At 39.4% G+C, this 141,572-nt stretch overlaps 1 protein-coding gene, 1 long non-coding RNA gene and 1 pseudogene across 3 annotated transcripts; all 3 read right to left on the bottom strand.

Moving 5' to 3' along the window:
* Positions 1 to 1,736: 1,736 nt before the first annotated feature.
* LOC139039623 (uncharacterized) lies at positions 1,737 to 12,633 on the bottom strand. Its single transcript, XR_011492957.1, has 4 exons — positions 12,143 to 12,633; positions 11,477 to 11,658; positions 9,745 to 9,867; positions 1,737 to 2,271 (listed from the first exon to the last, which is right to left on the bottom strand). It is a non-coding gene; the product is annotated as an uncharacterized lncRNA (long non-coding RNA).
* A 12,930-nt stretch (positions 12,634 to 25,563) lies between these two features.
* Positions 25,564 to 96,436, bottom strand: SEC63 (SEC63 homolog, protein translocation regulator). 2 transcript variants are annotated; one of them, XM_020892365.2, is made up of 21 exons: positions 96,202 to 96,435; positions 72,586 to 72,685; positions 65,448 to 65,562; positions 63,284 to 63,396; positions 56,146 to 56,207; positions 55,529 to 55,587; positions 54,060 to 54,110; positions 52,879 to 52,987; positions 50,612 to 50,706; positions 50,379 to 50,511; positions 48,667 to 48,759; positions 47,763 to 47,917; positions 45,534 to 45,681; positions 44,182 to 44,264; positions 40,807 to 40,866; positions 40,431 to 40,604; positions 36,985 to 37,143; positions 34,960 to 35,061; positions 30,378 to 30,476; positions 27,685 to 27,789; positions 25,564 to 25,956 (listed from the first exon to the last, which is right to left on the bottom strand). In XM_020892365.2, the coding sequence occupies exons 1-21, from the start codon at positions 96,323 to 96,325 to the stop codon at positions 25,813 to 25,815; spliced, it is 2,283 nt and encodes a 760-aa protein (XP_020748024.1). In that variant the 5' UTR covers positions 96,326 to 96,435; the 3' UTR covers positions 25,564 to 25,812. The 2 variants fall into 2 exon arrangements, with proteins under 2 accessions (XP_020748024.1, XP_070306111.1); XM_070450010.1 differs by lacking the exon at positions 40,807 to 40,866 and having other exon boundaries at positions 96,202 to 96,436.
* Positions 63,920 to 64,358, bottom strand: LOC110136565 (guanine nucleotide-binding protein G(I)/G(S)/G(O) subunit gamma-5 pseudogene; annotated as a pseudogene).
* Positions 96,437 to 141,572: the final 45,136 nt, after the last annotated feature.

Here is a 141,572-nt window from a genome sequence, read left to right as displayed (position 1 = left end):
AAAGAGGATCTTTGGAATTAAAAATATGAGAGTAGAAATGGAAAATAGAAAGATGAAAGGATGTTGTCAAGACAGAAAAAACTAAAAGAAACTAGAAGAAATTAGGGGCAGTGCAAGAGAAATGTGGCAGGCTAATGCCCCTTGAGGGGTCCACAGAAGTGAGATACATGCCCCTCCTGGCCTCACCCTCCTGCAAGTTTATTTTAGCCAGTTTTTAGTTGCATTTGGATGTATTTGGGGAAAACAAGGGTTTTGGAGCTTCCTAGACCATTTTGCTAACATGAATAATCTTAAGTAAAGTTTGATTGCAGCAATTTTTGTTCCCCTGCCTTAAGATGTATTTTAGAAGCAGAGGATAAATTTCTTGAGGAAGATTTATACGTCCTTTTAAGAAATCATGCTGTTTTGGAAAATACGTTAATCGGAATATTGTTGCTCTCTCATTCGAAAATACTTTAGCAGGAGAAGTACTCTAAAGACACACAGATGGATTTGGAGCTGGCACAGGAATGAATCCAATAGGTCAGAGGGCCCTGTCACCTTATTCTGTTTTATCCCTCACCTACCTAAAGGTCACATCATCAACATCTTAACTGATAAAACTGCATTTTAGGTTCCACTTTGGGTAAAGTCCAATTTTCAGAGGCTAAACTTCTAAGCATCATGAGAAACACTGGGCTGGATGAAGCACAAGCTGGAATCAAGATGGCCGGGAGAAATATCAATAACCTCAGATACGCAGTTGATGCCACCCTTATGGCAAAAAGTGAAAAAGAACTAAAGAGCCTCTTGATGAAAGTGAAAGAGGAGAGTGAAAAAGTTGACTTAAAGCTCAACATTCAGAAAACTAAGATCATGGCATCCGGTCTCATCACTTCATGGCAAATAGATGGGGAAACAATGGAAACAGTGACAGACTTTTATTTTTCTGGGCTCCAAAATCACTGCAGATGGTGACTGCAGCCATGAAATTAAAAGACGCTTACTCCTTGGAAGGAAAGTTATGACCAACCTAGACAGCATATTAAAAAGCAGAGACATTACTTGGCCAACAAAGATCTGTCTAGTCAAAGCTATGGTTTTTCCAGTAGTCATGTATGGATGTGAGAGTTGGACTGTGAAGAAAGCTGAGCGCCGACGAATTGATGCTTTTGAACTGTGGTGTTGGAGAAGACTCTTGAGAGTCCCTTGGACTGCAAGGAGATCAAACCAGTCCACCCTAAAGGAGATCAGTCCTGGGTGTTCATTGGAAGGACTGATGTTGAAGCTGAAGCTCCAATACTTTGGCCACCTGATGTGAAGAGCTGACTCATTTGAAAAGACCCTGATGCTGGGAAAGATTGAAGGCTGGGGGAGAAGGGGACGACAAAGGATGAGATGGTTGGATAGCATCACTGACTCAATGGATATAAGTTTGGGTAAACTCCAGGAGTTGGTGATGGACAGGGAGGCCTGGTGTGCTGCAGTCCATGGCGTCGCAAAGAGCTGGACATGACTGAGTGACTGAAATGAACTGAACTGAAACTTCTAACCATATCACAAGACCTAGGGACTTTCCACCCAGGACTTCCCAACAACAGGGGGCACCCTCACTGTCTCTGGACCTCCCAAGCACCACCCCAGCCACAGCATACATCAGCCATCTCTTTAGTCAGGGATGGGAGGGGCTCTCCCAGTAATAATTTTGATCACCCAGATAGGTGTGGTGACTCCACAAACAGGTGATGACATCTGTTAATCAGTATTTTAGTACAACCAATTCATATGAAACAAAGCATGATACGCATTGTATTACATAAGCTCCCACTCCTTCCCCCCGGAAATGTTAATTAGCAATACATATCCCAGGGTTTACTCAAAAATCTGCCTAAAATTAGCCATTTCTTTATATGTCTGCCTTGCTAAACCCTGGATGTTTGGGGAGTTGTTGGGATACAAACACCACAGTCTTCCCCACAATATCACATGCTCCTCCATTTTCAGTGGGGATATGATCAGGGCCATGAAGCTGTGGAGCACCACACTTCCCAGAGCCATCACTCTTACAGTGATATAAGTCCAATCTCTCAGATGGTCTTTGTCCCTCCATACATCGGAATTTGTATATCCAAATGCTGTTCTGGAGCTTATCCTGGGTTCTTGACTCCCAGTCTTGACTGCCCTCCCCACCCGCTTTCTTCAGAGAGCCTGGGAACATCCATACAGGTCTCACATGTCCAGTAGGTACTGTCAGTGCTGGCAGATCATTTGGGGATGAATTTCTGATAGGTACTTAGAAAACCAAGAAAACAAATTTTAAAAAATAGAGAAAGAGACAGAGAATTAATTATTAAGTCAGAGAAAGACAAAGAAAATGTAACTGTAACACATTACATGATTCAATTCAAATGATATATAGTTTTTCAAAACAATATTATCACTAAGTATTGATTTCACTAAATATTATGCCATAACTTTATTGGGAGGATGGAAAGAGGAAAAGGTGGGATGAGGTCTTCAAGCTAAACCTTCACCTTCAGACAAAAGAGATCAACAGACTATATCTAAAATTAAAAAATAATCAAGAAAGGACATTACATGCAGTTTAATTAGAAATTTAGGCAAATATCAGAAACAACAGCTGAAAACACTTGTCACTGGAGAGCAGGGACAGGAGACAACTATTCTTTATGTAAAGTTTACAGAATTATTTGTCTTTTTAATTTCTTTCTCAATAGATACATATATTCATACATACATAAGTTTAACTGTAAAAAGCATTAAATAAAAAATTTTAAGCTTGCCCATTAAAATAGAAAAAAGATCACTGATCTTCTACCTCTGAGAATGGAGGGACTTAATACTAGGAGCATGATTTTTTTCACCTAAGAAGAGTTGGCATTCCTTGCATTCCTATACACTAACAATGAGAAAACAGAAAGAGAAATTAAGGAAACAATACCATTCACCATTGCAACAAAAAGAATAAAATACTTAGGAGTATATCTACCTAAAGAAACAAAAGACCTATACATAGAAAACTATAAAACACTGATGAAAGAAATCAAAGAGGACACAAGCAGATGGAGAAATATACCGTGTTCATGGATTGGAAGAATCAATATTGTCAAAATGGCTATACTACCCAAAGTAATCTATAGATTCAATGCAATCCCTATCAAACTACCAACAGTATTTTTCACAGAACTAGAACAAATAATTTCACAATTTGTATGGAAATACAAAAAACCTCGAATAGCCAAAGTAATCCTGAGAAAGAAGAATGGAACTGGAGGAATCAATCTGCCTGACTTCAGACTCTACTACAAAGCCACAGTCATCAAGACAGTATGGTACTGGCACAAAGACAGAAATATAGATCAATGGAACAGAATAGAAAGCCCAGAGATAAATCCACGAACCTATGGTCACCTTATCTTCGACAAAGGAGGCAAGGATATACAATGGAAAAAAGATAACCTCTTTAACAAGTGGTGCTGGGAAAACTGGTCAACCACCTGTAAAAGAATGAAACTAGAACACTTTCTAACACCATACACAAAAATAAACTCAAAATGGATTAAAGATCTAAATGTAAGACCAGAAACTATCAAACTCCTAGAGGAGAACATAGGCAAAACACTGTCCGACATAAATCACAGCAGGATCCTCTATGACCCACATCCCAGAATCTCAGAAATAAAAGCAAAAATAAACAAATGGGACCTAATGAAACTTAAAAGCTTTTGCACAACAAAGGAAACTATAAGCAAGGTGGAAAGACAGCCCTCAGATTGGGAGAAAATAATAGCAAATGAAGCAACAGACAAAGGATTAATCTCAAAAATATACAAGCAACTCCTCCAGCTCAACTCCAGAAAAATAAATGACCCAATCAAAAAATGGGCCAAAGAACTCAACAGACATTTCTCCAAGGAAGACATACAGATGGCTAACAAACACATGAAAAGATGCTCAACATCACTCATTATCAGAGAAATGCAAATCAAAACCACAATGAGGTACCATTATACGCCAGTCAGGATGGCTGCTATCCAAAAGTCTACAAGCAATAAATGCTGGAGAGGGTGTGGAGAAAAGGGAACCCTCTTACACTGTTGGTGGGAATGCAAATTAGTACAGCCACTATGGAAAACAGTGTGGAGATTTCTTAAAAAGCTGGAAATAGAACTGCCATATGACCCAGCAATCCCACTTCTGGGCATACACACCAAGGAAACCAGATCTGAAAGAGCCACATGCACCCCAGTGTTCATCGCAGCACTGTTTATAATAGCCAGGTCATGGAAGCAACCCAGATGCCCATCAGCAGACGAATGGATGAGGAAGCTGTGGTACATATACACCATGGAATATTACTCAGCCATTAAAAAGAATTCATTTGAATCAGTTCTAATGAGATGGATGAAACTGGAGCCCATTATACAGAGCGAAGTAAGCCAGAAAGATAAAGACCATTACAGTATACTAACACATATATATGGACTTTAGAAAGATGGTAACAATAACCCTATATGCAAAACAGAAAAAGAGACTCAGATGTATGGAACAGACTTGTGGACTCTGGGAGAAGGCGAGGGTGGGATGTTTCAGGAGAACAGCATCGAAACATGTATATTATCTAGGGTGAAACGGATAACCAGCTCAGGTTGGGTACATGAGACAAGTGCTCGGGCCTGGTGCACTGGGAAGACCCAGAGGGATCGGGTGGAGAGGGAGGTGGGAGGGGGGACTGGGATGGGGAATACATGTAAATCCATGGCTAATTCATATCAATGTATAACAAAAACTACTGTAATGATGTAAAGTAATTAGCCTCCAACTAATAAAAATTAAAAAAAAAAAAATAAAAAAAAAAATAAAAACATATGTAATGAAATCCAACCATAAAATAAAATTTTTTTAATATTTTAATCTAATCAATCACACTGGGTGTTTTTACACATAATAAAAAATTTCTGTGTTATTACAGATTCTTTAGGAGAATACCAACAACTGCTCTCTAGTTGGACACTGGAATTTTTTTTCTTGGAGAGATCTAATGAGCAATGTAGTGCCTAGAACAGTGCCTGTCACATAATGGGTACTCCATAAATGTTTGTTATATGATGAATAAATGAATGAGAGATACTAATTCATTAAACACTTGTGAACATCTAGTTTTCTAGATTCAGAGTTCAGTGACTCTAACCCTATCTCTGAGTGAGAAGGAAGCAGTTCCTTGAAAGCAGAGACAGTGTTGGATCTATTTTGGGGTCCTGATCTGGAAAAACTGACATTACCCACTCTGTGTCTAGTACACCCCTATTTTTACAAGGATTTTATACTAAATAGGCACTTTTTGAGCTGTCTGGTATATCAGGTGCTCAAAGATTCCTAATTTTGGAATGGCCTTCCCCTAACTTATGGGAAGTGAAATGACAGGAAATGTTTCCCTTCATCCATTCAACAGTATGTAATGACTGCCTTCTGTGGGCCAGGCACCATTCTCGGCTCAGCTTAACAAACAGACCAAAATCTCTAGCCTCGTGAGGCCCATAGATCATAGAGAAGTGTGTTAATTGCCAAATATTTGGGACTGTTCCAGATATCTTACTATTACTGATCGCAGGCTTAATTCTAATATACTTCAAGGACATACTTTGTGAGATTTCCTTTTTTTTTTCCATTTATTTTTATTAGTTGGAGGCTAATTACTTTACAATATTGTAGTGGGTTTTGTCATACATTGGCATGAATCAGCCATGGATTTACATGTATTCCCCATCCCGGTCCCCCCTCCCACTTCCCTCTCCACCCGATCCCTCTGGGTCTTCCCAGTGCACCAGGCCCGAGCACTTGTCTCATGCATCCAACCTGGGCTGATGATCTGTTTCACTCAGATAATATACATGTTTCGATGCTGTTCTCTCGAAACATCCCACCCTCGCCTTCTCCCACAGAGTCCAAAAGTCTGTTCTGTACATCTGTGTCTCTTTTTCTGTTTTGCATATAGGGTTATCGTTACCATCTTTCTAAATTCCATATATATGTGTTAGCATACTGTATTGGTCTTTATCTTTCTGGCTTACTTCACTCTGTATAATGGGCTCCAGTTTCATCCATCTCATTAGAACTGATTCAAATGAATTCTTTGTAATGGCTGAGTAATATTCCATGGTGTATATGTACCACAGCTTCCTTATCCATTCGTCTACTGATGGGCATCTAGGTTGCTTCCATGTCCTTGCTATTATAAACAGTGCTGCAATGAACATTGGGGTGCACGTGTCTCTTTCAGATCTGGTTTCCTCGGTGTGTATGCCCAAAAGTGGGATTGCTGGGTCATATGGCAGTTCTGTTTACAGTTTTTTAAGGAATCTCCACACTCTTCTCCATAATGGCTGTACTAGTTTGCATTCCCACCAATAGTGTAAGAGGGTTCCCTTTTCTCCACACCCTCTCCAGCATTTATTGCTTGTAGACTTTTGGATAGCAGCCATCCTGACTGGCGTGTAATGGTACCTCATTGTGGTTTTGATTTGCATTTCTCTGATAATGAGTGATGTTGAGCATCTTTTCATGTGTTTGTACCTGCCCACCTGCCCTCCCTTCCACTGGCCCAGCAAGGGTGCCATACACACTCTGTAGGCAGCACCACCACTCCTGCCCACAGGCCAAAACTCCAGGTAGCAAGAAGAGGTTTCCATTTTTAAAAGCCTGTTAAGGTTTCTTTATGAGCCACCGTATGGTCTACCTTGGTGAATATTTTGTGTGCACAGTTGGAAAAAAAATGTGTTTTCTGCCCTTGCTGAATATTCTATAAATATCAATTAGGTCGATATTGATATTATCCAGATCTTCTTTGTCTACTGTTTTCGGTCTACTTTTTCTATCAGTCCCTGAAGTCTTCATCTACAATTGTTGATGTCTCTTTCTCTATTCTTTTTCTTTTCTTTCTCCTTTCAGTTCCAGTGGTCTTTTCCTCATGTCTTTTTAAGCACTACCTTAGATACACACATATTTAGGATTGCTATGTCTTCTTAGAGGATTGACCCCTTTATCATTATGTAACATCACTATTTATCCCTGACAATATACCTTATATTAAAGTCTAAATTTTCAGATATTAATATAATACAGCTATTCCAGCTTTCTTTAGTGTTTGCATATTTATTTTTCATCCTTTACTCACAATGTATCTATGTTTTTATATTTCAAATGAGACAATGTAAAGTGATCTAATATAGCAATTGAAATATAAGAAAGACAGAGAATGAGGCAGAAGAAATACTGGAAGAACTAAGGACTGAGAATTCTTCAAAATTCATAACAGACACCAAACCACAAATCCAAAAGCTCAGAAATACCAAGCAGAAAACAAAAACATCATACCTAGGTATATCATTTTCAAACTGCTGAAAATAAAAGATGAAAAGGAAATCCTGAAGACAGTCGGGGGGAGGGGGGGGAAGGCATATTACATTCCCTGGGGAAGACTAGAGACTCTCAGAGTAGTCAGAAACATCATTCCAGTACCTCTTTAGAAGATCATCAATCCAAAATTTTAAAAAGGAAAAAACAGAATTGACTTCACCAAACCTGGAGCATCTGTTTTGCAGCAATCAACGATTTTAATAACATGCCTTTTGAGCACAAGACATTAGAGAAGGGCCTTATTCAAAATAATCCAGGAGAACAACTCCCCACACACCATACACTTCTTTTACCAGTTTCTTCATCAACCTGCCTGCAGGTGACTTTTGCGCTGTTCCCCCACGAGCCCCACAGAGGGGCACTGGAGAAGAGCAGGACGCCTGTAGGCACATTCAGCTTCAGGGAAGGAGACTAAACACACTGCCAGGTGGGAATGACCCACCCAGATTTCTGGAAACAGGCTGGAGGGGCCGGGCGGGGATTGATCACACCTGCTCTCACCAGAACTAGAGAGTTCACTGGTGAAGAGCGCAGGAGGTATGGCAACAGGGCTGCTGGTGATGTCGATCAGCTTCAGCACCTGCGATCTGGTTCCCACACCCCTGGGAGAGGGCTTCCCCCATAGCTCAGCTGGCAAAGGATCCACCTGCAATGCAGGAGACCCCAGTTCGATTCCTGGGTCAGGAAGATCTGCTGGAGCAGGAATAGATGACCCACTCCAGTATTCTTCGGCTTCTCTTTTAGCTCAGCTGGTAAAGAATCTACCGGCAACGTGGGACACCTGGGGTCAATCCCTGGGCTGGGAAGATCCTCTGGAGCAGGGCATGGAAACCCACTCTGGCCTGGAGAATTCCATGGACTGTACAGACCATGGGGACACAAAGAGCCAGGCACGACTGAGTGACTTTCAGTTTCACTTTCACCCCTGGGAGAGAAAAACCAAAGCAACAGAAAAAAAGAAAAATTGTAATAATAGCGAACTGAGTAGAAGACACAATCAAGATCACAGTATCAGACTAAAACAAGTAAGTGTTTGCTAAAGAAAAGCTAGATGTAAGATGGTAGACCAGGGTCTCCTGCATTGCAGGCAGATAAGAAGGTAGACAGGAAAATTGAAAAATAAAATGTATACCATGACACAGAACAATTAAGTGATGGGACACAGATGGTGAATGTGTGTCAGGAGGAGAAAGAAGAAATGAAGAACTGACAGGAAGAAAGCATATGTTGTTCATGGGAAGGTGAGTGGGTACTCTGGAGCAGAACTGACTCACAAAAGCACGGGGATACATGTTGTTGAAGGAGGGGGCCAAGAGGGAAGGCAGGAGAAAGGGTGCTGGTGCCCATGTTTACAAGTGATTAAATTAGTCTTCTACCCAAAATCTCTTTTCACCTAAAATGCACAGAGGAAAATTATTAATGTGCTCACAATGGATCAAGAAACTGATGATTTAAATGATTTGTAGGTACTAATTAGCAGTCATAGCTTCCAACATCTTTAAAGGTGTGCAGAAGGTTGTTAAGGGCTCCCTGCTGGATCAAGGCTTCCTCACTTTGCCAAATAACTTTATTTTTAAGGACAGAGTCCAATTCATTTTCCAAACTACCTCCAAAGCCCTAAATGGCACTGGCCATCACAGAAAGGGAACTTCCTCCCTGAAGCCATTCTCCATCCCATTTGTTCACATGCCAAATTTCGCCCCTTCAATATGTTAATATTTTACGGAAATTGAAAATTCATATCCCCACACACAGTGAGACAAAGGACCTCATTTGGGAAAAAAAGACCATTCAAAATTAGGTCTGGGGGAGGGGGGTTGGCAAAAATCTTTCCAAATGTAGCAGGACTTGATGGCCCTGACTACCAAGTTAGCATTGGTGGGGCCTGGAGACACTCCCAGGGGGACCAATAATGCTGGGAGACTGCATGTACTATTAGCCTGTTTTCACTCTGGACTTAGCAGCTACTGGACAGGTAATAGTTCTCTGGAAACACAGAATGATTAACTGGATTCTTTTTGTCTCCATAACCCAGTGGAGGAACTGGGATTCTCTCACTTACCTGAAAGATTTCCTGTTACTAATTAGAATATTAAAAGCTTATGGAACAATAAGGTGACCGAAGTTTAAGTCTGAGTTTAAAACTCTATAGTGACCATACTCAGAATTAGGCAAAGCATTGTTTTGAGTCTTCAGATTTCAACTGTGTAACAGAACACAGCACTGCATTAGAGTTTGTCATCAAAGTAAGAAGATACAGTCCAGGGAGGCAGGGTTTTATGAGACCCAAATTATGATAAACATTTACTACACATTATTAAATTTTACCTCAAATCCTCTGAATGCCTGTCCTGGTTTTTCTTTCCTGGACCAATTCCCAGAACCTCAATGAACTTGGGTGTCACATTGACAAATCCATGGAGGATGCTCTGCTCGGGGTCCCGTTTCCATCTGCAGTGAGAGAAGACAAGTGGGCCTCTGCCCTGGGGAAGACAAAGACCCCCTCCCTGGAGCGAGCATCTCCACCACACTCACTGTGGAGAGGAAAGCGCCTCTCCTGCCAGGAGCTCAGCTGGTTTCTCCAACTAAGTTTAAGCATCTGAGGGGAACAGTGGGCTCTCCCAGGAAGTCAGCACTTTCTGGGTTCTGGGAGCTTCCTGATCAGAGCTCCAGCCTGGCAGCCAAAACTCTGGCTATCGAGGTATAGATGGGACCCCCTACCCCAGAGTCATCTTTCAGGTACCAATGAATTGCACTTTCATTCATCAGGGTTTTCTTGGTGTTATGGGTTGAATTGAGGCTTCCCTGGAGGCTCAGACGGTAAAGAATCTGCCTGCAGCAGGAGACCCGGGTTTGATCCTTGGGTCGGGAAGATCTCCTGGAGAAGAGAATGGCTACTCACTCCAGTATTCTTGTCTGGAGAATTCCATGGACAGAGAAGCCTGATGGGCTACAGCCCATGGGGTCACGAAGAGTCAGACATGACTGAATGACTAACACACACACACAGGTTGAACCATGTCCCTCACAACATAACATATTGAAATCCTAGCCCCCAGTTCCTCAGAACATGACCTTATTTGAGATAGGGTCTTTACAAAGGTTATCAGGGTAAAGTGACATCATTAGGGTAGGTTCTAATTCAATATGGACTGGCATCCCTATAAAAACTTTGGACACAGACAGGCATGTACAGAGGGGAGACAGTGTGAAGAGACACAAAGGAAAGATGTTATTTATGAGCCAAGGACAGACCCTGGAGTGATCCTTTCCTCACAGCTCTCAGAAGGAACCAACTTTGCTGACAGCTTGATTTCAAAAATCGAGTCTCCAGAACAGAGACAATACATTTCTGTTGTTGAAGCCACTCAGTTTGTGGTACTTTGTTACAGCAACCCTGGGAAACAAATACACTTGACTTCCTCTCCTCCCAGACTAAGCAGGTCAGGACCAAGGAGAGCATATCTAGATCCGAGTCAGTCCTATTTTGGATTGGATTCCACAGCGGAATGAGGGAAATAAGCTCAACAAAGGCCAAGCAGTGTTACTAGGAATTTTATAAGGGATCTGGTCCCTCATAGGGGATTGAGTCCTTTGACCCAAAATCTAAATGTAACAGACACACAGACTGTGCATGTGTGTGTGTCCTATAGGATAGTGGTTGTAAAACGGTTACCCAGAGTGAGGTCTCCAGGAGGCTTCCACCAGGCTTTGTACAAGGTGGTGTACAGGTGGTATCACGAATTCCATATTTCTGCCCCACCCAACAGTTCCTATTCAGCCTGGTCTCCAGTCAGAAAGTAAACCTCTCTGCCAAAATTACAAACAAATTTGCCTATTAAAATAAGTTTACTTTGTCCACCTGATGCAAAGAGCTGACTCACTGGAAAAGATCCTGATGCTAGGAAAGACTGAGGGCAAGAGGGAAAGGGGACAGAGGGTGAGATGGTTGGATAGCATCACTGACTCAATGGACATGAGTTTAAGCAAACTCAGGGAGATAGTGAAAGACAGGGAAGCCTGGCGCGTTCATAGGGTCGCAGAGTCCTACACCACTTACCAACTGAACAACAACAATATAAAAACATTAAGCTTCTCAAAAGGAAAGGTTCCACAGACATAAAGGGCAGCAGCTTTAGCTGAATTCCATGATCTAAGTGATTGGTTGTTTCTTTTTAAATTCTGTTAAGAAAGCTGATGGCTTGGGGGAAAAGTCACAGACAAAACTGTACTTGAGTTTACCTGAAACAAAACAGAGAGAAATTGTATTAAAAAAAGAAAAAAACTATCCAGGTTTTTACAAGTGGAATTTAAAATATATAGATAAGACACAGAAAAAAGAACAGAAATGAGTATCTCTAGTGCTGAGAGCTTCACACATTCTTCCATTCTTCACACACCTTTCCCTTCCTCTCTCCACATAAATTCATTCTTGGCTAGTTACCAGAAAAATTATAGGACATTCAGTCAAATTCAAATTTCAGAGAAACAAGAAACACACCCACATACACACATATACATTTAGTATACCAAATGTATATTCCTGATACATGTATATTTATTAATAATGTTTATACATACTATGTAATGTATTTAGCATATTTTCCTAAACACATAGTATAAAAATATATAGTTAAATACATTTCAGTATAAGTGTGTACCAAATATTGCACGAGACACACACCCAAAAAAAATAATCTGTTGTCTATGAAAAATTCAAATTTACCTGGCATTCTTTTGTGTGCGTGCTAAGTCTGCCAACCCTGTTCTGGCCCCAAAGCCAGGCCCCTGACAGCTCCGAAGGAATGTATTTATCCCGGGGGGGTGGCTGTATTTTAACCCTGCTCTAGCAAGAGACCCCAAAATTCACTGGGTCCCTCCTCCGAGGCGATGACCCTAGGAAGCTGTCTGCCCTCGGGGTAGGGGTCAGGGGCTGGGTCCTGGGGACAGCGGGGAGCGGGGCAGACCGCCCGGGGCAGGGCGCCAGCCCTCACCATCCGAGAGACCAACAATCAAAGCGACAGTGACTCCCTTTTGCCTCCAGAGGCCCGAGGAGAAGCAGCTCGGTCTGGGGAGTGGGAAGCGGGGTCGGGCCGCCGGGCCGCCCGGACCTCGGGCGTGGCGGGGCCCTGCCCTGCGGCCGTGAGGCGCCGGCGGGGCTGCGGGACCGTAGTGGCGTTCCCGCCACAGAGGTTCGGGCCGCGGGCTCCGGGAAGGGGCCCCGGATGTCCCGGCTCCTCCTCGGCCTCCTCGCGCCCCCTGGCGGCCGCAGCTGGACACGCGGCACACTCTGAGTCCGTTCCCGCCTGAATCTGAGCACCTGCTCTGGGGGAGCCAGGGCTTCGCGGGACAGGGCAGAAGAAAGGGACCCTTTCAACCGAAGGCACCTCTTTCAGGGTCTTCAGATGCAAGGTGATAACTGAGCTCCTGGTCAAAAGTCCCCAGGAACAACCTCACTACTACTGAGAGCACTTTTGCTCGTGACTTCTGCAGGTATTAGCTTAAGGCTCTGCTAGCCCCACCACTTGGAATAACTTGCGCTAAATGTGATGAGGAATCCATCTTTTCAAACACAAGACTTGCCAAAGTGTAAGAAAGATGTAAGTGGACATCTTGCTCACTCAGAATTAATAATATCCTCAGGCTCTTGCTGCAAACGCAAAAAGATCAAGGTCTTGGGCCTTGTTTTACCTAATTCACACAATGATTCCATCCTCTCCACTTTCCACAGTGCTGTGTGCATGTTCTCTAAGCTGACAGAAAAATCAGGAGGCAGACGTTCTAGTGAAAACTGAAGGCAAGGGGTCCTAACAGCAGACTGACTGTCTCCCTCCTTCTCCACCCCAAGCAAGTTAGTTGACAAATACTGTCAAAGTCTTCACAGTGAGTGGTAATTTTACGTGTCAATTTGGCTGGGCCAAAGGACTCTTATATTTCAAACACGGATCTGGATGTTGCTATAAAGGTAGTTTTTAAATGAGGATTGCCAGTTTGATCAGTAGAGTCTGAGTAAGGTAGATTATCCTCTATGATGTGAGTGGGTCTCATCCAGTCTGTTGAAGAGGTCAAAAGGGAAAAGATTGACTTCCCCCAAGGAAGGTGGGAATTCTGCCTCCGCACTGCCTTTGGACTAGACCGCATCAACCCTTCCCTGGTCTCTAAGGCTGCCAGCAGACACCCTACTGATTTTGGGCCTGCCCAGCCTGTACAGAGGATGAGATGGTTGGATGGCATCATCAACTCAGTGGACATGAGTTTGAGTAAACTCTGGGAGTTGGTGATGGACAGGGAGGCCTGGCGTGCTGCGGTTCATGGGGTTGCAAAGAGTAGGACACCACTGAGAGACTGAACTGAACTGAGCCTGTACTTGTTTGAGCCAATTCCTCAAAATGCCTGTCTGTCTCCCTCTCTCTCAGATACATAAAGATGTCTATATCTGGCTGGCACCCAGCTCAGTCCAGACTCAGTCCAGCTCATCCCTCTTGCCTACTGCAGAACCTGGCTTCAGCAATTCCCCTCTCTTGTCTTGTAAGTTTTTGCTCTAGTAGATGATTTCCTTCTGCATAAAACACATTGTTATTTCATTTCTCTTCCAGCCACTACTCTCTTTGGTCTTTTTTTCCCCACTTTGGTCTTTTTGTAACAATATTCCTCTAAAGAGTTGCTGGTACTCTTTCTCCAGTTCTCTCCTCCCATTCTCTGTTTACCGTTTTTATCGTGAAATACAACACATATACAAAAAAAGGGGGGGTGGAAGGTAAAAATAGAACCATACTGCTTAATGATTTATTTGAAACAAATACCTTTGCTAAAATAGCACAGAAGCCTTCCTCAGGCCCCCTCCCACTTCCCTGTCTGCCCCCAAATGTAGCCACCATCCTGACTTTTATGACCGACACTTGCTTGATTTATTTTATTGTTTTGCCTTTTAGGCATGCATCCCTCAACACTGTAGTTTTACCTGGTTTTTTAACTTTAACAGTAGGATAATTTTTAATGGATTCTGATCCTGGCTCTTTTCATGCAATATCATGTTAGTAAAATTCACCCATGTTGACAAATGTGACTGCATTTCATTTATTTTCATTACTTTATAAAACCCCATTGTACTAGTTATCTATTGCTGTGTAGTTATCTATTGCCGTGTAACAAATTACCCCAAGATTTAGTGGGTTGAAACTAGCATTAATTATATCACCTACGTCCTGAAAGTCAGGGATCGTTTGTGGCTTACATGGGTATTCTGGCTTTGGGTGTCTCGTGTAGCTGCAGTTAAGCTGTCGCCTGAGATTATAATCGCTGAAGACTTTGTCTGACTTGGAAGATCCTCTTCCACTTTCACTAACATGGCTGTTGACAAGAGTGTTGCCACATGGGCCTCTCCATAGGGCTGCTCATGATGTAGATTCCCCAGAGCAAACAGTCCAAGAGAAAAAAAATGTGATTGAAGGAGCTCCCAAGATGGAAGCTGCACTGTTTTGTGTGACCTAATCTCAGAAGCGACACTCTGCTCCTGTAAGCTGTTGATCACACAGAGCATCCTGGTCCAGTGTGGGAGGGGACCACCAAGGGTGTGAGCACCAGGAGGCAGGCATCACTGGGGTCATCTTGGAGGCTGCCACCTCAACCTTTGTACAAACATAGAAAATTTGATTTATCCACTCTATTATCAATCAATATTTAGGTTACTTCTAGTTTGGGACTGTTCTGAATATGGCTTCTGTGAACATTCTTGTACATGCCTACTGGTGCATATGTGCATGCATTTCTGCTGGATAAATTCCTAAAGGTGTAATTTCTAGGTCACTGACTATGCATGTCAAGTTTAGTAGTGGGGGGCGGAGGGGAAGTGGGGTATGCCCAGTCGTTCAGCTGTGTCCCACTCTTTGCGACCCTATGCCAGGCACCTCTGTCCATGGGACTTCCCAGGCAAGAATACCAGAGTGGGTTGCCATTTCCTCCTCCAGGGGATCTTTACCACTCAGGGACTGAACCAGCATCTCCTGAATTGGTAGGTGGATTCTTTACCACTGAGCCACCTGAGAAGCCCCATCAAGTTTAATAACAAATGGCAAACTGTTTTATATAGTAATCTACAAAGTTGCAAGCCTACCAGGAGTAGATGAGATTTCTGGTTGTCCTCAATATCACTTGGCATTGTCGATCTCTTCAACTTCTGCCATTCTTGTGAGTCTGTAGTGATATCACACTGTAGTTTTCATTTTCATTCCCTGATGGCTAAAGGGTTTGAGCATTTTTTGTGTGTCTTTTTGGACCTTAGGATACAGTGTTTTGTGAACTGTAGTAGATATGGAGACATGGCACTCAGCTCCTTCTTCAGGAAGGACTTACTGCCCAGCGGCAGTGAGTGTGGTCCCCAGACAGCCCAACCAGCGGCTTCTTCAGGGTCAGCCACAACAGCAGAGAACCACCTTGTCCGAGGTCATGCTTTTCCTGGGAAGCTCACACTCTGGCTGAGCAGGTCACAGCTGCATCAGCCTGACCCGGGACACAGGACACGCCAATGAGCAACCTCCACTGGATTAGCCTGGGCTTTGCTGGGCCTGCCTCGAAGTTCAGCTCCTTTCTCCTCCCAGACCTGCTTCTTCTCCCTTTTGTTCACAATAAGCATCTTGATTCTTAATAAACATCTCATACCACAATCTCCTTCTCATGGTCTGCTTCTGAAGAACCCAGTCTGTGACACAAAGTGTCTTTTTAAGCCTATTGCCCATTTTCTTATAAAGTTATCTGTCTTTTTTTCTTACCAGTTTTGTCAGCATTTTTTATTTAATATGGATACAAGTCCTTTGTCAAATACATGTGTGGCAAATATCTCTCCCATTATGGGGCTTGCTGTTTCATTTCTTTATTGTGTCTTTGAACAGAAGCCATTTATTTGGATATAATTCAGTTTCTCAATTTTCTTTCCTTTTTAGACATGCTCATTTTATCCTACCCTAAGTTCATGAATATATTCTCCTATATTTCAAAAGCATTCATTGTTTTCCCTTTCAATTTTTGACTTACATGCAACCTGGAATTAATTATTGTACAAAGCATGAGACAGAAGCCTTGCATGTTTTTTTTTTAACCAAATGGATTTCCTATTGTCCCAGCACCATATTTTGAAAATGGCTTTCTTTCCCCCATCGTCTGCAGTGCCGAACTGTCACATATATTAAGTGTGTGAGTCTATCCGCATGTGTGGGATTGTTTCTGGATTCCCACTCTTGAGTCATTGGCCTCATTGTCTGCTCTGGTCCCAATACTGCACCATTATAATTCCCATTTGGAATTTCAAGCCTGCTTGGAGTAGGGTTTTTGTCTCCAATTGTTCCACTGAAATGGCTCTTGTAGAGATCAGCACCTTCTACCTTCAAAATATGCACATCCCAAATCCAAACACTGCAGCCCACCTCCACATGGCTGCCAGCCCATAGAAGCCCCAACTTGGACAAACGGAGAGCTATGTAGGTATAGAGGCTTCTCTGGTGGCTCAGACTGTAAAGAATCTGCCTGCAATGCAGGAGACCCAGGTTCAATCCCTGGCTCAGGAAGATCCCCTGGAGAAGGGAATGACAACCCATGCCAGTATTTTTGCCCGGAGAATCCCATGGACAGAGGTGTGGGGCTACAGTCCATAAGGTCGTAAAGAGTTGGATATCACTGAGCAACCAACACTTCCATTTCTTCATACAGGCATACCTAGTTTTATTGTGCATTTTTTAAAAATAAATTGAAAGTTTTCGACAACTCTGTTTCAAGAAAGTCTATCAAGCCCATTTTTCTACAGAATTTGCCTACTTCATGTCTTTGTGTCACAATTTGGTAATTCTCACAATATTTCAAGCTTTTTCTCTATAATATTTGTTGTGATGATTTGTAAATGTAATCTTTGATATTACTACTGCAAAAAGATTGACTCGCTGAAGGCTCAAATGATGGTGCTTTAGCAATAAAGTATTTTTAATTAAGGTACATTTTTTTTTTTAGACATAATGCTACTGCACATGTGCAAATATAAGTTTTATATGCACTGGGAAACCAAAAAATAAAACAACAACCTTGCGACTCACTTTGTTGCAATACCTGCTTTGCTGCAGTGATCTGGAACGAGGCTGCAGTCTCTGAGGTCTGTCTGTATATTACCCATTGCCTCATAACACATGTAAAAATTCCAGGGAGAATTCTTCAGTAACCTTCTGATTGGTCTTCCTACTTCAACCCCTCTCTCCTTCATTTTTTTTTTTTTTTTTAAACACAATAGCCAGAGGAATCCTTTGAAGACAGAAGCCAGATCCTGTCACTCTGCTGTTCAAAACCCAGCAGTGGCTCTTCCTTCACTCGGAGTAGAAACCAAAGTCCTTAAACAACCTTCAAGGCCTTTGCTGCTGCACCCTTGACCTTCCGTGTCTTTCTGAGCTCATCTCCTGCTTTTCTCCCCTGACTCTGCTCCAGCCACTTTGATGTCCTCTTTGCTGCTACCCACGCTTGCCAGCTGCTTCTGTCTTAACAGCCTGTGTGTCAGCTTTGCCCCGTGACTAAAACACTCTTCACCCAAACAGCTGCATGGCTAACTTCTTCACTCCTTGGCCCAAATGTCAGCTTTGAGATGAGACCCGTCTTGACCACAAAAATCAAAACCTGTTTTCCATCTGCCTGCTTTGCTTTTCTCTACTTTCTTTTTCCCATCACTCTTATCACCATCAATGGGTGCGTGCATGCTCAGTCATGTCCAACTCTTTGTGACCCCATGGGCTGTGGCCCGCCAGGCTCCTCTGTCCATGGGGATTCTCCAGGCAAGAATATTGGAGTGGGTTGCCATTCCCTTCTCCAGAGGATCTTCTGACCCAGGGATTGAACGGGAGTGCCCTGAGTCTCCTGCATTGGCCACAGATTCTTTACCACTGAGCCCCCTGGGAAGCCCTATCACCTTCAGTGATACTATATAAATGATCTGTCAGTTATGTTTAAGGTCCATTCTTTCTCCTCTTCTACAATGTCCCCAGGGATCTTTGTCTGCTTTTTCTCTGTGTTGCTCTCTTTGCATCCCAAACACCCAGAGCTGTAAACCACAGTCCACTGTTCACTTGTCCTCTGCCTCTCCCCTCCAGGCAGTGATGGGCTTCCGGTCTCGCCCTGCTATTGGAAGCAGCGGTGTGCATTGAGACACGGGGATTGCTCAACGTAGCCCCTGTTGGGCAAGGCCCTGGGTCTCAGCTCCAGGTCTGTCACCAACTGTGACGGGTCGCTTCTCTTACCCACATCTTCGTTTCCATGTCTCTCCCTCAGGTCAATGCCCTGCCCTCTGTGGGTGCAGACGGGATGCTCCTTACTCCAAAGCAGAGTTGCAGACAGAGGGCCTCAGCATGTACACTCATGACTCATGTACATTAACTTCCCACTGTAATACCACCCAATGGAGGTAGCGCCAAGGCTAAAAATCCATGAATTTGGTTTCCATACCTATATCCCGGGCTCTTTTATTAGTGTGGAGGGGGCTGAGGGAGGGGAGGTGTGGGCAGGCACTTGGTTCAATCAGATTGTAAGTACCTAGTACTAAATGCAAAGGAAACTTTACAAATCATACCAAGGGAGATGAATTTTTTTTCTCATTCTAAAAATTATTCCTTCAACACACTGAGACAGTCACAATTCTACTCAAAATACAAACCTAAGCTCGTCTGAAATGTGCCGCTCCTGAGGTGTCATTCCTGACACTGAGTGTGATATACTGTCATTAAGTCAGAAGACTTGAAAGATGTGGGGGCTCAGTGTATAAAGAAATAATGCTGTGAGTCATAACACTAGTTTCATCTCCAATTCTCAAGAGCACCCTGCTGAAAAGCGCATTAATCCTTATAATTTCCATGATAATAGACCCAGATCAGCACTTTGTGAGTGGGGTGGGGTAGGTGGAGCAGGATCTCCTCCTTAGGATGGTGAAGGAACTGCGGAGTTCTGAACGGGGACTTGGTGGCGGGGAGAGCTGCAACTCCGATACTTGGAAGGGATGCCCAGCTCCCCTTCAACTGGGGGCACCTCTCGGTGTTCCCCTTTCTCTCTCTCACTCATATATGTGTTGTCATGTCAAAAAGAGGAACTGTAGGCTTCTGGAAAAATTTGAAAAGCTGATGTACAGCGTAGTTGGCAACTGGAGTCGCAAGATAAGTGGCAGAGAATCAAGAAATTTAAAAGCTGGAGACACTGTGGATGTGATTATAAGGTAGACTAACTTTACAAAGATATAGATGGGGATTAATTCTTAAAAATGAGGGAGGCTATAGTTACCCCTGTAATAATACTGAATGTCTTCTTGGGAGTCCTCAGATGCACTTTAAATAAAAATCATGATTTTTAAAAAGTCACTCATTGAATTATAGTCTCATGCTTAATTTTTCATCAAAATAATCAGCAAATGTGACTACCCTCCCAATTTATTTGGATCATCTCTAAATACTTTTCACAGGAAAAAAAATAAATATTCTTTCAAAGGATGATCAGATGCCGGCACAACTGTTCAGAAGAATATTTCAGAGGTCCTTCGATTATTTCAATCAAAGATGCTCCAAAGACTTCTTGAACTTGGGTAGCATCTTAGGGAAAAGGAATGGCGGCTGTTCTACAAGGATCCAGATTCACTTGGAGGCACACGTTCAGTTTGTTGTGAAGAGTGCGATTTAGGAAAGAAGGTGGATGGGTGTCAGCGAAGCACACGTTTTGGGCTGAGGTTTTGGGGAAAGGAACAGAGGCAATTATCAGAAGATTTTATGGTTACAATATATAGCAACTATAGTGTTTTTTTAGATACTTTTTTCCACTGTCACACTGCTCTGGATTCAATTTGAAAAATTCTGGACTTTTAGTTGGCACACATGTTAAGTAAACTGTCTTCAACTCTAACATAAAATTATCTTTGACAATAAAACATCTGTGAGAGGTTTATCGTCAAGGAGGATGGTCTCACTGGTCCTAATCCGCACTAAATAGAACTCTCTGTTTGAAAGTAAGTACCTCATGTGCTCAGTTGCTTCAGTCCTGTCTGACGCTGTGACCTCATGGGAGTGTAGCCTGCCAGGCTCCTCTGTCCATAGGATTCTCCAGGGAAGAATACTGGAGTGGGTTGCCATCCCGTCCTCCAGGGAATCTTCCCGACCCATAGATCAAACCCAAATCTCTTGTGTCTCCTTTATTGCAGGCGGATTCTTTACCTGTTGAACCATCGGGGAAGCTCATGTCTTTGTAAACAGAGATACTATCTAATCTGAATTCCAACTTTTGAGAGACAATTTTCTATAGCTATCTCATGTTTCTGCAAACTTTGTGAACAGAGGCACACTGCTTTTGTTCCAAACTATCCTTTTATATTTGCATAAGGAACAGTCTTGGGGAAAAAAAAGAGTACCTCCCTCTTGGGCAGCTTTGCTTGCGTACACTTTAGAAAGGTTTCTTGAGCCCAGAATTCCTCAGTATATGCAGTGTCCACCTGGGCTGCTCCACATCAGCCCCATGGAACTTGGGGGACAGAGGAGTTACTAGACAACAGGAACTGTCTGTGATGCCTCTGACTTGGGGGTCTCCTGTCTTCTGCCAGCATCCATGACACTGCATAGAGTGTTAGCTTGCCCAGAGTCAGACCTTTTCATGGTTTTTGACACTTACCATCCAAACACTAATTTCGTACAATAAAAGGACTTCTTTGTCCTACCTGGCTTCCCACTTCTCTCAGGCAAACAATCTGATACAATTCTAGCACAATTAATAAATGTGGATTGTCTTCTGGAGTTTGCTGCAAAGGGGCTCGATGGATCAGGCCAGAAAACCAATAAGTTTAATATATTAAAAGACATATATAAGAAAACACTAAGGGGGGAGGAGGTAAGCCTAGAAGGTGATGATAGAAATAAATTACACAGCCTGTCTTTAATTTTGGTTGTCTCACAAACTAAACCACACTTTTGCTAAAGAAAATTATAGCCCTATCGCCCTCTACCAGAACCAAGCTAGAAACTACAGCAAAGTGGTTTAAAGTTCTTTCTGAAATTTGCTCATACCCTTTGTGGTATCCAGGGGTTTCCCAGGTGGCTCAGGGGTACAGAATCCTCCAGCCAATGCAGGAGACATGGGTTTGATATCTGGGTGAGGAAGATCCCCTGGAGAAGGAAAAGGCAACCCTCTCCAGTATTCTTACCTGGAAAATCCCATGGACAGAGAAGCCTGGTGCGTTACAGACCACGGGGTCCCAAAGACGAGGACACAACTTGGCAACTTAACAAAGTGGTATCCACTGCAGCAGTTATGCAGATTTTAAAACGTAAACTTCAGGTGTTCACGAAGGTAAAAGGTACCCAGCTGCCTTTGCATAACAAGCCTGCCAGGTTAGTGCTGGACCATCCAGTGCTAAAGAGTGGACAGCCCTTCTCACACTCACCTGCCATTTGTAGCAGCCACGGACTGCAGGGACCACGAACAGAGCTGCAGACTTTGCTGGAAGTCCCTGGAAGCCGCACCTAGAACTTCTGCCCTCACCTGTTCCACATTCATTCTGTGGACAACAGCTGCTCAGACCCTCTGCTCATCTATTAACCCTGTCAGCAAACCTACTCAGTTCCACCTCAGAAAATAACCACTTTGCTACACAGTGAATGCCGACCTTTCGACTCTAGCAAAGGAGCATCATCTTGCGAACTCAAATGGTAAGTACTAAAACCCCAAACCTGCATCTTTGCTTAAATGGCATTATACCAACACTTTAAAAGGCACTACAGCAACACTTTTAAAGCAGCATATCCAAATACTTGATCAAGCATTGAAATCAGAAAAGAATGTCTAATACGCCAATAAATGTATTTATTTATAAATTATAGAAGTGTACAATTGTACAATATATTATGTACATTATAAAACACACAAAAATAGAAATTTAAAAGGTTGAGATTAAATACAAACAATCACTTTAACACGTTCCCAATAGACTGATTACTGCATACTCCTGGGAGGTACACATCCCCACCTAAAACCACAGCCCTAAAGCATGCCAATGATTGCTAGATTTGAATTTTTAGCTAGTTACAGAAAAATGTACAAGATCACAGCTTTTTTAAGTTTTGCAAAATAGCCTGAGCATCAAGTTTAAATGTTAAGATGCTTGATGCTAACTTTTTAAGACATGATTGGACTAATCACTGCGCAGCTGGTAAAATGTCACATTATTGTTCACCGATAGCTGTCTCAGTTATCATTGGGCAGATTAAACTGGGGATTCTATGAACTTTAATATTTGGGGAGGAAATGCTTTAAAGAAACATTCAAAACCAACAAATAGCTAGCACCTAAAACAAAAACAAAACCCTCCTCTGCCTACGATGGAAAAACAAACAAACAAAAATGCATTCCAAACAATGGCCATTAGAATGCAAACGGATTAAAATAGATTGCTATACATTTGCCTGCCTTAATACCTGTGAGCCATAAGAAGATAAATTCTTTTAATAGCCCCAGTGTCTGATCACAGACCTGGAAACACTGAAGTTCAGTAAACAGGTGGTGAACAATGAACAACTCCTCGAAAAATATATGCGATGTGGAATTACGTTTGGAATTACAATTGTTGCTAAAGACCACTCCAGCATCTGTCTTTGCTTGGCTGAAGCAAATGACTAGATAAATGTTGTGGTCAAGAATTACATGCTCAGAGCCTCTTCACATTCCTCCACACCCTTGCTCCCCTTTCCCACATCAGCCGGTTGGTGTCTGCCTGCTCTGCTCCTACCTAGGACTTGAGCTTCCCCTCTCGCGGGGGAGCCCTGCAGCCAGACAGGTTCATCCTTCTCCAGCACGCAGTGCAAGCTGGGGTAGAGAACACAGTTATGTTCTACACAGAAAACTTTATTCCATGTACTCCTTAATTTTAAAAAAATTCACAAAAATTTTTTTTTAATTTTTAAAGGCTATAAACACCTGACTTTGAGACTGAGATATGCACATAGGGCTTTAATCAAGTTGTGCAACAAAAATTTATAACTGAAAGACTTTCACTGATGGTCTCCTCTGGAGGAGTACCTTTTAATAGGTACTTCACAAATTCAAAAAGATAAAACTACTACACAATGGCTTAATTTCACAAAAAACCACTTTCACTTTACATACAGACACTGATGGTTTTCATCTATTCTGTTGACAAAATGTCAGTGTTTCTTGATGGGACCAAATTGAAACTACACTTAAAGAAAGTTACATTTGATTAAATGCACAAAAGGGTAAATAAGTTATTACATCTCAAGAGAAGTAAAGAGGGGATGCAGAGTTCAGAGACTTGCTGGAGAGAAGAGTATGATAAAATGAAAGCTCAGTCATTTCACTATGGCAATATGGAAAGAGCCTACTTAAAGTACTCATTAGGGGAAAATGTGTTGTTGGTTGCCAAGTACATATATATCACACAAATGGCAAAGCAACACAGACCAGTAGGATTTCCTAATGAGGTGATGCTATTTTTAAGCATTGTGGTGAACTACTAGGTTGTGAAATCCTCTAGTCTTAAAAATGAGAAAGAAGCCAGTTGTTTGAATAACTTATAAAACCTCTTTAAGACAAAACAGCCACTAGAATAAGTACTATTCTTGAAAAGTATCTTTCAAGAAAATCAGAACTGCTCACACTACACTTTGTTTCATTTGCTCATTTCCCTTACCTTCACACCACCTGAGTTTTCTCTAACCTCTCCTTTCCCTGGATGCTACTGGCTGGCCCACTCCCCTCCACCTCACTTAGGTGACCAGCAGCTTCCCAGCAAAACCTGACTTGAAAATTAAGCCTACTCCCTTTACAAAATGAAACAAATCCTCACAAACAAGTCAGTGGCACTCCTGCTTGCCCAGGAAGGGTCTCACTAACACTTTTAAAACAAAAACAGACAATGAAGGCTCCAGAGAAAAAATCTGCTTTGACCATATTATAGGAAATACTACATCCCAAATTTAGAACCAAAAAAAAAAACAATTCATGCTTTGGTAAGTTTCAAATTTTATTTCCAACTACTGCAGTAACAAAATACCAGTGGTAGTTCTGCATGGGAAGTGGCCACGTTTCAAGTTTAGGCCACAAATTAGTATTCCGACAGCACTTGGATCTATGGAGATTTTGATAGGGGAGGATTATTAACATCAGTACTATAATATAAACTTATGTTTCCTCCATATTTAGTAACAAAAATATTCATTTTACCTCAACAACTCATCATGTACACATTTCTACTCTTTCTAAGCATGATCCTTGCAGGCCGTACTGTGTGAGAGTGTGAGGGGGAAGTTCCCCCCAATCACAGGTTTTTCTATAGTACACAGAAATAGCAGTCACTTTAGCAGTCATGGACAGTATTACTACATTTTTAGTTGAAAAATAAAATAATGAGTTCTCCTATTATATCCCTTTCTGGGAGTAAAAAGACACACACCATTACAAACATAAAATGAGTCAAACTTCTATTTTATTGACAGGAGTCCAAAATGAATACAAAAAAATGCCTCCTTTGCATGTTATATTTTACCTTAAAAGGCTTCTGATAGAGTCAGGTAGATTAAAAGCTAAGAATGTATTTCAGCTTTTATAGTGACCTTTTTAAAAAGGTTTAGTAACATAAGTCACCAACATCAGAGAACGTATGGTCCCACAATCATTTTTAGATCTATAGCTTATAAAAAGAATTAGATCCTGCATTGATCTGCTAAAATAGGGGCTTAAAAATGTTTTAAGCCATTAAAAGCCATTTTTATAACCTATCTGGTAACTCTGGGCAATTAAGAAAAAGAAAAATCCCAAAATGTAGCCCTCTAGATTATGTGGAATGTGACAGAATGCCAACTTGTGACCAAGATAGGCAAAAATAAAATGTTTAAAGCTATGAATGGAGCTATTATAAATAGTCTTATATCACTGCAAAATGTCAGTAAATGAATAATAGAGCTTATAAGACATTAAAACTTGAGCAGATGTTACTTAAAACATTTGTGGTGTTTATCATACATACTTTAATGTTTGTTAAAACTAAAGCTAAACAAAGAAAGGTCACTCATTTATAGATTGTTTTTCATGTACCTTTACTTTTACCGGGACCATAGATGATAGATAATACATAGCCCACACTTCTGGACAGTTGTAACAAAGGGTTTATTATCATTTGCGGATGAAATAAATGCACCATCCCATACCTGAAAGGCTTTCACAAACCTTAAGCATTTTTCAGACTGTACCAAGGCACCACCACCGCCTTGGTAACACCCTAGTAACACTTCCCTCAATATCAGTTCTGCAATGCTTTTGGTTTATTATACACTTCCAAAACAGCAAAAACTTGCAAAGATGCGCACAAATTGTGGTCCATGCGTTTACTGCTTAGTCATCATCTTCTTCCTCTTCTTCCTCTTCCTCAAAGCTGTCTTCAAAGCCCTCACTGTCTTCCTGGTCTTCATCCCCCTCTATTGCTGTATCCCACTGTGGGTGATTTTCTGGCACAGGCTTAGCCTCATGAACTTCCAACTAGAAAAAAGAATTAAATGCAGACATTAGAAATCTGGGGAGGAATAATGGAAGAAATAACTGGTAAAGAAAAGGTTTTCTTTGACAGCAGCACTTGTAAAGAAAAGATTACATCTTTTAACTCTAACACATTTAAGAAAAGACACTCATCCACAAAATAAAAACATGAATCTAGGAACATGTTAGTATAGTTAAGTTTCTAGTGTAGTTTAATAGTATGCTTTTACAGGAACTATACACTATTTATTCTGCAGCATGAAAGATGAATAATTCTGACTCTTGAGCAGGAACACTGTTCTAAGTCTTCTGTGGAGGGAAAAAAAGTTCAAACATGACTTCCAAAGAGGTATCTGCAGCCTCCAAGACTACTCATGAAGTTAACACCCTATAGCCAATGGGAAGAAATACAGTGCCCTCATGGGGAAAAAAAGCCACGCCTTTGCTGGCTCCTTTCGGTTGAGTCCCAGTACACAGTGTAACACTTCTTCAACACAATCTCTCTAACACAATAGCATGCCTCTATAAAAAGCTCAAGAGATTTCCCTGGTGGCTCAGGTGGTAAAGCGTCTGCCTACAATGTGGGAGACCCAGGTTCAACCCCTGGGTCGGGAAGATCCCCTGGAGAAGGAAATGGCAACCCACTCCAGTATTCCTGCCTGGAAAATCCCATGGACACAGTCCACAGGGTCGCAAAGAAATGGACATGACTGAGCAGCTTCACTACTTTCACTTTCACAAGTGAAATGGTAACATCGATGGGAATGTGCTTCAACTGATACTCACACAAGTGTACACTCTAAAATGAAATACATGTGCCTTTCTAAAGAAAACAGAAACCATCTGGTGAGGCCCTATAAAGGTATGGCACATTATAGTATATTAAAATTATCACACTGGTAAGTTATACTCAAGGTTCTAAATCATCATACTCCTTTAACACAAGTTTATTATTGAGAGCATTCCATCAGGTGTATTATATTAAACTATGGGAAGACCTCTTTCCCTGTTATTCTACATTTCAAAATTAGAAATGCTTACCTAAGATGTAATACACTTATTCAAATAGACAACCTTATTTTTCTAAGTTCCCTTTATTACCTCAAAAATGTATAAAAAATTTTTTTGCATGGTTTGATTCACTCTTTTTCTCTATGTATCGCTCTTCTTCCTTCCTTCTCAGGTATTTGAAAATTTCTCAAAAAGGAGGAAGTGGTAACTTTCATTTGCCACACAAGTATAATAATGCAAATCCATACCCACCATAGATTGAAAAAAAAAATTCATTTTCAAAAAACTTTATTATTATATTTGATTGACAGGGTGTATAGCAAAAAAAAAATCAGCTATACATATACATAAATCCACTTTTTTTTGTTAAAAAAGAGTCTTTTCCCATATAGGCGTTACAGAGTATTGAGTAAAGTTCCCTATACTATACAGCAAGTTCTTATTAGCTATTTATTTTGTATACATAGTAGTATGCATATGAACAATCCCAATCTCCCAATTTATCCCTGCCCCCTCACTTTATCACCCCAGTAACCATAAGTTTGTTTTCTACATCTGTGACTCTATTTCTGTTTTGTAAGTAAGTTCATTTGCAGTTTTCTTTTAGTGTGCACATACAAACAGTATCATATGATATTTGTTTTTCTGTGTCTGACTTACTTCACTCAATATGACAATTTCTAGGGAACACCATATTTACAGCATAGTCATTATTCTTACCTTCAGTGGTTTAATCTGATCCAAACCCATATAGGAGTCTGATCTTAGAAACACCGTATATTGATAATTTCCAGGCTTGCCTGGTGCAGGAAACTTCAGTTCTACCTAGAAGATAAATCAGAACTTAAAATCTATATTTTAAAGAATGGAAGAAACAATAGCTCCCTCCTAACATATTTAGACCAGAGAGTATTTAATAGCCAGTGCTTACTCAGATGACAGAAGAGATCTTAACACATGTTACAAAAGTTCTAATGACAACAAATGTATGTACATATATGACATTTGTGTCATATATGTACTACGTAAAAAGGAAATAAAAATGGGCAGAATTGATAGGGGTAATTTCTATCTCCAGAATTCAAGAAAACATATTTAAAGCAACCAAGTGCTATCTTGATAACCTGAAGAAATGAAGCTGGGCATAAAAGTAAAATAAATGAAATGTCGAACTAAAACAGACTTCACCAAACAGGAATAGTTCTTGCCAAATTTTCTTATTTCTAGAACAAATGTTGAGAGAATAGAAATACATTCATCATCTCTGCCCTCAGTCACAGAGCTCCTCAAATCCCTCTAATTCCAAAGTGACAAGAGCACATAAGGAGCATCTTCTGTTCTAAAATTTGGTCTTTGGATCTGGTTCCTGACACTGAGCTGACAAATCCCTTGGAATTTCCTGGATGATAAGAATGAGTTCTCTTCTAATGAGGCAACTCTTGGTCTCCTAGATGAGGACCAGTCACCAGAAAGCCCAAACCATGAGTAGAAGACTGAACTTTTAGTCCCACCCCCTACTCTCTGGAGAGAGGCTGAAAACTGAGTTAATGATCAATTATGCCTATGTGATAGAGACTCCATAAAAATACCAAAATAAGGGGTTCAAGGAGCTTTCAAACTGGTGAACATACAGAGGTGCAGGGAGAGCGGATCGCTCAGAAAGAGCATGGAAGCTCAACATTCCTTCCCACATACCTCGCCCCATGTATCTCTTTCATCCGGATAGTCATCTACTTCATCATACTATTTTCATAATAAACTGGTAAATATGTTACCCTGAGTTCTATGAGTCATTCTGGCAAATTACTGAACCCAAGGAGGGGATCATGGGAACCATGATTTACTGCCAGTTGGTCAGAAGTACAGGTGACAACCTGGGACTTGAAACTGGCATCTAAAGATGGACAGCGGGGCAACAGCAGTCTTCTGGGACTGAACTTTAATCTGAGCTATCTGGGGAAATTGTGGCAGTACTGAGTTAACCACAGGACACTCAGCTGGTGTCACAGAGAAAAAGAAAGAGGTCAAAACCCATGGATGAATGGTCTATGGGGGTATGATAATATGCCTGCAACATTTTTATATATCTCACAAATTGAGAGGCAATGAACATACTATACTTGAACATTCTTTCTCCCTATAGAGAAATAAACATTTAACAACATCTATCAAAATTACAATGTACAGAGCCTCTAATTCATTAATTCTACCTCTATGAATTTATCCTATAGATGTATTTGAATGATATGAGGTTATTCATTGCAGCAAAACACAAGAAACACCTTGTAAGTCCACTAAAGAGCTGAGCACTGAATAAATAAACTTCCACACAAAAGAATATCATGCAGCTGTAAAAACAAACAATGAAGCTTTTTTCTGTATTAATATGGTACAAATTCCAAGTTTTATCACTGAGAAAAAGGTAAGGTGCAGAACATGATGTATGCTACTTTTTGTGCAAAACTGGGGAGAATATACTTAAGTATATGCTTGTACTTTACTACAATATCACATGAAGAATACATAAAAATTTGGTAATATTGATGGTTTCCAGGAAGTGGAATGGGTGAGTGAGAGACAGGAATATAAGATGTTTCAGTGTGTGCACTTCTGTATATCTTCTGAAACACTAACTAGGCAAATGTATTATCCTTTCAAAAATGGGTAAAATTTAAATTTTAAAAAATGTTAAAATTACTCTGTGAAAGAGATATCCATAAGTTGGCACTATCACTAAGTGTCAAACAACAATAAACTACTTCAAACATTTACTACTTGGTTAGAAAGGTAGGAAAAAACTTTTGGGATTTAAAAATCATCATTACAGAACTCTCTTGAAATTCAAAAGCTTTGCTCTTGTCCACCAAGTCCACGTAGACAGAAACTTCTTTCTCAAATAGTAACGTAAAAAAATCAAAAAGAAAAACAAGGAAATCCAAGGGGAAAGTATGTTCATCACAATGCTATTTATGTGATGTCACTGATAGTGGACAATGCAATAAAATAAAAAATTCCACTTTAAAAAATCAATCACTAGTACTTACATTTGTTTGTAACACAAAAGCACTAATTCAATGAGGATACAAACCATAATTTCTGAGCACTAATCCAATGAGGATAAAACTCATAAGAATTTGTAGAACATAACTAAATTCTGGAGACATGGTAAGGCAAGTATTCTTAAGACAGTAACAGTGAAAACTCCCCAAAATAAGTTGAGAACAAGGTTTTAAAAGACCACCAAGTTGGTCTACCTTTAACAATTTAATACTCTATAAATTTCCAATGAGCTCCCTCCAAAAGTTGACAGAAAACAGTTATAAAATGTGTTTTAAATAAAATGCAATAAGCCGTATATGATAAATGGATTTCTATACTGTTTTTATATCTAAATAATGTTGTTGTATACTTACCTCTTCCGTATCTTTTAGTGTACACACATGATATGGCATAGATATTAATGTCTGTTCCTTCCTATCCGCGATATAAAGCCACCACCATTCTTGCTTTTCCTGCAAAGAAAAAAAGAGAAGAGTATAAATAGCCAGAAAGAATTAGAGAAATACAGTTTTGCCTTATCTCATTTTAGGGGTATGGTTACTCCTTGGTACCTTAGGGGGACTGATTCCAAACAAGTTCCCCTTTCACCCCCACAATGCGGATACCAAAATCCATGAATGCTTGAATCTCTTACATAAATTGGAATAGTATTTGCATATAACCTATGCACATACTCCTGTACACACCTTATCTAGCCTCTAGAAGATTACTTATAATATCTAATACAATGTAATTGCTATGCCAATACCCAGAAAATTCAAGTTTGCCTTTTTAGACTGTCTGGAATCCAGCCCCCAACATTTTCAATCCACAGTTGATCAAATCCATGGACGCAAAATCCACAGATGCAGAGGGCCAACTGTACTGCCCTTTAGCCACTGCGCTACCCCCAGCACATACACCATGGTTGGTACAAAATAGATGTCAATAAACATTTACTGAATGAATAAATTGTTCTTAGAACCATTCTCCAACAAAAGAATTTTGTATGTAATTTTGGGGTTTCAAATGGCCCCTTAAACCCTATTGATGAACCCCTGTATTTTAAAAACCCCTAATTAACCTTAAATGATAAAAGATATGCTAAAAAATAAAACAGTATAAGCTATCATGAATTCATCTAGCAAATAATTTTAGTAATCTTAGCTAGTAATAAGCAAAAGACAGAAAGTAGGAGTGGAAGGGACTTGGGTAACAATATCAGAAATCAATACATTAAAACACATTACTTATAAGAGAGCATCTTAGATTCTAAGAATCTATTTGTACCATTTACAGTACATGATTTCAATAAGCTCAGCATTTTCAGTTGTACTACATAAAAGATTAGGAACAGAAAAAGGGCTGGGTAAAGAAATTGCCACCAGAATGCACAATGATAGCAGGAAACACTGACAGGAGACAAAAACCTATTAAAAAAAAAAAAATCAGAAGACCAGTCTGGGAGCACCAAACTTCAGTGTGGTCAGCAATCACCACTGAATTACAGCACAGATCAGTAACTTTTCATTCATCCACTTTGCACCCACTGTTTAAGAATGGGCTAGGGAAGACCCTTTCTAAAATGGCTTAAAAAAAAGTTTTGGAGCTAAAAATAAAATAAATTGTAGGATACTCCAATTAACCAAAGCAACACTAGAGTCTCAATTATCCAAGAGAAGTTTAAAAAAATAACTTTTTATTGAAAATAGTTTCATAGGAATAAGTCTGTATCTTTAAGCCAAAATCGCTTGTGCTTTCTATTTTATTTCAATCTTAAGACATTAAAATATGGTTTATTATCTTCCTAATAATGGTACACTAAGTTCAACTAAAAGCTTTTGTTTAAATGCCTTAAACTACAAGGCAATGCAACATTAATAGGCAGGATAACAAATCGTAAGTGGATGACTAACTCAACTTCCACTTAATCCAAGGGTTAGGACTACTACAACAAAAGGAAGAGGTGTACACATATGTCTCTCTACATGTGTTTTGCACACACGAAATGGGCAGAAACAACAGACTCAAAGTGGAGGACTGCTGTACTCACAGGAGATCAATTCCAGGGCCACTCCACCCCCAGAATACCGAAATTCATGAATGTGCAAGTCTGTTACATAAAATGTCGTGGTACAGTTGGCCCACCACATTTGCAGGTGCAGAACTCACAGATTTAGAGGCCAAAGAGTCTGCTCTAACTACTCAACTCTGCTCTAACTACTCAACTCTGCCATTGTATTACAGAAAGAATGAGTGTGGCTCTGTTCCAATAAAACTTCATTTATAAAACAAGCTGGGAGGCAGATCTGCCTGCAGGCAGTAGTCTGCCAATGTCTATTTCAAAGTCATCCAGACCCAATTATTTTACTTCTTGAAACCTCACCTTTTTTCTCTGTTAAGTGATGAATGCCTACCTCAAGTTGTGTTGTGAAGACAAACTGAGATTATACAAAAAAATATCTGTTAAAATGCCTAGGACACAGAGTCCAATAAAATTACAGTTATATCAATATAGCCACTCTGGAAAACAGTATGGAAGAGCCTCAAAAAATTAAAACTACAACTACCATATGATTCAGCAATTTTACTTCAAGCAATTTTCCCCAAGAAAAAAAAAACACAGACACTAATTTGAAAAGATATGTGAACATCAACTCATTGCATCATTATTTACAATATTCAAAATATGGAAGCAACTGAAGTGTTCACTGATGGATGAATAGACAAAGAAGGTACATATAAATAATGGAATATTACTCAAGCCATAAGAAATCAAAATCTTGACATCAGAAACAACATGGATGGACCTAGAGGATATCATGCTAAGTGAAGTCAGAGAAAGACAAAATACCATGATCTCGCTTATTTGTAGAATCTAAAAAACAAACAAAATGAGATGAAAACAGGCTCATAGATACAGAGAACAAATATGGGAGAGGGGTGAAGGTGGCGGGAGAAATAATGAAGGAGATTTGGAAGTACAAACCTCCAGCTATAAGATTATTAATAAATAAGTCATGGGATGTAATGTACAATATAGGAAGATGATCAATAATATTATAGTGACTCTGTATGGGAACAGAGAGTTACCAGACTTACTGTGGTGATCATCTTATAATGTGTGCAAGTATCAAACTACTAGATGTTACACCTAAAACTAATACAATGTATGTCAACTATATTTCAATAACAATTTTTAAAGTTATGATTATTAATGAAATGAGGTAAACATCTATTTAAGCAGTCTGACATTTCATTTTCAGAAATATCATTACTAGAACATACATGTTCAAGAATGTGCATTTATTCTTTACCTCTACTTAGAGAATGCCTCCCACTGCCCCAAATCTATTTGATTAAAATGAGAGTCATTCAAGAAAAATAAACATTAAGAAGCTAGTGATTATTACCTATGGAATTGCACCCAGATTCTCTCGAAGCACATGGTTAAAGTAGAAAAGAGTCTCTACCATGAGTTATTTGCACTTTAAACCAAACTGGTTTTTTGTTGCATGGGATTCCCAACCATTCTTGTTAAATATATGAGTTTCAATAACATTTAAGTCAATTATTAACATAAAACTTTAAGTAATATACATGGGAAGGTAGACAGGTAGAAGTTAGGAAAATTCCAAATAAAGTCCATCTGATAAATGGCACTCTGAGATGTTTACTATGCAGATAATATTACAAGAAGGCACTTTCACTACTAAAATGTACTAAGGGAGTAAATGAATGTTTTGCCTATTAACTAAGCATGGTCTAAAATGAAGCTGTCTATTATAAGGGTACAAATTATGCAGCTTACAGCGTCCCATGGTACTTTTAAAACCAATGGTACTTTTAAAACCAATCAATGAATGAAATTTATTCGCTTGATTTCAGGAGCCTTGGTGTTGGCAGACTACACTGCAATGGGCGAAATGCCCCTAACAGATGGGCTATAGCTCAGGACATGCCAGAAGATCAGCACGCACAGTAAGATGGAATCATGGGCTGACTGCTCTCCAAGTCAAAAAACAAAAGTCTGTGCATAGCCACTCATTTATTAGGAGAGCCAAATTACTTAGGAACTTGCCTTCAGCAGTCCCCAGTAACTATAGATTGACATTCTAGAGCAGAAAGCATATTTATACATGAAATCACCCGCCAAACACAAGTGGTGAGCAGAAGGCTCTATGGCAAAGCTGCGAAGCAATCTGTGGAACAGCTTCCCTGAACTAACAGGCAGTAGTCCTTGACCTCTAGCCACAGAGAATTATCTGCAAAAGCAATATGTCAAGATCTCAAACTGATCTCAAATTCATCTGAAAGACAAACAGCCTATCAAAGAGATGGAAGGCTGAACAGGCCACAGCCACGAAGTAAATAAGCACAGGGGACAAAGAACGTCGCAGTGATCAGTCTGGAGCTTGGGGATCAGCTCTTACTGAACTCAGAGGGTCCTCAGGCCTGGGCTTGCCTTCTTCCCACCGATCAGGGCACTTATCAGAACAAGTCTAGCGTCTCCAGATGGCCATATAGAACCCTCAGAACAAAATCCACGAGCAGAATTTAAGAACATTTTCATTCTATTCAAAACATGGTAGAAGTATGAGACTCACAAAAGCCACACAAAGTCACAGGCAAAATATGCATTTGTCTCATTAAGACTGCCTGAACTGCAAATGAGAAATCATCCAGGCACAGAAAAGACAGAAGCCCAGGACAACAACAAGGTGTTAAAAAGTTGACAATCCTCCTTTTAAACAACTCATTTACTCAAAGTAATGCATACTGAAATATATGCTTCAAAAGTGTGACGTATGGAGAATACACCACATTTAGTGCATCTGAATCAGTACACACTACAGAGAGGATACGAGTCAGTTCACGCTACAGAAAGGATAAACAGCAACTAAGAAATATCTGACTAGAAGAAGGAAAACACTAGGCTGTGGATGAATAACTCACCTCAGGAAAGTAAAGACTATAGACAGGATGTGTTATCTTTGATTTGGTTTCCAGTAGTGCTCTTTCCTTTCGCTGAATACTTTGTTGTAATTCTTGCCACTCCTAGTAAAGTGAAAATCAGAAATAATGGAAATTAAACATGTTTTCGATCATTTTGAAGGGTGTCCATCTTCTTCCAGATGGCATTCCTGACAATGCTAAATACTAGAGTTCAGTCCCACAAATCTGATCACTTCCCTGCTCAAAACTTACAATGCTTCTTTTCATAAATCTAACCTGTCTAGCATGAACTACACTACCAATCATGACCTGACCTGAGCCTCTCTCTCCAGTCTCCTGTCACTGCTAGACTTCCCTGACCTCACTGGCTACTTCACTCTTAAACCTTGTTTGTATTTTTGCTTTCTTTTTTCTCTACCTGGCAAATTCCTACTCATTAGTTTCTCAGGAGCACCTGAAGCCTAAAGGAGGAGTTCCTGGGTCCCACAGACCATCCTCCCAGAGCTGAGTTGATCACGCCTTTCTTTGTGCCATCACTGCCCCTTGCACAATATGCAGAGCCTCCTTTGTACTGTAACGTTTATCCACTAGTCTGCCTTCCCCTTCAGGCTACCATCATTCAAGAGCAGAAACTTTCACATTTGGCGTTGTATTCCTATTAATATTTGTTATTTGTATAATTATTTGTTAACTGAATGAATGTATTTTTGGTCATCTGAAGAAATCAGTTTATCAAAACCCTAAAGTCACCTCTACTAACCCTAATATAATCAGAAAGAAATATGTCAACTCTGTCAAAGCAAGGATGCTGTGTTTAGTCGCTCAGTTGTGTTCAACTTTTCTGCGACCCCATGGACTGCAGCCTGCCAGGCTCCTCTGTCCATGGGATTCTCCAAGCAGGAATACTGGAGTGGACTGCCATGCCGTTCTGCAGGGGATCTTCCTAATCTAGCGATCTACTGTGTCTCCTGCACTGCAGACGATTCCTACCCACTGAGCCATAATCAGAAAGAAATATGTCAACTCCTTCTGAAAGAAAGGGAGGGGTAATGATTTCTTTGAAAGGTTTTAATTTCATGGCAACCAACTTAATTCTCAAAGTACGAAAACACTGAAGGGCCAGCAACTGCTAAAAACAGACATCCTTATTTTTCTCCCATCCCAAAGGCAAGTACTTTATCTCCTTATACTTTTATCCTTTGCCCTTTCCCTTTTTTTTTCCCCCAGCCTCTGCTTTTGCTTCAGAGGCTATTCAGGCAATCTCTCTTAAATTCCTAAACCACAGGAGTTACTTTTAGACCAATAGCCCAGTCAAGAACAACACAAACATTTAAAAAAAAAAAAAAAATCGGCTGATCAAGTTATGGTTCATCTGCAGTGAGCATCTATGGGCCATTATTTGTTCACCAAATATTCTTTTCTGTAGCCTTCTCATAAGTCATGTGCAACTTCATGCCATGCCATGAGATTTTTTCCTATTCCCTATACCCTCACCATCTTAATCCCTCAGTGACTTCCCCTTTTCCTGAACATCTTACACACCTCTTGAAACAAGGTGGCATTCTGTAACTATTAGCCTCTCCCTTAACCAAACTCTTGACATGAGAGCCCACAGTAATGTTTCTTTACCCTAAACACTGCCTGCAACTTTTGAGAACCTCTTCCAAGTAACTGCTACCTATTTCATAACCCACCTTTCCTTCCTCGTATTTCCAGAGTCATCTCCAACACAAAAAACTGCCTTAGGAGAACAAGCTGAGTTCACCTCAGACCCAGGTCTTACTCTTATCTAACAATGTAAGATTTAAGAAAATTAGGATTTCCAGTCCTTGTCAGAAGTAATTTTTCTTCATAATTACAACCACCATCTCTCAAAAACATTGTCTGAAAGTAATGCAACAGTATAAAATATACTAGTATTGTTTAAAACAAGCAAAGAGATATAAGTAAGCAAAAGAAAAACAACAACAAAAACCAAAACTATCATCAGAGGTATAATTCCAGTTATTTAAACCTATGTCTTACTGCTTCATCATCCTTGTTTTGTTTTTCATCTTGCTCTCTATCAGAGTCTCTGTCACTACCATCATCTTTTTCACTCTGAGAGTCTCTATTGGTTTCCTCTTCCTCAGAGTCACTGCCTTTGTCAGAAACTTCTTCTTCATCTTCCTTTACTGCAGCTTCCTAAAAGGAAAAAGCAACCACAAAAGTTCTGAATGTCTCAGTGAATACATCCTGAGTCCCTGAAACTAATCTACGGTCACTATAATTAAACTGGCTTAAGACTACAGTTTCACTATTGATATAGAATTATTAAAAATTGTCATGAACATTCTTATATATAAATAAGTGGGAGTCAAGCTGAAGAGGTTTAACATTTGACTTATCTGCTTATTTGTTTAACATTTGACTTATCTGCTTATTCATTCTTCATAGCTGATAAAACAAAAAAAATATTTTATTTCTATTTGCAAAATATACTACAACAATTGCTAAACTGGTTCATTTTTCAAAAACATCAATTATATAATATTTTATACAGTATAATGAGAAGTTAATAGAAAAGTATTGCTTTGGGAGCTTAATATTATCTTCAATAACTAATAGTATAATGCAAAAAGGAAAGTCAATGTCCCAAACAAAATACTTAGTCCATTTCAAGAAGCAAGAAAAAGAATAGCAAATTAAATGCAAAGAAATCAGAAGTAAATACATATCAGAAATCAATTAAAGAGAAAGCAGATATAAAAAAGGGAAACCCAAACAAGACTAAATGTTGGTTCTTTAAAAAGATTAACAAAATTCATAAATTAGGCAAGATTGATAAAGGAAAAGACACAAAATTACCAACATTAGGAATAAAAGACACATAACTACAGATCCAAAAGACACCAAAAATAAGGATATTATTAATAACTCTTTAAATAAATTTGACAAGTCAGAGGAAACAAAGTCCTTGAAAAACACAATTTACTAAAACTGATATGAGAAAAAAAGTAGACTATGTTAAAGAAATGGACTGTATAACTAAATTCTTTTTCAAACTCCAAGACCAGATGGTTTCTCTATGTAATTCTTCCAAATAAGAAACAAATCCAATCTTACACACCCTTCCAGGAAAAAGAGAGAGTAATCTCTAACTAATGAGGCCAGCATAAATGTAATCCAAAACCTGGCAAAAATATTACAAGAATGACAAACTGATATTCTCTCCTAAAAATAGTTACAGGAATCCTAAACAAAGTATCATCAAACCCAGATAAATAGTTTAAAAATACTATGTTATAACAAATGAGATTTGTTCACAGAATACAATGATAATTTAATTTTTTAATTCATCAGTATAATTCACCACAGAAAGGAGAAAAATCATACAATCATCTCAATATATGGAGAGAAAGTATTTAATAAAATTCAGCACATGCTCATAATAAAAAACCAAACTGAGGGAAAACCTCCTTCACCTGATATTATAGATAAAGTATATCCACAAAAACTCTATAGCTAACATCATACTCAATGGTGAAATAATGTATGCTTGTTCCATAAGACCAACAAGACAAGGTGACTGCCATCTTCACTTCAAATCAACTACTGCAAGTTCTGGCTGGCACCAGTAAGGCAAAAAGGATGAAATAGCATAAAGATTAAAAAAAAAGCTGTTTTCATACCCAGATGGCATGACTGTGTATGTAAAATATCTTTTTTAAATATCTGCAAATTGTTACAATTATTGTCAATTCATCAAGAATCCTTGATACAGGGTAAATATCTAGAAGGCAACTGTATTTCTATACTCCAGCAATAAACACTGAAGAATGAGCTTTTTTTAATGTTGTCTGCAATAGCACTAGAAAGCATCAAATACACAGGAGTAAATCTAATGAGAGGTGTGTCATTCTCTGCCAAGAGAAATCATAAAACACTGCTGAGAAAAATTAAGGGAGATAATAAAGATAAAGCATAATTATGAATAAAAACAGTCAATATTGTTAACCTGTGAATTCTCCCCATAATGCACCAAAGATTAAACACAATACCAATCTAAGTGCCAGCAGCTTTTCTGGGGGTGGAAATTGTCAAAATTATTCTAAAATTTTAGCTGAAAATGCAAGGGACATAAAATAGTCAAGACAATTTTGAAGAAGTAAAATAAGAGCTTGAGGACTAAAAAAGAAAAAAAAAAGAGTTTGAGGCATTATTCCATTTTAAAACTTCAAGCCACAATAGTTAAGACAGTGTGGCACTGGCACAAGAGACAAATAATCAATGGAAGGAGAGCCCATAAAGAGATTTCCACATATACAGTTAAGGTAACTCATTTTACAACAAATTACGACCGCAATTCAGACAGCTTTCCAATAAATGGTGCTAAAATAAATGGCCCATAATCCCAATCTCACACTATTCACAAAAATGAAAGATGCATCACAGAGCTAAATATAACAAGTAAAATACTGCAGTAATACTTATAGAAGGAAACAAAGTATCTACCTCTCCTTGTGCCCTTGGGATAGGCAGAGATGTCTGAAACAGGACACAAAAGCACTTAACCATAAAGATTTCTGAAACAGACTTTATTATTAATAAGAATCATCTAAAATTCCATTAAGAGAGTTAAAAGAAACACTTATCCACAATATATAAAAGAATCCTACAAAGCTGTCAGAAGACAAATAATCCAAAAATAAATGATGATATCCAAATGGCCAGTAGGCATGTGAAAAGGTGTTCAATACTATTAGTCATAAGGTAAATACAAAAATGACCACACATAGAAATACCAACTACAGATCCATTACAGTGGCTAAAATTAAAAAGACTGGTAAAACCAAGTACTGGTGAGAACGTACAATAACTGGACCCATATTTTGCTGGTAGGAGCATAATATGGTACAACTTTAGAAAATGGGCTCTTTCGGGAAGTTAGACATACACCTATTTTATGACCCAGCAATTTTACTAATAGGCACATATCAAAGAAAAATAGATGTCCACAAAGTGACATGTATCAAATAGGCAAAAACTAGAAAAACCTGTATGTCTACCAATCACAGGACAGACAAACTATAGTATATTCATAAAATGGAATCTCTCTCACACACACATGCACGCGCACACGCACACACACCTGCTGCTACACATAATACTGAAGAATGTCGAAGACAATGTTGAATGAAAGCAGCCAAATGACTCTACTTACATGCATTTTAACAACAGGCAAAACTAATTCATGGTAATAACAGCACAGTGGGGAAGGGAGTGGGGGTGGATGGAGGGGCCACTGACTGAGGAAGGGACCAAGGAGCCTTCTAGGGTGCTGGTGGGTTTTATATCTTGATCTGGGATCATGGGTACATACATTTATAAAACTTCAGGAGCTGTACATATAAGATTTGAACATTTTAGTGTATTTCAGACCTCAACAAAGATGATAATAATGATAGTCTTTACATAGATAATAAACTTACACTCCCAGCGACTCCATTAGCCTGTTTTTGTTTCTGTTGCTTTGGTTGAGATAAGGGCACAGGTGTAGGCTTTTTTTTCAAAGGTTTCTTTTTTTTTGATTTAGCAGTCTTCTTGGGTCCTTTACTCTTCTGTTGCCATCCTCCTTTTGTCTTGTTCTTGTTAGTATCACCCTGCTATAAATCACAACACACACACACACTCAGACATTGCAGCAATAGCTTCATCTGGGAGTCAGAGTAAATATTAGATGGAAATGGCTAAACTAATAAAATGTTTTAGGAAAGTGAATGATTCTCCCACAGCAAGATAAATCCATCAGAGAACTAAATCAAGTTCTTTTACCAGAAAAGACAGATAGGTAAACTCAGGCTTTACCCCATCTTCCGCTGGCTGCTCCTCTGCAGCACAGATGGACTGCTCCTTTTCAAACACTTCCTAGAGCAGAGGGAGCAAGAAAAACAGAAACTTTGTCCAACTGATACTTAACCTTCACATAAAACAATCTTTCAGTACACATTATCAGCGAGTTTGTCTTTGGCTGTGCCGGCTCTCCTCAGGTCGTGGAGAACAGAGGTAGTCTCGAGTTGCATGTGCAGGCTTCTCACTGCAGGGGCTTCTCGTGTGGCAGAGCACAGGCTTGAGGCCGTAGCGGCCTCAGCAGCTGCGCCATGTGGGCTCAGCAGTTGCGGCTACCGGGCTCTAGAACACAGGCTCAACAGTTGTGGCACACGGAATCAGGTGCTTCATAGAATGTAGGATCTTCCCGGATCTGGCACTGAACCCCTGTCTCCTGCATTGGCAGGTGGGTTCTTTACCACTGAGCCATCAGGGAAGCCTTATCAGTAAGTTTATTAACTGCTGACAATTACAGGAGGTGGGGACAAACAAATGGCTAGACAGGAGGCTTTTAGCAATTACTAAATGATGTATGTATGCAAATTTGGCCATCTCTAAAGGACACCTTAGAAGTTACCTTCTGAAATATCTCACATCTGTCTTGAATATATTTTGAAAAGTACAGTCTATTTAAATTTATAAATGCAATGCCTTAAAATATGTAAAATTATTATAAAGTCAGTCATTTCATAATTTAAATTTTTACTTTTATTCTAATAGTAATCAGACATCACTATTTTAAAGTTATGAGAATCTGAATACATTATATTACGCTAACTTCAAAAGTTTATGAGACCAATATTAGTTTATTCATGATTGTATGCGATATTGCTAATACAACTTAGATATAATTAAGTGGAACACCAAGAAAATCTACATGTCCGAGACATACCCACCCACCCAATAATCCATTTCATTATCAGTAGACACTATAAATTTAGAGTTTGAAATCCAGTAAGAATCCAATGTGACTCTATATAGAACATGACAAGTGGGTTGTTCCATAAACTCCCCAGAATTATTAAAGCTAACAAGTGAAAACGATGATAACTACTGGGCTCTAAACTGTTGGCCTAATGCAGGGGCCAGCAAGCTATGGCCCATTTTTTGCTTTTTAAACAAAGTTTTTATTGGAATACAGCCACGCCCATTTGTGAGTTCAGCCATTGCTACAGAGATTGTATGGCCTGTGAAAACCAAAAATATTAATATTTACTGACTCAACCTTTAGAGAAAAAGTTTGTCGTCGCCTAGCCTAATTCTATCATCTCTGCTCATTTCTTCATTTGTCAGTTGAATTCTAATAATTACATTGAAATACAATTGAAACTAGAACTAGAAGATAAAGAGTTGATTCTTCCCCTTTCTCCAGGCCACGTCTGCTTTTTCTTCTAACAATTACCTGAGAAATGTCAACAGCCCAAGGACAACTCTGTGCTCATTTCTCGGGCTACGAATTCCAAAGCACGTAGGCAGTGTAGTTTGCATTCGAAACCTAACCCTGGCCACCGGCTTAGAGCAGCCTCATCTCCCAGGAGGCACCTCTCATCCAGAGTCCATGATATATACAAATGCTTCCTTTACCATCTGCTACCATAAAATCAGTATCTTTATTTTGATACATCCTACTGTGAATCATAGAATGGCTATCCACTCCAGTAGAATTCCACGGACAGAGGAGCCTGGCAGGCTATAGTCCATGGGGGTCCCAAAGAGTCCAACACAATTGAGCAACTAATACAACAACAACTACAAAATATGCTTTTTCTACCAGAGGTTTTAGACATGGGTTTTATTTTTTTTTTTAAGTGCCTATATTTTTTCCATTTATTTTTATTAGTTGGAGGCTAATTACTTTACAATATCGTAGTGGGTTTTGTCATACATTGACATGAATCAGCCATGGATTTAAATGTATTCCCCATCCCGATCCTCCCTCTCACCTCCCTCTCCACCCGATCCCTCTGGGTCTTCCCAGTGCAGCAGCCCTGAGGACTTGTCTCATGCATTCAACCTGGGCTGGTGATTTGTTTCATCCTTGATAATATACATGTTTCGATGCTGTTCTCTTGAAACATCCCACCCTCGCCTTCTCCCACAGAGTGCAAAAGTCTGTTCTGTACATCTGTGCCTCTTTTTCTGTTTTGCATATAGGGTTATCGTTACCATCTTTCTAAATTCCATATATATGTGTTAGTATACTGTATTGGTCTTTTTCGATAAGGAAGCTGTGGTACATATACACCATGGAATATTACTCAGCCATTAAAAAGAATTCATTTGAATCAGTTCTAATAAGATGGATGAAACTGGAGCCCAGTATACAGAGTGAAGTAAGCCAGAAAGATAGACATGGGTTTTAAATGCAGCATATTTCCTGCAGATGCCCAATAAACCTCAGAGCAGAAGAGGCTAAAATCTACCACTGGTTCAATAAAACTGAGCTGAAATACTATAGTTTAGTAAAAATTAGTTACAACTATACTTGCAACTTGGGAAGTGCACTTAGCTTGGGAAGTAATACAAATATGTAACAAAAACTGAGAAAAACAAGATGCAGGAAACATATATATGACTAGATTAAATGAAAAAGAATGAGAACAGTACCAGCATACATATGTATGCATGTACATATATGCACTGAAAAGCTCCAGATAGTAAACATGAGCATGGAGAAAGATACAAAAGGATTTACACAAGACTGAGTTCTGGTCATCTGGGTCTGACAAGGTGGCTTCCTAAGGAAGCAGGGGTGAAATACGGGATCCATGTTATCAATATCATTTTAATTCTGTGGGTATTCCATGCATCAGGCTATCTCAAAGGATGAGCTTCAAAACTGATGATCTCAGAGTGATAGAATTTTAGGTGCTTTTAATTTCTTCCCATAGTTTTCTGCATTGCCTAAATTTGTTTCCCAGGCAGCATAAATTTTTACATAATTAGGAAAAGAGCTATTTTATTGTACTTTTTAAAATAAAAAATAAAAGGGAGTAAATTCTCTCAAGAACTGATTAAAAAGGAGCAGGTAGGTAACGAAATTCTCAACAATAATCAATAATCAATCTCTGTATAATATTTTATAGTTTAAGAAAGATACCCAGATTACATTATAATGCTTTATAGGGAATTAACAAATCATCACCCAAAGAATTCATCTATCTTTCAACTTTGTGTGTGTGAAAACAAATGAGAAAATCTAAAATCAAAATTTCAAAATGGCTAATAGAATCTGCAAAATTAGATTTTCAAAACTATAGTTTTGACTTTCAAAATATATAACTTAAAATGAGAAAATAAACATAAATATCTTAACATATAAACTCTCAAAGCATAAAAATACAGACTACTTACTGCCATTGTTTGCCTTGTCAATTTAACCAAAACTGTAACTAAGGATCCTACTGTGATGTTGTTGCTATCTTCATCATCCAATACTGTAAGATATAAGAAAAAATAAATAAAAACTAGTCTCTATGTCAAGGCAAACAGCAAAACAACTTATCCAAATCAATCTGAGACTTTATTTCAAACATACAGAATTTTAAGGCTACTAAATAAAAAATAATTTACTATCTACTCTATATAAACTTCTCCAGAAGATATCTTCAACAAAGTACTCATTTAATCCTTAAATTAGCTCTATGAAGCATTATTAATTCTTTAAAGAGACTGAGGTTAAGGAATAAAGTAAAATGCCCAAGGCCACAAAAGGGCTATGCTGGCACCGCCAAGTTTCAAGTCCAGATCCTTTAAAATACAGTATACTGTGAGGGTTACCAAAGCTTTCTCTCATACTGATATAAAAGAGGGTTCTGTCACTCTACTAAATTGTACAAACATTATACTCACAAGATTTTACCTGTATAATCAAATGCCTGCAAACTAGTATTCTTAGCAATGTTAAAGATACTTAATTTTTAAGGCAAGAACTTCAAAATATTGTTTAAATGAAAAAGCACCTTAAAGATGTTTTCTGCAATGTTTTTGCATTGTTTGTTTTTTTCAAACACATTTGCTACATACATCCCCAAAAGTCTTAATAATAAAATGAACTTAACTACAAGCCCTTTAAAAACAGGAACAATTCCTAACATATCTTGTATTCTTGGTCCCACAAGAATATTCTAACAGCAGCAACTTCGTAAATGCCAAAGCTCAGAATAATGTCACAATGAAGGAATGGAGCAGAATAATCTCTGAATCTGTCACCATTCTAAAATATTATGTTCAGTTGTAAAATGGGAATTCTAGGACAATTATGTAAGTAGAAAAATAATCTCTATCTCTTTTTCCACTCCAAGCAGACATAAAGACAAAAGTAAGTCAAGAAAAACACATGAAATGTGGCACAGAGTGTGGTGATTTTCCAGGCTTAATACACATAAATAAGTTAGGTTTTTTAAAAATTAATTTTAGAACTAAGCAGCTATTTTATACTAACAATAGAAATATTTCAAAACATTTGGAAATCTCTTCCATTTGAAAAGTTAAGATGTTCCTTAAAGTTGAACTACAGAACAAAAGCATTCTCAAACCAAAACTACTAACTCTACAACATCTTTCATCACAGCAAATCTGACAGGTAAACTACAATTCTACAAAGTCTAATTAAAAGTTATGAAGTGAAATGTTTTGAGAACCTTGAGCCAAATAAACAAGAACCAGTCCATCAACAGAGAAACAACAGGAAACCTCTCACTTACCCTGTGACTTTATGTCCATAGTCACATACGGGAAACTCCCAAGAACAGCCATAACCTCCTCATATTTTTCATCTTCAAGGAAATGCAACAGATTGTGGCGATCTGATTCTTTTAAACTCACCAAATCCTGGATAGTTTTAATTTTGAACTAAATTTAAAAGAAGACAGAAAATAAATCCCAAAGCCATGAAACTTTTCATAAAAAGAAAATTACTAGTATGTTTACTAAACAAAATCCAAAAGCTTTTAGAAAAATGTTAAAATTATATACATTTAAAAGCAGAAAATTCAACTTTACTGCATTTCACAGCCCTTTCTACAAGGAAATTTAAGAATTTTTTATTACAAAGTTAATAAGCAGTTATTTTTTTAATTAGAAAAAATTAAAGTTGAAAGAAAAAAACAGTAACATTCCTATAGACTCTTGACCCAAGCAGGAATTATTGTCATTTAATTTGTTCAGTTTGCAGACCTCTGTTTTTAATTTTAAAGATAAAAATTTTTTTTTTTTTAAGAATACAAATTTATTTCCAAGTATACAGCTGATTGTACTCTTTAGGTTTTACTTTACAATATTCTTTTAATTGTTTTTTTTAGAAGAAATTAAAAGACACTTGCTCCTTGGAAGAAAAGCTATGACCAAACTAGACAGCCTATTAAAAAGCAGAGACATTACTTTACCAACAAAGGTCATCTAGTTAAAGCTGTGGTTTGTCCAATAGTCATGTATGGATATGAAAGTTGGACCATAAAGAAAGGAGTGCCAAAGAATTGATGCTTTTGAACTGTGGCATCAGAAAAGACTCTTGAGAGTCCCTTGGAGAGCAAGGAGGTCAAATCAATCAATCCTAAAGGAAATCAGTCCTGACTATTCACTGGAAGGACTGATGCTGAAGCTGAAGCTCCAATACTTTGGCCACCTGATGCGAAGAACTGACTCACTGGAAAAGACCCTGATGCTGGGAAAGACTGAAGGCAAGAGAAGGCGACGACAGAGGATGAGACGGTTGGATGGCATCACCAACTCGATGGACATGAGTTTGAGCAAGCTCCAGGAGCTGGTGATGGACAGGAAGCCTGGCGTGCTGCAGTCCATGGGGTCACAAAGAGTCGGACAGGACAGAGCGACTTAACTGAACTTATGCAATATTCTCATTCTTGTTATTTTCTAAATATAGCTATCTGTTACTGCAGTAATACCAGTCCTGGCTAAATGAATACCAAGGAGAAGGTTTTTTAATTTCTGAGTATTTGATGCCAGTTATTAATTTTTACTTTCACAGATAGGAATTAGATCATGAGGCATGTGAAATGCCTGCTTTTGAATTCTGAAGTTTTCAATTATGACTTTAAATGTGATCAAATTTAAAAGAGCAACTCACTTACTTGAGAGAAGAGTGTTCTGATATAAATTTCTAATATACATTTATTAGTTCTACCTTACTACTATCAAGTCCAATATCTATCTTCTATCCTCTTTGTCTAATATATACAAAGTGATGTTTAAAATTATAATTTCATTCCATTTTTTCCTGCATTTCCTCGTTTTTCATTTATACACATTTTCTGCTGTGTCTTTTAAGATTCACTCTGTGGGGTCGCAAGAGTTGGACGCGACTTAGCGACTACACTACTACTACTAAAATTCACATTGGAGAAGGAAATGGCAACCCACTCCAGTATTCTTGTCTTGAGAATTCCACGGACAGAGAGGCCTGGTGGGCTTGTGGTCCATGGGGTCACAGAGAGACACAACTGAGTGACTAACACACACACACACACACACACACACACACAATTCATTCTCATAATCTATATGCTATAATTCCTAAATAAGAATTATCTTTATATGATCTACTTGTATATTGAATGCTTAATTTTTTGTTCATAATCAAACTACTGCTCAAGCTTTAAGCCATTAATGAAATAAATGAAAAGTATACAGTGTATTTTTACACAGTACATTTATTTTGGCAACATAAAAATAAAGTGTTAACTGCTAAAAATTTGACACCCCCCCAAAGTAGTAAAATCATTTCAGTAGTATGAATAAAAGCTCTACCTATTCAAGAAAGTGTTAACAGAATCACTTGAGGGATAGTTTTAGAATGCTTGAAACACTGTAAATCTAAGATGTTCATAGTAACCACTTCAAGAAAAATTTTCATTCATGTTACCTTTAAATGACATGACAGACTGCTTAAAACTAATTTTCAAGTGGCAAATTACCTTTTTATGATTAGAAACTCTTCTAAGATTGTCTTCTTCAATGTGAGGGAGCTGCAGAAGGGGAGATTTAAACTGCTGAAGGCCTTGAACAGCCATCTGGGAAAGCTTCATGCAGTTTTCAAGGGATGCCAAAGTTGGAGCACGAAACTCCCTTTCTTAGAAAGAACAGGAGGAAAAGCAAAAACAGGGCTGGACTATTTATATGTTCAGAGTACAAAATTCATAACAAACACAAATCCATGTGAACACCCTTAACACCTCAAATTTTATGATCACAGTGTTGACTTTCCTTTAGAAGTTACTGGATAAGACACAGAAAATATACAAACTTGGTCAAATGTACATTAACCAGCAACAACCATTGATTTTAATAGAAAAATTCTTTGCACCACTTCCAAAACCAGTAAATCATAAGACATTTTTGGTATTAAGAACATACTGATGTCATGCCACAAAATGACATCATTCATAGCAACAAAACACAACCACTACCTCCTTTCTTAAGGGTCTCTTTCCATTACAGACCATAAACTCCCTTGCTGTTTTCTTCCCTTCATGCAAAAAACACTACATGTCAGATGAATCATCATTATAGCACTTAAAAGAATTATTTCAAACTCATTGCTAACCTAATTCTAAAAATATTCAGAGGAAGGATATTTTAAATCTTTGCAAACAATAAAAAAACAACAATAAAACAATGAAAAAACTGAATTAAAAAACATAAGTTGTGGTACTTTACATGATAGAAAATACAGGAAAAATAAGAAAAACCATAAGCAAAACTGGGAAAGCTAATTCAACTTACAGACAGAAATATATTAGGTTCCCACAAATCTTAAAATTATAACCTGTACTATATGCTTGCAAGAAAAAGTACAACATAATTATGCTTCCTCCTCACCTTCACGGCTCCTGGCCATTATTATTAGTTGGCAGATTACATTAACCATTTCTTGAAGTAGGGCAGGGCATTTTTTCAGCATAAATTGCTGATCTGCAAAACAATAAAACACCTGAAACAAATCATTCTTCTTTTATACTAAAACATTTTTATTACTTGTAGTCCAAGACTAAAGCTAAATTTGTCGAACAAATTTTTATGACCTCAGAATTTTACAGGCTGAACACAACTGTTTCTCCACGGCAGCACCAAGTCAAAAAGTCAGTCAGAAAATCCTTAGATTAGATGTTTTAAAGGCAAACTTTTAATATTATGGTTTTTGGCTTTATAAATTACTCCCTACCTTTTTTTCTGGTAACAGTCTTAAAATTAATCATAACCTCACTAACTGAAGAACTTCGAAATTTTTTTTCTTGTGCATCTAAGTTTCTATAATTTTGGATAAGTCCAAAGACTAAGACTGAGAATGAATGTCAACTAAATGGAGAGAGAGGATAGGAGGAGGGGAGAGAGATTCTTTCACTTATACTGCAATAATAGTTAACCACTGAGATCATTCAGTGGAGTTGATAATCTAAAATAAATTTGTTTCCTGTTCCTTATATAATTGGTAAAAATGGAGATGGCTTCATATCTATATAGAATATTAGGAACAGAATTACCAGCTACTTTGCAACTTCAATAAACAATGCCTAAATAGTGTACCTTAATTCCATCATACGTAGCCTATGGTACTATCATTAATCACTGAGCATCAACTGACCTTGTTTTCAAAGGCATTTGATAGCATTATTGGCTTAAAGCAGGGGGAGAGGGTGGGTTGGTTCATTGAGAAAGAAAATTTATTCCCTAAGGATAATAACTCTTTTAAAACTTGCAATTGAAATAATGCAAGTGAAAAAAGATGACACTCAAATTCACAACATTCCTAGAGACATCACAGTCCTAATTTATTGCTTTTTTTTTTTAAGTAGAATAGATGGCTTCAAGTACTGATGAAGCTTTAAGTAAAGATTAAACAGACACTTTACTGGTAACTGCTGCTGGAATACGGGGAGAAGGCAATGGCAACCCACTCCAGTACTCTTGCCTGGAAAATCCCATGGAGCCTGGTAGGGTGCAGTCCATAGGGTTGCTAAAAATCGGACACCATTGAGCGACTTCACTTTCCCTTTTCACTTTCATGCATTGGAGAAAGAAATGGCAACCCACTCCAGTGTTCTTGCCTGGAGAATCCCAGGGACGGGGGAGCCTGGTGGGCTGCCGTCTATGGGGTCGCAGAGTCGGACACGACTGAAGCAACTTAGCAGCAGCAGCAGCTGGAGTATGGTGGTGGTACTAGTGGTGCTGACTGAGGTATCTGTTGTGAAATCCATTTTTCCTCCCCGCAAAAAGCTTCAAAATTCTTTTTTTAAAAAAAGTCATCACGAATTATTGAATAATCTGAAATTAACTAGACATTTTTCATAGCATATTCTCTTACCTTGAAATACAACATTTTAACATTTGCCAAATCATTTGACTTACTAAGACCTTCAAAGTATTTGTGAAAGTAATTATGTATGTTGCATATAGATTTGTTTTTAAAAGGTCCTTGAGTAATTATCTGATTGAGCAAAAAAGAACAGTGACAAAAACACTGTACCATGAGGCCTAATTAAATCTAATGCTTTTGTACCACTAAAACCCTACAGACAGTAGAATCAAAATACCTTCTTCAAGGGTCTCAGGAATTTTCATTCTAGCAAGATGAGACAGTAAAAGAACTCTGGCCTTCAGGCTATAAGGGCAGGTAAGTGGAGGCTCATTCTTCTTTAAATTAATGCTGCCAATTTCTCTGATGAGCTAGGGAAAATAAAATAATTATTTTAAAATATGTTCACTTAATAAAGCATAAACTTTAATATTTAAATGTTTATCAAAGAATTTGGGAGACAGGCCTAACCTGAGGTATTAAAATATTATCTGTTGGTCTGCTTGTGGCATCTTTATTATACTGAGGATCAAATTCAGAGGCTCCAGCCAAAACCATGATAAGACCTAAAAAAAACAAAAGAAATATGAAGAAAAATAAATTTACTAACCCTTAATCACCCACCCCAAATGATACCAGATTAATACTAGAGGGAGGCAGTTTTCTAGTCACACACAATGCTAAAATCCATATTAACAGGTAAAAATTTCTCTCGCAACAAAAGAAACATCTCATTTTTAAAAAGTGTTTGTAATATTACCTATCACAAGTAAATAGAAATACATGTCAAATTAAGGGCCCAGAAGCAACTAGGTGCATTAAAACCACTACAAATAGCATTGGTTTCTAGATGTAATCATGTGTTCCACATAAAATTTCTTTTTTAAAAAGAATCAATTTTTATTGGAGGACGGCTGCTTTACAATGCTGTGTTAGTTTCTATTGTTTAGCAAAGTGAATTAGCTATACATACACATATATTCCCTCTGCTTTGGACTTCCTTCCCATTGAGGTCACCACAGAACAATGAGTAGGGTTCCCTGAGCTACACAGCAACAGCAAGTATTCTGTGTGACATTACTAACTGCTTTGTGAAAAAAGGGGGTTAAAAAGGGCTTCAGGTTTCTTCACTTCATGACTCCTCAATGCCATGAGTCATCTAAAATATACTGTAATTTATAAAAATTTTTATTATGGAATCATGGAGGGCTTTGTGGGAACAGTGTTCCTTGAAATACACATGATTTGAGGTCACATACATTAGTGTTACTTTTCTTAGTCTATACAAGCTCTTTAATGACTGGCACTAGAGTTATCAATCTTCACCTTATGGCAGAAAATGCATGCAATGTTCTCATAAAAAGCAGGACAGTATACGAGTTAAGTGCATAAACCCCGAAGCTTTCAAGCCCTAGCTGAATGACCTAAGACAATATTCTTCACTTCTCTATGGGCCTCAATTTCTTCATATGTGCCTGATACACATAAGCGTAGTAATGTGTGTGAGCTATTACTATTACTACCCTCAAATGTTTGAATGAAAAGAACAGTTCCTAAGACAGCATATAAACGGTGCCAGTCTTAAAACCAACGATAACTAACCAAACAAAATTAAATAAAGCTAAACAAAGCTTTTCTGAAAGAATTGTGTAAGGCTAAGTACCACCCTCAGAAATGAAACAGAACTCAAGATCACTGATCCAAAAAACATATTAAAACTGGTTACAAACATGAAATATTTTCAAAAGGGAGAATGTTTATAAATTAATATTTCAATCCAGCACAAAGAACAGTGTACATGTGCACAAGGGAGGGTAACATTCACTCATTCCTCAGAAATAAAAGACCTGCTCATTCTTCAGAAATATAAAATCAGCTCACACAGTCATATAATCCTGGGATTAAGATAAATCTCTTTCTCATTACCAAGAAAGTTAATAAAATTGGCAAACACAAAAATATGACAAAGTCTACTGAGGTATTGGGAAAAAAATGCATCCACGCATGAAGCACAATTTTAAACGTATGTCCTTTTTTTTTTTAATGTGTAAGACTTCAACAGAGCAGTGATTCTGAAAAGTAATATAAAGTATTCCAGGGATAAAATTTACAATGCTAGCTTTATGGAATCAAAGAAAGTATTCAGGATGTTACTTTTTATGTCATAATAAATTCTGAAATAAGCCTCTGGGAATGAAATATTTTGGCAAATTTCTTTAAACACTCCTAAGACCTCGACTTACTTTACACCATTAGCATGGTATAATGTACTGGCTTGGGAACCACACTGCCTGAGTTCTATCCTAGCTGTCACTTACTGTGTATCCTTGAGCTCAGTTTCTTCATCTATAAAATGTGCTTAAAAACAGCACATATTTATGGGAGCATACAAAGATTAAATGAGTTAATACATGATAGTGCCTCACAATACTTGGCAACAATAAATACTCAAGAAATGTTAGCTGGAATTATTACAAAATTAGTCCACACGGAGCTCTACCATAAAATCTCTGAAGGGAAAATATATACATATACATATAGCTGAGTGAATGAGAATAACAGAACTACAGATCAAGAAATATGACAAAGGGTATTAGCATCTTCCTCCAGCTTTAGCTATAATGAACTGAATATCCCTAAAACTACAAAATGGAATTTCTCCAACTGAATATATATACCAATTCCACATAAATGACTCAGAAAATAATTTACTAGCACAGTTACTTAAATTTACTTACGTTTCATATCCATATTTCGAGTTTTATAAACAAAGTAGGTATAAATCTGTGTTGTGCGTATTAGAATTTGGTCTCCACTATAGCGTATTGAGCGATACCACCAAGAGCCCTAAGACACAAAATTAAACAAGAAAAAAAGCATGAAAACCACAATAAATGTTAATTTTGATGCAGAATGTTTATTGTCAAATTTTCTAAATGTTCATAAACCAATAAAAATTTGCTCTTTAGAACAAATACCTTTACTATATATTTCAAATGATTTATATGGCAAGTATTTATGCTGCATGATGCCTAAATACCAGCCTATCTCATTACATATATATGATTAAAAGATTTAAGTAAACAACTAGAAATTGTTTACAGACGAAACAGGAATGAAACAACCCATTGCTGTAAGCAACAAGTTGGTTTCTGACACATGGCATGTCTTCAACAAATGTTTGACAAATAAGCGTAAGAGCAATTTTACAGTTGATATACTACTTTCATTCACATTATTCCATACAATTGGATTCTAACACAACAATCCTATGAAGAAAGCAAGACAGGTTAATTGTTAGCCTCACTACAGGACTAATAGGAACCCTAAGATCAGTAAGAACACCACCAGTCATGAAGGTAATAAACAATGAAATCATAAACATTATGGTATCTCTATATTTGAGGTTGCAAAGAGTCAGACATGACTGAGTGACTGAACTGACTGAACTGATGCAACTGTTTTTTAAAATGAGGTTGTTCTACATGTACTCCTGCATGAAGCAAAAAAGTCACAGGACATATACAGTAAGACCACATTTTTTAAAATGTGTATATACATTTAATGCATAGAAAAAGATCTGAAAAGGTAATCAACAAACTTAGCAGTGATTATCTCCAACAGAGAAATGGAGTTGGGGGAGGTGGTAACAGAAGACTTTCATTTTAAATTCTAAATATATCTGTATTATCTCATTTGTGTGTAACTTTTGAATCATGAGGAGACACATTTTAACATACTAAAGTGATGTCACCTTTAGAAGACCTTAAAGAATAGTTGAATATAAAATTCTTAAAACTCAAGGATTAATGGATTATGGATTATATTCTAACACAAATTATGATCTTATAAGGAGACCCCAAACCATGCCACCCATTCTCTTCCCTAAAAAATGTTAATAAAAAGAGCTGGAACTTACCACAACAACTGGAAGGATAACCATGAATGCCAAGCCATATACAAGTAAAACCTTGAATTGAAAAAAAGGAAAAAAAAGATCATTCCTTCATGAGGTAAATTACAACCTCCATGAACACTTATTTTGAGGCTTACATGGAGGAGGCACTATTAAAAGCACATCTTATGTATTTCATTGAATCCTTACTTTCAAACTCTGTGAGGAAGGTACCACTATTATTTTCTTTTTGTAGATAGGGAAACTGCAGCATACATAGTCATCCCTCAGTATCTGAGGGGAACTGGTTTCAAAACCCCCAAGGATACCAAAATTCAGGGATGCTCAAGTCCTTTATATAAATTGGTGGTAACAGAGTACCCAGGGATGTGAAACATGCTGATAGAGAGCCAACCTCAGTTGACCTTGAGCAATGTTGGGGCTGGGGGACCAACCTCCTTGCAGTGGAAAATCCACATATAACTTTAGAGCTGGCCTTCCATATTGTGGCTCTGCATCCATGGATTCAACCATGGATTGTGGAATACTCTAGTCTGTATTTATTGGAAAAAAAAAAATCATATATAAGTGGACCTACACAGTTCAAGCCCCTGTTGTTCAAGGGTCATCCACATCTTTGCAAGTAGTTAGTGCCTTGAAAATAAATGATAAAACCTGGCTTCTTTGCCTCAATATCAAACAGAACATATAATGTTGTTTCCAAGTAATTTCTATTGGTCTGATTTTTGTCCTACTACTCAATCCTAAATCTGGTAGCTAACAAACTTTCTCTTCTCTAGTATTCCCTCAACATGCTTATATACAGCATCTATATACCCTGGAAGAAAACATGTAAATAAATAGCCATAAAATGACACTAAACAGCCATTTTCAAAACAAATGACAGACTGTAAGGATTGGAACAAATGTTACAAATGACAGACTGGGTTTTATTCCTTCAAAGATAGCGCCTAGATAATTATTTTCAAGAAAGGAGAAGTAGGGAATTCCTAAACAACAGGTTAAGATAATTTCTGACGTTTTAAGAGTTGCAGCCTCTCGTCGCTGGTTGAAGTCTGATCATCCTGCTGCCCCTTAAAGTACCATATAGAATATATACCATTATGTTAGGACACATTAATAATTTAGCTTGGATAAATGTGGGATACAGGGTAATTTAAATTTTGAGTACTACTTAGCGATAAATGTCTACACCATAAGAAAAGTAGTTCCCTAAACCAACGGTAAGACCCAATCTGAAACTACATCCAAAAGAAATCACCACAATTTGAAGGTTCTAAAACTACACTAGAGTACATTTCCCCAAATTCCTGAATGTAATAATAAAAACCAATTCTTTTCTCCATTAAGTAAAGTTTCTATCATACACAGTTAAATTAGAAACAGTATACTGGGATTTTCTTCGTAATGCTTTCTTTATATTACCAAGATATATCCAACACATTAACATGTGTCTTATTAAGTGTACTCACCAATATTGAATTTTTCTGGTCAACGATCCAAGCTGGGAGGGCAATTCCAAAGCTTGTGGCTAAAACAGGAAGAGTACTTTTGAGGAGTCTGCACTTCAGTTTCATTTATTTATATCCCTAAATTCTACCTCCTCTGTCACCTCCAAAAAGCTTTAAGATTATCTTATTATGTGTGTCTCATACACAAAAGTTGATGTGAAATGGTTTATATCTGAAACTGCAAATTTTTCCAGAAGAAAAAAAAATCTAAGTACATGAATTCCTTCTTCTCAGAACACTTAAATCCATTTACATGTCCTGAGTTTATGTAAACACTATGAATATATGGTAAAATGTTTAGTCAGTAAAGAAAAAAACAGATATTTCATCCTATTTTTATCAACTGCTAACTGTCAATGATGAATAATGACAGTGGCTACTCTTCTCATCAAATCAAAGATCTATCTTTACAACTAATCTCTAGAAAAATTAAGTAAAGGAAACTCAATTTACGTATCCATTTAACTCTGTGCGGTTATAACTTTTCTATTCACAAACTAAGAAAATCAAAATCTAACATTTTCATAATACACGCAATACTTTAACCCCAGTATTTTTTAAATCGTCATTTACCACACCTTGAGGCCCATCTGGATTTCCAAACTCTTCCCAGTTTTTCCGGGATTCTTCATCAGTTAAACTAGCATAAAAAGAACAAAGGCACAAAATTAGAAAACCACATCTAAAAAATAAGCACTGAACTTACACAAACTCCATTAACCAACCAACTCATTTCTTAAAAGAAAGAATTTCAGAGAATCAAGAAAAACCCTCTGAAACCTGAAAAAAAAAAAATAGGGACAGGTAAGGAAGGAATTCAGCATTAACAGTCAGTTCAGTTCAGTCAGTCAGTCGTGTCTGACTCTTTTCGACTCCATGAATCGCAGCATGCCAGGCCTCCCTGTCCATCACAAACTCCTGGAGTTTACTCAAACTCATGCCCATCGAGTCAGTGATGCCATCCAGCCATCTCATCCTCTGTTGTCCCCTTCTCCTCCTGCCCCCAATCCCTCCCAGCATCAGGGTCTTTTCCAATGGGTCAACTCTTCACATGAGGTGGCCAAATATTGGAGTTTCAGCTTCAGCCTCAGTCCTTCCAAAGAACACCCAGGACTGATCACCTTCAGGATGGACTGGCTGGATCTCCTTGCAGTCCAAGGGACTCTCAAGAGTTTTCTCCAACATCACAGTTCAAAAGCATCAATTTTTCAGCACTCAGCTTTCTTCACAGTCCAATTCTCACATCCATACATGACCACTGGAAAAACCATAGCCTTGACTAGATGGACCTTTGTTGGCAAAGTAATGTCTCTGCTTTTTAATATGCTATCTAGGTTGGTCGTAACTTTCCTTCCAAGGAGTAAGCGTCTTTTAATTTCATGGCTGCAGTCACCATCTGCAGTGATTTTGGAGCCCAAAAAAATAAAGTCTGACACTGTTTCCACTCATCTATTTCCCATGAGGTGACAGGACCAGATGCCATGATCTTAGTTTTCTGAATGTTGAGCTTTAAGAGAACTTTTTCACTCTCCTCTTTCACTTTCAAGAGGCTTTTTAGTTCCTCTTCACTTTCTGCCATAAGGGTGGTGTCATCTGCATATCTGAGGTTATTGATATTTCTCCCGGCAATCTTGATTCCAGCTTGTGCTTCATCCAGCCCAGTGTTCCTCATGATGTACTCTGCATATAAGTTAAATAAGCAGGGTGACAACATACAGCCTTGACATACTCCTTTCCCAATTTGGAACCAATCTGTTGCTCCATGTCCAGTTTTAACTGTTGCTTCCTGACCTGCATACAGGTTTCTCAAGAGGCAGGTCAGGTGGTCTGGTATTCCCATCTCCTTCAGAATTTTCCAGTTTGTTGTGACCCACACAGTCGAACGCTTTGGCATAGTCAATAAAGCATTAACAAACAATTAATTAATTGTTAATTGTTAATTAATAATTAATAAGCCCAGATACAAATTCTTAGTTGGCCCAAGAATTCTCAAGTTTAGCCAGTTCAAGACAGAAAATCAAACTTTAAAGGCTATTACATTTTCTAAGGAGGCAGGGGGAATTAGAGGTGACTTTTAAAAATCTTATACACTCATTTATTTCCCAAAGTTTTTTCAATGAGCATCCTTTTATTTTAATAATGATATATACCTATATTTTAAATGTTAACTTAATACTCGATTAATAATAATCCCTCCAAACCTTGCACCACAGTCTCAAAGAAAAAAATAAATAACACCTATAAAATTCCACTGCTGCGGTAAAGGTCATTTGCACTGTACTGAGATCACAATTTTCTCCTAAGCCAACTTCCAGGAAGACTAGGCAAACACCTGCTAAAGCAACAGCTTCCTAACTCAGGCAATATGAGAGATAGTGACTCTTTTTTTTAATACGTAAACATAAATATAACCCATGGCCTGGGCAATGGCTCAAGGCACAGGGTAAGAGTAGCTTTATTCCAGGTCCTGGCTAGACGTTTAAAAAAAAAAACGTTAAGAGAACTCTTTCCTTCAGAAACTTTACAATGTTGTTAAGGAGACAAGGCAGTCACAAACATACAAAAATGACCAATAACATAATAAGGAAGACATTCTTGCAGATCTACTGGCAAAAGATTATGTTCAAACCTAACTTTAGCCAAAGATGAAGAAGCTCTATACAGTGAGCTGACTGTGGCTCATATCATGAACTCCTTATTGCAAAATTCAGACTTAAATTGAAGAATGTAGGGAAAACCACTAGACCATTCAGGTATGACCTAAATCAAATCACTTACGATTATACAGTGGAAATGACAAATAAGACGCAAGGGATTAGATCTGATAGAGTGCCTGAAGAACTATGGACAGAGGCATGACATTGTCCAGAAGGCAGTGATCAAGACCATCCCCAAGAAAAAGAAATGCAAAAAGGCAAAAGGGCTGTCTGAGGAGGTCTTGCAAATAGCTGAAAAAAAGAAGAGAAGCTAAAGGCAAAGGAGAAAAGGAAAGATATACCCATTTGAATGCAGAATTTCAAAGAATAGCAAGGAGAGATAGGAAAGCCTTCCACAGCGATCAATGCAAAGAAACAGAAGAAAATAATATAATGGGAAAAACTAGAGATCTCTTGAAGAAAATTAGAGATATCAAGGGAACATTTCATGCAAAGATGGACACAATAAAGGACAGAAATGGCATGGACCTAACAGAAGGAGAAGATATTAAGAAGTGGCAAGAGTACACAGAAGAACTATACAGAAAATATCTTCACAACACAGATAACCACAATGGTGTGATCACTCACCTAGAGTCAAGACATCCTGGAATTCGAGGTCAAGGGGGCCTTAGGAAGCATCACTATGAACAAAGCTAGTGGAGTTGATGAAATTCCAGTTGAGCTATTTCAAATCCTAAAAGATGCCATTAAAGTGCTACACTCAGTAGGCCAGCTAATTTGGAAAACTCAGCAGTGGCCACAGGACTGGAAAAGGTCAGTTTTCATTCTAATCCCAAAGAAAGGCAATCCCAAAGAATGCTCAAATTACTGCACAATTGCACTCATCTCAAATGCTAGCAAAGTAACGTTCAAAATTCTCCAAGCCAGGCTTCAACAGTACGTGAACCAAGAACTTTCAGATGTTCAAGCTGTATTTAGAAAAGGCAGAGGAACCAGAGATAAAATTGACAACATTCACTGGATCATCAAAAAAATCAAGAAAGTTCCAGAAAAATATCTACTTCTGTTTTATTGAGTATGCCAAAGCTTTTGACTGTGTGGAGCACAAAAAACTGTGGAAAATTCTGAAAGAGATGGGAATACCAGACCACCCGACCTGTCTCCTGAGAAATCTGTATGCAAGACAAGAAGCAATGGTTAGAACTGGACATGGAATAAGAGACTGGTTCCAAATTGGGAAAGGAGTATGTAAAGGCTGTATATTGTCACCCTGCTTATTTAACTTATATGCAGAGTACATCATGCAAAATGCCAGGCTGGATGAAGCACAAGCTGGAATCAAGACTGCTGGGAGAAATATCAATAACCTCAGATACGCAGATGACACAATCCTTATGGCAGAAAGCAAAGAGGAATTAAAGGGCCTCTTGATGAAAGTGAAAGAGGAGAGTGAAAAGTTGGCTTAAAACTCAACATTCAGAAAACAAAGATCACGGCATCTGGTCCCATCACTTCATGGCAAATAGATCGGGAAACAATGGAAACAGTGGCAGACTTTATTTTGGGGGGCTCCAAATCACTGCAGATGGTGACTGCAGCCATGAAATTAAAAGACGCTTGCTCCTTGGAAGAAAAGCTATGACAAACCTAGACAGCATATTAAAAAGCAGTGACATTACTTTACCAACAAAGGTATGTCTAGTCAAAGCTATGATTTTTCCAGTAGTCATGTACAGATGTGAGAGGTGGACTATAAAGTAAGCTGAGCACCGAAGAATTGATGCTTTTAAACTGTGGTGTTGGAGAAGACTCTTCAGAGTCCCTCGGACTGCAAGGAGATGCAGCCGGTCAATCCTAAAGGAAATCAGTCCTGAATACTCATTGGAAGGACTGAAGCTGAAACTCCAATACTTTGGCCACCTGAAGCGAAGAACCGACTCACTGGAAAAGACCCTGATGCTGGGACAGACTGAAGGCAGGAAGAGAAGAGGACGACAGAAGATTAGATGGTTGGATGGCATCACCAACATGATGGTCATGAGTTTGCGTAGGTTCTGGAAGTTGGTGATGGACAGGGAACCTGACATGCTGCAGTCCATGGGGTTGCAGGGAGTCAGACACAACTGAGTGACTGAACTGAATTTTAGCCATATTTTTATTTCCCAGAACATATGTACCTAAGATACAATATATTTTCTATTCGATAAAGCTCCAAGTTGAGAGAAAGAATGCAAAAGTACCTTAATAAAATTGCAAAATTTTTCAATGATTTGAAATATTTTTACACTTATCAATCTGGTCACTTACAAAAATAAAGCACCTTGACATCTTTAGTCCTTATTCAACTGTAACTTCACTTACACTATTTGACCTAAGGCTACAGTAAAATACAAGAGCCAAGGAAAGGCACTGTTAGACTGCAAGTTAATAAGGAGTGGTGCTAAGATTCTTTTCTGCTAAGGGAGAGATATTTCTCAACAACTTTTGCTGTGGTTTCACTGTATAATTGTCCACCTCATCAAGAGCTTTAGCTATTGTTTCTTTGAATTTTCTGTCTCCTAATGAGATTCTTTTCCCCAAAATAATTATCTCTGTCCCTTTCTGCCTTTCTAATGCTGGCAGCAACATAAACTGTTCTGTTCTCTATTCAATGCCCTCAGATTTGCAAAATAAAGCACAGCTCACATCAAAGAAGCATTTGATTTTTCAACCTGCACACACATCTGATTAAAACTTCATCTCATAAAACTTCATTAACTTCATTAAACCAATCTGTGTACAACTGTCGTGTAACCATTCTGTATAGTCAAAGGAATTACCAACTTTTTTAAAAGTCAGTTTAAGAAAGCAACTGATTTTTTGCTACTTATTAGTGCTTCAGTATAATACCATTTCTAAGACTTAAAGAACTGAGAAGCTGTGTGATTTCAGTATAATTTATATATAATAAGCTCACACAACACCACTGGTACTAATGTAATTTTTTTTTAATTCAAGGAGTGTGAAGTTTCCTAAACATGATTATATCCCTTTACTTTGAGGGTGGGAGGTTATATCAGAAACCCCATTAGGAATCTAAATCTAATGAAATCTATGCCCCTCTTGTCCTGGGAAAAAAATGCACATTTACCAATACACATAAATTTTGTACACCATTTCAGGGACCTCAGATTATAAATTCAAATGCCTTCACTAAATGATATATGAGCAACCTGAGTTGGCTATACACAACTAAATTATGTATTCATCTGTAAAAATACATGCAAACATAGGTTATAAAAGTTAAAATAGTTTTAAGTATGTTAATTCATGCTGCCCATGTGTTATAAAATAGTTTAAACACAGGTTCTACACCCAAAAGCAAAATCCCAACTGCATCCAGAAAAATGAATCAGAGAATTCATAAGCTGGCCTAACTCCTCAAAAATAACCACACTTTGTTTCCTTTAAGTAATAATCTGGTCTGAAGAAATAGGAATGACCCACTTATTTATTATCATGAGCAAATAAGGGAAGAGAAACTAGCTTAAATAACCAAGGCAAATTCTCGAAAACTTTGTAGATCAAAGTCTATAACTGCATTCCACAAGTCGCTTGAAATGCATATCTTAGGCTACTAGAGTTATACGTAAGACAGCAGCTTCAATTCAATCACTCAAACCTATCACATACATATTCAGTAAAATGTACCCTTTTAACTAATCTAGTTGTATTTGTACAGGTTAAAGTAACTCAAGAGTTCTGGGTCCCATAATCATTTTACTTCTTCATCTGCCTGATAGACCATCAACTATTTTAGACCTTTTACATACAAAACACTCTACATCATGATCATGTAACCAAGTTAAAACCAAAGGCCATATGTTATTCTTCAGTATTTTTTAGAATAGTGACCATACATAATAAAGTCAGATTTCCAATAACCTGAGAACAAAATCATGATCTTGAAAATGCTACAATACCTGAAAACTAAGGCAGGGCGGGGGTGGGGGGGGGCAGAGACACGACACCAGAAGTAAAACTACTCATTAATCTTGGCTGACTTCCTCTGGAAATCTTCAGTTCTTAAATAACCTAAAGACAGCAACTAAGGCACTTCAATACTTGTGCAACAAGGGTCAATGCGTGAAGGAGACACTGAAAAAAGGGGGAAAGAACACACCAACTGAAAGACAGCGATCTGGAGAACATCTGCTGCGTAGAAAAGAAAATGCAGAGCACACTTCAGAATCCGCTGCAAGTGCTGCTTCGTTACAGAATCATATTCACCCAGAAAACAAGCAATCCCCAAAGGATGGGGCCGGGGAGGAGGGTGTATGCAGAAAGGAGACATGGTCAGTACACTTCTATTAGGCACAAAAATGCGTAAGACAGTATTTCCCAAACTTTTGTCACTCATATTCCACTTTCACAGTCTGCTATTATATCTGCATATTCTATTACTTATATTTTTTAAGTTAGTTTACAAAATTGTACATCACTGAGTTTTCATCAAAAAACAGATAACATCTGTCTGTATTTTACTCTTTAATTCAACATCAGGGTTGTGTGAGATACACCTATCTTGATTCCTGAAGAATCCAGCTATCTTTTTATCTCTTTTTTATCTCTTGCAATATTAACACTCAAGAAATAACTAAATTTTATATCCTCTATCCTGTTTTCCAAAAATTAAACTCATCTTTAAATAGTTTAAATGAAACAAGCTATAATGCTTATATGCTTGTCTCATTTAAAAGAACTAGATCTAGCCTAATAAAAAGCCTAGAAATGAAAGCAAGGTGTTAGTATATCCTCTTCTAATCAGTATGCTTTGAAAATAGCTCAATTAACATATCACTTATTACTTAATCAACTCACATGGCAAAAGCACTACTGTAAGTTACTTAACATTAAGGTTTAGCTAAATTACCACTCCAGGATTATCAGGAAATTCCATAGAAGACTCAACATATGAGGTCAACACTTAAAAAAAGTATATGACAATTATTTTACTGATTACTATTTTATTCCAATAGAAACCTTAACAATGTATAACGAGTCCTAAAATACTTACGCTGCATAAGCTTTTGCTATTCTCATGAACATAACTTCATCACCTCCTTTATCTGGATGATATTTAAGAGACAGCAAACGATACTGTTTCTTAATCTCTGCTACAGTTGCCCCCTAAAAGAAAAGGCTTTCTTTTAGTAAAAATAAGCAGACTACTGTAAAACATAATCCATCCCATTCTGAACTTAAAATACTGAACTACTCAATATTTTCAGAAAATGAAGTTTTCATTCTATGTATCTTGTCCTATAAATTCCACCCACATATTTTTAAGTAAAAATATTTATGCTGTCCAATATATTTTATTTTACTGAGCATCTAACTATATTCCATGCATATAGATGATTTGAGATTGATAACATAAATGCAATTTAAATAAAATAAAATGACAGTGAATTTTAAATATCAAAGAACGATCAAGTTAATTAATTCTGGTTGAGAAAAAGCTCAAATCAAAGGTTAACCTCTTTTCTAAAAAATAATCTGAAGACCATCTGGTTTCATCTGCTTGACAACATTTTAATATTAAGTAACAGTAAGTTTACCTTAGTTGTTTCCTAATTAGATTCAATTTCTATTAATCAATTTTTCACATTGATTTTTTTTTATACTAAGTATTTTATTGTATGCTGCCATCAGTGTATCTAAAATAATTACCCTTGTGAAACACAAAATTAAGAATATTCATAGAGGTAGACATTAAGAACTGACAAAAGCAGAAGTTTGTGTAGTATGGCACGTTACAGAGAGGCTTTTGTACAGGCTTCAAATTTAGCTTTCCTTTGAATAGTCACTGGTTTATGAAAAGTGGTTTGGAAAACCTTGTCAAGATTCATCTTACTATAAAAAGGAACAGACTTTCTGGGGCCTGAAGGGATTTGTACTTGAAGATACTCCAGTCAGCAGAGGGTCATGTCGAGCATTCTGCAGACAGAACTGTTTCAAATCTGCAGCTGCCTGGGAAACCTTCACCCGATGGAGCCCGGCCTCCAGCCGGAGCTGTTGAACCACTTTTTTCATAGCCGCGACGCTGGATGAACCAGACATGGCGCACTTGAAAGGACAGCAGATCCGAGGGCCGTCGGCAGGTCTGCGGTGGGTCCGCTGGGCCAGTCGGCGGGGCTGGGGTGAGGCTCGGAACTTTGTCTCTTAAGTTTCCGGTCCTTTACCCAGCGGCTCCACCCTCAACGCGCATCTCACATTGATTTTTTTATGGCATTAAATTGTTCCCAAACCTTTAAAACTTAATCTCTCTTGATGACCATGATCATCACAGTAAGAAAAATCAGATGGTATGCAAACTTTTCTTCTACAACGCAGAAAACCAGAAGATAAATACACTCCTTACTCTGCATTGTATGAATCTCTGGATCAAGCCATCTACTGAGCAGAGACAAGAAATGAGAGAGAGCAGTATGGGGGAGACATGGAAAGAGTACTAGGTTCAACTTGTTCACTAGGAAGTTATGGGACCCCAGGCAAGACACAGATTTTCCAGGCCTCATTTTCTCCATCAGAAGAAAATGCTAGATGATCTCTAGCATTCATTTCAGTTCTAACTCGCCACAGATAAACTTAAAAGACTAGTTTTCTACTGAGACCCATCAATCAAGTTCAATTAAGAAAGTCACCTAATACACAACACTGTAAAGCAACTATATTCCAATAAAAATTAATTTTAAAAAAATGTTAAAGAAAAACAAAAGAGAAAGTCACCCAACAGATACTTTCCAGGTTAATCTGAATTTCTATGACAAAGCTACCAGTTCTTTATAAGACATAAAGACTTAACATACTGCCTTAGTGTCAACTAAAACAGGGTCCTATCCAACTAACATAAATAAACCTCCTGGTTCTAACTTAGCATTAAACCAATCTTAGAAATGTCTTTTAAAAATATACCAACTTCTCATCTCCAAATATTTTTACATTTTAGCAGTTACAAACCAACTCTTAATAGGATGGTAATCGACATCTATAGCTTCAAAAACACAAATATATATATATATATATATATGCATTAGAATAATAATAGATTAGGTATCTTTTTTAGCTGATCAGAGTCTGATTTCTTTAGGCACAATTCAATTTCTTTTAGGCTGTGGGCCTACAGTATTTTCAAGGGATCATTAAACTAATGTACATTATATAAAAATACTACTTACAGGATCTAAATTTAATACTTCATAAGGATTGTATTCTTGATATTCTCGGTCTGTTTTGGAAACTTTGTATGCAAGGAATAAGAACAATGCCCATCCTGCTAGAAGAACTATTTTCCTGTTGAGAAAAAAGATAAGTGAAATGTAAATAAATACAACTCTTTGGCTTTCCTTTAGATTCTAAAGACATTTTGGCAAGATCAAGACATAGAACAATCTATAGTAGTCTCACTGACTTAAATTAGTGCTATTGACCCATTTAATGTAAAAATAATTGCTCTTGACCTTGCAACTACACTTTTAGTAAGATAAACTACAAAAAATAATTGGTCAATGGTGCAAAGACAAGTAGCCTTAAGTAGTCTTGTTTACTATAACAGTAAAAATTTGGAAACAAACTTAATGTCCATTTATTGGGAACTAAAATAAATCATTCATAGGAGACTAAATAAACCAAGATAAAGCCACAAAATGGAACATTTTTAGCTAATAAATACAGACAGATATGTGGGCTTCCCCAATGGCTCAATGGGTAAAGAATTCGCCTGCAATTCAGGAGACACTGGAGACTCAGGTTCCATCCCTGGGTTGGGAAGATCCCCTGGAGGAGGAAATGGCAAGCCACTCCAGTATTCCTGCCTGAAAAATCCCATGGACAGAAGAGCTACAGTCAAAAGGGTCACAAAAGCTTTTAAGTTTCATTAGGTCCCATTTGTTTATTTTTGCTTTTATTTCTGAAATTCTGGGATGTGGGTCATAGAGGATCCTGCTGTGATTTATGTCGGAGAGTGTTTTGCCTATGTTCTCCTCTAGGAGTCTTATAGTTTCTGGTCTTACATTTAGATCTTTAATCCATTTTGAGTTTATTTTTGTGTATGGTGTTAGAAAGTGTTCTAGTTTCATTCTTTTACAGGTGGTTGACCAGTTTTCCCAGCACCACTTGTTAAAGAGGTTGTCTTTTTTCCATTGTATATCCTTGCCTCCTTTGTCGAAGATAAGGTGACCATAGGTTCGTGGACTTATCTCTGGGCTTTCTATTCTGTTCCATTGATCTATATTTCTGTCTTTGTGCCAGTACCATACTGTCTTGATGACTGTGGCTTTGTAGTAGAGTCTGAAGTCAGGCAGATTGATTCCTCCAGTTCCATTCTTCTTTCTCAGGATTACTTTGGCTATTCGAGGTTTTTTGTATTTCCATACAAATTGTGAAATTATTTGATCTAGTTCTGTGAAAAATACCATCCCAGAGGGATCGGGTGGAGAGGGAGGTGGGAGGGGGGACTGGGATGGGGAATACATGTAAATCCAGGGCTAATTCATATCAATGTATAACAAAAACTACTGTAATGATGTAAAGTAATTAGCCTCCAACTAATAAAAATTTAAAAAAAGAAAAAAAAAAAAAAAAGGGTCACAAAGAGTCAGATGCAACTGAGCATGATAGAAAGATGTGCGCTACAGGTTAAAAAGACAGACATAAAAGAACATATAGTTTGGGGGGGGGGAATAATTTCTTTCTACCTCAGTATGTTCTATTTAGTAAATACTTTAAAAATTGATATTACCAGTGTTGGAGAAGCTAAGGAAAAAAGGAACTCTCATACATTGTACACTCTGAAGGAATATCTGGCAATAAGGTTATCAAAAGCCCTAAAGAACTATAAACCTTTTAAACTATCAATCTACTCCACTTCAAGAAATTAAGAAGCAAACAAACTAAAACTAAGTTTATAAAGTGTAAGGGTGGTAACAGATATAATTAATACCTGAAAACACACATAAATGTCCATCAATAGAGTACTGAACAGATCAGTCACAGTACATCTATAGAGAAATGCTATCTAGACACTAAAAATACTTGCTGTGGAAGATTCTCTACTTTGTAGTGTTAAATTAGAAAAACAGATTTCAAAGCTGTATGTACAATGTAATCCTATTTTTTGTAAATAAAGACATAGAAGGTAAATCATCTTAACAGTGGTTATCTTTAAGTGATGAAATGGAATAATTTTTATTTTTTATATGTTTTGTATCACCATCTGTTATATTAGATAGGAACTCTTAAACAAGACATAAATGAATCATAGGAATCCTAATCAAACAAACCGAAGTGATCTGTTTTCAAACACAAAGAGAAAACATTTCACACATTTAAGCTCTCTTGATAGAAACATAGCTTAAAACATGTTTATTTGGATTGAGTTTCTCGGACCCAATTCCAACCTACCTCTTTACTTTTATCACGCTAGGTTTTCAAACAAAATAAATTGCCACCTCCCAAAGTTCCCTAAGTTTTTCCACCATCATGCTCTTGCTCCCCTGGGTCTTTCTACCTAGAATTCCCATTCTTCATTTCTGCATATCCAAACTGTATTCATCCTTTAAGACTCAACTCGAATTATCTACCCAATCCATAACCTCTGTCAAGATGATCAACAGGAAGACCACGGTTACAGTCACAAAGAAACATAAACCATGACCCCCTTCCTCTGGCTCATTGCAAACTCCTTGAGCATGTGGTCAGGATCTTATACTCAGTTCTGACTAAGCTCAGAGTAACAAACACAGATAGCACTCAGATGCAAATTTTGTTCTACCTGGCCAAATCAATGTTCTAAACCTTATTAAAGGGCATAATACTGGAAGCTGCTTTCCACATGTCCAAAGACAAAGAATACCTAGAATACTTCCAGTTTTACCTGCCTATCCAGTGATAGGTAGTTAGGACCACAAACTCTGGAACAAAACTGCCTTAAGTCAAATCCCAGTTTCACCTCTTATTACCTAAGAGATCTTGGCAAGTTGCTTAGCTCAGTTTCCAATTTCTAGAGTGGCTCTGAGAAATAAGATCAGGTATGTAAAGAAGAAAGGGAAAGATACACCCAATTGAATGCAGAGTTCCAGAGAACAGCAAGAAGAGATAAGAAAGCCTTCTTAAGTGAACAATGCAAAAACAGAGGAAAACAATAGAATGGCAAAGACTAAAAATCTCTTTAAGAAAATTGGAGATACCAAAGGAACAGTTCATGCAAAGATGGGCACAATAAAAAACAGAAACAGCAAGGACCTAACAGAAGCAGAAGAGATTAAGAAGAGGTGGCAAGAATACACAGAACTGTACAAAAAAGGTCTTAATGACCTGGATAACCATGATGGTGTGGTCACTCACCTAGAGCCAGACATCCTGGAGTGTGAAGTCAAGTGGGCCTTAGGAAGCATTACTACAAACAAAGCTAGTGGAGGTGATGGAATTCCAGCTCAACTATTTAACATACTAAAAGATGATGCTGTTAAAGTGCTGCACTCAATTCGTCAGCAAATGTGGAGAACTCAACAAAGGGCACAGGACTGGAAAAGGTCGGTTTTCATTTCAATCCCAAAGAAAGACACTGCCAGAGAATGCTCAAACTACTGCATAACTGTGCTTCTTTCACATGCTAGCAAGGTAATGCTCAAAATCCTTCAAGCTAGGCTTCAACAGTATGTGAACCGAGAACTTCCAGATGTACAAGCTGGATTTAGAAAAGGCAGAGGAACCAGAGATCAAATTGCCAACATCCGTTAGATCATAGAAAAAGCATGGGAATTCCAGAAAAACATCTACTTACACTTCACTGACTAAGCTAAAAGCCTTTGACTGTCTGGATCACAACAAACTGGAAAATTCTTAAAGAGGTGGGAATACTAGACCACCTTACTAGCCTCCTGAGAAACCTATATGCAGACCAAGAAGCAAGAGAACCAAACATGGGACAACAGACTGGTTCAAAATTGGAGTATATCAAAAAAGGAGTATGTCAAGGCTGTATATTGTCACCCCCCTTATTTAACTTATATGCAGAGTACATCAATGTGAAATGCCGGGCTGGATGAAGCACACGCTGCAATCAAGACAGCCGGGAGAAATATCAACAACCTAAGATAGGCAGATGATACCACTCTAACAGCAGAAAGCGAAGAGGAATTAAAGAGCCTCTTGGTGAAGGTGAAAGAGGAGAGGTGAAAACGCTGGCTTAAAATTCAACGTTCAAAAAAAATAACATCATGGCATCTAGTTCCATCACTTTATGGCAAAAAGAGGGAGTGAAAGAGGAAACAGTGGCGTATTTTATTTTCTTGGGCTCCAAAATCACTGCAGACAGCAACTGCAACCATGAAATTAAAAGACGCTTGCTCCTTGAAAGGAAAGCTATGACAAACCTAGACAGCATATTAAACAGCAAAGACATCACTCTGCTGACAAAGGTCTGTATAGTCAAAGTTATGATTTTTCCAGTAGTCATATGTAGATATGAAAGTTGGACAATAAAGAAGGATGAGTGCTGAAGAACTGATGCTTTCAAATTGTGGTGCTGGAGAAGACTCTTGAGCGTCCTCTGGACAGCAAGAAGATCAAACCAGTCAATCCTCAAGAAAATCAACCCTCAATTGGAAGGACTACTACTGAAGCTGAAGTTAATATTTTGGCTACCTGACGCAAAGAGCCAATTCACTGGAAAAGACCCTGTTGCTGGGAAAGATTGAGGGCAGGAGGAGAAGGCGGCAACAGAGAATGAGATGGTTGGATGGCATCACTGACTCAATGGACATGAGTTTGAGCAAACTCCAGGAGACAGTGAAGGACAGGGAAGCCTGGTGTGCTGCAGTCCGTGAGGCTGCAAAGAGTCGGACCTGACTTAGCAACTGTACAACAACAACAAAGATATGTAAAGCATCTAAAAGGCACTTCGAAGATGATAAACAATTCATGGCAGCTCTTGGCTGTTACCACTAACTCTTGCCCATGTCTCAGCTCTCAACTAGGACCCCTCACTTACTCAAGAAAGCCTTCACTGTCTCAAGCCAGTTAAGAGCCCTCCCTCCGTTCTTTCATGGCACCCCAACCTCCCTTTACAACCCTTATTAAACTCTATTATCATCATTTGTTTACTCGCCAGTATTTTGTTACTCACAGTATATCAGCACCTAGTATAATATTTGACACATACACAGCACACAGTAACTACTTATTGACTGAATAATGAAAATAATTTAAAATAGAAACTTGTGACTCAAAGGCAAAGTTTGCTAATACCCTCAATATGCTAAAAAACATTTTAAATTATATTTTATTTCCATACAAACTTAGTAACTCCACATTTTGTTTTGCCAACTTTCCCAAAAGGCTACAAAGCTCAAAAAACAAAGATAAAAGAGAAACTGAAAGCCACTAAAGTAAAATTTTTAAAGCAAACAAGGTGAGAAGAGAAAGGGAGCAAAATACCTGAAATACACCACAGCCCGTGTTGGACTGCTCTATGCGCAGCATCTGGCTTTCTGAGCCAAAGGACAAAGCAACGCGCAGAGGCTGACGAGAGTTCCCGAACTGACGGAAGATACCGCAGCCAATAAAACCCCCCTCTGATTTCCTGAGAGCCAAACCAAAGGAAGAAACAGGACAGACTACGTCATGCTCCGGGCCCAGGTTTTTAAAAGCATGTTTGGTTTCTCTGAAAAGACAAGCATTTTCCCTACATGTGGTTTCAGTAATTAATGTCCTGTATTTTTTCTTTAAGCATACCTTAAAAGTCATTTCAGAAGCAACTTTCAGAAATTAAAGTATATACATAATGACTGCTTAATTTTGAAAGAATGCTTCAGGGTTAAGTAGCAAAAAAGTTTGGATGGCTCCTGATCTTATTCATATTTTTACCAATACTATTTAATTCCTACTTAAACATCCAATAATCTGAAGTTCAATTTAAGTAAATCTCTTTACTAATTACTGAAGAGAACATCACAAAGTTAGGTTTTTTTCCCCTTGAAATTTGAGGTTCAGATACCCACAATGTGTTGACCAAAGCCCAAAAGAGAAGAAACTGAAAGCCTCATAAGTTTAATTTAAAAAGAGAAGCAAGAGCAAGGAATACATAGCAAACATGAAACTACTCTGGTAAACACTAATTTTGCCTTTTAGTTTCATACTATTAAAGCTAAGACTTCCCTCCCTATACAAACCAGGGAACTAAACCAGGCAAAGTCAAATCTTGCAAAGAAAACTATTTAAGTCTCCTGAAGTAATACACATATGTTGAAAACTATCATCATTTAAACCAAGATTTAAAAATAACTGGTTCTACTTTCACTCATTTCCTCTGCCAGGTGCTGCCCTCCTACCTACTAGACAGATATATGGAGGTGATTCACAGGGTACAGTCCTTCACTAACGGCTGCTCCTTCACTTCCCCTCAGTTTCACGTTACCTCTAAACTGATGACCTAGGGTGAAGATCCAAAGCCTCGGTGCTAACCAACAAAGCCCTGAAAAATCAAAGACATCTACTCTGATTAAACATGCTAATGGCCTATTTATGTAGATGGCCTTGCAAAAATAAAGGGTAACCAGGTCCTCACTCTACCACTTCTTGCTGCAAGAACTTAGTCAAGTTTCCTCATCTTCTTAGTTTCAGTTTCCTCATTCGGGAAAAAGCAAAAATATCTACCTAAAAGTTAATATAAAACTAATGAGTAACATATAAAATCCTAGTACAGCACCTGGCACACAGTATGCATCAACAAACTTCAATCACTATGAAATGCAAACTTGACTATGTCACCTCCATGCTTTTGATAATCTTTTAAAGATTCCTCCATAATCTTTGAGACAAAATTCAAATCCTGACACAAGATATATAAGATCTTCCTTCAAAATTTGACTTCTCTTTCTCCCCTCCTCCCTCTAGTCGGAAGTACCCTCTCTCTTTTGAACTTCTAAGCCACTCAGTTCAGACTGTTCTCAAATTAACTAAGCACATCTTACTCCTACTAAGGTTACAATTTCTCCACAGACACAGATTTTATTCATCATTATGTGCTCAGTCGTGTCCGACTCTCTGCGACCTACAGACTGCAGCCCACCAGGCCTCTCTGCCCATGGGATTCCCCAGGCGAGAATACTGGAGCAAGGTACCATTTCCCACTCCAGGCAATTCCCAACCAGGGACTGAACCTGGATCCTTTGTGTCTCTTGCTTTGGCAGGATTCCTTACCACAGTGCCACCTGGGAAGCCCATTCATCATTATACCCCATTTCATATTATACCTAGCAAAGAGTAAATACAAAGCATGTGTTGTTTTGCTTTTAATTGAAACAAATTACTTACTTTACTGTAGGAATAATATTTGGCTGGGGTTTTAATAACCGTAAACGGTACCACATACATCTTCCATATACTTTTCTGATATTCTTTAATCGATTTTGCTCTGTCAAAAAAAAAAGAAAAATAAGGGGATAAGTTAAACCATTTTCACAGTGAAGGCAAAATCAGAGTTAAAACACATTAACCTTCATTATCATGCTGATACTTTACTGGAACATGAAAGTATTCTCTGTGCTGTGCTGAGTTGCTCAGTCGTGTCCGACTCTCTGCAACCCCATGGACTGCAGCCCGCCAAGCTCCTCTGTCCATGGGGATTTTCCAGGCAAGAATACTGAGTGGGTTGCCATGCCCTCCTCAAAGTACTCTCTACTTAACATTTTAAGAAAAATTCACAAGACAGGCTCAGTTTTCTACCACTTAGAACAAGTGATCTATCTGGAAAATTTTATTCAACTACCAGGCAATCATTTTTCATGTGAGACATAATAACTTCTAATTGAAAAACTTAAAACCTGACTTGAACCCAAAATATTTAATTACATAGTGGTTTCTAAGAAAATTCTCTCCTCCTTTTCCTTCTGCTACAGAAGTAACAAAAAGTGCAAAATAGTTGAAACATGAACTTTATTAAGGAAACCAAGCAGAAATGATACTCTTCAAACATAAAAATAATTAAGTTAAATGAGAAAAGTCACACAAACTCATAAGAAATTAAAACATTTAAAAGTTGTAACAAAAGGCATCATTTTAGTCCCCAGGAAAAATCTGCAATTCAATTTTAAAAGGAATTAAATCAAAGACAACATACCATATACTGTTTTACTAAGCTCACCACAATCACTTAGTTTAAATAAGTCTCCCAAGTTTAAAAAAATTTTAGATTAAGTTTTAAAATAAAAATCTACCTTTTCATGAAGATGGCATACAAAAAGCAAAGAAAGAAGCCCATGTCACACCAAAGCCAAAGACGAAAGCTTGGAAGGCCAAGAAGGCAGTGTTAAAAGGCATCCAGAGCCACAGAATAGAGATCCCATTACCCACCTTCTGGGTGGCCCACGACACTCCAAAGGCAGCCCAATTACCCTTGGAAGAGCAATAAGCTTAATCATTATGTCATCAAGTTCCCCCTGAGCAGCGAGTTGGTCATGAAGATGACAGAAGACAGCAACACAGTTGTGTTCATTATGGATATCAAAGACAAAGTACCACATCTATGAAGAAGCTCTACAACATTGATATGGCCAAGGTCAACACCCTGATTAGGGCTGATGGAGGGAAGGTATATGTTCAACAGGCTCCTCACTGTAATGCTTTGGATGTTGCCCCAACAAAATTGAGATAATTAGCTGTTTAATATCAAATAAAACATTTTTCATAAAATTTAAAAAAACTACGACACTTCCCTAGTGGTCCAGTAGTTAAGACTGCACGTCCACTGTTGGGTACACATGTTCGAACTCTGGTCAGGGACCTAAGATCCCCAAAGGCCACGTGGCACGGCAAGAAAAATAAAAAAACACCTACAAAACCAAAGTCCTTAAATGAGATACCAGATAAGTAAATAAAAGAACTCTGCAGATAACAGAATGCTCCAAAGCTGTCATCTAAGTCCACCTACCCTGTTACTACCATGCTTTGAGGAAAGAATCCCCATGAGAATGCTATGTGGCAAGAGTTACCAGAATCAGGTAAGATGAAGAGGGATTCAGGAAGGGGGAGGAGGAGTAGCAGAAGGGAGAGTGGTAACATGCAAGGAGACTTATCAAGTAAGTTAATATAGTAAGGACAACTGGAGTCGGTTTTTCTTGTCAGAGAAGTGAGTTACATGTATGATTAGAAAACATGAAATGACCTCTGCGGTGTCAAGACTGGAACTGAAGGTATCAGTATGAACCAACTAATATCTTTTAATATAGAAATACAGATGTAGACCTATACACACACATACATACATATTTCCTAACTCGACTAAGTGAGCCTAGCAACAATGACATCTCAGTAGCAGCGAATATACCTAGCACCCAGATCTTGATTTCCAAATAGCATTCTCCACTAACAGAAACCAGAGATCCAAGTTATCTGTCCACAAAATATTACAAAAGGAAGAGAATGATTTTACAATGGGGAAGTGATATGCTGAATAACTGCTCCCCCTGAAGACATCTACCACATCCCAGTACCCAGAACCAGTGTATGTATTATCTCACATGGCAAATAGGACTTCACAGATGTGACTAAATTAAACATTTGAGATGGGAAGATTATTCTGTATTATTTGGGTGGCCCCAATATAATCACAGGGGTCCTAATAAAGAAGCAGGAGGGTCAAAGAGAAGATGATGTGACAATGGGAGCGGAGGTTGGAGTGACATCCTTTGAAGATGGAGGAAGGGGCCACAAGCCAAAGAATACAGGCTGTCTCCAAAAGCTGGAAAAGATAAGATTCTATTCTAAACCCTCCAGAAAGAACCTGCCCTGCCAACACCATGACAAGCCAAGTAAAACTTTCCCGGGAAGTCTGGCCTTCAGAACTATAAAAGAATAAATTTGTATTGTTTTAAGCCATCAAGGTTGTGATTTGTTACAGCAACAATAGGAAACTAATACAAAAAATCTGATGGGCACCATCTTAATCAGGTGATCAGCAAATATCACCAGCAATGAGACAAATGCAATTATATACCATCTGATAGAATGCAAAGAGAAGAACACAGAATCAGTTTTGCGAAATTCTTCTCTAAGATATAAAACCTGAATCTAATCATGAGAAAACACCAGACAACAGAACTTTGGGTCCATTCTACAAAATAATTGGCCTAAGGTCTTAAGTCAAGGAAAAACTGAAGAACTGTTCCAGCCTGAAGGACATGAAAGAAACATGTCGGGGGAGGAGCCAAGATGGCAGAGAAATAGAACAGGGAGACCACTTTCTCCCCTACAAATTCATCGAAAGAACAACTGAACGCTGAGCAAACTTCACAAAACAACTTCTGATCGCTAGCTGAGGACATCAGGTGCCCAGAAAAGCAGCCCATTGTCTTCGAAAGGAGGTAGGACAAAATATAAAAGATAAAAAGAGAGACAAAAGAGCTAGGGATGGAGACCCATCCCGGGAAGAGAGTTTTAATAGAGGAAGTTTCCAAACACCAGGAAACCCTCGCACTGGCGGTTCTGGGGAAAGTTTTCGAATCTCGGAGGGCAACCTAACTAGGAGGAAAAATAAATAAAACCCACAGATTACATGCCTAAAAGCAACTCCCAGACGTCCGCATCTGCCACCAGCAAGTGGGGGCGGAACGGAGAGGAGCGGGCGGCATTGCTTAGGATAAGGACCCGGCCGGAGTGCCCGGCAATCAGAGGGAGCTTTTGTGAGACAGCAACTTAAACTGTGGGATGGCAAAAGAGAGAGAGAAAATTAACGGGTCGGAACACACTACCGGCCGTTTGCAGAACAAAGGGATCGAGCAATTTCAGAGGAGCTAGCCAGCTGCGGACGGGCCCATCCCCACCGGAGGCAGGAGGCAGGGGGGAGGGGAAAGGGGCAAACTCGGCCCCAAGACAGCACCCCCTACCACGCTGCAAAAAGGCCTCCAGTTTCTAACCAAAGACTTCCTGAGATTCTGGATGGTCGACATCCGCCAGGAGTGTCACGGCTAAACACAGGGCGCACGCACCCGACTGGCGCGTGCGGAAACTGAGGCTGGGGCCGTGGAGGGGAGAGTGCAGCCGTCAAGCTCCTGGCAGCCTGAGCTGCTCCGGCCGGGGAAGGCACAAAACGCAGGCGCAACCGAGTCCGCGCTTTTGTGGAATACCCGAAAACTAGAACAGCACGCAACGCAGGGCCCGCTCCATAAAGAGCAGCTGGGAGCCTGAGCAGCGTAGACGGGGAGAGCACACACCCATGAGCAGCGGCAAAACTAGTGTGGCCGGAACACTGAGCGCTCCCTACACAGGCCAGCGATATCTGTCTGCAGCGCCCCTCCCTCCCCGCAGCAGGACTGAACCAGCGAACCTGAACAAGAGACCGCCTCCGCCCGCCTGTGTCAGGGCGCAAATTAGACACTGAAGAGACCAGCAAACAGAAACCCAATAGACAAAGGGAACCGCTTCAGAAGGGACCGGTGCAATAGATTAAAACTCCTGTAGTTAACACCGACTACACAGGAAGGGGCCTATAGATATCGAGAAGTGTAAGCTGGAACGAGGAGCTATCTGAAACTGAACCGAACCCACACTGACCGCAACAGCTCCAGAGAAATTCCTAGATATATTTTTACTTTTTTTAAAATTAAATAAATTAAATTAAATTAAAATTAATTAAATTAATTTTAAAGTTAAATTTAAAAAATTTAAAAAAAATTTTTTTCTTTTATTTTTTCTTTTATTTTCTTTAAAATTCCCTATTATTCCCCCATTACTCCTTAACTTTCATTTTCATATATTTTCACGATTTTTTTTAATTAGGAAAAAAATTTTTTTCTTGTTTTTTCTTTTTTTCTCTTATTTTCTTTTAAAGTCCTCTGTTACTCCTCTACTACTCCATAATTTTCATTTTCATTTCACTATAACCTTGCAAAAAAAAAAAGAGAAGCCCTATTTTTAAACCAAACTTCATATATATTTCTAAAATTTTTTGTTTTTAATATTGTATTTTTAAGAGTCTAACCTCTACTCTAGATTTTTAATCTTTGTTTTTCAGTATGTGATATAAATTTTGGACATTTAAGAATCCAATATTCAGTTCCCATTTTTATTCAGGAGTGTGTTGATTACTCTCTCCCACTTTTGACTCTGTTTTCTACCTCAGAACACCTCTTTTTCCTCCTTTCCCCTTCTCTTCTCAATCCAATTCTGTGAATCTCTGTGGGTGTCTGGGCTACAGAGAACACTCTGGGAACAGACAACTGCGTAGCTCTGTCTCTCTCCTCTTGAGTCCCCCTTTTCCTCCTCCTGCTCATCTCTATCTCCCTCCTCCCTCTCCTCTTCTTCATTTAACTCTGTGAACCTCTCTGGGTGTCCCTCACAGTGGAGAATCTTTTCACCATTAACCTAGAAGTTTTATTATCAGTGCTGTACAGTTGGAGAAGTCTTGAGACTACTGGAAGAATAGAAATGAAATCCAGAGGCAGGAGACTTAAGCCCAAACCCTGAGAACACCAGAAAACTCCTGACTACACGGAACATTAAGTAATAGGAGACCATCCAAAAGCCTCCATACCTACACTGAAACCAACCACCACCTAAGAGCCAATAAGTTCCAGAGCAAGACATACCACGCAAATTCTCCAGCAACGCAGGAACACAGCCCTGAGTATCAACATACAGGCTGCCCAAAGTCACACCTAACACACAGACCCATCTCAAAACTCATTACAGGACACTCCATTGCACTCCAAAGAGAAGAAATCCAGTTCCACGCACCAGAACACCGACGCAAGCTTCCCTAACCAGGAAACCTTGACAAGCCAATCGTCCAACCCCACCCACTGGGTAAAACCTCTACAATAAAAAGGAACCACAGACCTCCAGAATACAGAAAGCCCACTCCAGACACAGCAATCTAAACAAGATGAAAAGGCAGAGAAATACCCAACAGGTAAAGGAACATGAAAAATGCCCACCAAGTCAAACAAAAGAGGAGGAGATAGGGAATCTACCTGAAAAAGAATTTAGAATAATGATAATAAAAATGATCCAAAATCTTGAAAACAAAATGGAGTTACAGATAAACAGCCTGGAGACAAAGACTGAGAAGATGCAAGAAATGATTAACAAGGACCTAGAAGAAATAAAAAAGAGTCAATTAAAAATGAATAATGCAATAAATGAGATCAAAAACACTCTGGAGGGAACCAAGAGTAGAATAACGGAGACAGAAGATAGGATAAGTGAGGTAGAAGATAAAATGGTGGAAATAAATGAAGCAGAGAGGAAGAAAGAAAAAAGAATTAAAAGAAATGAGGACAACCTCAGGGCCCTCTGGGACAATGTGAAACACCCCAACATTCGAATCATAGGAGTCCCAGAAGAAAAAGACAAAAAGAAAGGCCACGAGAAGATACTCGAGGGGATAAAAGCTGAAAACTTCCCCAAAATGGGGAAAGAAATAGCCACCCAAGTCCAAGAAACCCAGAGAGTCCCAAACAGGGTAAACCCAAGGCGAAGCACCCCAAGACACATATTAATCAAATTAACAAAGATCAAACACAAAGAACAAATATTAAAAGCAGCAAGGGAGAAACAACAAATAACACGCAAAGGGATTCCCATAAGGATAACAGCTGATCTATCAATAGAAACCCTTCAAGCCAGAAGGGAATGGCAGGACATACTTAAAGTAATGAAAGAGAATAACCTACAACCTAGATTACTGTACCCAGCAAGGATCTCATTCAGATATGAAGGAGAATTTAAAAGCTTTACAGACAAGCAAAAGCTGAGAGAATTCAGCACCACCAAACCAGCTCTTCAACAAATACTAAAGGATCTTCTCTAGACAGGAAACACAGAAAGGTGGTATAAACGTGAACCCCAAACAACAAAGTAAATGGCAACGGGTCCATACCTATCAATAATTACCTTAAATGTAAATGGGTGGAATGCCCCAACCAAAAGACAAAGACTGGCTGAATGGATACAAAAACAAGACCCCTATATATGCTGTCTACAAGAGACCCACCTCAAAACAAGGGACACATACGGACTAAAAGTGAAGGGCTGGAAAAAATATTTCACGCAAACGGAGACCAAAAGAAAGCAGGAGTCGCAATACTCATATCAGATAAAATAGACTTTCAAATAAAGGCTGTGAAAAGAGACAAAGAAGGACACTACATAATGATCAAAGGATCAATCCAAGAAGAAGATATAACAATTATATATGCACCCAACATAGGAGCACCGCAATATGTAAGGCAAATGCTAATGAGTATGAAAGAGGAAATTAATAGTAACACAATAATAGTGGGAGACTTTAATACCCCACTCACAACTATGGATAGATCAACTAAACACAAAATTAACAAGGAAACACAAACTTTAAATGACATAATGGACCAGCTAGACCTAATTGATATCTATAGGACATTTCACCCCAAAACAATCAACTTCATCTTTTTCTCAAGTGCACACAGAACCTTCTCCAGAATAGATCACATCCTGGGCCATAAATCTAGTCTTGGTAAATTCCAAAAAATTGAAATCATTCCAGTCATCTTTTCTGACCACAGTGCAGTAAGATTAGATCTCAATTACAGGAAGAAAATTATTAAAAATTCAAACATGTGGAGGCTAATTAGCATGCTTCTGAATAACCAACAAATCATAGAAGAAATCAAAAAAGAAATCAAAATATGCATAGAAATGAATGAAAATGAAAACACAACAACCCAAAACCTATGGGACATTGTAAAAGCAGTGCTAAGGGAAGGTTCATAGCATTACAGGCTTACCTCAAGAAACAAGAAAAAAGTCAAATAAATAACCTAACTCTACACCTAAAGCAACTAGAGGAGGAAGAAATGAAGAACCCCAGGGTTAGTAGAAGGAAAGAAATCTTAAAAATTAGGGCAGAAATAAATGCAAAAGAAACTAAAGAGACCATAGCAAAAATCAACAAAGCTAAAAGCTGGTTTTTTGAAAAAATAAACAAAACTGACAAACCATTAGCAAGACTCATTAAGAAACAAAGGGAGAAGAACCAAATTAACAAAATTAGAAACGAAAATGGAGAGATCACAACAGACAACACTGAAATACAAAGGATCATAAGAGACTACTACCAGCAGCTCTATGCCAATAAAATGGACAACTTGGAAGAAATGGACAAGTTCTTAGAAAAGTATAACTTTCCAAAACTGAACCAGGAAGAAATAGAAGATCTTAACAAACCCATCACAAGCAAGGAAATCGAAACTGTAATCAGAAATCTTCCAGCAAACAAAAGCCCAGGACCAGATGGCTTCACAGCTGAATTCTTCCAAAAATTTAGAGAAGAGCCAACACCTATCTTACTCAAACTCTTCCAGAAAATTGCAGAAGGTAAACTCCCAAACTCATTCTATGAGGCCACCATCACCCTAATTCCAAAACCAGACAAAGATGCCACAAAAAAAGAAAACTACAGGCCAATATCACTGATGAACAGATGCAAAAATCCTTAACAAAATTCTAGCAAACAGAATCCAACAACATATTAAAAAAATCATACACCATGACCAAGTGGGCTTTATCCCAGGAATGCCAGGATTCTTTAATATCCACAAATCAATCAATGTAATACACCACATTAACAAATTGAAATATAAAAACCATATGATTATCTCAATAGATGCAGAAAAAGCCTTTGACAACATTCAACACCCATTTATGATTAAAACTCTCCAGAAAGCAGGAATAGAAGGAACATACCTCAACATAATGAAAGCTATATATGACAAACCCACAGCAAGCATTACCCTCAATGGTGAAAAACTGAAAGCATCTCCCCTAAAATCAGGAACAAGACAAGGGTGCCCACTCTCACCACTACTATTCAACATAGTTTTGGAAGTTTTGGCCACAGCAATCAGAGCAGAAAAAGAAGTAAAAGGAATCCAGATAGGAAAAGAAGAAGTGAAACTCTCGCTGTTTGCAGATGACATGATCCTCTACATAGAAAACCCTAAAGACTCTACCAGAAAATTACCAGAGCTAATCAACGAATACAGTCAAGTTGCAGGATATAAAATTAACACACAGAAATCTCTGGCATTCCTATACACTAACAATGAGAAAACAGAAAGAGAAATTAAGGAAACAATACCATTCACCATTGCAACAAAAATAAAAAAATACTCATGAGTATATCTACCTAAAGAAACAAAAGACCTATACATAGAAAACTATAAAACACTGATGAAAGAAATCAAAGAGGACACAAACAGATGGAGAAACATACCGTGTTCATGGATTGGAAGAATCAATATTGTCAAAATGGCTATACTACCCAAAGCAATCTATAGATTCAATGCAATCCCTATCAAGCTACCAACGGTATTTTTCACAGAACTAGAACAAATAGTTTCACAATTTGTATGGAAATTCAGAAAACCTCGAAGAGCCAAAGCAATCTTGAGAAAGAAGAATGGAACTGGAGGAATCAACCTGCCTGACTTCAGACTATACTACAAAGCCACAGTCATCAAGACAGTATGGTACTGGCACAAAGACAGAAATATAGATCAATGGAACAGAATAGAAAGCCCAGAGATAAATCTACAAACCTATGGACACCTTATCTTTGACAAAGGAGGCAAGGATATACAATGGAAAAAAGACAACCTATTTAACAAGTGGTGCTGGGAAAACTGGTCAACCACTTGTAAAAGAATGAAGCTAGAACACTTTCTAACACCATACACAAAAATAAACTCAAAATGGATTAAAGATCTAAATGTAAGACCAGAAACTATAAAACTCTTAGAGGAGAACATAGGCAAAACACTCTGACATAAATCACAGCAGGATCCTCTATGACCCACCTCCCAGAATACTGGAAATAAAAGCAAAAATAAACAAATGGGACCTAATGAAACTTAAAAGCTTTTGCAAAACAAAGGAAACTATAAGCAAGGTGAAAAGACAGCCCTCAGATTGGGAGAAAATAATAGCAAACGAAGCAACAAAGAATTAATCTCAAAAATATACAAGCAGCTCCTCCAGCTCAACTCCAGAAAAATAAATGACCCAATCAAAAAATGGGCCAAAGAACTAAACAGACATTTCTCCAAGGAAGACATACAGATGGCAAAAAAACACATGAAAAGATGCTCAACATCACTCATTATCAGAGAAATGCAAATCAAAATCACAACGAGGTACCATTACACACCAGTCAGGATGGCTGCTATCCAAAAGTCTACAAGCAATAAATGCTGGAGAGGGTGTGGAGAAAAGGGAACCCTCTTACACTGTTGGTGGGAATGCAAACTAGTACAGCCGCTATGGAAAACAGTGTGGAGATTTCTTAAAAAGCTGGAAATAGAACTGCCATGTGACCCAGCAATCCCACTTCTGGGCATATACACCGAGGAAACCAGATCTGAAAGAGACACGTGCACCCCAATGTTCATCACAGCACTGTTTATAATAGCCAGGACATGGAAGCAACCTAGATGCCCATCAGCAGACGAATGGATGAGGAAGCTGTGGTACATATACACCATGGAATATTACTCAGCCATTACAAAGAATTCATTTCAATCAGCTCTAATGAGATGGATGAAACTGGAGCCCATTATACAGAGTGAAGTAAGCCAGAAAGATAAAGACCATTACAGTATACTAACACATATATATGGAATTTAGAAAGATGGTAACGATAACACCATATGCAAAACAGAAAAGGAGACACAGATGTACAGAACAGACTTTTGGACTCTGTGGGAGAAGGCGAGGGTGGGATGTTTCGAGAGAACAGCATCAAAACATGTATGTTATCTATGGTGAAACAGATCACCAGCCCAGGTTGAGTGCATGAGACAAGTGCTCCGGCCTGGTGCACTGGGAAGACCCAGAGGGATCGGGTGGAGAGGGAGGTGGGAGGGGGGATCGGGATGGGGAATACATGTAAATCCATGGCTGATTCATGTCAATGTATGACAAAACCCACTACAATATTGTAAAGTAATTAGCCTCCAACTAATAAAAATAAATTTAAAAAAAATTGATAGTAGCTCAAAAAAAAAAAAAGAAACATGTCAACTAAATGTAATGTGTGATTCTGAAACAAATCATCTGAAAAGGACATCACTGAGACAAGTGACAAAACTTGAATAGGTCTGAAAATGATATGGTAATAATGTCAATTTCCTGATTTTCACAGTTAAATTATGGACATGTTTGAAAACACCACTGGAGATTTTTAAATCTGTATTTCATTAAATTAAGCCTCCACAGTCTCCCATTTTAAGCATAAAACCAAGGAAACATGTTACAAGAACATGCTGAAGTCTCTTTAATAACCAGATGGCTTGATCTATTCAAAGGAATGATATTCTTCCAATGCTTCTGTCCAAGATAAAGTGCACATGGTTTTCAGCCCCCAAGTCTCGCACAATGTGTACATGCACCTTGTCTTCTTACTCTCAATCCAAAATTCACATCCTAACCTTTTAGGAGAATATTTAATCAATAAGTAGGGTGGGGTTTGGCTGACACACTAACACAGAGGCATCCAGCACAACTAAATATTCATAGTACACATTCCAAAATTCTATACGACCTCAAGTCAAAGTAACTATCAAAAGTAAAATCTTTCCACAAGGAGGGTTGGCTTGGGAGTTTGAGACCAGCAGATGCAAACTATTATATATAGAATGGATAAACAACAAGGTCCTATTGTAATAGCACAGGGCACTGTATTCGATACTGTGTAACCATAATGGAAAAGAAAAAAAAGTGAAGTCCTTCGAGACGGTTTCTTTTAAAGACACTTAGAATAAAAAGAAATTCATTTATAAGCTTCTAGTTTATAGAATTACTAGTTTCACGGCCAGGAAAAACTACCTAAGTAATATCATTAACTTATACTTTTTAAAGAAATTATTCACATTTATAGAAAAGGGAAATTACAAGGTCATAAAATAATTCTGTGATTTAGAAAATAACAGAGCAATATATGATGATTGCTCTCAGCAATCATAAAGTCTGTATGTTCACAGGAATAGTCCAGGTTTGAGGATAGGTTATTATGATTGTGATTCATAAGCTATGCAGTGCCTTCACTAAAACAGTCACATCCATCTGTCCTGCAGAATGATCTGCCAGTCTGTAGAATAGAGTGAACCCTTAGCACCATAGTCCTAGCACCTAAAGAGCTAAAAGAATGTTAGCCAGATGTGATCTTCAAATCTGTGTGCCTGCTTATTACAAAAGAATTTTTAAAAATCATGTACCTTTCTTGTAGAGTTCTAATTTGGCATCTAAAATTTTCATTGTACGTTTGAAGAGGTGCCAAAGATGTCATTTCCAACATAAGTTGACATTTTAAAATCAATTTCATCGCTTTTAGATGTACCAATGAAATCTGAAAACCACAGCAATTTCATACCCACCATCATCCATTTACAGAAATTCATGAACAAGCTCTTCATCCTACCTCCCCCACATAATTTTATCCTAATTGTAATATATTTTTATCCTAGTAAGTCATTTCTTATACTACTGACACATCCTTCTTAAAATTAATGTTTTATTCCCCGTGACTATTTTTCCCAAATACATATATTGAAAATTTTCAAGCCTTCAGAAAAGTTGAAAGAATATTACAATGAACAATACCCTTCACCTAAATTCACCAACTATTAATATTTTGCAACTCCTGGCTTTATCTCTAGTTCCTTCTTTCCCTCTCTCCCCCATTTTTTTAGAGTAAACTGAAGACATCAAGACACTTCACCTCTAAGTGCTCTGGCATACATGGCCAAAGACATCAGGGAAGTTTAACACATCCAGAATTTTTTTTTACATGTTAAAATTTCTGACGCTACTTTTATCTGTATGTGTGTGCATGTCTGTATGTGCTATTCAAGGCAACATAAATATTATAAATTGATAAATTACTAAAACTAAAATATGTATTATGCTTCCACTTATAAGCAACTTGTAAACATCCCATGAGACTTCCCTGGTGGCTCAGTGGCAAAGAACTCGCCTGCCAATGCAGGAGTCACAGGTTCAGATCCCTGGGTCAGGAAGATCCCCTGGAGAAGGAAATGGCAACCCACTCCAGTGTTCTTGCTTGGGAAATGCCATGGACAGAGGAGTCTGGCAGCCTACAGTTCATAGGGTCCCAAGGAATCCAACATGACTTAGCAACTAATCAATAACAATATGTATGATTATATTTCAAAACAAAACAAAAACCTGAGGTTCAGAGAGGTTAAGTAACTTACCTGAAGTTACAGATGGTTACCAAAGGAATCGCAAATAACCACTAAAGAATACAGACAGGACTTATGCCGAGGTTTAAATTCATAGGCCTGTGCACTTAATCATTTTAACGGTCTTTCCTAATCAAAGAATAGTTAGATTGCCTTGACAATTCTCAAAAGCAGCTAAAATATACTGTGTCCCTATTCTCATTAATTTAACCAGAACTGACTATACTTCCTAAGCAGAAAATGTCAAAAGAATTTAAGAACAAGGAGTAGCTAAAAACAACTGATGAGGTGATCCTCTAGTAAAAAGTCTGGTGAAACAGAAGTATACAGACCAAAAAAAAAAAAGTACTACAAATAAAACTGCAAGGACTTCAGTATTAAAGAGTGTGGGACAAGGCAAGGTAGCACATAAATTGGAGGCAGGGGATGATGGTAAATCAGTTCTTCTTTTGCTTGTTTTAGTTCAATTTGCTATAGAAGTGTCAAGATTTAAAGGAAAAACAAACATCCATCCTTCGTATCTGTAGGACACAGGCGTTTTTATAAGCCATTTGTCTCTAAACCAGAAGATAATGCTAAGGAAAGATGGGAGGTTTCAATTGCAGAAATGATTCAGTTACATTTCTTAAACTGGACGAAGGTACAAGATAGTGGGGAAATCTAAACAAACTACAGTGTGCTCCAAGTGTCTCTGAGAAGGATGCTATGTCTCCTTAGCATGCTCTCCTTAGCATGACCCAAGATCCTACCAAAGGGTGCTCTCTGCCCTGCCATGTCATCAGCCAACAATAGTTACCCTGTTAGCTGCTTTACTCTTCATCCAATCCTCTATTAGCACTCTAATTTTCTTTTTACCTTTATCTAAAGTGATAATCCACAGTCCAAGTCAAAGGTTACTTCTAAGACAAACCAAGAGAAAAAGAAATAGAGAAAGTCAAATACTGTTAAAGATATAATAGCTTCAAAAAAAAAAAAAGGCAACTTAAAACACAAGGATGTACATCCCACTGGAACCTTAAACACTACATACCCCAAAGTAAAAACAATTCACTGAGCTGAAAGGGCCTGTAGACAAAAGAGGTACTGAAAATGTCTTCCTCCAGATCATAGCCAATCTATCCAGAGATTCTTTAAATAAGCTTTTAGACATTAATATAAATCCATATAGTAAATTTGGCATATACATAAGAGCAGAAGGAAGAAAACATTCACCATTCCAACCCCCAGATAATAATCACTAATAAGATTTTAATACATTTCCTTTGTAGTCCTCTTTAGGAGAACATCTGGGAAGCAGGAAGAAACAAAAGTTGGCAAGGTGGATGGTACATACTCAGGAAAGATTTCTCTGTGAACAAGGTAATTCCAGCAACTAATTTCTAGGGACAATATGCTTCCCTCAATTGAAGGGCTATGAGGCTGCCTCAATCAGGACTCTCAAGGACCCTCAAAACCCTCTTTTCGGCAGTAAATATGATATCTACTACTATTCCCAGTGCAGCAGATGCCCAAGTGAGAGTTTCTCAGACAGCAGAACAAATAGGACATATAAAAACTAATTTAAGGAAAGCACTGTATGATGTACCAAGGTCCAAATGGAGAGATACAACCACATAAAGCTAAAGTTTTAATTTTTTAATTTCTAAATATCTCCATGTTTAGAAACTTGTAAACAATATTTAATGACTACTAATAGCCAAATGAATTAAGACACCATAATATACCTACTATCCTATATAATTAGACATATAAACTGTTTCTAATTTTTTGGTATTATGGGCATACAGGGTGTTCAAAGTGAGGGTGGGGAAAGTCTCCATACCTCCAATGAGCAATTCCTGGAACACCAGCTAGGTGTCCAAGAATTCAACTCAACTCTGACACTATCTACTCTGACTGTAGGGTTGAGGGTTCAGTTCCCCAAGACTGTACACCCAAGCCCCCCTACTTTAGATGCCAGTCGTTAGCCCAGATAATAGACTGGGGGTTCCAACGACCTCTTCCTTTGGTTTAATTTGCTAAAGCAGCTCACAGAACACAGAGAAATATTTTACTTACTGTATTACCAGTTTACTATAAAAGGATACAACTCAGGAACAGACAAATAGAAGAGACGCATAGAGCAGGGTTTGGAGAAAGGGTGAGGAGCTTATACATAAATATATATAAGTAGTACATATTTGGTCATTCAGATGACCAAAATATATTTCTTTTAAGTCACAATATCACAGTATCTTTCTCTAGTCCTGTATTTAGAGCTATATCCTTAGAACACTGTCCTAGAGGTGGAATTACTAAATTTAAAGTTTTTAACATTTATATAGCTCTCTTCTAAAAAAAGACGTAGAACTATACATTCTTTTTCAGAAGTTTGTGTGAACAGCACCACCATCCTTCAGCAGTCAGTAATAAAGTCAATTTTTATTAATCTGCACTCAACTCCTGGAAGCAGACATTGTTTTCTTATACATAATCACCCCTCCCCTTTCCAGCTGCCAAGAACATAACAGGCACTATATACATTTGTAAAGAATGTACAGAATTCCTTTATCTAGAAAACATTATTAATGTCCTTTATTAAGTACATATTGGCGAGTACCTACTATGTGCCCAGATCTCTCTGGACACTGAGGACACATCAAAAAACAATACAAAAGTCCCAGCTCTCACAGACCATACATTCCAGCTCAGGAGACATCAGTAAAAAAATTAAACAAACTTTATAGTATATTAGAAGATGATAAGTGCTGTGAAGAGAAATAAAACAGAAAAAGGGAAGAGCTTTTTTTGCAGGCAGAAAGAAACTTAATTTTAAATAAGGTGCTCAAAGAAGGCAACACTGAGAAGATGGCATTGAGCAAGGCCTTAATAGAGATGAGGAAGATCACAACAGGCTGCCTAGAGAAAAAGTATTCCAGGCACAGGAAGCAATAATCATAAAGGTTCAAAAGAAGCATGCCTCACGTGCCGTAAGAAGAGCAGAGCAGCTGGTCTGTCTGGAACGGAAGGAGCAAAGAGAAAGATACAAGAAATTAAGTCCAAAAGCTCATGATGGATTTCATAGACCACTCTATGACTTTAGCTTCTACTGAGATTGAGAGGGGAGAGCCTTAAAGGGTTCTGAGTCCAAGAGTGACATGCGCCAGCTTCAGTTTAAAAAGAATCACTGCGCTTCTATTTCAAGAATAGACTGCAAGGAGCAAGGGTGGAAACAAGACCAGCTTGGAGGCTAACGGTAATCCAGGCAATGAAGCAGGACAGGGCTGGTAGCAAGGCAATTAGAGATGGTCAGACTAGATGTAATTTGAAATTAGAGTCCACAGGACACACTAGCATCTGGAAGCGGCACATAAGACAAAGAGATAAGCAAGAGAAGCTCCAAGACTGCTGGCCAGAACAGCTGAAGAAACAGTTGTGATTAACTGAAATGGAGAAGACTATAGGTCAGGAAGGTTGGGAGAATGGACAGAAATCACATTGGTTTTTCGCATATTAAGATCTCTATTATATACGCAAAGAGAAATGTGGGGAGTTCAAGAAAAGTTCTAGACTGGAAATGTAAGTCTGGGAAATATAATTTTTATGAGCCACATAGATGATACCTAAAGTCATGAGGCTGGGTGAGATCACCAAAGGAAGAAGTACAGATGGAAAAGAAGTCAAGGTCTCAGCCTAGAGGTATTCTAATACTGAGGTCCTCACTGGTAAACTATGTTCAATAAATCATCCCACGAAAAAAACAGATACTACCCTCACATCTACAGCCAAGTGATTCTTGAAAACATTGTGTTCATTCAGTGAAAAATGAACAGTCTCTTCAATAAATACTGCTTGGACAACTGGATTTCCACCCGTAGGAATATACTCAAAAGAACTGAAAATAAGGACTCACAGATCTGTATACAATGTTCACTGCAGCATTACTCACGACAAAGAATAGAAATAACCTATGTGTTCATCAATAGATGAATGAATTAAAATGTGGATGTATCCATGCAACAGAATATTCTTCAGCCATAAAAAGAATTACGTTCTGATATATGCTACAACATGGATAAATCTAGAAAAATTATGCTAAATGAAATAAGCTGAACATGAAAAGGCAAATACTGTATGATTCCACTTATATGAAATATCTACTATAGGCAAATTTACATAGTTTTGTCTAAATATATGGAGTTTACCAGGGGCCGAAGGAAAGGGACAATAAGTAGCTATTGTTCAACAGGCAGTTTATTTAGGGTGATGAAAAATTTTGGAAACAGTGGTGATGGTTGCACTGCATTGTGAACCTAATCAATGCTACTGAACTGTACACTTAAAACAGAAAACTACAAATCTTCTCGTTTGTTCTGTGACCCCACGGACTGTAGCCCGCCAGGTTCCTCTGTCCATGGGATTTCCCAGGCAAGAAGACTGAAGTAGGTTGCCATTTCCTTCTCCAGAGGTTCTTCCCAGTGCAGGGATCCAAGCATGCGTCTTCTGCACTGGCAGGAGGGTTCGTTACCACTGAGCCACCAGGGAAAGGTGGCTGAGGAAAGCCCTCATCCTTTAACAGTCCAGTCAAAATCAACCTAACTCTAAAGAGACTTTCCTTACCTCTAGATACTGACAACCACCACCACCAATTAGATGCAAATACTTTATCCAGCTTTTTCCATAGCACTTGTTTTCACTTTTCTTCCATTTTCTTTGTTGTGTTTTGGATATATTAATAATAATTTGTATTTGTCTAATTCTAATTCTCCCACCCCATCCGGGTTATAAACTTTAACAAAAGACTATATTTACACTGCATGCCTCTTTGTACTGTCGGCTGTTTTTATATAGGTAAACAGTGAGTGGTCAATCAATAACTACTAGATTTAACTAAACAGGCAAAAATCCATAGCAAAAAACATCTGGAATACACATGAGAAAATTCCTTCATCCATACTGACACAAATGTAATTCCAAAATGTAAGAACACCTTATGTTACCAGACCCAACTTTGAGTTCACCTGCCTACCAGCAAAGGCAATTTACTGATGCTAGTTGTGGTGAAGGACACTACAGCATTTATTGTGGATGCCAAGCAAGGACAAGGGGTGGCTCATGCTCAAAAGACCCAAACTCCACAACCCAAACTCCAAGCATTTTTAAGGCAACCTCTGAGGGCTTTGGGGTTGCAGGATGCACGACTTTCTTCTGATTGGCTGGTGGTAAGGTAGAGTGGTTTCAGGGATCTCAACAATCAACCTTCCAATGTCACCTGAGGGATGCAGGTCTTAGTTCCTAAGAACAACTCCAAGAGTTCCTTCAGATTGTTCTGTATATTCCTTGAGGAGGAACTAGCACTCTTCTTACCCATGAACTACTGTCATTACTTTTCTTGTTTAACTACTTTTCCTTTGTTTCTGCATTCACTCACTTCCCTACTTAAGTAACTACCTATGCCTGCTCTATGGAACTCAAGGAAGGTCCAGGAGACTAAAGTCTTTTTCTACAAACAAGAAATGGGGAACATGAAGGGGCTTTTGTACCTGGGAGGGCCCTGCAAGGTCCTGCTTGGTTTCAATCCCCCATTCCTTTGATATTCTTCACTCTTGAAAAGAATAGGTGCAGGACAAGGAAGGGAATAGTTTTGGATAGAAGTTAATCATATACTCTGCAGAGGAACTCGGGCTCAAGGGAGACTTAGTTTCACTTATTAAGAAAATGAACAATAATGCCTTTCAAACAAACAATGTGATGGTGAGACAGTGTAAGTATATTTACTATCAACAAAGTCTGGTAACAGGAAATCCAAGTACAATATGGATACATTTGTTGCTGTTGTTGCTTAGTTGCTGAGTGGTGTCCATCTCTTTTGCAACCCCATGGACTGTAACCCGCCAGGCTTCTCTGTCCATCAGATTTTCCAGGCAAGAATACTGGAGTGGGTAACCATTTCCTTTTCCAGGGCATCTTCCCCATGCAGGGACTGAACCTGCATCTCCTGCATCGGCAGGCAGATTCTTTTACCACTGAGCCATCTGGGAAGCCTGGATACATTTGTTTGGACTTTTTAATTTCTGAACAAAAAGTATAATTAAGGGAATGAACATCTGAAAGTTGTATTTGATATGAAAATAAACCTATCTTTGTCTTTCAGGTTCTCCAAGATCAAGCAAGAATGCCAGATGACCTTTAAATAAAAAAAATTTATATAATGCATTCACTAATCCCCATGTTTGCCACCATATTTATAAAACCTAAATCTGTACTGCCAAGTGTTCAGCTGGTTTCCTCTACTGTGTGGATGTAAGTGTGTCTATGCTCACGTCTGGTACCTTTTCTGTCTAGAGAGAACACAAAGACAATGACTTGATTTTAAAATGAGTCAAACTTTTCAGATCTCTAATACCCCTTTCAAACTATAAAATTTTAGGAAGACTGTATGTTCTAAGTGGAATATGAACATTCATAAAATATACTCCCTTGCACATAGCGCTTTCCACTTCTCATTTTAATACTTATTATAATGTGTTATACTAATTACAGAGGGAGTACAAGGTAGTGGCTAGCAAGAGAAGCTTTGGCATAAGATGAATTTGGGTCCAACAACCAATCTTCCACTTAGTAGCAATATGGCTTCAAGCAAGTTGGTTAGCTCTTCTATGGCTCTATTTTCTCATTAATAAAACTGGGATAACATTTGAGTCTAACTCAAAGTGATACAGTGAGTGCATTCAGCACTTCCCATCCTTGAGGCTAGTAAACATTCAATGAACAGCTGCAGCTCCTGACATGAGGATTACAATCATCTGTCTCAGACTGGAAGGGGACGTGGGGATCTCCCCTGATGAGGAAAGGGACTAGATCTAAAGTCATCTCAAAGGAGATGCCCACATCAAAATATTTTAACTGTTTTTTGGGTGACAGAATTACAAGCAATTTTTGTTCTGTTCCTTTGATCTTTTTTGCATTGAGTGTATGTAACTTATTAAGAAAAAAGCTAAAAGCGCTTAAAGACCTGATCTATCACCAAGAAGCAGCCTCTAGCACAAAGTCTTATATGCTCTATGTGTGTGCTCACTCTCGTCACGTCGACTCTGCAACCCTACAGACTGCAGCCCGCCAGGCTCCTTCCTCTATCCATGGGATTTTCCTGGCAAGACTACTGGAGTAGGGTGCAATTTCCTCCTCAAGGGGATCTTTCCAACCCATGGATCAAACCCAGGTCTCCCGCAATGCAGGTGGATCCTTTACCGATGAGCTACCAGGGAAGCCCATTATGCTCTATAAATAACTTGCAAAATGAACAAATTTCTACAGTGCATTCAGTTTTAAAGCAAACATGTTTATATGCATCTATTTCTTTGCTTCTCATCATCACTTCTTGGTAGGTAGGGCAGTTTATTATTACTACCCCTAGAAAATGAAGATGAGAGTTCAGAAACAACTAAAAAGGGACTAGGCTGAAATGTAGGAACCCAAAACCTCTAACTTCAAATTCCGAGTTTTTCACTTTACTACTAAGCACTAAAAGCGAACTCTTACATTCCCAAGTCAGAGAGCTAAATCACTTGTACATATCTGAAAGGCAAGGAACAAAGAATAAAGGAATGCAACTTTTTTAAAAAGTTTCATTAATCCTTTCAAACAATCTGAGTACATGAGTGTACCAAATCAAATTGTTCCAGAAAGTCCAAGTAATCAGCAAAAACAGCAGTCCCTAACAGCCCCAATATGTGCCAGACACTGTTCTAAACACTTTATATATATCCATTTTATTAATTTAATTCTATGGAATATAACTACTGTCTCTATTTCACAAATGAGTACACTAAAACACAAAGTTAAATCACTTGCCTAAGATAACACAGTAATTGGCAGACCCAGGTTTCAAAACTAGTTTTGAAAAGTAAAGAGTAAAAAAAGAAAAACCCAAATTTGGGAAAAAGTAATGATATATTTTATCTCAATTCAAATGATCTATAATCCTTAACCTATGGAAAGAACAGAAGTCCTCTCAGGATTATTTGAGTTTCTAATAATTACAGCATTAATTTTCTCTTGTCAAATATCACTGTAAACCTATTAAAGTTACTTTAACAAAAATATTCTGCTTTCAACTACATTATTTTATAGCACTATTTTATTCTAAGTGCTTCTTAGCTTGGTAAAACCAAAAGGCAAAGACATTAGAGACTTTTTTGTTTTTATCAAAGTGCCCATATCAAGAGAAATATGCCACTACCTACCTTAGCAACTCAACCTAGCTACAATTTACAATCACAGAGGGACCTTGTAAAAAACCAATACACAGTGCTCACTCCAAACCAATTAAATCAGAGTACCTGGTGATGGGTCAGACGTTTTCAGTGTTTTCAGACGTTCCCCCAAATGAATTTAACAAGGAGTCGGGGCTAAGAACCACTATTCTAAGGAAATCCAAACCCTCCATATTATTACTTCAAACAGAACTTTTTTCGTAATGGTCAGAAAAAGTATTTAGTCATCTTATTCAGCCAATTTGCAAACAACCAAGAGAGTAAGATAAACAAGATCCTTCAACTACTAAAAGGGGTATCAATTATAAGTGCACTTAGCCCAACAGATCAGACAAAAGTAAAGGCAAAATGGGGCTGTCCAGGTGATTCAGCAGTAAAGAATCCATCTGCCAATGCAGGAGACACAGGTTCAATCCCTAGGTCAGGATGATCCCCTGGAGAAGGAAATGGCAACTCATTCCAGTATTCTTGCCTGCGAAATCCCATGGACAGAGGAGTCTGCCAGGCTACAGTCAATGGGGGTCGCAAAAGAGTCAGAAGCAACTTAGGGACCAAACAACAACAGAAAAGGGATTCCAGTGATAATGTTAACAGAGTAACTTCAATTAACATCTCAAATATGCCAATGCAAACACCAAGCTACTTCTGTTTTTCAAAGCCAAGATTTGCAAACCTAAAATGGAGCCCTGCTCTCTTGATGGACTCATGCGCCCAACAATTCCAAAAGAGCAACACTGAAACAACCATCAACCTAAAAACTGAAGGCCCCTACAAGTGTTATCTTTAAAAAAAAACTAAACAAAGATTAAACTCAACTTTAAGGTTGTATAACTGCTGGTAAAGAAAATCTTTTTAGGCTTTCACATAGAAGATACCCCTGAAAAGTCAAGATTGCCGTAAGAACTCTGAAATTCAAAATCATCATATGCCTACATATGTTTGCAGGAAAATAATTTCGTGACTTGTACTGATAGGAGGCTATTTATAATCTTTATTCATCTCACTTAAAAACCAGGCATATTCTGCTGTTGGAATAATTTGCTTGATTATTAGAGCTGTTGGAATAATTTGCTTGATTATTAGTGATGTTTTAGACCCTTAAAGGCTGTTAGGGCAGGTACTATCTTTTTAAAATCTGAAAAATTCTGTGGTATATCTGTCCTCAAGCATTTTGAATAAAGGGTGTGGGTCTGTAGCAGTAATTTTGAATAATACAACGTGATATTTTAATATTTGAGCTTATTTGATTTTTCCTGTGAAACAGTAAGCAGCCAAAAGCACTGAATCAGTCTTAAAGCATAATAAGATCTGGGTTTATTCAATGCTTCACTGGGTAACAATGTCCCCAAAGTACAGTGTATCACCTGGATAACGTAGACCCCCCAACACACCCAACTTGAGAGTCTATTTACTCAAGTTACCAGAGCTCTTGAGAAACAAAAAACCTTCCCTAAATGTTCATACTCAAAACCTACCTGTTACTCTTAACGCACCATGAGCAACCTCCATAAACAACCTATTAAGGCCTTGCAGTTCTATCAGTCTTAAGAATATCACCTGCCATATGTCCTAGCAAGAGTACAACAAATGGAATCCAAACATTACCCAAACATAAAATGCCTTGACAAGAATCTAGTTAATTCTGTGTTCTAAACCGATGTCGTTCAAAGTGAAAAAATTCAGAAATGAAAGAAAATGGACAAACCACCTCACAACCGAACTACCTACAAGACTTAACCCTTCATACTTGCGCTTTTTCCGCCATAAACAGGAAACTCCAAAGATAAGGAAATAGAGAAATGCCTAATTCTTGCTAAGGAGAAAAACATTATTGCTTCCAACCCGCACAGTGAGTGAACAAATGAAAATGCAAAGAGGGAAAGGCACGGGGAGATGGGGGGGGGGCGGTTGGGGAGCTCAGCTGGAGGTCCTATACATGCCACCCAACTTAGATGGTGCCCGAAACATCTGTAAAGACAGCTGCAACAGGGAAACGGGAGTGTGGGGGAAAGAGGACCGTGGCTTGGAGGCTCAGAGTGGAGCCTGCACGCTTGTCTTCTTCCTTTGCCAACTCTTCTCTCACCTTCCCATCCTCGCGATCCCATCCTGCTCCCTCCATAAAGAAAAATACCAATAAAACCCGAGGCAGAGAAGACAAAGGGGCAGGACGCGGCTGCAAGGAGCGTCCAGAACAATAGGGGAGAGGGTGCATAGCGAAACTCCTGAGGAGGACAATGAGGGGGGTGGGAGGAGCCCAGAGAGACACCCAGGGAAACGCCACCGAGCCCGGGCCCCGCGGGCGGCGGGCGCCTGGACGCGAGGCCCGGCCGCGCGGGCGGTATCACCCCGTGTGCGGCGGGCTGGGCTGGGCCGAAGCGGCGCGGCCCGGAGGGGCCGGCGGGGCCTGCGCGGGTCCACGGGCAGCTGCCGGCGGGACTCACCGGCATTCTGATCTCGGGGCCAGAGGTAGTATGTGGCCGGAATCACGATGAGCCCCACGAAGGAGGTGAGGAAGTAGAAGAAGGTGTTCCCGCTGTCATCGTACTGGAACTGCTGCCCCGCCATGGCTCCCCCTCCTCCGCCTCCCTCTTCTCACCGCCGCCGCCACGACCCCGCTCTGCAATCCAGCTCCCAGCTCCCCGGCCCCGTGTGGCGTAGCTCCTACGCCGCCGCCGCCGCCGCCTCTCCTCCCCGCCCCCACGCTACTCTCAGGGACACGCCGCCGCCACTGCCGCTGCCGTCTCCAGCTCTCGCGAGAAGAGAGAGCTCCCGCCCCGCTCGGTTTTTCCCTCCCCCGCCCCTCGCTTCTCCCCCACTAGCTCGCTGAAGGAGACGTGGCGCGCGCAGCCGAAGATCTCTGCGAGGTCCCGCCCTTAGCCCTGCCCGTTTAGCCTCAGCTCCGCCCCTCGAGCTCTGGTAGACCCTCCCTTAAGGCCCCGCGTCTACCCCTAAAGTTTCTCGTCCCCCCCACCCACTTCCGTTTCCTGGCCCAGGGTCCCACTCCAGGTCGCGAGGGTCAGTTTATTGGGTCTGAGCCAAGGCTTCCCGGCCGAGCAGTGGGCGCGGGGGGTTCATCTGCCTGCGACCGGGGTCACACCCATTCGAAGCAGAGCTGAGTCTTCTTTGCCTCCCCTGTCTTCCATCCCTACGTCACCCTGTCCTGCACTCTCTCATTTCTATTTCCCTGGTTGATAAGAATGTTTCTTTAAGTTCCGGATCGGCTCTTCCAGTTAGGAAACTAGGGTCTCTCAGGATAGGGCGGCGTGGGGACAAAGCGGGAGCTGCGGGGAGAGACGATGAAGGGTTTGTTAGGGGCCTTTTGCAAAGCCATGTTAGCTCTTAAAAGACCGCAATCTACGTTGCGCCCATTTTGCAGATGGAGATTTCCCACGCTGGTAGAGACGGTGACCGACCTATCCCAGAGCTAAAATATTCATAGCATTTTCTTCGACACACCTTTATTGCTATAAATTATGGTGAGCGAACCCCTTGGAATAAATCAAAGCATGCCCACTCTCCAGATGAAGGAAAATGAGGCTCAGAGAGATTGCCTACAGTCAATCACAGTAAGATAAGGTCTGGGGGTTCAAACTCAGATCACGCTGACGCCACAAAGCCAGAGCCCCTGACTACCAGCTCGTCGCCGACCGTCGCATTTCCCTGAGAGCAACTGGCACTCCAGAGCGTGGGCAGGAATCCGCGCTAGGAGGAGGGACCGCTGGGGAAGCAGACGCCCTCTGCAGCCTCTTTGTTCGCCGGCTGTCAGATCCCAGAAGCTGGTGTCAGCCAAACTGGGAGCCGAGAGCGCTGGTGCCCTGATCTGCGAACGAGCCGGTGTTCCCGGGGCAGTCCTGACGGGGGCCTAGCCCAACATCTCCATCTCCCCTCTGGGGACCAAAAGGAAAGGTCCACCCGACTCACCTCACAGAGCTTTTGTGAAGATTAAAGGCAGTTATAGTAAAAATCGGAAAACAATGTGATAAATATGACACTGTATTTTCAAAACTCACTTTAAGGTTATATAGTCTATTCACTAGGTTCCTTTCAGTATACCTTACATTGGTAGAAGAGAAATGTGGTCACGTACCATCTTCTATTTCATGTCCTCAAAGATAGTATTTATAATCTGGGATGACTTCCTTCATAACAGACTATATGCACATGCATTCTCTCTTCCCTTTCAAATGTCCTACCTACCCATTTTGAAATGAAAAATTTCAAAAAATCAATACTCTGTATTCCCATCCTCCCTTTTTTCTGTGTAAAGTTTTCAAAGACTGTATTTGAGGGGAAGAAGTAGAACAGAAGTGAGGGGAAGAGAATTGGACTATGAAGTCAGCACAGCACTGTGACCACCAAACGCTGATATGCCCAAAGCAATTTGCCTTGCTTCAGAAACAAAGTTGTCATAAAATTGGCTCAACTGCAGTGGGTAGGATCCTAAAGTTCCTCTTGTTTGTCTTGAATTTGTAATTAAGTTTTCCCAGGTTTTAATACTGCTGAACTGGTTGTTTTTTATGACTCTGATTATAGGTTTTACTCAGCATTTGTATAAAGATAATACGTCAGTTTTATCACCTTGTGTCAATATAAATTATTCATGATAGATATTCCTCTTCTGATTTTTTTTCTGCAGGAGTAATCTTTTCACTGCAGCTTTGGGTCATGCATATGAGTGGTTTGAACAGAACTGAACCGTGAAACAAAATTTTAAACAAATCACATTTATTTGCTAAACTCTAGACCAATCTAAAATATGAATTTTTTAATTAAATTAAAAGATTAAAGATTTGAAAATGTATCTTCTATTTTCAAAGGTATAAATTCACTTTGTCTTAGAACTTAATGTTATTCATCGTAGATGAACTCAGGTCACCCAAATATTCTCCAAGGCAAATCTGAATCATACCTTTAATTAATCACAATTTTCTGACTCTAATTTTTTAAATTGTTTTTAAACAATTATTTCTTTCAAGGTATCTTTTAAATGAAATATATAATAGCAGTGAATATGGTTGAACTAGAGTTACAAATACATTTTCGTTAGTCTATAGGACATGTTAAAAGACATTTTTAAAGTTTTGTCTATATGTAAATTTATTTTGTAAATCAGAATTTTCACCAATTCATTTTAATTGCTAGGTAGATATTTCCTCTCAAATGTAAAAAGCCTGGCTGTTCTTTGGTTCCTCCTAATAATTTGCTTTTTCTTTAGAGTGAATCTTTCACTCATTCATGCTTGTAACTACTGGTGTTGACTTACGTTTATACATACCAAAATACATTTGTGTAGCCGTAGTCAACATGATTTCATTTTCTGCTTAATGTAATTAGCCTCAAAGATACTAGAAAGAACCAAATTAATAAGAAGATACATGCAATTATTTCCAGTCTTTTCCCCCTTCTCCACTCTAGGATAATCTTCACTATCAAAGCTTAGCAAATCTTCTTTAACATTATACCTCATTACTTGGTTTCAGTCAGAATTTTCCCCATTAACAGCTGAATCTCTTCTAATATAAATTGAAAGATGTTATTTGGTCTCACAGAGGTGAAAAGTTATCCCCATCATGATGACGACAGTAACGTCAACAAAGTAACATTTGTACAACACTTAAAAAAAATATTTATGTGTTTGGCTGTGCTGGTCTTAGTCCCAGAAGTGGGATCTTTGATCTTCATTGCAGCATGCTGCTGCTCCTGCTGCTAAGTCGCTTCAGCCGTGTCCGACTCTGTGCGACCCCATAGACGGCAGCCCACCAGGCTCCTCCGTCCCTGGGATTCTCCAGGCAAGAACCCTGAAGTGGGTTGCCATTTCCTTCTCCAATGCATGAAAGTGAAAAGTGAAAGTGAAGTCGCTCAGTAGTGTCCAACTCTTAGCGACCCCATGGACTGCAGCCTACCAGGCTCCTCCGTCCATGGGATTTTCCAGACAAGAGTACTGGAGTGGGCTGCCAGTGCCTTCTCCGCGTTGCCGCATGAGGGATCGTTAGTTGCCACCTGTCGGATCGAGTTCCCTAACCAGGGATGGAACCTGGGCCCCTGCATTGGGAGCACAGAATCTTAGCCACAGGACCACCGGCGAAGTCCCTGTACAGCACATTATTTACAAAAAGCTTCCTCAGCATTATTCCAGTTGAAATTTTAAAGCATGACCCACATGCTGGAACTTTGACAAGTTAAAACACACTAACCCATTGCAATCCCCTCATTTCATAGTTTCTAAGGCCCTTAGGGTACAATGAAACCTCAGTCTTACACTTGGAGAGAATGTGAAGGGAAGTATTAGTTGAAAAGACATTAGAACTGGGTTATGCTCCACTCTTTATTGACTTTATTGACTGCACCAAAGCCTTTGACTGTGTGGATCACAACAAACTGTGGAAAATTCTTCAAGAGATGGGAATATCAGACCACCCAACCTGCCTCCTGAGAAATCTGTGTGCAGGTCAGGAAGCAATGGTTAGAACTGGACATGGAACAATGGACTGGTTCCAAATTGGGAAAGGAGTACGTCAAGGCTGTATATTGTCACCCTGCTTATTTAACTTATATGCAGAGTACATCATGAGAAATGCTGGACTGGATGAAGCACAAGCTGGGATCAAGACTGCTGGGAGAAATATCAATAATATCAGATATGCAGATAACACCACCCTTATGGCAGAAAGTGAAGAAGAACTAAAAAGCCTCTTGATGAAAGTGAAAGAGGAGAGTGAAAAAGGTGGTTTAAAACTCAACATTCAGAAAACTAAGATCATGGCATCTGATCCCATCACTTCATGGCAAATAGATGAGGAAACAGTGAGAGACTTTATTTTGGGGGACTCCAAAATCACTGCAGATGGTGACTGCAGCCATGAAATTAAGACGCTTGCTCTTCGGAAGAAAAGTTATGACCAACCTAGACAGAATATTAAAAAGCAGAAACATTACTTTGACAACAAAGGTCTGTCTAGGCAAGGCTATGGTTTTTCCAGTAGTCATGTATGGAAGTGAGAGTTGGACTACGAAGAAAGCTGAGCACCAAAGAATTGATGCTTTTGAACTGTGGTGTTGGAGAAGACTCTTGGAAGTCCCTTGAACAGCAAGGAGATCAAACCAGTCCATCCTAAAGGAGATCAGTCCTGGGTGTTCATTGGAAGAACTGATGCTGAAGCTGAAGCGCCAATATTTTGGCCACCTGATGTGAAGAACTGACTCATTGGAAAGACCCTGATGCTGGGAAAGATTGAAGGCAAGAGGAGAAGGGGACGACAGAGGATGAGATGGTTGGATGGCATCACCAACTCAATGGACATGAGTCTGAGTAAACTCCAGGAGTGGGTGATGGACAGGGAGGCCCAGCGTGCTGCAGTCCACGGGGTCGCAAAGAGTCAGACACGACTGAGCAACTGAACAGAACTGAACTGATGCTCCACTCTGAAAGCATGAAAACAATGTTAAGAAAGGAATTGAAGGCTGTGGCGTTCTTTAGTGTTGGGAGCAGGTTTGCATTTTGGCTCCTCTCTTTTCATGAGTTTGTTGGACTTGTCAATATTGTTCTTATTCTATCCCTACTACTTTTATGATTACAAAGCTGATAATTTATTGCACTAAAGCCAGTTGTCAACGGTGTATCAATAAATTTAGGGTATTCCTTTATGAATTAATTGTGTGCATTATTAACATATCTAAGTTAATGGGGAAAAAAAGGATTGACATCTCACAGTAAGCCTTAAAATAGCACTTAATGAAATTTCCCACCCAGATTGAAATATAATTTGGAAGAGTGGCCAGAAATAAACAGGAGAGATCCCTTCAGGCAATTTCAAGGTTGTATATTTGCCTAAGAAGAAAAATTCTCAATAGAGACTAGAACCTAAAAGGAAACATTAATCACCTTGTTGAAAAGCAAATGTTTGTGGGTCCTGAAGTTTATAAAATTGGAAAGCCTTAATTAAGAAAATATGTAAAATTATTATTATAAATATGCTAAGTCTCTTCAGTCATGTCCGATTCTTTCCTACCCTATGCTCTGTAGCCTTCCAGGCTCCTCTGTCCTTGGGATTCTCCAGGCAAGAACACTGGAGTGGGTTGCCATTTCCTCCTCCAGGGGATCTTCCTTACACAGGGATCAAACCTGCATCTCTTTCGTCTCCTACATTGGCAGGCGGGTTCTTTACCACTAGCTCAGAAAGTTCGTATTTACTATGGACTTTGATGACGATGATGTGTCAAGGTAGGTTCATTAGGTGTACTGCTCTAGTGAGGGATGTTGAGGAGGCTTTGCATGAGAGCATGGGGGTGGAGTGGGGAGGAAAGTAGGAAATACATGAGAAATCTCTGTACCTTCCACTCTATTTTGCTGTGAACCTAAATCTGCTCTAAAAAAATAAAGTCTACTAAAAATAGCTATGATTTGTAATAATTATAATTGCTATAGGTTTGTGTTCTACAAATGAATACCGATAAATTCTACTTTTGCATGATTTTCACCAGGATTTTTTAAAATATGACTCATTTTCAATAGTATAAGCTGCATATTGTATATATTTCTACTAAGAGAGAAACTGTGGAAAATTCTTAAAGAGATGGGAATACCAGACCACCTTACCTGCCTCCTGAGAAATCTGTATGCAGGTGAAGAAGCAACCATTAGAACTGGACATGGAACAATGGACTGGTTCAAAATTGGGAAAGAAGTACATCAAGGCTGTATATTTTCACCTTGTTTATTTAACTTATATGCAGAGTACATCATGTGAAATGCCAGGCTGGATGAAGCACAAGCTGAAATCAAGATGCAGGGAGAAATATCAATAACCTCAGATATGTGGATGACACCACCCTAATGGCAGAAAGCAAAGAGGAACTAAAGAGCTTCTTGATAAAAGTGAAAGAGAAGAGTGAAAAAACTGGCTTAAAACTCAACATTCAAATAAGGAAGATCATGGCATCTGGTCCCATCATTTCATGGCAAGTAGATGGAGAAACAGTGGAAACAGTGACAGACTTTATTTTCTTGGGCTCCAGAATCACTGCAGATGGTGACTACAGCCATGAAATTAAAAGACCCTTGCTCCTCGGAAGAAAAGCTATGACAAACCTAGACAGCATATTAAAAAGCACAGACATCACATTGCCAATAAAGGTCCATCTAGTCAAAGCTATGGTTTTTCCAGTGGTCATGTATGGATGTGAGAGTTGGACCATAAAGAAAGCTGAGCACCAAAGAATTGATGCTTTTGAACTGTGGTGTTCAAAAGAGAAGACTCTTGAGAGTCCCTTGGACTGCAAGGAGATCCAACCAGTCCATCCTAAAGGAAATCAGCCCTGACTATTCATTAGAAGGACTGATGCTGAAGCTGAAGCTCCAATATTTTGGCCACCTGATGCAAAGGACTGACTCCTTGGAAAAGACTGTGATGCTGGGAAAGATTGAGGGCAGGAGGAGAAGGGGGTGACAGAGGATAAGATGGTTGGATGGCATCACCAACTTGATGGATATGAGTTTGAATAAGCTCCAGGAGTTAGTGATGGACAGGGAAGCCTATCGTGCTGCAGTTCATGGGGTCACAAAGAATTGGACATAACTGAGGGACTGAACTGAACTGAACTGAACTGAACTGAAGATTTTTCCTTTTTGACAAGGCTCCAATGACAGCCAAATCCTCTGCTTACAATTTGAAAATCTCATGCGTGGAAGAATTTTCCACAGAGTGGTCTCTGACTCTGAACATTTCAAACAATATTTCCCCTCCATTACCTACATACTTCAGGTACCAGGCCAAATGGAATATATTCATATCATGAACCAAGATGTATCACTCTTTCATGTTGCAATGCTAAGTAAGTTTGCCCCAGGGATGGAGGTGGAAGAAGTATTCCTGGAAGTGCTAATAGTTATACACAGGAGTGACTGTAAACTACATGAATACATCACCCAGTGATATCATTCAGTCATTCAACATTTAACATTCATTGAGTGGCTGATTTGGGTTGCTGTATGGCAGAAACTACTACAACATTGTAAAGCAATTTTTCCCCAATTAAAAAAAGTTCATTGAACTCACATATACCATTAACCAATGTGGAGAGCACAGGAATGTTGTGTGTTTTTTAAATATTTGGTAGGGGCTTCACTGGGCCTTCGTTGCTATGTGTGTGGGCTTCTCTAGTTGGAGCCAACAACAACGACTACTGTCTAGCAGCTAGGTGAGACAGGGGCTCTCACCTCTGGAAACTTGTCTACAGTCTAATGAAAAGGACATAGTTTTCCAATAAGTAACAAAAACCAGAGAAAGGAATTGATAAATGCTTTAGGAAATATACAAATAAAATTATTTCCAAGTTCATAGTAAAGAGTTCTTTCTTTTGGCAGAGAGAATCAGAAGGCTTCAAAGAAGAGGTGGCAATTGAACTGGGTCTTGAAACTGAAATAGGAATTGGAGGAGAAAATCCAGGTGGAATCAGTTCAGAGAACGTTTGGAGAATCCCGTGAAGTCCAGTCTGGCTGTGAATGGGAATCACAGAGATGGGAAAATACTTTTAAGTCCAGCTTCCAGGTTACAGGCAACACGTTAGCAATATTACCATTTAATGAGTTTTGTTAAAAGACTTCATAAGTGGGAGACATTGCAATCTCCATTGGACACCTTAAAAAAAAGAGAGAAAAATAAATGATTCTAACTAGCATAGTTTAAGTATGGGCCTACAGAATACAAGAGGGTGAACTATGTCACCATTTCTACTACTTTTTCTTTCTTCCTTTACCCACCATATAGTTTTCACTTTTCAATATCAATAGTTATGTCCCCTAAAAGCCTTTAACATTACCTCTCTCTGCTGGCTCCTATATTTCACATCCTGTTCACTCCCTACTTCCAGTCCTACTTCTCCACCTCTGTCCTGCCTCACATCTGTTCTCTACACAGCAGCCGGGGATCCTTTTCTTCTTTTAACTTTCTATTTTGAAATGATTACAGATTCACAAGAAGCTACAAAAATAGTAGAGACAAGATACTCAGTCTTCTCCAGGGGTAACATCTTATATAACTATGGTAAAATATCAAAATTAAAAAATTGTCTTTGGCATAATCTACAGGTCTTATTCAGATTTTACATTTTACATACAAACACACTCATGTGTGTGTGTGCGCATGTGTGATTCTTCTAAAGCCTATAAGCTGATATAACTTTGCTCAAAATCCTCCAAAGTCTTCCTACCTCAGAGTAAAAGCCAAGGATTTGGGTTCACAGAGGTCATAAGTCACCTACCCAACCCCCAACCTCTCTGACTCCATTGCTGTCACTGCCCCTTCCTTATTTCACTCCAGTCACACTGGCCTTGTTGCATTCCAGACCTTTACACGTTTTCTTCACCCAGTTCTCCCAGTGGAGCCCTTCCCCTCTTCCTTCAGATCTCTGGTCAAATATTGCTTCTTCAGATAAGCCTTTTCCTGATCTCCTTCATTTTCTATCTCCTCATTTACTTTTACTTTTCTTCAGAGATTTTGTCACCAGATGATATATTTTATAGTAATTTGTCTATTTATAAAGTTTATTCCTTCACTAGAATGTAAACTCTACAAAATTAAAATCTGGTTTTGTTTGCTTTTGTACTCTAGGTGCCTGGAAAATAATGTCTGGCATATAGAAGGTGCACATTAAATTATTTGTTTGTTGAATGAATGAATACACAATTTATACTGTCTTATTGAAATTTTTGATGCACCATTTTTAACTGTTTTTAAACCTATCACATCCTATGTTCTAGTCTTTTGGTGCTAGGTAAATTCATGTTAATTGTTATAATCTCAGAAACTGGATTTTCTACTTAAACTTGAAAAATCTGGTCAAAAAATGTCCCATTTAAAACAGATCTCACTGACTTTCTTCCCTCTTCTTCCTTCCCTTGTTTCTCCTTCATTTTCCTGATGCACACTATTAAATATCAGAAGGCATAATAATGAGAAATAGGGATTTCTTATGGGATTTTTGATCTGCATAGAGAAGTTTAGGGTTTATATAAGTTTGTCCAGTTGGTGGAGCCCAGGCCACAGCCAGTCCCCTGGTTTTAAGAGAGGCTGGAAAAGGGAGTATTTGGTGTTTTTTATCTTCTATGGTGAGATAAAATTTCTGCCTCATAAGCTGGAAGATCCCAAAGTTTGGAAAGGGTGCACATGTCACTAAGAATGTCACTGATCCATTGTGCAGTTATACCGTGAGATCCTCTAGCCATTACCTCATGTGCTGCAGTTGGTATCTTGCTGAGATCTTTTTTTTTTTTTCCTTGCTGAGATCGTTAGCTGAAAAAGGAGAATATTAGATGTTTGACTTTTTTTGAGTTGCTGTGATTGTTACAATCCCACCCACAATGGAGATGGGCTGAGTAACTTCAGAAGCAAGTGAAAGCGACATGGCAGCGCAAATCAGTCAGGGCAGGCAGCTGGACTAGGGACCTGCTTTGTTGCTGGGCTGGAAGGTGGTGAGCAGTTATGGCCACTGTGGGGTTCCCTAGCTCTTATGGCTCACTGAGGTTAGCACAGACTCAGAGTAGCCATCCTAGAGCTGACTGATAGCCAGTGAGGATGTTTCAGCATTAGCAAGCATTTCCAGCTCACCAAGAAGCTTGGTGTGTGCCGTCCCCGCCAATGTTAACTAATCAGATCAAGGGAGGGAAACTGACCTATAGTCTGACTAGATGCAACCGTCATTTAATCTTTGATTCACTGGGCAGGCTGGCAAGAGACTGTAAGTATTGAATAAATGAATAAACTGGGCCTGCTGGTTCAATAGTTGCCTTGCTTTTTGGATAGTGAGGCAACAGCCAAATGAATCTGACAATAGAACTCTAACCCCTTACAACAAGCAATCCACAAAGCCAAAACACAGTGTCTTCAGCAGCTGGCCCAGAACATCAGGAATAGCTTCCCAGTGTTTTGCCCCCCATTTGCAAATCAGAATCAAGTCAAATATGCTGCCTTGCTAGAATACCCCACTCCTAGCCAGCCTGCCTTCAGCTTCTCCATCAGAGGACACTGAAGCCTTTCCGTGTTTTACTCTAAAGCTTCCCCACTCCAGTGCCTGGCTTTGAGCCTCTCCCAGACTCAAGTGATAGTGGCAGAATCTCTTGCTGTATATCAAGGTCTGAATAAGTAACCACTGTTCGTTCTCATTTGGATTATCTTCACTTATTTCCACATTATGTAAATACTAAATGAATTGCTTTTAATAGTTGTTAGGTATCCATAGTATGACACACATAGTATTAATAGTAGTCTAGCATAGGCATTTTAATAATTTGCTGGGTGCCTTCATCTCATCTCACTAAAACCCAGACACTCAGGAAAAAATAACCAACCAACCAACCTAAGAAATCAAACTCGCTGCTTGAATCTGAGACAGGAGCACAGAAATAAAAAGCATTTTAAAAATATTTTAAGGAATGTTCTCCCTTAGCCAGGATTACTGATTTGATCCTTAAAATTAACTCTTGTGTGTGTCTGTTTACAGGTCTTTTCCTGTTGCTATGGATGAGATGAACTACCAAACCTTGTGCCATATACAGCCATGCTTTTCACATTGTTTTTGATCATTATTTATAGCAAGAGGTATATTTTATGTTATGGCTCAGTAGAAGTGTCATAAAAGAATACTTAACCCTCATCATGTGCAGTGTGGTGTGATATTTTTCTATTGCACCTTATACATCTATTCATAGTAAATATATAAGTAGTAATTTATGTGTTAAATGCTTTAGTAAAGAAACACAGCTACAGTCTGGAAGATTCTGAAGATCCATTTGTTAGTCGCTGTGTCATGTCCAACTCTGTGCAACCCCATGGACTGTAGCCCACCAGGCTCCTCTGTCCATGGAATTCTCCAGGCAGGAATACTGGAGTGGGTTGCCATGCCCTCCTCCAGGGGATCTTCCCAACCCAGGGATCAAATCTGGGTTTCCTGCGTTACAGGCAGATTTTTTACCAGTTGAGCCACCTGGGAAGCCCCATAGAAAAACTCAATCATAGAATACAAATAAGGTCTCCTTCAACAGTAAGTTTGTTCTTTAACATTCTTTTATCAGGTGGGGAGCTTCTCATTTAATCCTCTGGCACAGTAGTTCTCAAATTTCAATTGCAGGAGAATCACTTAGAAAGCTCATTAAAATGCAGATTGCTGGGCCCCACCCCCAGAGTTTCTGAATCAGGCAGTAAAGGGCAGCCTGAAAATTTGCATTTCTCACAAATTCCCAGGTGAGGCTGATGCTGCTAGTCTCGAAGCCACACTGTTTTAGAGAATCATTCTTGTAAATCGTCCTCTTTTTATACAATGAATAATCACTTCCTAATTTGTCTGTTTGTCATATGTCAAATTTATTGAAACAAAATATATTGTACTAGTTGGATGTCTGACTATAATTTGTGTCTGAGCAGGAGGTCAAAAGCCAGGAATAAGGGAGACAGTCTGCTTGCTGGCTCCTTCCTCCAGCCCTCTAGTGCTCCTTTTCAGAATCATTTAACCACTCATTCATTTACTTAAATATGGCTCAGATGATAAAGAATCTGCCTACAATGACAGAAACCCAGATTCAATGCCTGGGTTGGGAAGATCCCCTGGAAAAGGGAATGGCTCCCTACTCCAGTATTCTTGCCTGGAGAATTCCATGAACAGAGGAGCCTGGCAGGCTACCGTCCATGGGGTCACAAAGAGTTGGTCGGACATTCCCTTGGAGAATCTTAAATTAATTGAAAGTCCTAATTCAGTAAGTCCAGGGTGTGACCTTTGAGTTCACATTATTAACAAGTCCCAGGTGATGCTTATGCTGCTGCTGCTTATGCTACTAGACCTCAAACCACACTTTGAGTAGCAAAGCAATAGATCGTCCCCCAAATCTAGTGTCAATAAATAAAAGCAGCAGAAGCATATACAGCTATACCAAATAAACTAAGACAGATAGGATAGGTGACTGTGGCTCTCATGTAGGCAGGACACAGTAAAGTTTACTAAACATCATAAAAAAATAGTATTTGAGGAAACACAGGTGGAAAAAATTGCAGACCGAATCTGATGAGACAGAATTGAGATAGTCAAAGTTCAACTGAAAAAGATAGCTAGCGTGTAGATGGAGAAAAGCAGGGGAAAACAGAAGGTGAGAGCTTGGGCTTTCAAATCAGCTTAAAATTTAAATCCTGGCTCTACCACTTACTACCTATGTGACCTTAGGGAAATGGCTTGATTTCATCTGTGAAATGGAAAGAACTGTGTGTGTGTGTGTGCTTAGTAAATGAAAGGTGCCCAGAGCAACGCCTGGCGACAGTAGGGCTTCAGTAAATGGTTGTTGTGTGCGCGTGCGCTCAGTCGTATTGCACGCTGTGTGACCCTACAGACCATAGCCCGCCAGGCTCCTCCGTCCATGGGATTCTCCAGGCAAGAATACTGGAGTGGGTTGCCATGCCCTCCTCCAGGGGATCTTCTCAACTGAGGGATCAAACCTGTGTCTCCTGCTTTGCAGGCAGATTCTTTACTGCAGAGCCACCGGGGAAGGCAAATCGTTGTTACAACTCTATAAATGTAGCCCAAGTGTGTAGGATTTCACCAGATTTAGGTTCACTCATCTGACTTTTTTTTTTGGGGAGCTTAGCCAATTCCTTCTGATCCCTAGCATCTAAAATCAAGTACATTTAATCACTTTGAAGAGTGACTTTCAAATGCTGTGTGGTCAGCTGAAGACATCCATCTTTCTCCTAGTGACTGCACTCTGACTCTGTCTTAAGAGCTAATGATCTGGTCTCATTCTGTTAAGAGGATGAATGTGTCTTCCCTGCGTTGAGGAATCTGAAGCCTGGATGGCTCTTCCCTAATTCCTGGAGTGGGTAAGTGAAAGTCTATCAGTGTCCAGGAATTAGAGAAAAGGGGAAAAATGGGGAGGAGCAGGAAGATACCTGTAGAGTGACTGGAATTGAAAATACAGAAGGGATAATTCAAAGATTTATTTATGAGCACTAAAATGCATTTAATTCTAATAATTAATGTAGTTATGAATATACTTGGCAAGAAAAATACTTACAGTATTTATCATCCTAAGAGATAAAATACAAAACTTTAAAAATGTGGGTACTAGTTCTGAATATACTAACTTTGTGACCTTAGCCAAGTCACTTTACTTTGCACTTCACAATTCTGTGTGTTTGTTTTTGTCTACAGAATGATCTAGTATTACACACCTTATCTCTCTTGCTGGAATACCATGGAGGTCAAATCAGATTACATTAAAATAGTTTAATTAGTTTCATTTGCATAGTACTTTATCATCCAGAAAGCACTTCTGCATATATTATTTCATTTGCATGAAAGAGCTTTGAAGTTATAAACTGTGATAAAAGGACAATACTTGGGTTTAAATACCAGCTCCATCTCTCCCTCTACTTCAATTTTCTTATCAGTAAAAAAATGGGGATAATAGCAGTTTCTACTTCACAGGTGGTGTGTTAGTCACTCAGTTGTATCTGACTCTTTGCAACCCCATGGGGTGCAGCCCACCAGGCTCCACCGGCCATGGGATTTTCCAGGCAAGAATACTGGGGTAGGTTGCCACTTCCTTTCCCTTCGTAGGTGGTGGACAGGATTAAAATTGCACCACCTTGAAAAGAAGCCCTGTACCAGTAGCAGTCACTCCTCATTCTCCCTCGTCTCCCTCCAGCCTGTAGCAACCACTAATCTACTTTCTCTCTGTGTGAATTTGCCTATTCTGAATATTTCATATAAATAAAATCATGTGGTCTTTTGTGACTGACTTCTTTCAGTTTGCGTAGAATGTTTCCAAATTTCACCCATGCTTAGCCTATACCAGCACTTCATTCTTTTTTATGGCTGAATAATATTCTAGTATATGGACATTCCACATTTTATTTATCCTATCAGTTGATGGACAGTTGGGTTGTTTCTACCATTTAGCTGAATAATACTGCTATTAGCAGTCACGTATAAGCTTTTGTGTGGTTGCATATTTTCAATTCTCCTGAGTACATACCTAGGAGTGGAATTGTTAGATCACACAGTAATTCTATATTTAACATTTTGAAGAACTGCCAAACTGTTTTCCAAAGTGTCTGCCCACGTACAGTTCTGTAATGGAGAAAAGCAAACCTGCCTCCATACTGGATCCAGTCCTTTAGCTCTAGCCCTGGTGCTCTGTTGCCCATGCTAGGTCACGCTGGCCCTGCGCTTCTGTAAAGAAATGCTGCCTACAGCCTGAAATACACATCATAACCCATTCTCAAGGCGCTGCCTCCCAGGCCTTTAAAGGTATAACACTTTTCATTCATAGAGATAAAAAGTTGTGGAACAGGTTGGATGCATGAGACAAGTGCTCAGAGCTGGTGCACTGGGAAGACCCAGAGGGATGGGATGGGGAGGAAGGTTGGAGGGGGGATCAGGATGGGGAACACATGTAAATCCATGGCTGATTCATGTCAATGTATGGCAAAAACCACTACAATATTGTAAAGTAATTAGCCTCCAACTAATGAAAATAAATGAAAAAATTTAAAAAAAAAAGTGGAACAGAGAACATTTATCTTGTTGGAGGTTTTCAGGAACTTTGTTAGCAGACCTAAATGGACATATGCAAGAACAAAGGATCATCACATTCCCTTCTGGGGTCTGGCTGGCACTAAGAAGTTTGCAACAACCAGCCACACATCTCCTCTCCTTTTAGTATAAAAGAAGTCTGAATTCTAACTCCAGTGAGATGGGTTTTGAGAATACCAGTCCACAATCTTCTCAGCCTCCTGGCTTTCCAGATGAGTATTCCTTGCCCAAACACCTTCTTTCTCAATTTATTGGCCTGTTGTGGGGCAAGCAGTATGAGTTTGGACTGGAAACAATCCCACAGCTATATGTAATGGTTACAATTTCTTCACATTTATTGTCATCTTTTTATGCTTTAGTCATCCTAGTGGGCATAAAATGATTATGGTTTTTATTTGCATGTCCCCAGTGAGAGTACATCATGAGAAAAGGGCTGTATGAAGCACAAGCTGGAATCAAGATTGCCAGGAGAAATATCAATAACCTCAAATATGCAGATGACATCACTCTTATGGCAGAAAGCAAAGAAGAGCTAAGGAGCCTCTTGATGAAAGTGAAAGAGGAGAGTGAAAAAGTTTGGCTTAAAGCTCAGCATTCAGAAAACTAAGATCATGGCATTCAGCCCCATCCCTTCATGGCAAATAGATGGGGAAACAGTGGAAACACTGACAGACTTTGTTTTCTTGGGCTCCAAAATCACTGCAGATGGTGACTGCAGCCATGAAATTAAAAGACACTTACTCCTTGGAAGGAAAGTTATGACCAACCTAGACAACATATTGAAAATCAGAAACATTACTTTGACAACAAACAAAGGTCCATCTAGGTGAGGCTATGGTTTTTCCAGTAGTCATATACGGATATGAGAGTTGGACTATAAGGAAAGCTGAGCGCTGAAGAATTGATGCTTTTGAACTGTGGTGTTGGAGAAGACTCTTGAGAGTCCCTTGGACTGCAAGGAGATCCAACCAGTCCATCCTAAAGGAAATCAGTACTGAATATTCATTGGAAGGACTGATGCTGAAACTCCAATAATTTGGCCACCTGATGGGAAAAAGTAACTCATTGGAAAAGACCTGATGCTGGGAAAGACTGAAGGCAGGAGGAGAAAGGGATGATAGGGGATGAGATGGTTGGATAGCATCACCGACTCAGTGGACATGAGTTTGAGTAAACTCCAGGAGTTGGTGATGGACAGGGAAGCCTGGCGTTGCTGCCGTCCACTGTCCACAGGGTCGCAAAGAGTCAGACATGACTGAGTGACTGAACTGAAGTGAACTAATGACTAATGATGTCGATCATCTTGTCATGCGCTTATATGCCATCTGTATGTCGTCTTTAGAGACAAATGTATCCAAATCTTTTGCCCTTTTTAAAATGGAGTTGTCTTATTGTTAAGTTATAAAAGTTCTTTATCTACTCTGGTACAAGTCCCATTTTACATATAGGACTAACAAATACTTTCTCCTGTTCTGTGTGTTGTCTTTTCGCTTTTTTGATGGTATCCTTTGAAACACAAAGGTTTATAACTTTAGTGAAGTCTGGTTTATCTATTTCGATCCACTTTTGAAATTTCTTCTCTTTAAGGCCAGAGATGATTGATCTTTGTCCTGTTGCCCCAAGAGCTGGCAAGTAATTTTTGCCAGGCATTGCTGGGATGTAGTCAGTATGGCTTAAATTCAGTCTCTTTCTCGTGTTCTGTGTCATGGCAAGTGCTGCTTTCTTACATGGAATTCCATCACTGCCTCCTTCTTAGCCTAGCCAGGTCTTTCTTGCCCTTAAAGACTTAGTTCAGATGTTTTCTCCTTCTCTTTGGGGATCCCTAGGTCTCCTTCCAGCAGAGGGAGCCAGTTCAGTCTTCCCTCATGGAAGTCATCAAAGGCAGGAATTTTGATTTACTGTCTTCATTACACTGGAATGGAATCTGAATAGGCCTGTGTTTGAATTTCAGCCTCATAATTAGCTGTACAAACTTGAGCAATGTCATATTTCTGATTCTTCATGATTTTTATAAACTGAAAATAATTTCTAAACATAGGGTCATTGTAAGACTTGACATGTAGTAATAACTTAAACTTTATTACTTTATTTAAGTAAAGTTTAACTTTTAACTAGATTCTTAATAAGTCCAAGATATTGTTTTTAGCACTACTATTATTATTTGCATTTTAATGTGGAAGTTAACAGTATCAGGAATATGGCAAATTATCAATAATGGATGTCTGGTGGCAAAGAGAACCATTATAAGCCTGTCATACCACCTGTGTGGGCACCTCAACTGTACTCCTTTCAGAGTTTCCAGAGAGCTGATTCCTGATGCATCTCTGAGTGTCTGAGGAAAACAATGAAACATACCCTCAGAAAATGCACATTACCCTTTAGTTTGTGTATTATTTTGGTGGGATTTCTGAATACCTGAAACCCATCATGGGTCTAGGGACTAAAGGTTAAGTAGATTTTAACAAATATTTATGACCAGTACTACCTACCTAATCCTTTTAAAAATGAGCAGCCAGAAACCATACCATCCATCAATGGCACTCTTTGGTATTTACCCAGAGAAGTTGAACAGTTCAGTTCAGTTCAGTTCAGTCACTCAGTTGTATCCGACTCTTTGCAACCCCATGAATCACAGCATACCAGGCCTCCCTGTCCATCACCAACTCCTGGAGTTTACTCAAACCCATGTCCATTGAGTCGGTGATACCATTTAGCCATCTTATCCTCTGTCGTCCCCTTCTCCTCCTGCCCCCAATCCCTCCCAACATCAGGGTCTTTTCCAATGAGTCAACTCTTCGCATGAGGTGGCCAAAGTATTGGAATTTCAGCTTCAGCATCAGTCCTTCCAATGAACACCCAGGACTGATTTCCTTTAGGATGGACTGGTTGGATCTCCTTGCAGTCCAAGGGACTCTCGAGTCTTCTTTAACACCATGGTTCAAAAGCATCAATTCTTCGGCATTCAGCTTTCTTCACATTCCAACTCCCACATCCATCCATGACCACTGGAAAAACCATAACCTTGACCAGATGGACCTTTGTTGGCAAAGTAATGTCTCTGCTTTTTAATATGCTATCTAGGTTGGTCATAACTTTCCTTCCAAGGAGTAAGCGTCTTTTAATTTCATGGCTGCAATCACCATCTGCAGTGATCTTGGAGCCCAGAAAAATAAAGTCTGTCACTGTTTCCACTGTTTCCCCATCTATTTGCCATGAAGTGATGGGACCAGATGCCATGATCTTAGTTTTCTGAATGCTGAGCTTTAAGCCAACTTTTTACTCTCCTCTTTCACTTTCATCAAGAGGCTTTTTAGTTCCTCTTCACTTTCTGCCATAAAGGTGGTGTCATCTGCATATCTGAGGTTATTGATATTTCTCCCGGCAATCTTGATTCCAAATGTTTGGAGTAGCTTTGTTCATAATTTGTCAAAACTTGGAAGCAACCAAGATTCAATAGCTGCTGCTGCTGCTGCTAAGTCACTTCAGTCGTGTCCAACTCTGTGCGATCCCATAGATAGCAGCCCACCAGGCTACCCTGTCCCTGGGATTCTCCAGGCAAGAACACTAGAGTGGGTTGCCATTTCCTTCTCCAATGCATGAAAGTGAAAAGTGAAAGTGAAGCCGCTCAGTCGTGTCTGACTCGCAGCGACCCAAGGGACTACCGCCCACCAGACTCCTCCATCCATGGGATTTTCCAGGCAAGAGTCCTGGAGAGGGGTGCCATTGCCTTCTCCAAGATTCAATAGATGAATGGATAAATAAACTATGCTACATAAACACAATGGATTATTATCTAATGCTAAAAAAGAACTATCAAGCCATGAAAATACAAGGAGGAAATTCAGTTGCATGTTACTGAGTGAAAGACGCCAAGCTGGAAAGGCTACTTGCTGTATGATTCCAACTAAGTGACATTCTGGAAAAGGCAAAACTATTGAGTAAAAAGATTCAGCATTTGCCAGGGGTTAGGGAGGGATGAACAGATGGAACACGGGATTTTTAAGGCAGTGAAATGACTCTGTATGATTCTACAATGGTGGATAAGGATACATGTTATCATACATTTGTCAAAATCCATAGACTGTACAATACGAAGAGTGAGCCCTAATGTGAACTATTTATCACTTCAGAAGATAAAGATGTGTCAATGTAAGTCCACAGATTGTAATAAATGTGCCACTCTGGTGCCAGATGTTGATGGTGGGGGAAGCTGTGCATGTGTGGGGGCAGGGAGTATGCAGGAATTCTGCATTCTCCACTCAATTTTGCTGAGAACCTAAAACTGCTCTAAACAATAAAGTCTTTTTTTTTTTTTTTCTTTCTTTCCTTTAAAGCCACTGGCCCTGCAGAGTGAGTAGCTGTGCAACCATCTTCCCAGGAAACAACTACAGACATGATTCCTGAGAGGCATGTTCTCTGGAACCTTCGCACAACTCTCTGGTATCACTGTGAGCATTAAAAATACCCTTCTCATTGGGGTTTTGAGAACTACTCAAATCAAGTAATAACCGGGTTGTTGCAATTTCCCAGGGAATTTTCTAGTATAGAGGACCACCAGCAGATGGCAATCAAACAATACAAAACCTGAGTCTATTCAAGATTTTTAATAAATAGGTTGAAGAATGATAAATAAGATGATACATTTAAAGATAAAAGTGATTAGCCTCCAACTAATAAAAATAAATGGAAAAAAATAAAAATAATAATAATCAACATTAATTAGTTATTGAATAAATGACTCATTGGGAGAAAAATAAAATAAAATAAAGATGAACAGACCACTGCTTTCTACCTCTTGAACACCGATTCTCCATGGAGCCACAGTTTCTTCCACTCCAAACAAACAAGTTTTTTTCCACCGGGAACTGAAATAAATGTCTAGCCTCAAAAGAAGCAACAGGGACAAATTCCTAGAGTTTTTAATCAAATGGGAACTCTATGAGAAAGTAAATTAGAAGAGTTTATTGTTTTTATTAGGCATTGTATTTACTGTAGATTTTCTGCTTACATCGTAAGCCAGGGTAAATGTTCTCTGGTATGTAAAAATGAACGTTTCTGTAAATGATTTCCCAGTGATGAAAAATATACAACTGTAGATCAGAACTGGAAAATCACCAGAAGGAAGGAATCTGCTCAAAACAATCCAGTGTATGCATGGGAATGGGAGTGAGGAAGGTTGGTGAGGGTGTTCTTGCCAAACTTAGGATTTTGCAACCGGTTTTACAAAAATAGGAATTTCTTCTTTTGCTTCTGGAGATGTTCTACTAAGTAGATTCTTCATTAAGTCTTGCATTCTCAATTATGTGCCTATTAAGCATAAAAGACTATCCTTGTTGGTAAATTCTGGTATTTATGCTTTCCTTTTGCTAAAATCACTATGAGTCCACAAAGAGAGTTGCAGTATAGTAGAACCTACAGAATATGAATATTGCTAATTTGTCTATTGAGACAAAATTTCAGTTTATAGTTTACAGTCGGGCTTATTTGATGTCATAACAAAATCTCTTTATACATGGCATGTGGATCATTATAGAAAATGATGAATCTTTTTGTTTATTGACAATATCTTTATGAAAAAGAGCCTCATAAAGCACTTGAAAAAAATTAGACCTGGAGAGTTTGGGTAATAGTCAATGTTTAAGAGAAGCAATGAACAACAAATAATATCCTTGGGACTCCTACTACATGTTCAGCAATATCTCAAGACAGATAAATTATTGAGCCACATATTTACAGATGAGGGAACTAGTGTTCAGAGAGACTCATAACTGCCAAAATTATGTAGCTAGTAAGTAGCTGAGCTGGCATTTGAACCCAGGCCTGTTTAGGTAAATGTAAGCACGTCCCTACATTGTAATTGTTTGTTTTATTCTAACAGATGATCCCAGGTGGCCCTAGTGGTAAAGAACCTGCCTGCCAATGCAGGAGACACAGGAGATGTGGTTTGATCCCTGGATCACTGAGGGAAGCTACTGAGCGTTAAAAACTCAGTTACTTCAAAAGCTCCTTAGAGAAGGAGTTTTGGGGAAAGTAAACAGGATCCTTCATACTTTCGAAGTAACTGTTGCTGTTGATGTTAAACGTTTAAAACCTAGCTATTTCAGAAGTTTAACCAAATCACCTGGGTAAGTTGTTAAAAAACCAGAGTTCCAGATCATTCCCATAGAGATTCTAATTCAGAAAATGGCAGGTGGGGCCAGAAATCTGAGTTTTTAACGCTCAGTAGCTTCCCCCAGTGATTAGGCTGCAGGTAATCTTCTGACCCCAAACACTTTAAGAAAACACAGACCCAATTCAGTGGACCGACTTTTCATGAGCAAAGAACCCTCTGAGGACCTTGTGAAAGCTCTGGGCCGTTTTTTAAGAAAATGTACAGTTTACATCCAAAAGTGTACATACAACTTTAGGGGGTTCATAGACACTATGAAGAAATGGACACTTGGTCTACGTCTCAGTTAAAAGTGGCCTAATAGGAAGGCCCTTCCATCTTTCCACCAAAAGATGTCACTCTTCATCCTCAAAAAGCCATTCCAAAAGATGCCAGTGTTTTAATATTTTTTTCCTTTCTCCTCAACTAAGTTGAGGAAAATGAGTTTGCCTGTTGTAAACAGAGCAGACTTTGGTGCAGTGCTTCAAAAAAGTAGGTTGAAACAAATGATAATGTTACCTCCCATCACAATAAATCTGATATGGAAATTAAGGTGTTGGGATTAAAAGAAACAGTGGAGACTACAGTTGAGTATGGGCACAACCAGAATGAAGGATCCTGTTTACTTTCCCCAAAGCTCCTTCTCTAACTTCTTTTCAATCTCTAGGTTTCCTCTTAGGTCTCCACTTTAAAATCAACTTTTGCATCATTAAGTAAGTAAAACCTTATGCAGCTTATCTTTTGAAATTGTTTTGAGGGAGGGCATGCCACGTGACATGCAAGATCTTCCCCAGACCAGTGATCAAACCTGAGCCCCCTGCAGCAGAAGCATGGTGTCTTAACCACTGGAGCACGAGGGAAGTCCTCCAGGATATATTGAAACATGTATATAAATGATATTAACACAGAGTCCTCAAACATTTACCATTAATAGATTCTGGATTACGCAAATTAGGAAAGGCATAAGGAAAAAATGTAATTTTCTGTGTGGACCTGGGGTCTTGATAGACATAGGCCAGGAGTAAGAAAAGAAGTGTCTGCAAACACCCTGATTTGCATATAAATGTCATATGTTTATTATCTTTTGGAGGGAAAGAGTCCATGGCTTTCATCAAATTCTTAAAGAAATCTTTGACTAAAATTTAAAAAGTAATCATTTATAGGAGGAGTCTTTTCTCACTAGACCCAGACAAGCAAACAGGGTCACAGAGCCATACAGTGCGGGCTTTGTGAGCATCTTCTTCATAGGTAAAGCAATAGTGCACATTGTACAATATATGTTGTATGGACACAGCGTTGTCAGAGCGCATGTCCTGATTTTGGTGCTCTTCTGGGGCATTCTACCAGAAGGTCTACTCTTGCAGAAACATGTCTTCCTTGGTATGAGAACACAAGCATGAATTTTGGATCAGAAAGACTTTTATCAGAGACAACACAGATTTTACATAGCTCTCTGACTCTGAAGGTGCTTGTAAGTCAAGAAAAGTCATCCTAACTCAGCCAGTTATTAGGAGGCAAACATAAGACTGCGTGTGTAAAGCTCCTAGCACAGTGTCTGACACAGAACCGGCACTCAGAAATGTTTGCTTTTGTCCCTTGTACAACACTAAGATTGCCCCCATGACATGGATCCTGAGCACAGACCACCTGCTGCTCAGCTAGGACTGCATCATCAGCCTGAAGGAAATCAGGTTTCCTTTAGGAGTTCCCACCTTCCAGTCTCCCCTTCATCATTACTGCAAAGATAAACAAGGACCTCAGGAACAGAACATGCGTGAGTAAGTCATGAAGGGTGAAAAGACATTGCTGAACCCTAATAGGGCAGACAATATCAAAAATAAGTTAGGGGAAGCCACGGGCATGGGATGCTAATGACATACATATAAGCACAAATATCCTACATACGTGAAGACAAGTTATAATAGAAAGGACAAAGTCACGTGGAGCTGATTTAGGAAACTATCATGAAGAAAATGTTTACTGAGCAATATTTTTAAAGTGGGGAAAGATAATAGGGAAAAAGAAAGAAGAGGGGGGAAAGCTAAGAAAGAAGGAGAGGGTGCCATAGGGGTGGGCTTAGGAGGTAGGTGGACGTGGAGCAGATTTGTGGCCACAGGAGAAGCCATGCTTAAGGGCCTGTGAAAAGATGACAGCAGTTATGTGTGGGGGAAGGGAGGCAGCTAATTGGTAGAGACCCTTGAAACCCATGATTAGGAGTTTTAATTTAATTCAAGAGGCAATTGGAGCTATTGTACATTTTTAAGAAGGGGAGTGATATGATCAAAATGATGCTTGAAGACAATGGTTCTTGCCGCTGTGAGCGTGGTGGATTAGATGAAGGAGACCCTCAAACTGGGAGGCTGATCTGAGGCTATTTTGGGAATGCAGGGTCACAGGGGCATGGCCTAGAGCAGGGCTCTGGAAGGAGCAGAACGGAAATATATTATGGAGGGTAAACTTTCTTTCGTTCTTTTTAGACCCCGATACTGGGTTAGGTGCTGCGCTATTATGGGGAAACAGGCACAGAGGTTGGGATGGAGAGAGACAATTAGGCGATTATAATATGGTGAGATAAGTGCCGTGACTATCGAATCAGAGACATATAAGAGTACATGGCAGCAGCAGCACTTAACAGGGTCGTGGGGAGGGATGTAGGTGGTCAGGAAAGCCTTTCCTGAGGAAGTGGTGTTTAACCTGACAGTTTAATCAAGGATCAGAAATTGCTGAAAAAATGACTGGGGGAAATGTTCTAGGCAGGAAGTCTCAAGATGAAAGGGTAGGAGCAGAGCCATGAGGGAAAGGAAAGAATGTTTTCTAGAAAGGCTCAAAGAAGCAAGAAGGGTGGAACCAGACCAGGAAGGGCCTGGAGTCTGCAGCGTGAACTGTGCACTTCATCATTAGGGCAATGAAAGGCCAGGAGAGAAGTATGGTTCATTTCTTATTTTAGAAAAATCTCTTATTATGGGAGAAAAATATTGGTGATGATTAGGATAGGAGACTTGCCATAATCTAGGCAGAAATGACTGGGAAATAGATCTGGAAACATGTAGATATTTCAACTACAGAATTTATGGGATGAAAAAGCGGTTTGGAGGAAAAGAGTATCAGCAAGGATGTCATTAGCCCAGAGAGGGGAGGTCATTCTCTTGGGTCAAACAACAATGTGGAAGCAACAATATTATAATCCAAGTCTCTGGTTCTTTGTGTGTGTCTGTGTGTGTGTGTGTGTGAGATAAAGTTTTATTAAAGTATAAAGGATCTAATAAAAATAAATGAAAAAAATAATAAAGTATAAAGGAGATAGAGAAAGCTTCTGACACAGGCATCTGAAGGGGGCAGAAAGAGTACCCCCCTGCTAGTCTTTGGCTGGATGTTTTATAGTCACTGTTACTGCTGCTAAGTCACTTCCGTCGTGTCCAACTCTGTGCGACCCCATAGATGGCAGCCTACCAGGCTCCGCCGTCCCTGGGATTCTCCAGGCAAGAACACTTGAGTGGGTTGCCATTTCCTTCTCCTCTGGTTCTTTTTAAAATGAGATCTTTCATACTCTCCTCATCATGCTTATGTTTTCCTTTATATTGTCAAATATAAGGGACATCCCTGGTGGTCCAGTGGTTAGGATTCTGTGGTTCCATTGCAAGGGACCCAGGTTTGATCTCTGGTCAGGGAACTAAGATCCCACAAGCCACAACAAGATCAAAAAAAAACAAACAAAAGCACCTATATGGTTTACAATAGATGTTTTAAGTTCTTTGTCTGCTAATTCCATTATCTCTGTCATTTCTGAATGTCTCTACTGTTGATTTTTCTCTTGCGTGTCAGTCATATTTTCTTGCTTCTTTGTGTGGCTGATAATTTTTAGCAAATGACAGACATTGTGCATTTTATTTTGTTGGGCACTTTGTTGTATTGTTAAAGGGTTTTGGACTTTGTTCTGACATGTAGCTAAGTTATTTGAGTTTGATCCTTTCAATGTTTTCTTTTAAACTTTTTAGGGTAAATCTAGAGTAGCCTTTAGGACTTCTGCTTTCAGCCGTGACAGAGTAACAGGAAGTGGATTTACTCTCCCACCTGAAACAATAATGAACCAGATTAAATGTATGAAACATTGGTCATCAGGCAACGAAGGACAGTGATCCCTGAGAGGTAGGAAACAAGTGAGGTGACTCCTATGATTGCCCCAGCTTTCTGCCTTGAAAGGTTCCCAGGGCACAGAACTCTCTAGAGCTCTCTTTCTGTTTACCTCCCTCCACTCTGATCCTGTTCAACACAAATTCCCCAAACTCTGATCTTTTTTAACTTGGCAAGTTTATCAGGTTGCTTAGATTCCTTCTTCTTCTTCATTCTTTGTTTCTTTCCCTTTTCTCAGGGATTACAATTCATGACCCATTGTCCCATGTCTGGAAACAGTTTCAAATATTTTGCCTAAAAAAAAAAAAAAGAAAAAGAAAACCTTGGTATTCTAGTTGTTTATGGTTGAAGGGAAATTCCTGCAGTATTTAATCCTACATAGTCTGAAGAAAAAATATTTTGGGTTAATTTTAACTCTTCCAATTGTCACTGTGCTCACTCACTGTGTTTGGAATTCCAAGTAAAACATAACTCCAGTCCAGATTATAGGGGAAATTGGTGGTGGGGGCTGGGGGGTGGTAGGGGTGTTTACCTAAAGCAGAGCCTGAGTGAATGAGGGGCAGAAGGAAAGCAGAGAAAGAAGTCAGGATGATGTCCAGGTTTCTGACTTGGGTATTGAGGAGATAGTGGTGCTATTAAAATAACAAGAATAGAATTTGTGCATGTTGACATTGACATATTGATAGAAGATACTTAAATCTTGGGAGGAGAGATCTGGCCTGAGCTGGAAAAATAGATTCCAGTGTTCTCATTGTATGGGTGTACAAGCTTGGTAACAAATATTATTAGAAAGAGAAATATAAGGGGATATAAAGGAAAAAAAAGTAGGTCAAGAGCAGAATCTTGAGTAATGACTACATTTTGGAGGATAACAGATAAAGAAAGAGGTGTACAAAAAAAAAGGCACTGAGAAAGCTTTGGGAGAATTGGAAGAAAACCTGGAGGAAGAAAGAATGATCTGCTCTGTGAATGAAGCAAAGATGCTGCTGAAAATGAACTGTTTGCCTTAGCAGTTATAAGTTCAGTGGTCTTTGCAAGAGCAATGTCAGTTAGGTGGTCTGGAATGAAGCCAGGCTGGGGCAGGTTTAGAAGTGAAAAGACACAGACCAAGTGAAGACATTGAATAGAGGTAACTCAGAAAACTGGATGGGAAGGGAAGGAGGGAGAGACAGTCACAGCTGCAGAAGATCAAGGACCTTGAAAGGATACATTTTTTTTCTTTTTAGTTAAAGAAAACTAGAGTTGTTCATGGCATCACAGGAAGGACCCAGTAGAAAGGAGAAGTCTGGAACTGAAGAGAAAGAAGATTCATGGAGGAAGTCCTGCCAGAGTGCAAAGGAGAAGGGAATCAAGCTTTCAAGGAATGCTGTGATGACTGCTTTCTGTACAGTGAAACAATAATTTGTAAGGAAAGTAATTATGGACATTCTCTCTTCTCTCCTCTTCCTTCCCCTTTATGAAAGCTCTTTCCTGCTCTCCAAAAAAAAAAAGCATAATTTATATACTCTGTAAGTTTGACTGTCACACATCGGGTTTCCCTAAGGCAGTATGGCTTCTTTTTTAGGCTGCAAGACCCAACATACCCATTGTTTCCCTCTGAGATGGTTGGCTAGAGCATGGCATAGACATCCAATTATTTGTTGTGAGCCAATGAGTGTTTTGGGTCCTATTCAAATAAATATATTTTGCCAAGAAAAGCCTCATGGGCACAGTCATTCAGTGATTATCCACTGTGACCCTGCTGGGGTCACAGAGGGTCATCCCTGCCTTTGAGCAGTCTACTATCCAGTTGTGGAGAAGACACGTACAGACAAGAGACATTAAACTGATGATGCTAGCCGTGTGTGCTGAGTGTGCACAATGTGGATGTGCTGGAGAGAAGGCAATCTCTGTTGGAGATTTCCGACAGTTTGGGTGGATTGGGAAAGGCTCCTCAAAGAGGCAGGGTCTGAACTGGTCCCTGGAGAAGGGGTCTGACGGCTGGAACATCACATGGGCAAGTGCACAAAGGTTGTATTGTGTTGCATGTTGAATGTGGTACATTTAAAGGGCAGTCACACATCCTGTCTGACTGTGGCTGAAGGTCCAGAAGTGGGAAGAAGTAACTCTGGAAATGTGGTCAGACCATTTCTCAAGATAGAGGCAGAAGGCAAGGCTGACTCCAATTATTAAAACACCTATACTCCTAATTCTCCTCAAAGTTGCTCCAGCACCACACAGCCGCCACTCCTGGACATCCTGGAATGCGAAGTCAAGTGGACCTTAGGAAGCATCACTATGAACAAAGCTAGTGGAGGTGATGGAATTCCAGTTGAGCTATTTCAAAACCTAAAAGATGATGCTGTGAAAGTGTTGCCCTCAATATACCAGAAAATTTGGAAAACTCAGCAGTGGCTACAGGACTGGAAAAGGTCAGTTTTAATTCCAGTCCCAAAGAAAGGCAATACCACAGAATGCTCAAACTGCCGCACAATTGCACTCATCTCACATGCTAGTAAAGTAATGCTCAAAATTCTCCAAGCCAGGCTTCAACAGTATGTGAACCTTGAACTTCCAGATGTTCAAGCTGGATTTAGAAAAGGCAGAGGAACCAGAGATCAAATGGCCAACATCCATAGGATCATTGGAAAAGCAAGAGAGTTCCAGAAAAACATCTGCTTTTGCTTTATTGACTATGCCAAAGTCTTTGTGTGTATCACAACAAACTGTGGAAAATTCTGAAAGAGATGGGAATACCAGACCACCTGACCTGCCTCTTGAGGAATCTGTATGCAGGTCAGGAAGCAATGGTTAGAACAGGATATATAGAACAATAGACTGGTTCCAAATAGGAAATGGAGTACATCAAGGCTGTATATTGTCACCCTGCTTATTTAACTTATATGCAGAGTACATCATGAGAAATGCTGGGCTGGATGAAGCACAAGCCGGAATCAAGATTGCTGGGAGAAATATCAATAACCTCAGATATGCAGATGACACCACCCTTATGGCAGAAAGTGAAGAAGAACTAAAGAGTCTCTGGACGAAAGTAAAAGAGGAGAGTGAAAAAGTTGGCTTAAAGCTCAACATTCAAAAAACTAAGATCATGGCATCTGGTCCCATCATTTCATGGGAAATAGATGGGGAAACAGTGGAAACAGTGAGAGACTTTATTTTGGGGGACTCCAAAATCACTGCAGATGGTGACTGCAGCCGTGCAATTAAAAGATGCTTTCTCCTTAGAAGAAAAGTTATGACCAACCTAGACAGTGTATTAAAAAGCAGAGACATTACTTTGCCAACAAATGTCCATCTAGTCAAGGCTATGGTTTTTCCAGTGGTCAGGTATGGCTGTCAGAGTTGGACTATAAAGAAAGCTGAGCACCGAAGAATTGATGCTTTTGAACCATGGTGTTGGAGAAGACTCTTGAGTGTCCCTTGAACAGCAAGGAGATCCAACCAGTCCATCCTAAAGGAAATCAGTCCTGAACATTCATTGGAAGGACTGATGTTGAAGCTGAAACTCCAATACTTTGGCCCCATAATGTGAAGAACTGACTCATTGGAAAAGACACTGATGCTGGGAAAGATTGAAGACTGGAGGAGAGGGGGATGATAGAGGATGAGATGGTTGGATGGCATCACCAACTCAATGAACATGAGTTTGAGTTAACCCCAGGAGTTGGTGATGGACAGGGAGGCCTGGCGTGCTGCAGTCCATGGGGTTAGAGAGTCAGACACGACTGAACGACTGAACTAAACTGAAGTGATACTCCTAGTTGACACCAATAACTAAAAATGTTATGCTGGATAAGCACTGTCTAGCACCTACTGGAAAGAAATTTCTAAGTGATGTTTTACAAAATTATCTCAGTTTGCCCACAAAGGGAAGAATTAGGCTTTTAAAGTGAAATCCTTTAAAAATGGGTACTTTGGAAACTTCCTTTTTGTGTCAAACTGCTGCTGGGGAAATGAAGAAATTGGGGAGAATGATGGAAATGCTCTGTCTTGATTGTGGTGGTGTTTATGTAAGTGTAAATATTTGTCAAATGGCACATTTAAAATGGGTGTGTTTTATTGGATGCAAAGCATACTTCTCAAAAAAGTTTACTTTTAAAAAGCAATTTGCATAAAAATTAGTGATTCCAAAATAAGTAAACAAACAAATAAGTGCCCCTGAAATTCCTTTCTTTCAGCTCATCAATACCATTTTGGAAACAGTTTAGAACTTCTTGAGAGTAAGCAGGAAAAGAAAAAAGATTCTGAGTTACTAAGATGACTGGAAACAAAAATTTCCAATGAACTATTATGATTATTAACCAGCCAGCATGGGTTTACATAATTAATGATCCCAGAGGTTTTTATGACTTTCATTTTTCTTTTGCCTTTAAACATGCTCTTCAATAAGCCAATCATGGGAATGCACTGCAGGTGGTGAGAGGCATAAATTGCTGGGTGTAATTACCTCCCTTAGACATCGCGTTAGGGCACAGATACACTTAAACTGGTGTTTTAGAATCTCTCTTTTCCAGCCTATAGTGTATGTGCTTGCTGTGTTAATTAAGAATATCCAATTGTACTATAGAAGAAAGAAAAACCCATAGGTCGACAAAACCCATAATAAGGATTCGGCATAGGTAGAAAGTAAATGAGTAAGTTTAAGAAAAAGAAAACTCAGGATCTGATAAGTATGCATGAGTGAGCAAATAGCCTATGAAACATAGAATTCATAAGATGTGCTAAGTATTAGGGAGTAATTGGTAACTTGTAAAATATGCTATATATTTTAAAAAGACAGAACAGAACATGCATTCTGGCTTTTACTATCTCTAGGCTGGTAGATATGTCATCCCTAAAGCGGTGACTTTTCAGTGACCTCAGTACCATCCTTCATGGCCCCATGTGTGCTCTGCCCCAGAAATGCAGATGAAATTCATAGCCTCAGTAAACTGACTGGCATGCTTTGACCCTGTGCATGTGTACGTGCCCTGTGTCTTTCCAATAAAGCAGGCATGGGGTAGCTCTAAGGTAGCTCTTCTTACTACTAACCCTCACTGCCTTGTCCAGACTCAACTCTGGTGCTCCTGACTACAACACAAGCAGAGAAGAGTGATATTCCTTCCACGCTGCTTGCCCCAATTCTTAGGATTGGGGCCAACCCACCCCATCTATGTCCCCCCACTTCCCATTCTGTGTTTTAAGTAGATTTCAGTAAACAATGTTATTCTAGAAATTTAATTTGGTCCATGAATCTTTCTATTCCATGACCTGTAAGAAAGCTTCCCTGAGTCTGAACTTGGAGGCTGTCATTCTTTACCATACAACCTGACTTGGTGGATAGTTAAAGCAGTCTTAAATTCGTTTGATATTTTATTTTATTTTGGCCATGCCATGCAGCTTGCAGGATCTTAGTCCCTCTACGAGGGATTGAACCTGGGTTCTGGCAATGAAAGAGCTGAGTTCCTAACCACTGCCCATCCATGAAATTCTCTCATTTGAAATTTTAAAACATATTTAAGAATGCAAATAAAATTTTATTCCTGAGTTTCCAAGCCAAGTCAGTGTTTATCCAATCAAATCCTTTTGTCACATGCCCTGTGAGGTAGCATGAGTGCTTATGTGGTTACAAAGAAAGGGGACCAAAAAAACCCGAAACATTTCTGTGGAGGGAAAGGAGAGGAGGAAGAGGGATTTAGAGGAAGAGGCACACCCCTCCTGGCATGCTCCTTTCAGCCCCAGGCCCTTCCTGACACTGTGTTCCCTCTGCCTCTGGGGAGTGGGGGGCTTTCCCAGCCCCAGTTTCCACTTAGCTCACTGCCTCACTTAGTCCAGTGCCTACTCAGTAGCCTTCATACAGAAGCCTTTCCTGACCAAGCCAGGATAGTGCTGGCCTTCCCTCCCCTTGCTCCAGATGCCCCGCCCACTTGTTTTCCTTTCCCCGTAGCACTTATCACCATCTGACATACGATATATTAATACTCACTTGTTATATATTGTTTGTGTCCTCCCCTAGAATGTCAGCTCTACAAGTGCAGGATTTTGGAGTGTTTTTCTTCACAGCTGAATTCCCAGTCCCGACACAGTGCATAGCACACAGTTCGAGCTCCTTTGTAAACATTTGGAGGATGAATGAATGAGTGAATGAAGAACTGCAGAAGGATTTTAAGCAGAGGAATCTCATATCCATATTTATATCTTTGAAAGATCCCTCTGAAGGTGGCTGAGACTGAAGCAGGAAGATGGACAAGAGGTATTAAAGGTCCTGCCACAGAGGACTAGAATCTAAACATAGTTCAAAAAAACCAGAGACCAGAAGAGTATTTATCGACTTACTTAGATTAGAGCTACAAGAGGAATTTCTATCTGATCTAGCACATATCTAGCCAGTATTGGTTATAGACAAGGGATCTTGGGAGGGAGAATGAGGGTGTAGATGGGACAGATTCTGCCCTGAGGGGGTTAGAATCAGGTGAGTCATGGGCACAGGAGAGGTTTGGTGCAAATGCTGGGAGAGTGGAAGAGGGAAATATTTGATTTTCATCAGTGAGGGAGTTAGAGAAGATGTCGTGGAGGAGGAAGTCTTTAAGCTGGTTCTTGAAAATTGGGTAGAATTTTGAAGGCAAATACTGGAAAGGGAAGTAAGATGATAGATTTTCCCTTTCACCATCTCTATCACCACTTACACAACTTTTTAAAAAAAAACTTAATTTTATATTGGAGTATAGCCGATTAAGAATGTTATGATAGATCCAGGTGGACAGCAAAGGGACTCAGCCATACATATACATGTATCCATCCTCCCCTAGACTCCCCTCCTATCGAGGCTGCCCATATAACATTGAGCAGAGTTCCCTGTGCTATACAGTCGGACCTTGTGGGTTACTCATTTTCACTTACACAACCTTTGATGGAGTTGCTAATGACTTAAGAAACAGTTTTGTCTATACCATAAAGTAAATGTTTTCAAAAGAGGGTGTGGGGGACTTTCCTGGTGGTCCAGTGGCTAAGACTCTGTGCTTCCAATGCAGGGGGCCCGGGTTCAGTCCCTGGTCAGGGAACTAGATCCCACATGCTGCAACTTAGATCCAAGGCAGCCAAATAAATAAATAAATAAATTTTGGGGGAAAAAAGAGTGTGTGGAACACAGAAAAGCAGAAAGGAAGAGTCAGGATAATTTACTATCTGGATAATCTGGAGAACAAATGAATCATGCCAATAAGATTTTAAGAAAACAGGGACAAAATCACTTCCTTATTCAGATGTGTCACAAAGGGAACAAGAACAAAAACCATCCAAGCAAGTGACTCTGCTGACGCCTGGACTTGGACCTGGGAATTTTCTGTCTCTGTGGTATTGTTTTACAGGCGAGTGAAGATCCTGGGTAAGCAGGATTCCTACATAAAAGGCTAGCAGTCATGCTGGCTTGCAGAGCTTGCCTACATTTTTAATAAAACTGTCAGATTAAGCAATGCCTGGCTGCAGTATATTATTAATACAAGTTCTTAACTGTCAATTAGTTAACTGGCTAGTAAAAAGAACCTGGTTTATAAGATTGCTGCTAATGAATATAATGCTTTGTTCTCAGGCAAAACATCTGCTTTGGATATGTAATTAGAAGAAGGGCGCCCTCCCTCCCTCCCCATAGGGAGAACATGTGCAGCTTTATTCAAAGGAGCTTATTATACCTGTGAGGGGTCAAAGTCTGTGGATCGGTGGCTTATGGTATTATGACAGATTACAAAATCACTCCATTATGCTATTCGATCTGTTTCCAAGCACCTAGCAGGGAGCGAGTTTGGCCCTGGACGCTCAGAAACAAGATTCCCATTGGTTTTCCCCCCAAGGCCTTATGATAAGTCAGCTGTTGTTGACATCACCTGACAGCTCACATGTCAGAGCCTTTCTGTCTGACTTCTTTCTCTGTTACTGCCAAGTTCTCCTCTGAGAGTCAGCCTGTGTCTCAGGCCGCCACCAGCTCCCAAGAAGAGCTTAAGTGGATTTGAAATCCACGGGTAGCCCCATCAGTTGTGCTAATGAAAGGGAAAAGGAAGCAGAACACTTAAACCCCATGTGTCCTTTGTTTCTGGCTCTCCCTCTCTCCTGCCCTTCCCCCATTCCCCCCCCACCACCGCCTCTGTTTCTTTTCCATCATTTCTCTAGTTCCTCATCCCACTCCTCCCCCCACATGAGCATGTGCCTTCTTAAAAAACATATTTAGAGAAGAGAGCGACTAGTTCCAAAAGCCTTTGTTTTAAAGTCAGTTGTCAAGTGTACCTATAAACCCATTTAAAACTCGAGAGGTTGAAAGATGTTTGGTATTTGCCAGATAGTCCAAAGAAGTGGTTTTAAGGAAAATCAATCTTATTTCCTTAGCACAGTAATAATTGACTCTTAGAAGTTTTTCTCCCTCATGGTCTACTTTTCCAGCAGAGCTGTGCCATGGGCTGGATAGCACGTGCAGGAAGGGAGGGGGGCATGTCTTCATTCCCGCCAGCTACGCCCGCCTAGTTTCTGTGACTGTCCAAACAGCCCAGAGTTTATGAAGGGGAAATTGATTGGGGGATGTGACCTGTCAAATCATAATATTTATAAGGCTTAATGAGCTGGAAAAAACCCACAATTTTCAAGTAGTAACATCTGAAAGAAAAAAAAAAAAAGGAAAACCATATCCACAGGGGCTGAGAGGGATGGAATCGCTCTCCTGAGATGGAGAAAAAGTTTGGCTCCAGTGGAAAATCAGCACTTACTCTTGCCTTTCCTTGGGGAAGTCACACCCCCTCGGAAGACTCAGCCTCTTGCCATCAATGAATACTTTTTTGGTGACTGTTAGGAACTGAAAATGCCTTTGCTAAGGTGACTGAGGGAAACCTGAACAGACCTAGGGGATAAATGGTATCACCCAGAAGGGCTCTGGCAGTTACAAAAGTAGTAGCAGAAGCTGAGGCAATTAAGGGTCTTACGTCAGTCAAACCTGTACTTGAGAGTTTGGTGTTGTTTTTGCCCTGGGTCCTCCAGGGATCCTTAGAGCTCTTGCATTATTTAACAGTTCTATTAGTACAGAGTGCCATTGGACTGCACCCTCTTTGTAAAGGAGACTGCCTGGGTCTACAGGGCCTTTACCTGGTGTCTATAAGATGTTCTCTAACATGTGTAGAGAAAAGAAGTTAGGAACAGAGCCATTGTTGGTGAAAAATGGAGAAATTGGGTCCTGGAATAATTGAAACAAGAGCCTGTGGTGTAGGGCAAGGAACATGGGCTCTGGCACTAGAAACACCTGGATTTGATTCATGGCTGCCATTTACTAGATGTATAACCTTGAACTAGTTACTGAATTTTCCCAAGTCTCATCATATGTAAAAATGACTTTAATATAATTGAAACTACCTTGAGGGAAAAACAATGTAAAAAAGGCCCAGGATAGGATCCAGCACATAACAAGAGCTCAGTAATGGGCAGTTTTTTTTTTTTAATTCAAAATTGATTTTGAAACACTGGGCAATTTCGTGGAGTCCAAAGGATCTTAGGCTTCAAAGGTGAAGGATTCAGGAAATATTTCAAAATCTCATATTGTAGAACAACACTTCTGAGACTACTTCATGTACTAATGAAAATTCTGTGGTCTGGGCAACTTACAAAAGATAAAAGTCCTTATGTCTTCAACCCATTAGAGTACAAGATACTGCAGGATAGGGAGGGAGACTTCCTTACCTATGTGGAACCTCACAATACTGTTTGGACATTCTCTTATTGAGAAATTTAAACTGATATGTGATGGGAAACAGTACAAGAGACAGTCAGAGTGCAGCCCAAGTTTAGGAAAAATTCCATTAGAAGAAATTGCCTTGGGCCAATAAGTCTATGTGTTTTCCTGCCCACATCGATGTTCTTGGGGACTTCATTCCTGGCAGGCAATTCTGAATCCAGTTAACATCATAGTTGCACAGCTCACCACTACTTGAACAATAATACACAATCCTCCATCTTGTTTTATTTGTTAGTTCATGTATTCAACAAATGTTTGTCAAGCATCTATACTGTGCCAGGTGATATCTGAAATGCTGGGAATATGGAGATGGACAAGACAACTAAATTCTTACATAACTTACCTTCTAGGGGGAGAGGAGAGGCACAGACAAACAGTTAAAAAAAACTTAATGATTTCCCACAGGTTTATGAGGGAAAGGGCTTCCCTTGTGGCTTAGATGGTAAAGAATCCACCTGCAATGCAGGAGACCCAGGTTTGATCCCTGGGTTGGAAAGATCCCCTGGAGAAGGAAATGGCTACCCACCCCAGTATTCTTGCCTGGAGAATTCCATGGACAGGGGAGCCTGGAGGGTTACAGACCATGGGGTCACAAGGTGTCAGACACACTGCGTGACTAACACTTTCTTTTTCTATGAGGGAAATGAATAAGATGATAGACTGGAGACTGAGTGAGTACAGGTGGTGCCTGCTTCAGGCAAAGTGCCTCAGAAAGGCTTCCCTGGGGATGAGGAGCCACCCCAGAAAGGGGGCGCATTCTCAGTCAAGGTAACACGTGAGGACAGGGGCTGGGCCTGGAAGCGGGGAACAGCGCATGTAACTTGAGGAATAGAATGAAAAACAGCTGGGCTGGAGCATGGTGAACGAAACAGGAGGGGTCAGTTCACGATGATAAGGCAGGCTAAACAAAATGAGAGGTCTGGGCTGACTGCAAGATTCTCTCATAAATCACTTGGTGAAAGCTTTCCATTTGTGTACACTGGCTCTTCTGAAGGGTACAAAGGGGGCAGTCTGGATCTCTACAAACCCCATTATACTATGAGCCTTTTAAGTCATTCTTTGTCCACCCCTATGAGCCATAGATCCTAATGAATTGGGAGCAACCCTTCCTTGGAACATTTTTATTAAGGGTAATCTATCTGATATTTCATTTTTGTTTCAACTTTAATTTTATATGGTACACCTGAATAAAGAGACACTTGAATGAGTACCTTTCAAACAGCTGAGAATCTAAAAGTAGGGAAGTAGTCAACAAAATTTGTGAAAGGAAAGTAAAGAAACAAGTAAGGCATATGAGAGAGTTCTAAGCCTCTTGCATTAGTCTAAGGCTAAAGGTCCCCATGGCTCCATAGAATGTGATTAGAAGGACATTATCAGAGTTTTGAACTTAAGTACCACTGGCAATTAACTAGTGAACTGGAGAAACAAATCGGAGTTCTCATGATAAACTTCTACTTAGAGAAAATACTTTTATTTTCTAATTTAACTGCAATTCTCTTTTATTACATAAGTTTAGCTCTTAACTCAGGAAATTTTGAAAGCACAAATGCATGTTGTATTTTTTTAAAAAAATAAAAGAAAAATAAACTTTTCCTGCCAACACAGGAGCCTTCTTACTATTCTCTTAGAGAAATAAGCAAGGCAGCAGTACACAGTAGAAAGACTTAGGGGTTATCAATCAAAAACTGGTCTCCAACTGCTGTGGGCAAATCATTTCAACTTACTGAGCCTCAGTTTTCCCCTCAGGGGTTATTAAACCAGACACTAGAGAATCTCTTGAGTTCCCCCCAGTTCTAAGAGCTGTGATCCTAGAAGACAAGGAGATGTTTCTGAGGAAGGATGAAGAAAATATAATGAAAGATGAGGGAAGCAAGAAGCAGCAGAATGTAAGAAAAACAAAGGTAGTTTTCCTTCCTCACTTGACAAATTGATCCTGAAGTCCAAAAGGTTAAAAGGGATCTCTACTTTGCCTGGGCTTCTACAATAATTTTAATTCAAAAGTCTCCCCCTTTCTTAATTTATCCAGAATGGTTCTTCAGCCTTTTGCAATGCACTGCATCAAAGATTTCAACAACATGAGGAAAAAGCCCTGACAATACTTCAATAGGTGAGCCTTAGAAAAGTTTCTCTGTTCTAGCTCGTCATATTTTACTGTCTAAACTCATCATGACTCGGTTTAGGTCAAGTTCTCCTTTGAAATATATCTGTTGGCCTTTTCTTTAGTGTCAAGAGGTCAAACCTAGAGAAAGAATTTTCTCATTGAGTATGCCAGATAGAATTCCCAACCTCTTGTCTTCAGCAGTGACTTAGAAAATACTGTCACTCAGATTCACTCATTTATTCCATATACCAGGCCCTGAGCTCATTTGAGAGTTGGCAGGTGAGTAAACAGCAATAACAGCTCAAGGCCAGGGGGTGGTACGGGGTGCTGAGAGGCTCAAAGGAGGATATTGCCAACCAGCTGTGAGGGAGGCATGGGCTAGGATGGTGCAGGAGAAAGGGAGTGAAGTAGATAGACTTAATATACATTGGAGGAAAAACAGACAAGAAATGGCAATGGACTGCATAAGGAAAATAAGGAAAGGGTGTGGTTTTAATTTAAGCAACTGCGTGGCCATTGGTACTTGTTTACCGAGATGGGAAAACATCTCAGTTTTGGACATGTTATCTGATATACCATAATTCCTAAATTAAGCTATAACTCCTCCAAGAGGTATATGATTTTAAAAAAGAAAGCTCTCAAGAATCAAAAAGAGTGAAGCTAGTGAGGTGGGGGCAGCTGCATTGTTTGTTGTTTGGTTTGGTTTTATTTGGGGGATTTTTTAAAAATTCAGATATTATTGACATAATACATTATATTATCTTTTAGGTGTATGATAGAATTATTTGAAATTTATATCTATTGCAAAATGATCACCACACATCTATTTAACATCAGTCACCATACATAGTTATGCTTTTTTCTTGTGATAAGCACTTTTGAGATCTATTTTCCTAGCAAGTTTCAAATATGCAATATAGTATTATTAACTATAGTCACAATGCTGTACATTACACCCCCAGGACTTATTTATGGGCTGCCATTTTTGAATCAACGATTACCTATTCTGCCTTTGGGTAAAGCTAGTTGCGTCATAATGACTATATTTTTTGGAAGTGAGCACTTCCTCCTCTATCTCCTCTAGTATAGACGTACATCCTTTAAAAAAAAAAAAAAAGATTCTGCTTTGTTCTGGTCCTAGGAAGCGGAGTTTAGTGGTGAATTTCCCGAGTTGCTCCTGACTATGTCTTGACCTAGAAAGCTGGGTAAAATCTCTCACCTGAAGTGGTCTGTGAAAGTGACCACTATTCCCCTCCCAGAGCAGCACTCATCTCCCGTCCCTAAGGCCAACACCCATGGGGGGCAGGGCGGTGGCGAGGGAAACAGCTGAAGCTTCCAAAAAGCTGTCAGTCCCTGTATCTGGAAAAGGAGAAGTGGGGATAGGTAGAATTTCATAATCACAGAGAGCAAGGAAGAGAAAGAGACCATTGTCTGCCTGAAGCCAGGTTTCCTGATCTGATTCCCAGAAACCTCACTCTTCTCCAAATATCCAAGCCAGGGGTTTGCTCCAAACCCATCCTGAGGAGCACCTTTAAAAAAAATCACAGTCATCAGTTCAAAAGAATTTGTACCTAAAAATGTTCTTCATAAAAAAAAATTTGTCTCTACATAGGTGAGTACCTATCATTCGCTTAGCATTTAAAAGTTTTAAGTTAACAGCACCAGTCCTGAAGAAGCTTTTAACTGGTCTGTACTTGTTTTACTGAAATTAGAATATGCAGCCACAAAGTAAACTTGGTTATGGTTATATTACCTATAAGATAGCTTAATTTAGAGGGAAATCACCATGCTTTTTTAGCCAACTTCATTTATCATGTAAAATTAAAACAGCCAAAGAGACAAAAACCATTTTATTAAAAAACGATTTACAATTTTAAATAAAATATAATTGCTAAGACTAAGTTCCAGTCCCCCTGCTCTTTAATAGTTCATAACACCCGGTTTTCTCACCCAGGACCTGCCTGGTTCCTGACCTGGGCACCTGCCCACCTCATTAGCTTTGTCATTAGATCAAGAGCTCTGTGAGCTCAGGCCCCTGTCTGTCTGGGTCCCTGCAGGAGCCCCAGGGCCTGGCACACTGCCTGCCTCGCCTTACTTCGGGGGCCAGAAATATGTCTTCGATGAATTAGTGAATAGGCACAATCCAGTGCCAGGGCTTGAGGATAAACTGACTCTGGCTGGATTATTTCTGGAGTGGCTGGAAGGAGATAGAATGTAAGGGGTAGATGTGAATGAGAGCAGGGGACGGGAGCCGACACAGAGGCAATATCAAGTGTTTTTTGTTTCATGTCATCTCACCACCCCCACCCCTTCCCGGGGGATTTTTAATAGGCCAAAAATAAGAGATAAGAGGAAAGTTTGGGCAGAGGACATCAGGAACTTCTCAGGAACTCAGGTGTGAAGAGGGTAAAGAACAGAGCAAGGGTCTCAGATGTTGTTGTTCTTGGTGGTGCTGGGCACATGCCACACAGGCCAGTTCTCCCGCTTAGAGTTGAGATTTGGTCCCTATAGAACCTTTCTTGAATCCAGACTCTTGCTGCCATAGCTTAAAAATTCCAAAACAATTTGATAAAAATATTTTTACAGTGAGCTATACTGTAGTTAGGGGCTTCCCTGGTAGCTCAGACAGTGAAGAGTCTGCCTACAATGCAGGGGACTGGGGTTCGATCCCAGGGTCAGGAAGATCCCCTGGAGAAGGGAATGGCAACCCACTCCAGTATCCTTGCCTGGAGAATTCCATGGACAGAGGAGTCTGGTGAATTACCCTCCATGGGATTGCAAAGAGTCAGACATGATTAAGTGATTAACACTCATACATACACACACTGTAGTTAGGGGAACCTCAGCTCAAGATAGCATTCCCCAAAGTATCCTTTTTGGTTTTTCTTAATAAATTCAATGGTTATAGAAATTATAGAGCTTTGTAGAAGGAAAAATAATGAGGAGTAAAACAAATGTTAAGCAGTAACTTTCTTGCAGAAATTCTCAGAGCCTTTAATATGTTAATACACATTATGAATTCCAGAGAGAGAGGGAGTAGCATCTCTGAAGACTATAATTCTGCAGACCCTTTTTTAGGGGGATGACTAATTCTACTTTCCTCTTAAGCACTCTTTACTAAAAGAAATTCCCCATCTACATCACCATTTTTCAGAGAGCTTCGTTTTCTTTTTTTGATGGCATGGCAAAAGCCCAAGTGAAAATATAAGGACCAGAAATATATGTTTTTTCAGCAAAAAAGACATATTCTTCTCTCCTTAATTTTGGGGTTTTTGCCTCCTGAAGCCAGAACTGGAATTATTACTTTATATAAATATAAAAGTCCTTAAAACAAACAGAAAAATAGTACAAAATTGCTTTGTGAAAGGACACAAAGTTAGAAAAACAATTTACCAAAATATAATTTTAAAAATACTTTAAAAATTAAACTTAACCACAAAAATAGATATTTAATGTGAATTTATCACCATGTATTTGAAAAGTAGAATGACATAATTTTCATAATTCCTAAGGGTACCATTTTATAATTCACCTAAAGTTTTTTTTCCCTAGTGGCCCCAAAGTGACAATGAAAGTGAAAGTGAAGTCGCTCAGTCTTGTTTGACTTTTGTGACCCCATGGACTGTAGCCTGCCAGGCTCCTCTGTCCATGGAATTCACCAGGAAAGAATATTAGAGTGCGTTGCCATTCCCTTCTCCAGGGAAAAGTGGCAATATCTGCTTATAAAAGCCCTGATTTGGACTGTGTGGGCTGCTGGAGTTTTTTCAGACTGTTTCTCATTAAAACAAGATTGTATGGTAGGCTGGCAGCGTCACTCACTCACTCATGCTTTCCAGTGACTTAAGTGACCAGAATTTGCCTTTTCCTTTTCTTTATATACCACTTTTTCTTCCTGGCTAATGCCTGCAAAATATCCTCTAAAAAGCTGCAAAGTTCAGAATTTTTCCTTCTTCAGAAGTCAAAAGATAATCGATTCATGAATCCTTCATTTCACACAAAATATTTTCTCACAGGTTCCCTGCACCCCTCTTACTTTAACAAAAGAATTGTGAATAATATGAGATACACACAACTGATAGTGGTATGGGCCTTAGCCCATCATTGCTTATCATTTAAGAGGTGTCTACTGCAAGTTAAAACAAGTTGTTGGTTCCCATGGATTTTCAGAAAATCAGTAACTAGATTGGGCCCAACTAAGAAACATCTTAATCACTGAAGCAGCTTTTTGTCCGACCATCATCTACTCACCTCTTTACTCTGCCAGCTGCTTCTCCTCCCGTGGCATGAAGGAATACAGCAGCTAGGCTGAGACTGTTCTAAAGAATCACTAGTCAGGCCTTGGGGAAGAAAAGAACCCAGGGACTGCAGGGCTGAACTGCCTACACTGCCCTGTGGACGTCTGAAGCAGGGTCATTTTTGAAAGCAGAGTAAGGAAGTGAGTGGATCCTGAGCGCTGAGAGCTGCTCTCAGTTTTAAGGAATTTTTCCCTCAATGAACTGCCCAAAGAATCCGTTTTCTAGAAAAATCTGAACGATGGCTGGATTACAGAGCTCTTGTAGCTCATAGATGGACAGTGCTGGCTTTAATTCCTCTGCTTGCCCTCTAGACCTACTCAACGTCCTGCCCAGCTCTGCTCTGCGCTCAGAGATACGACCCTTCCAGTGAGAAGGCGGGAGGAGAGAGGTGTCAGGCTTTATTCTCCGCCCTCCTTCCTGAGTAGCTGTGTCTCTCTTGGTCGCTGTGATGTCCCACCCTTATGGCTCCCCTCAGGGAGCTCCAAAGCTGGCCAGACTCCAAGGCCACTTTTTCTTCCCCTTTAGCCCTAAGAGAAATAATGGCTTCCTGGTGGTGCTGGATTCTGAGTGCCTCGAAGTCCTTCATTCACTTCCTTAACCCCGCCCACTCCCCTGGAGGTAGTCCCTTTATTACTATCTCTCCACTGAACTATCTGTGGGGAACCTGACTGACACACCAACTGAAACTCATTTTTCAACATGAAACTATTAAAAGAGATCTCGATTTGGTAGACTATATTTCTTCACAACTTCAGAGTATTGCTTAGGAGTATGGGTGTTGGAATCTGCTCTTATTGATTGTATGATTCTGGGTATGCTTAACCTTTCTCTCCAAGTATCAGTTAAGTATCTCTAAGTATCTCACCCAGAAAATGGAGCTAAAGAGTATTTAATTCATTTAACAAATAAAATTATTATTAGGATTAAGTGAGATATGTTTGTAAAATACTTAGCACAGCACAGTGCTTAAAAGAGCAGACTGTCAATAAAAGTTGGAGCACTTCTTTTTTATTATCATCTATCTTTAAATATATTTCAATTTTCAAACTATGTGATAATGCATGTTTCTCTCTATTAATTGTTCAGTGTTTCATATTTGTGAAACTAAAAGTCAAACACATTATAGAACACTATTATTATTTTAATATGGATATTGAATGCTCACGGGATTTGCACTGGCTTAAGATTAAGGAGTAATAGAGAAAAAGAAGAGAGTTCAAAATCCTTGGCCTCTGTTTCTTTTAGGAAGTAGCATTGCTCCTACAAATCCCATCAAAATGACTGTCTCACTTTTCACCCTTTTCACCCCAGCTATCACACGCTCACCCCTTCCTGAGTCATATGACACATTTCTTTGTCCTTTAGTACAAAATAGAATTCTTCTGCTCATCTGCTCCACCTGAAATATACTAAATCAATTGGTACTGGCTTAATTGTGAATGACCAAAACCTCAAGACAATAGTAGCTTAAGCAGCACGGAAGTTTGTTCCTCCTTCACATAAAATCTGAGTGGTCAGGCCTGAGTTGGTAGGGGGTTCCATGGTGTCAAGGACTCAGGCTTGTGGCTATGCTGTGTATGGCCCTTGCCTTTTCTTTCAAGATGGAATCCTACCCATCACAGCCATATTCCAAGCAGCAGGATGGAGGAAGGGGAGAAAGATAAACGGCTTTGTAAGATAATAGAAAATATATTTGGGTCTCTGCCTCCCAGTTTCTGGCACAGAGCTAAAACCCTTGGAATTTCCTAAGTGATAAGAGCACTAGGAGCATCTTTTGTTCTAATATTTGGTCTGTGACCCCAGTTCCTGACACAGAGCTCCTAAAGCCCTTGGAATTTTGAGTGATAGGAATTTTGTTGTTCTAATGAGGAAACTCTTGGTAGGCCCTTGAATAGCTTCGGAATTGGCCTGGTAACCATGAAGACCAATCTATAATTAGAAGATTGGAGCTTCAAGCCCAATCACATCCTCTGGGAAAGTCTGGAAAGGGGCTGGAGATCGAGTTAATAATTGATGTTACCAAGCCTTCCTTAAAATCCCCAGAATGTGAGGTGGAGGGGGGGAGTGTTGAAGAATTTCCAAGTTCAGAGGGTGACATAACCCAACTCCACAGGGATAGAAGCTCCTGCACTCAGGCCCTTCTGGACCTCTCCTAGGTATCTCTTCATCTGGCTATTCATTCACATCCTCCACCATATCCTTAATTATATAATAAACTGCTCAATGTGTTTCCCTGAGTTCTTTGAGCCATTTATGAGAGAGTCATGGGGACTCAATTATAGCCAGTCAATCAGAAGTATAAGTAACAACCTGGAACTTGTGATTGACTTCAAAAGTGAGGTTGGGATCTGAGGCTGTCTCCAGGTAGTGTCAGAACAGGGTGCCAGAGAGTTGGTCACTCAACATATGCAAAACCCACACATCTGACATCAGAAGTGAAGTGAAGTGTGCTATTAGTATGAGAGTAAAGGAGGAATATGGGAACTTGCCTCCACTAGTTCTCTCTTAAAACAAGGATCCTAGTTGTCATTCGACCCTTCTGTTGAGAGCCCATGGGCCACAACTCAGTCGGGTGGCCCCCCTTCTGTCAGGGAAGACAGGAAATGTTGTCTTATCCTGAGAAGTCATGTGTCACGTGCAAGTTTCAAAAACTATGAAAGAAATGAAGAGCTACCACAGGGGGCAATGAGCAGCTTCTGTTAAAGACCTCTTCCTCTCCACCATTCTCCTTCCTCTCTACAGTTAATAGCAAAAGAGAGGCAAAGAGATTTTTTTTTTTAAACCAACGCCATCCCAACAGTAGAAGACAGCATTTTAAAGTGGTTTTCAGCTTCTCAGACATGGTATGGTATAAAAAGAAAACCAGAAAACTGTACTGTCTCATTTTGCCCCACCTTAAACTCTGCTCAAGAGTGTGGTTTCCAAACACGAGCAATCAGTAGACCTTGTCTGAGACTGTTGTACCTGCCCAAACACGCCCAACAGTCAGAGCACAAATCCAGATGAAAATAACATTGACTGTAACTGGAATTACAGAATACATGTCATATCTGGGAGATGGAGACAGCTTGGTATAATGGTCTGAGGTTTACCTTTTACTACTGAGTATGGATTCAGCTAACAGCCACGAAAATTGCCTGACAAGTTCCTTCTGTTGCCCTGCGGCCATCCATAATTCACAGGACTAGAGTGTCAAAGATTTTTGAGTAGATGAGGAGGTAAGATCAGAATTGCAATAGAAAGATATTAACCCTGGTGAGGTGTTAAGTGCTCAGAAAAGAGAGAAAGTGGAATTCAACCCAATATGCAGATACTGCAATGGACTTTGTCAGTGGTACTGAAAAGTGAGGTATCCAGCAGGACCGGAAAGGTTACAGATAGAGATCTGCTCTGAAGGACTCAGAAGTAGATTGTTTTCAGGGAGAAGGTGTTTAAAATAGGAAGCTACCAATTTTGTCTTCTCAAAAGAGTTTCGTTTTGTAGGGAGTTGCTCCCTTATCGTTCCATGTGATACTGGCTAAGCTGCCAAACTGTAGGACTCTGCCCTTTGAATACACTAATGGGGAGCAGATGGGGGAGGGCAGGGAAGTAGGGGTAGAAGCAGCCAGTCATAGACACTTAGGCCCAGCCAGTCACACCACCTCATTCTCTTGGGCGCAATGATTGGTCCAGGGAAGGAATATGCCCCAGCCTGGGTCAGTTAGAGCCCTTTTCTGAGATTAATTTGGAGCTGGAGGAGAAGGGGTCTTTCTTTTTGGAAGTACTATGTGAATGGGGACTGCCTGCAGCCATATTTTTTTCATGAAGGTGTACATGAA

This window comes from Odocoileus virginianus, chromosome 19 (assembly GCF_023699985.2).
Source record: "Odocoileus virginianus isolate 20LAN1187 ecotype Illinois chromosome 19, Ovbor_1.2, whole genome shotgun sequence".
Lineage (NCBI taxonomy): Eukaryota > Metazoa > Chordata > Mammalia > Artiodactyla > Cervidae > Odocoileus > Odocoileus virginianus.
This window is presented reverse-complemented; position numbering and strand designations above follow the sequence as displayed.

Bases quoted from the DNA above. Each gene is read 5' to 3' on its own strand.
- SEC63 (XM_020892365.2), bottom strand. From the start codon at position 96,325: ATGGCGGGGCAGCAGTTCCAGTACGATGACAGCGGGAACACCTTCTTC. The intron at 50,512-50,611 runs GTTAGGCCTGTC...TATTTTCCCTAG, and splicing joins ATAATATTTTAATACCTCAG to CTCATCAGAGAAATTGGCAG. The intron at 37,144-40,430 runs GTAAGTTTATTA...TTTTCCTTTTAG, and splicing joins CTAATGGAGTCGCTGGGAGT to GAAGCTGCAGTAAAGGAAGA.